Below are 144,179 nucleotides of genomic sequence, written 5' to 3'. Positions count from 1 at the left end.
CCAAGCTCCATCGGCATCCAATGGCAGACAACAACGGTGTGAAGTTTCTGTCTTATCAGTGAAGGAATCACCAAATGGCAAGCGAAACACCCGACCGCACAATGGAACCGCGAGCGGAAAGGAGTAAAGAAGGAGGCAAAACCCTAGATTCCAAAAGAAAATCATGTTTGGAGCCAACGACGTTGAACGGTCAGCTTCAACAAACACAGAAATCGTTTTGGGAGTGAGAGGGACGGATGAGAGAGATGCAGAGAGAGATTCGGCGTAACGAAATCGGGTTTCATCGCGAAAACGCAACGGCCGAATGAAGGAAGAAAATATACAGAAAGTGGGGGTTAGGATCGTTGAGGGAGAAGATGAAACAAAACGAATGAAATGGATTAAAGGATGAAGACGAAACAAAACGAAATGGAGCGGAGAACACAGAACGAACAGAAACCCTCGATTCGTTTAGGGAGAAGACGAAACGAAACAACACGAAGTCGATTCCTTGAGGGAGATGAAACAAATGGAGAAGACGAAACAAAACGAAGGAAATGGATTAAAGGATGAAGACGAAACAAAACGATATGGAGCGGAGAACACACAACGAACAGAAACCCTCGATTCGTTGAGGGAGAAGATGAAACGAAACAACACGAAGTTGACTCCTTGAGGGAGATGACAGAAAGAAGAGAAAAAAAATATTTTCGATGAAGAAGGGTTGAGGAGAAGATTGAACACGACTTCAATGCGGAAATGGAAGACGGATTGAGGGGAACGACGAAATTGGATTAACGAAAAGGGGGAAGATGTGAATCGGCGTAGAAAGTGGCAGACGAAAACGGGTTAAGAAAACCCTAAAACTAGGGTTTCCTTAACCTTCGGCCCAAACGGGGGTTAGGGTTGGGCTAACCTAAGCCCACAGTCCCAACCCTAACCCCAAACGGGCCTTTAGGGATTTCAGAAAGTACAACCCCACGACATTCGATGGGTCTTTGGAGGACCCCACCAAGGCACAGATGTGGTTGTCCTCTTTGGAGACCATATTTCGATATATGAAGTGCCCTGAGGATCAGAAAGTTCAATGCACCATTTTCATGTTGACAGACAGGGGCACTGCCTGGTGGGAGACGACAGAGAGGATGCTAGGGAGTGACGTTGGTTAGATTACTTGGAAGCAGTTCAATGAGAGTTTCTATGCAAAATTCTTCTCTGCCAGTTTGTGAGATGCCAAGCGACAAGAGTTTCTGAACTTGGAGCAAGGTGATAGGACAATGGATCAGTATGATGTAAAGTTTGATATGTTGTCCCGTTTCGCTCCTAAGATGATAGCGACTGAGGCTGCCAGAGTCGATAAGTTTGTTAGAGGTCTCAGGCTAGATATCCAGGGTCTTGTTCGAGCCTTTTGACCAGCCACCCATGTTGATGCACTGCGCTTGGCAGTGAATCTCAGTTTACAGAAGAGGGCTAACTCGTCCAAGGTTGCGGTAGAGGTTCGACTTTAGGACAGAAAAGGAAGGCTGAGCAGCATACTTTTTCAATGCCACAGCGAAACTTCAGATCAGGTGGAGAGTTTCGCCACTTTCAGCAGAGACCTTTTGAGGCAGGGGAAGCTACTAGAGGGAAGCCTTTATGTACCACTTGTAGGAAGCACCATCTAGGTCGTTGTTTGTTTAGGACCAGAACTTGCTTCAAGTGTAGGCAAGAGGGGCATACAGCCGACAGATGCTCGATGAGACTTACTGGGGTTGCACAAAATCAGGGAACAGGTGCTCCACATCAAGGTAAAGTCTTTCCTACGAATAAGACTGAGGCTGAGAGAGCAGGAACTGTAGTGACAGGTACGCTTCCAGTGTTGGGGCATTATGCCTTAGCTCTGTTTGATTCTGGTTCGTCACATTCCTTTATCTCTTCTGCATTTGTGTTGCATGCCCGCTTAGAGGTAGAGCCCCTATACCATGTTTTATCAGTAACTACTCCTTCCGGGGAGAGTATGTTGTCGAAAGAAAAGGTGAAAGCATGCCAAATTGAGATAGTAGGTCATGTGATAGAAGTAACGTTGTTAGTTCTTGATATACACGACTTTGATGTAATTCTAGGTATGGATTGGCTAGCTGCTAACCATGCTAGCATAGATTGTTCCCGTAAGGAGGTAGCGTTTAACCCTCCCTTGATGGCCAGTTTTAAGTTCAAAGGAGAAGGATCAAGTTCGTTGCCTAAGGTAATCTCAGCTATCAGGGCCAGCAAACTGCTTAGTCAGGGTACATAGAGTACCTTGGCCAGTATGGTGGATACTAGAGAGGTTGACGTGTCCTTGTCATCAGAACCAGTGGTGAGGGACTATTCGGATGTTTTTCCCGAAGAACTTCTAGGATTGCCTCCTCACAAAGAGATTGAATTTGCCATTAAGCTGGAACTTGGTACGGTTCCTATATCGACAGAATGGCCCCCGCAGAGTTGAAAGAGCTGAAAGTGCAGTTACAGGAGTTGCTTGACAAAGGCTTCATTCGACCGAGTGTGTCACCTTGGGGTGCACCAGTTTTATTTGTTAAAAAGAAGGATGGATCGATGCGCTTATGTATTGACTACAGAGAGTTGAATAAGGTAACTGTTAAGAACAAATATCCCTTGCCCAGGATCAACGATTTGCTTGACCAATTATAAGGAGCTACAATGTTCTCTAAGATCGACCTTCGGTCAGGATATCATCAGTTGAGGATTAAGGATAGTGATGTACCGGAAACAGCCTTTCGTTCCAGATATGGACACTATGAGTTTATTGTGATGTCCTTTGGCTTGACGAATGTGCTAGCAGTGTTTATGGATTTGATGAACAGAGTGTTTAGAGAGTTCCTAGACACTTTTTTTATTGTGTTTATTGACGATATTTTGATATATTCCAAGATAGAGGCAGAACATGAGGAGCATTTACGCCTGGTTCTAGAAACCCTTCGAGCTAATAAATTGTATGCAAAGTTCTCAAAATATGAGTTTTGGTTGAAGCAGGTATCCTTTCAAAGCCATGTGGTTTCTAAAGTTGGTGTTTCTGTGGATCCAGCTAAGATAGAGGCAGCCACCAGTTGGCCCTGAACTTCAGTTAGTGAGGTTTGTAGCTTTCTGGGTTTAGCAGGTTATTACCAACGGTTTATGGAGAACTTTTCCCATATAGCTACTCCTCTTACTCAGTTGACTAGGAAGGGAGCTCCTTTTTTTTTTTTGGAGCAAGACCTGTAAGGACAGTTTTTAGAACCTTAAGCAGAAACTCGTTACTGCATCGGTACTTACTGTACCTGATGGTTCAGGGAGTTTTGTGATTTACAGTGATGCTTCTAAGAAAGGTTTAGGTTGTGTTCTGATGCAGCAAGGTAAGGTAGTCGCTTATGCTTCTCGTCAGTTGAAGAGTCATGAGCAAAATTACCCTACCCATGATTTAGAGTTGGCAACAGTAGTTTTTGCACTGAAGATATGGAGGCATTACTTGTATGGTGAAAAGATACAAACCTTCACGAATCATAAAAGCTTGAAATACTTCTTCACTCAGAAGGAATTGAATATGAGACAGCGAAGATGGCTTGAATTAGTAAAGGATTACGATTTTGAGATATTGTATCATCCAGGCAAGGAGAATGTGGTAGCTGATGCTCTTAGTAGTAAGGTATCACATTCAGCAGCATTTATTACTCGACAGGCTCCGTTGTATCGAGATTTTGAAAGGGCTGAGATTGCAGTCACTAGAAAAAATATGACCTTTAATGTCAGTTGGAAAAAATGGAAATGGATCTTTAATGTCGCTTTTTAAAATGCGGATGTTTAATGTCGATTTTAAACCGACATCAAAGAGAAAGGATTAATGTCGATTTAAAACCGACATAAAAGACCTGCTTTTTTTAAAACCGACATTAAAGATAAGAATTTAAAATTTTGTCTCTCCTCACTTATTTTTTTAGGGCTTCATATACATTCATATATTTAGTAGGAGATGAAGGAGAGTGTGAGGGTGAGGGGTGTGCAGCCGACAGTCACCAAAGAGAGACAGTGAGTTTTTTTCTGCAATCCGTGAGCATCGTCGCCACCGGCCGATGAAGTATTGACGGGTTGAATTATTGCCATTCTCACCACGGCTCCCAGTTCACGCCATGGCTTCTTTTCTCCTCTGCTCCAATCCCTTCTCCATCTCTTTCCATTTTTCTACGTCGCCCTCATGTTTTCCAGCCATTTCTGTCATCCATAGCATCTGTCTCCTAAGCTTAGATTTGGTCTAATCGTGGCTAGATCTACATTCAAAGCACCAGCCATTTAACACCTTGAATGATTCCGAAGTCGGCAATGTGAGTTTCACTTGCTCACTATGTAACTTCAAAATTTTCTTATATTTCTTGCTACTTTTTAAAATGCTTTTGTACAGTATAATAAATAGAAAGATTCATGCATTTGAAATGTGGAGAGTGAGAAGTTGAGTGATAAAGCAATTTTGTGGAACTTCAAAGTACATAAGCAATTCTGTGTAACGTCGCTTTCTAAAATGAAATCTGCCCTCTCCACATATTGTTCTTATATTTTTTTTTTTTCTTCCACACGCACACCATCTACTTGATAAAATTCCTCATTGGGTTGTTACATCTTATTATTCTATTTGATTGGTAGTGTAAGCAAATTGTTTTATAACTTATCCTTAGTTTGGTTGGCAATGGACGTGAATCATTTAACTTTTATCATAATCACGACACTTGACTCTAAATAAAAATTTGATCTTCATACTCACAACTATTGTACAAAACAAACAAATAAGGAGGAAAAATGTAAAAAAGAAAAGGTCGTGGTTAAGAATTGTCATTTTCTTTGCACAAACAAATCATTAAGCTTCTCAGTAACTGTAAAGAAAAACATAGAGCCAAATTAGGTTAAAAATAGTCTATTTCATTGTTCTCAAAAAAATGTTGCTTATTGTAGCAATAGGGCAGCAGCGTTGATTTCACTTGGTCAGCTGGGTGAGGTAGTGAAAGAGTGTAAGGAAGTGGTGAGCCTCAATCTTGGCTATGGCAGGGTTCACCAGCGGCTTGCTGCTTTTTATCTTCGGTAAGTGTTTGAAATTTTTGTTCAAACTGAAATTATTTATGATGCTTGGATATATGGAATTCTAAGAGATAAGGTTTTCTTTTTTCTTGGAAGACGATTTGATGATTTGTCTATGTAGTCAAAATCTTCATGGTTTCTGTTATTGGTATTGATGCTGATTGCTACAGTATTTAGGAACATAGGTAGATTCATGGTTAATTTGTACTACTTTTTACATCGTTTTTTTTTTCACTTGTTTTATTAACATCTTTCCTTAGATCAGTAAAGGTCACTTGAATTCTATTTCTAAATGTTGAGGCAGATATCTTTAATGGTACTCCTCAATAGTTTATTTCTAAGAGCAAAACACATGACTAGTGGTTAGAATTGGTTTCTTCATTTAGATTATTTCTTAATATTTTTCACTGTGAACTCAAACTTTAATTTGGTTAATGAAATTTAAAAAGTAGATTACTAGTTTTAAAATTGAATGTGATAAGTTGTGAATGTAAGTATTAGATCTCGTATTTAATGTCATGCTAAATTGTTATTAATGACTATTATGTTTGAGAAAATTTATTTATTTAAAATTTTTCTTAATCTTCTCGTTATTTATGGACTAAACATTTGTGAGGATTATTATTAGTTCTAGATGCATAGAGTTCATGTTGGAGAAAACATCTATCTTCTTCATATAATTGTAGTCGGGAAGAGCCTAGCTTGAGAACTCTATTGGTGGAAATTCCTATAATTTCAAATTCACTGAACTTCTTGTTCCTTCTTATTTTCCTCGTACTTCTCCCTTTGGTACTAATGGGTTTATAACATTGTGCTTCTGTTGAAAAAGACATATAGCAACGGAGACATTCATCTTCTAGATTTTTGCAGCTAATTGTGAGTCACTGCTATTTCTTTCTTGGTTGGTTTATTGATTTTATTTATGTTATTTTGAAGTTTGATTGTCAAAGTGAGGAAAGAGTCTCAAAATGACCAGATTAAGCTCTTTGTTTGACTTAGAACTTTGAGGAAGTTGTACGATTCATAAGGGAATGTCAAAAATAGTAAAATGACGATGGAGCTCTTGTAGTTGAAAGCCATAAACAATCGATTTTTCAACCAAGGTAACACATCTAGGAGGGCAGAGTTAAAAAATCACTTTTTTCATAGATATTTTTGTGGGCATCTAAGGTAATTCAATCATTTCATTGTATGTCCAAAGCTCTTATTAATATTTAGTTCTTTGCTTCTCTAATATAAAAAATTCTCTTATCCTACAATTTTCTTCATTTGCAGTTTTGTTCTTGACTGTGGTTGCGTGAGGTGAATGTGGGCTGGGGTGAGGTGGGTTTGTTGGAGATTAGTGAAATGGTTTAAATTAGTTTGACCAAGCTCTTAGAAGTTTTATTTGGTGAGCCGTTGTATAGTACTTTAATTCTTGGTTGAGTTTTACTGTAATGTCATGCTTTATCTACATGTCTTTATGTAGAAACCTTCAAATTCAATTGACAAATTTTTATGCTTAAATGTTCAGGCTGGTCATGTATTGATTCAGCTATATCATAATTTCATCGTCAATATACGAAGAAAGAAGCTGCCATTAGTTATCTGATTTACTTTTTGGTATGATGAATTGTTTCTTTTTTATATACTGATTTACTTTTATTTATGTAATTTTTTTCCTTTTTCAAATAAGAAATAAGCAAACTCATTTTATCATAGCCAATATTGTTATGATATCTGTTTAACCTTAACGACTTCTGAATATTGTTGAAATAGTGATTGGGATAGTAGATCGCAAACACATTGCAACCTGGGGTTGAAAATTTGTAGGATGTGTGATTATTGATTGATAATTTTGAAGAATTATGGGTTAGTCTTTTCTCTATATCTGAACTTCATTGCTATTTGATCACGTGTTTTTTAGGTTTGCTGATGTCTATGGATAAGCTTTTTCTCTATATGTGTTGTTTTGGTCTCAAGGTATTGTTTCTTCTATTCCATCGTTTATTTGTTGTAACCCTTATTTGATTTTTCAATTTTTTGGGTTTTCTTAGCTTTGTTTACTCGAATTCAGCTTGTTTGGATTTGGGTACTTGGCCTTGCAAATAATTGTTAATGGTAGACTTATCTTTTCGACTCTAAAGAAAAAAATAATATTTTGAAATGTATACTTTTATTGGGTATTTGAAAGAAAGGAAATGATGATAGTAATAGAAACTTTATTTCTATTTCATTCGTTCATTCTTGTGCTTTTGAAATGGTATATACTTTAGAGGGACCATTGCATTTCAAATAAAGGGGACAATGAATTTTGTTATATCTTTTGTGTTATTGAATTTGAGCCAATGTAAGTAGGATCTCGAAGACTCGTTAAGAGAAGTTATGCTACCTGTTTACATTTAATTTATTCACTCCTACTATTTTTACATTAATTCTCTCGTGTTTTTTCCTCTGTCTTGTCATTATTTTGCTCTAATACACCATAATAATGATAGAGTGTTGTTTACTTAATAGATGTAAGCTTTTCTTAGGTGCTCAATTTACTTTTTGCTCTGTCATTTCATTCATATCTTGTATGCAATCTGTTTGTATAAATGCCTCTGTGAAGTTTGAGTTTACATTTTACATTGTCGGTGATGGTAACACTGGTATGTTGTTGTTGTTTGGCATAACACTCTTCTCGTTGTTGTTTGTTGCAGGCATTTGTGGAGATTCATGTTTTCACAACAAGGTTTTTTGAAACAATATTTCAACCTTAGAAGTTTGGCTAAAATCTCTATGGGACGATCTTAATTACTTTCCTTGCTTTTCCTTTTCCTCTCTTTGTAGATAAGAATCAATCTATTACTTTTATTAGATGATTGAACGACTTTGTTTTCAATTTGGTTCGTCTAAATGTGTTGGTTGTTTTGTTATGGCTGATTCGTTGAGGTTCTTGGTCTTTGATCCAAATAGCATATTACCTTCTTCCCTCTCAATCTATCACTTTCTTCCCTCTCTTTTCCAATAGTTGTCGCCACCACCATAGCCGCCTTGTAATTAAGTTTCTTCCATCCCTGTCGTCGTTCGATATCTTCCCCAGATCCAATGTTTATTAGGTTATATTTTATTTCATCTACATTTAACTCTTGGTCATAATATTTCCATGTTGTTGAGGCTACATTGAAGGTGTAGGGTTTTGTTTTGTTTTGCCTTTTTGTTTTTTTTTTCTTTGCTGCATGTAGATTCACACACCAACCAGATCTTATAAGATGTGGCCTTTGCTTTGTACCCAACCCAAGGGCTTGAAACATTCATTTTGATTTTTAAATGTTCTTATGCACACTTTAATGTGATGTTGGCTGCTATCAGTGTTATTTTGGATGCTTGCATTTGATTTCACGCGTCTTGCTGGTGTACTTTTATGGTTTTGTGGTTGTAATTGAGTTCATTTAGGGAGCTTTTACGAAAATAGTTTCTATAGGATATGTGTTACTTATTACATAACCGGCCATGGAACATAGAAGCTTAGTTATAGTAAATAGTCGAGAATAATAATACAAGGTTTTGCTGTCGGTTTTTTGTTTTCTTATTATCTTTATTTATCTCTTGTTAGAGTTTGGGCTATGAAGTTTACATTTCGGAAACTAAGTATAAGGACCCTGTAGGAAGTCCTTTTCTCCTCATATCTGTTGTTATTCACTAGTGTTGGAGAGTGCAAAAGTATCAGAAAACCAAGGTCTAAAATGTTTTTGAAAAACTTGAAATAAGAAACAAGAATGCTATGAAATGAGCCCTCAATGTCCCATTTATTTAATTGCTAGTTCCAATCAGAGTAAAAAGTTGAAATTATTTTGTATGACTATGTGTTCTATGCTACTAGAATTGAGGCCTTGTCAATTGAAAACTAGGAACAATTTTCCTTAAGATGTTTTCTTCTATGTGGCATTAGGGTTGTGCAGCAAGGAATGTCCATGGGTTAAACATCGATGATATCCAAAAGATTTTTTTTTTTTTTTACTCTATTACTTTTATTTGTAAATTTTTCCTTGTGATGTTGAGATTGTGAACTTTCATTGTACGATTTTTTAGAACTAAATTGTTCATTGTTTCAAGTTGGAATTTTGAGAATATGAATATATGTGTTTGTGTAGACCCGATATTTTCTTGGTTTAATTTCTTTAAATGTGGAAAAAAAAAGAAAAAGGAAAATGGAAATTAAGTGTAGATATATATATATATATATATATATATATATATATATATATTTAATGGTTTGTTAAGTAAAATAAAGAAAAGAAAGGATAAAAGCAAAAAAAAAATAAGAAGAAATTTTCACTTTTTCTTTTCTTCTTCTTTACCCTTCACCGCCAAACATTTTTTTAAAGAAAAGTTCTCATCCATCTTCCATTATTTTCCTTATTCAATTTGTAGAGAACATTTAAGAGAGAGTTTGGAAGGAAGAAGAAGAGAAATTTTACTAGAATTTTGATGTTGAATAAGGGAAGGAGAACTCAAGCAAAGTGCATCCATGGCTGAATCTTGGTTCATTCTGCACATCACTGGTTTTTAATTCGGTTTGAACTCTTCAAAAGGAATTAAGAGGTGAGGTTTACATTTACTGAAAGTTAACTCATTTTCAAACAAATTTTATGAATAAAGTTGGAGCAAATTCTGATATTCTTTGGGTGCTTTTTAATGAAGAAAACATGGCAGTTGGTTTTCACGCGAATTCAGAAGGTCTCTGGGTTTTCTTATATTTCATAGTGTATCGGTAGAGTTAGGATCTCTATTTGATACGGTTGGAAAGCTTATTCAATTTACTACAACTTTCACAAAAAAATTGTGAACCAAAAACGACTAAAAATTAGTTAGATTGTAGGGACAAGTTAAAGAGGTCGTGTGGCACGATTCTTGAAGTTGTTCTATTTTGAGGGTTATCTGAATTTATTCACAGGGAATCAGATTTACATGTCTTCAGGTAAGTTTTAGAGGATCTCAAAATGAAGATTTTGATATAAAGAAAACTCATTTTGGTTAAGTATTGAGGAAGTTATAGTCATTTGAAGTTTATGTTAGAAATCTGGAAATTTTAGAGAGTTGTTGAAATAGGATTTTATTTCTTAAGCTTTGTTTTCGTGAGCGTCATCTTTGGTGCGACATGTTAGGTATATCTTTAAAAAACCAGAATGTTTAGAGTTCTAATACTCGGTTGGGTTGTTGGCAGGCCGAGAAGATTTAAACCAAGTTTATAGACCAAGGATCTAGCCCAAGACTGTGAGTGACAAAACCAACTTTGAAATATTTTCCATAACTGTTATTATGATTAAATGCGATAAATGTTTATTTACGAAGCCATGAAAGGTATTTGAATTTCATGACTATTTTCAAGTATACATTTGGAGACTAGATTTCTTAAAGAAATTTATGTTAGCACGTAGATATTAAATGTTTGGAAAGTATTTAAACCACAATGTTTTAAGAAAAGCATGAATTAGTAAGAAGTTTTGTTTTAAGAACTACAGTTTTCCACGAAAGAGTTGGGAAAAGTTCGAGCTTTGTGTAAAATTTATAAGCAGGCATGTTTTAATATTTTTAGACGATTTATGAAATTTTCATTAACTACATGACTGAGATCTTGAGCCTGAGGCTAGAGATTACCATGTGCACACTGGTTTGATTCCGTTGTTGACGTTGAGTGTACTCCGTAACAACGATGCTGTCGTGAATGCTGGGCGGTCCCCACTACGACAAAGACGATGGGAGTGTTGGGCGGGTCCCACTACATCGTAGAGCTTGTAAACGTTGTTGAACTAGGTGTACCCTACACAACGTAGATTTGTCATGTTAGTTAAAACACTTCGATATACTTGATATGCCTTGCTAGAATTCAATGACGAACATGCTGAGTATTTGAGAAAGCTATTCTTACTACTACACGTTTACATTTACGACTTGTATAAACAGATTTATATGTGTAAAGTTTTCACGTGCTCTTATCTTTAAATTCATAGTTTTAAACTGAGTCACTCACTGAGCTTCATATCTCACCCTTTCCAAAATGTTTTACCCATTTTCCAGGTAGAGATCGAGTTCCTGATGCCTGATAGACTGCCTTAGTCTGCCGGAGCTCCGTTATCGATTGTCAGTACGTGTTTTGAGTTGGGCATAGAGTCTGTTGTGTTCTGATGTATATACACCCTTGTATGTTATAGATACTCCACAATTTGTATAAGCTTTAGAAGCTGCAATTGTGTAAATGTTTTTTGTTGGTTATATTTTGATTAAGGTGTCTTTTGGTTTACTCGTGAAATCAGTTAATTCTGAGGTACACTTCATGTATGTGTTTGACTAGCCTAGGATCCGCTGTGTTTTGTTGCATGTATAATAGTTTATATACTAGATTTACAAGTTCATCACATTAAAGTTTTAAGCAGAGTCAACAGATACAGGTAAAGAAAAGCGTTGTTCGTCGGCTTCACGCCATCTTTCGATCTAAGCTAGCAGATAGTCCGGAAGGGGGTGTGAAAGTTTGGGACTTTTCAGATAGTGAAGTTACAGTATGAATGGTATGTCATGATTAAGAAAGGGTTTCTTTTTAGAAAAGAGGTATGATCCAATCTATGGAGTCCCGATAGGGAGTTTATCTAATTAATTATGTTTTGGATTCATATCTTTTTGGACAATCAATTTGCATTTCAACACCAATAGGTTTTGTTTACACTCATACTCTCAATCCATTCCTCTTTATTCTGTTTCTCAAGATTCATTTTTCTTTTACACTTTGATTAGTTTTCTTGGTTGATTTTACTTCTTAGCTCAATGCTTTATCATGATTCCATTGCAATTGCGAATACTTGACATCCATTTTGGAGCACCATTTTTCTTTTTTGTTTTTTCTTTACAGCTTGTTTGAATCACCCACTTTTATTTCTTCGCAAAATTTGAAGAAATTTGGTTTATGAATCACTGATTTTTCAAAGGGAGAATGAGTCATTTTCTAGGGGATTTTAGGAGTTCTGAATCAGGTGTGGTGTGTGTGTGCATATTGAAGTCTCTATTTGCAATTGCATGCATATTTCAGAAACGTTATCCTTTCCATTTTCATTTGCAACTAAAAGTAGATTGAAAGATTTATTGCTTCAAATGGATAATCAACTTTGTGCGGATTGTGGTGCCTTAGATCCCAAATGGGTGTAAGTTTCTTTAACTTCATATTTAAAGGACTAGGATTTAACCGTTTAGAGATCTCGTTTGTTAACTATTTAGTTTTGCATGGTTTCTAAAAGTTGAATGTATGAGTAATTCTTTGCTAAAGGAGAGAGATACTTCTATGGGTCAGTTTATTCTTTGACAAAAAAAAAATACATATTTGTTATGTAATTCTTTTGTAAATGAGAACAATTCCTTAAAAAGTGTTTGGTGTGAAATGCATATTTGTTTCTGTAATTCTAAAGATTAAATGATGCTTCAAATGGATTGTTGGTTGTTGATTGTGTATATTATGTCGATATTTTTGTTAAGAAATGCAATGGTAGGAAAGGGGAAGACCTTTAATAACACTAGAGTGATGCATAGAGTGAAGCAGTCGATTAAGGTGCCCGCGATTAGTAACAAGCTAGCAGATATGATGATTATTCATGGAGGAAATATGGCCAAAAGCCAATGAAGGGTTCTCCACACCCAAGGTATACAAATATGATTGCTTTACTTTTCAACTTATTGTGTTGATGTTGCCTATTTTTTTATAGATTGATATTGGTTTTCATAATGTTATGCAAAAAATGTTGATTATTCATTTGCCTGGCAATATTATGAGCTAATCAATTACAAGAATTCATAGGTTGCCACATAAAATGGTTTTTTTTTAATTTGGGAAAAGGATTGTATATGATTGCATCTATGGAATATTTCTAATATTGGACTGAAGAGATTTAGGAAAGCCTGATGGATGGGGTGGACTGAAGAGATTTCTGTGGATTAGGGTGTGAATATAAAATCTTGAGAACTTTTTATCCTTCTCTGCAATTTTAGTGCTTCAAACAGCTTTGCTATTCTAAATAAATGGTTTATTTGAATATTGTTTGTAGATAATTGAAGTCATATCTGGTTGAAAGCTAAGTGAGTGTGCAGACGGCAAGGCGACCGTTGAAAATTAAAGATTGAGAAGGCATTTAGGATTTCTAATTTATTTAATTCTTGTCTTAGGATCTTTTTTCATGTACTGTTGTAGAATGTATATATAAACACAATATTAAGATTTTATTTTGTGTATTCAAATGTAAAAGACAAATATTATAGTTTCTAAAATAATATGAATTTCATTGATTTGTTGGCGTGAAAAAATATTTATCTACATGGACTCAATGTCGGTCATAAAAAATGAACAATAATGCAACAATTAAATAAAAATAAATTTGTAAAAATGAACCTAAAAACTAGGCTTTAATGTCGGTTTTAAACCGACATCAGAGTTCAACCGACATTAAAGGGCTTCAATAACACTATCAAAGATGTCGGTTGAAAACTGACATTAAAGGCCTTTAATATCGTTTTTAAACTAACATTAAAGACCTTTAATGTCGTTTTTAAACTTACATTACAGAGGCCTTTGATGTCGTTTTTAAACCAACATTAAAAAGGCCTTTAATGTCATTTTTAAATTGACATTAAAGCCCAACCGACATTAAAGGCCTTTAATAACGCTCGCCAAGATGTCGGTTGCCAAGTGACATTAAAGCCCTTTAATGTCGGTTTTAAACCGACATAAAGGTCAGATTTCTTCTAGTGAGTATCAGTAGGGGCAGTCACTTCGCAATTAGCTCAGTTGTCGGTGCAGCCGACTTTGAGACAGAAGATCATTGTTGCTCAGAGTAACGATCCTTACTTGGTTGAGAAGCGTTGCCTAGTAGAAGCAGGGCAAGCTGTTGAGTTCTCCATATCCTCTGATGGTGGGCTTTTGTTTGAGAGGCACCTTTGTGTGCCAGCAGACAGTGCGGTTAAAACAGAATTATTGACTAAGGCTCATAGTTCCCCATTTTCCATGCACCCAGGTAGTACGAAGATGTATCAGAACCTGAAACGAGTTTACTAGTGGCGTAATATGAAGAGAGAGGTGGCAGAATTTGTTAATAAATGCTTGGTGTGCCAACAGGTTAAAGCGCCAAGACAGAAACTAGCAAGTTTATTACAACCCTCGAGCGTACTAGAATGAAAGTAGGAAAACGTGTCCATGGATTTCATTACAGGACTGCCTCAAACTCTGAGGGGTTTTACAGTGATATGGGTTGTTGTTTCAGGCTTACCAAATCAGTGCACTTCATTCCGGGGAAATCCACTTATACTGCTAGTAAGTGGGCACAGTTGTACATGTCTGAGATAGTGAGACTACATGGAGTGCCAGTGTCGATTGTTTCTGATAGAGATGCTCGTTTCACTTCCAAGTTCTGGAAGGGTTTACAGGCTGCTATGGGCACGAGGTTAGACTTTTTCCACCCACAGACTGATGGTCAGACTGAGCGTCTGAACCAAGTTTTAGAGGATATGTTGCGAGCTTGCGCATTAAAATTCCTTGGTAGTTGGGATTCTCACTTGCATCTGATGGAATTTGCTTATAATAACAGTTTTCAGGCTACCATTGGTGTGGCATCGTTTGAGGCTTTGTACGGCAAATGTTGTAGATCCCCTGTTTGCTGGGATGAGGTTGGTGAGCAGAGATTGATGGGTCCTGAGTTAGTTTTGTCTACTAACGAAGCGATACAGAAAATTAGATCACGTATGCAAACTGCATAGAGTAAACAGAAGAGTTATGTTGATGTGAGACGAAAGGATCTTGAGTTTGATATGAGGGACAAAGTGTTCTTGAAAGTAGCACCTATGAAAGGTGTCCTACGATTTGAAAGGAGAGGAAAGTTGAGTCCCCGTTTTGTTTGGTCGTTTGAGATTCTAGAGCGAATTGGCCCTGTGGCATATCACTTGGCATTACCGCCATCACTCTTGGCAGTTCATGACGTGTTCCATGTTTCTATGTTGAGGAAGTATGTGACAGATCCATCCCATGTAGTGGATTACGAGCCATTAGAGATCGGTGAAAATTTGAGCTATTCAGAACAACCAGTTGAGGTGTTGGCTAGGGAGGTAAAGATGTTGAGAAACAGAGAGATCCCTATAGTTAAAGTCTTATGGCAGAATCACAAGGTCGATAAGGCTACATAAGAGAGAGAAGATGACATGAGAGCTCATTATCCAGAATTGTTCCAGGAATAGAACTTTCGAGGATGAAAGTTCCTTAAGGAGGGAAGAATGTAACGCCCCCAAAATTTTGAGGTAATTTTTAACATTTTTATGTTAATTTTCGAGAATTTAAATTTATGTAACGCCCCTCCCCCCCTCGTGTCCTCTTCTTCTTCTTCTTCTTCTTCTTCTTCTTCTTCTTCTTCTTCTTCTTCTTCTTCTTCTTCTTCTTCTTCTTCTTCTTCTTCTTCTTCTTCTTCTTCTTCTTCTTCTTCTTCTTCTTCTTCTTCTTCTTCTTCTTCTTCTTCTTCTTCTTCTTCTTCTTCTTCTTCTTCTTCTTCTTCTTCTTCTTCTTCTTCTTCTTCTTCTTCTTCTTCTTCTTCTTCTTCTTCTTCTTCTTCTTCTTCTTCTTCTTCTTCTTCTTCTTCTTCTTCTTCTTCTTCTTCTTCTTCTTCTTCTTCTTCTTCTTCTTCTTCTTCTTCTTCTTCTTCTTCTTCTTCTTCTTCTTCTTCTTCTTTTTCTTCTTCTTCTTCTCTCCACGAAGCCGATAGCGCTGCCGCCGCTAATCCCTCCTTCCTAGTCGTCGCAACCCCTCGTTGCGGCACGAACCAAGCTCTCCGTCTCCATCGTCGTCAGCCTCGCAACGTCGACGTACAGCTGTTCGTAGTTGCCCCTCTTTCGAGCCTCCTCTTCCGTTCGGCTTTGCCGCCGACCGCCTCCAATCTCCACTACGTATCAGCCAACACCACAGCCCTTCCCTCTCCTCTTCTGATCAAGCATCGACGACCAAACCAACCGGTCACCGTTTTCTCGCCTTCGTCCATCGTGTAAATCGCCACCGAGGAGCCAGACCAAGCCACGAACCGTAAGTCGAGCCGAACCGCGTCTCGAGTTAAACCGAGTTGTAAGCAGAGAACTGAGTTGAGCCGAGCCGAGCCGCGAGCCGAGAACTGAGTCGAGTCGATTCGAGCCGTGAGCCGAGTCGAGCCGAGCCGAGTCGCCTCTCGACCCAAGCCATTTTTCCAAGCCAATCTTCCTGTTCACCGAGCTGCGTAAGCCATTTCTATCCATGCTGAGTCCTAGTGAGTTTTGGTAAGGACAATGTAAGGAGTTCCTAATGTTTTCTATAGCCAATGCGAGTTTAAATATCGAATTATAATGTTGGACTTATTGGTTGGGTTAATTGTTGATCCCCTAAAGGTGTTAGAGAGGTGCGCTCGAGTTCTAGGATTTTACGGCAAGTGTAGTTGGAGTCAACTCTCCTCTATTTGGGTAAGTCGTTAGATGTTGCTTTGGAACGTTTTGTAATGTGGATTTTGGTGATGTCATTATTAAACCCTTATGTTTGTGTTTATGTGGATTTGTTTGGACGTCGAATTGAACAAGGATTTTAGCTACAGTTCAGGTAAGGGATTTCTTACTACTGGACCTCAGACTGAAACTGGAACCTAGTAACCCACATGGGATTATACGATAGCAACTGTACTGAATTGATTGATGCATGTTTACCTAGAAAACATCACTTATATGCACTCTTGACTAATTAAAGGTGACACGATTGTTAGTTGTAGCCTATGTACTTATACACGTTAATGAGTTGATCTGCTGATGGGCACTGATGCCCTAATGTTCTGTGTATTGTGGTTATGTTGAGGGGCTACGCTATTAACTGGAATAGTAATGTCGATGGATTATGAAAATCTTAATGTTATGTAAGGTTGAAGTCTGTTATCCGGATACTGGTTAAGGAGGTATGTCGTGGAGGGACTAAGAGTTCAAAAACCTCATGTGTAGATTGTGTATATGTCGTTGAACTGTGTTGTAGACTGAATACGATTGTTATGCATAATATGGGCGTTATGCATAACATAGATTACCTGTAGATGTGCTAGGGTTTGAACTGAGACGAAGTACCGTCAGGTGAATTTACAAAGTGATGATTTGACTAGTTGACTGGATTTAAGGAAATGTCACGTTGACGTGCGAATTAGATATACATATAGCGACTGAGGAGACTGTTGATTAAACCTAAACTGTTTGACTGGCTAAGCTTATAACTGAACCGTTAACTTGAACGTTATTGTGATGTGACTGTTGTAGACGGTTTAGTATGGATTGAGGGGTAACCGTTAGCTTTATCTATGGGGTAGCGTACCTTATAGGCATGGTGTCCTTTGGGATTTCTCGACTGATATGTGCATCCTTCGGGATCACGAGACTGATATGTACATCATTTGGGATCACGAGACTGATATGTGCATCCTTCGGGATCACGAGACTGATATGTGCATCCTTCGGGATCACGAGACTGATATGTGCATCCTTTGGGATCACGAGATTGATATATGCATCCTTCGAGATCACTAGACTGATATGTGCATCTTTCGGGATCAAAAGATTGATATGTGCATCTTTCGGGATCAAAAGATTGATATGTGCATCCTTCGGGATTACTAGACTGATATGTGCATCCTTCAGGATCACTAGACTGATATGTGCATCCTACGAGATCACTAGACTGATTAATGTGTGCGTTCTACAGAACCACTAGACTGTTTATGTAGGGTACCCCTTAATAGGAAGCTAACTGTTATTACCCTAGCGGGCCCAGTAGTGGGTCCCTTACTGGGTATAGTTTTATACTCACCCTTTTTCTCTTTAATTTTTCAAGTAAGGGTATGGTAAGAGGCAGACCGGCGAGGGGCAAGAAGGATGCGTGAAGGCCATATGGACGCATCTAGTTTCTTTATGCTTTCGCTGACGCATTTGTTAATTTCTATTTCTTTTGAGAATTAAATGGAGTCATGGTTAGAACATTTGATTGGTTATTTTGTTTTGATGATTTTGTGAACTATATTTTGGACTTTTGAGAACGTAATTTAAAATAGGGCCCGAAACTGTTTTTGTGATATTTCGAATGTTTTTAATGAATCGTAATAGGTCTTTTATGAGTTGTGTGTTTTACTGTCGAGTTGTAGCAGTACGTAGTGACCTTAGCTTAGTCCAGAAAGTTGGGTCGTTACATATACAATGATTAAGGTTAAATTAGATTTGAATATAAATTTAACCTAAAGTTATTCTATTCAACTTGAGTAATAAGATAACTAAAGAGCTCAATAAATTTTAGAACAACAAATATGTTAGTGCTTTGACACTAAAAAATTTGAAAGAAAGTTTCAAAAATCATGTATTAATGGAAGCACACTAAAACACAACGAAGACAAGAGGATATATTTTTATTGTCTTCCCTTATTTGAAAGAAGAATGCAAACAAAGCAGTGCAAAAGCACCCTTCAAGACACCTGACTTATTGATACGAAATGTAAACAAGACACTAATACAATGTTATATATTCTCCAAAACATGAAGCAACATTACATTTCATTAATGAATTGTGTGATGCTATGAAGGCTAAATTATCAAACTTTATTGGCCATTAAGCTTTGCTGCCAATAGTAATTAGTATTTTATCTTGCTTAATTATGCAAAACCCATAATTATAATGTCTTATGTCCAAAAGGATTTGTTTTAGGATAGAATAAAGATTGAGAAATTAGCTATTTGGTTTTGTAACTTACAGCAGACTTAGCATGCTCAAACTTGTTCATTTTAGCATGCTCAAACTTGTTCATTTTTGCAAAAATGTTGTCGTAAAACTATGCATCTCTCTTATTGTATTCCCTCACCTTTCTCTCTCAATTTGTTGCATTCGATCTTTTTGCATCCCTGCAATGACAGTATAATGATACACATACATGAGCACTAGCAAAGCCAGACATGTTTTGCTATGGTTAAACTGCTGAGCTTGATTCTAGACGTTTGTGTTGTATACATGTTACCTAAGAATTCTTTCAACCTATTAAACACTAACACTTCTTACCAAGTAGTGTTTCCGGGTCGGGCTTGTATTTTATTTATTATTAATTTCATACACCTAAAGCTACATATGAAACACTTTCGAACCACTCTTGAAAAAAGGAATTTATGTTGGAGCAAAATTTAAAGGTATAATCAATTAGATCAAAAAAAATAAGAATGATAACAACTACAGATTTTGTGCCTTTTAGTGGCCGTTTAGAATTTTATGTTGAAGTTATATGTACCTTAACAAACAAGATATAAAATTCATCTTATAACTACGTGTATGTATCCTAGGATTTTCTTTTCTTTCTAAAATTGATGCATTGATGTGTCGTGTATGTGCTTTTTATTTATAGTAAATGAGCTACCTACTATCTAGGTCAATCTCAATGGCTTTCTTGATATCCTGCTTAGCAAGATCAAAATCAACAAATTGAATATATGCTTGAGCCCTTCTATATAGAGCTTTCACGTTTCTATTGTCAAGTTCCAACACTTATTGATCAAGAGAAATTGGATGTGTATGTTAGGCCGCTAAGCAAATTGATCTTATAATATCAATATAATTGAGGTGAAAGTATCATAAAGCTAATTACAAATTAAATCTAACATGTGAAGGAGGGAGGGGGTTAGGTGAGATTAATTTGTAAGAAAGTATAATCAAGAAATTAAATCTTTAAGGGGATTTTATGAATTTAGGGTACAAATGATAAAAGAGTTCTCTCAATCAATTAAAGTGAGAATGAAAAGTTTCTAGAGATTTTTCTATCATTGAGCAAACAATAATATTGCAAACAATTTCAATCAACAACTAAAACTAATTATGAAGAATTTAAACAAAACAAGATTTATCCTTTCATTGTACTATAAGTTAAAGAGTATTTCTTTATTATATGACTATAATATAAATTTAACTTAATAAGCTAGTCTATATTATATAAACTAATCTATTATGAAAGAAATTATTGCAAAGTTGATGATTTTGAACTAAAGTATGAAAATGAAGAATGCAATCAAGGGTGAAAAAAAATAATCAGATAGCTAAAAAACAATAATAGACAAAGTTGAAGACCAACATGTATAACTATACCTAGGTGAGAATTAATTTAAAAAATGAAATATAAAAAAACATCAACTTTAATTAACAAAACAAAAACAACTATAAAAAAAAGATTAAAAAGTAGGTTTTATTGTAAATATAAAGATATATTATAAATGTAGATATCCATAACATACATAGGTTACAATTTTCATATATCTCTCTCATTCAATTCCATATTGTAACATTCATCCCATTGAATTCCATAATGTAACCTATACTATGATATGTACTATAAATAGAGGAGTGTAGTGCCTTTGTAAGAAACACCACAATTTGAGTTCAATTGTCTTCTCTTCTCCCTCTCCTCTATTCTTCTTTTGTGTTCTTACATTGTTCTTATTTAGTTTTTTGTTCTTTATTTTATAACACGTTATCAGCACAAAACTCTACAATTTTATCATTTGCAAAAGGTAGGTTATAATATTAGTTTATTTTTTTATGTTTTGGTATTTGTGAAGATTGCATGAAATAATCCATGTATACATCATGCATTGTTTAAATGTTTGAGAATGTAATATTTTATACCTATTGCATGTTGTAATTTTACACATTATGTTAACATGGTTATTGTTTGTTAAAAAATATTTTTAGTTCACGATAAGATTATGGTTTAGTTCATCTTAATTTCTTTATAATTAATGTGCTTGTTTATGTTTGGTTCTTATTTTAATTATTTTAAGATCTAAGTATAGTTTATGGGTTCTTTATGATTTGTGTTTATAATTCGTTGTTTACTTTCTCTTAGTATAGGTTTTGTAATTATTTTTATGATCTAAATGCTTTCATCAAGTTACCTAAGTATGTTGTTTTAACATATTATGTATAAGTATGTTGTTTTAACATATTATGTATAAGTATGTTGTAAAATTAATATTTTTGGTGTGTATTGTTGTTAATTTTCTATAAAATGTATATGTAATTTTTATTTATAATTTTAATTATTGTACATTAACATGCATGTTTTGAATTATTATATATGGGTTTCATTGATTTTGTATCATGTGCATAGTATGATATTTATCTAAGTTGTCTTAGAATGCATGTTTGACATGTTTATTAAATTTCTAATATAAGTTTGTTCCTTTGTTCTTTGTTATAGTTTTACCGTGTCAAGTCTTACCAAATTAGAATTTCTAGCTCTTGATATCAATGGTGATAATTATTTATCATGGGTGCTTGATGCTGAAATTCATTTGGATGCAATGAATCTTGGAGAAACGATTAAAGAAGGAAACACAATTTCAAGTCAAGAAAAGGCAAAAGCCATGATTTTCCTTCGACATCATCTTCATGAGGGACTAAAGATTGAATATCTTACGATAAAAGATCCCTATGAACTATAGCAAAGTTTAAAAGAAATATATGATCATCAAAAAAGTGTGATTCTTCCTAAAGCTCGATATAATTTGATGCACTTAAGGTTGCAAGATTTTAAATCAGTAAGTGATTATAATTCCGCGTTACTTAAAATTTGTTCAAAATTATTGTTATGCGGAGAAAAAGTTACTGATGAAAATATGTTAGAGAAAACCTTTTCAACATTTTATGTCTCGAATATGCTCATGTAGCAACAATATCGAGAAAGAGGTTTTAAAAAGTATTTTGAACTCATATCATGTCTTCTTGTGGCTAAACAAAATAATGAGTTATTAATAAAAAAACCATGAATCTCGACCAACTAGATAACATCATTCCCTGAAGCAAATGTTATATTTTTAAATAATATTAATGGTCGAGGTCGAGGTCGTGGTCGTAGTCGTAGCCGAGGTCATGACCGTGGTAGAGGAAGAAGTAATTATACTTTACGTGGTAATAATCATTTATATTTCAAGAAAATCACAAATGATGATCATAGAAGGAAGACTCCACAAAATACGAAAATTAAAAGTGGTGAAAATCAATTCTTCCATTGTGGTATGAATGATCATTGGACTCGTACTTGTCGACCTCTATCAAGGCTCATTGAAGGAAAAAAGGGAAGAATGTGGAAGTAAACTTTGTCTATCAAGATAATGTATTTGTCCAAACGTTGCCTATCAACATGATGTATTTGTCCCTTCCAACATGACCCATTTGGATGTGGCGGACTTCTTTGAGTCTCTTGAAGAGAAAAATGATGTTAACGAAGGAGTAGCAATGTAACGACCCAACTTTCCGGACTAAGCTGAGGTCACTACTCAGTACTAAGACTTGACCACAAAACACACAAACTTATAAAGGACCGGTTACGATTCATTAAAAACGTTTTAGAAATATTAAAAAAAACAGTTTCGGGCTCTATTTTAAATCACAATCACGAGAGTTCCAAAATACAGTACTCAACTCATCAACAACAAAACCACAAACCAAATATTCTAAACATGACTCGATCCAACAATGAAAATAACGAGTAACAAAATACATCAGCGGAAGCATAAAGAAAACCAGACGCGTCCATATGGCCTTCACGCATCCTTCTTGCCCCTCGTCGGTCTGCCCCTCGCTGTACCCTTACCTGAAAAGTTAAAGAGGAGAAAGGGTGAGTATAAAATATACCCAGTAACGGACCCACTACTGGGCCCGTTAGGGAACAACAGTTAACTTCCTATTCAGGGGTACCCTACATAAACAGTCTAGTGGTTCCGTAGAACGCACACATCAGTCTCGTGATTCCGAAGGATGCACGTATCAGTCTAGTGATCCTGAAGGATACATATCAGTCTAGTGATCCCGAAGGATGCACGTATCAGTCTAGTGATCCCGAAGGATACACATATCAGTAAGGTACACTACCCCATAGATGAAGCTAACGGTTACCCCTCAGTCCATACTAAACCGTCTACAACAGTCACACTTCGACAACGTTCATATTACAATTTCTTTATAGACTTCGCCAGTCAGATAGTATAGGTTTAAACAACCATATCCTCAGTTTCTATATGCATATCCAATTCACACATCACTGTGATAGTCTTTAGATCCAGTCAACTAGTCAAATCAGAATCGGACTCATAGTCCTTCCACGACGTAACTCCATAGCCAATATCCAGACAATAGACTACCACATACCTAACCTTAACACTTTAAAGTCCATCGACATACAATTCCAGTTCACAACATAGCCCATTAACATAACTACAATACACAGAACATCCGGGCATCGGTGTCTATCCGTAAACAACTCATTACACACGATGGCACACAAGCTACGACTAGCGGTCACGTTACCTTTAATCAGACAAGAGCATAAAAGCGATATTTAATAGTCAAACATGCGTTAATTCATTCAGTACAGTTACTAACGTATAATCCTCTGTGGATTACTACGTTTCCAGCCTCGATCCGAGGTCTCGTAGTAGGAAATCCCTTACCTGAAACTTGGTTATGCCCCTTGATCGAGTCCACGCTCAACGAATCCACCTAAACGAAATCACAAGGGTTTAAACGATGACACTAGTAAAAGTCATTTTTAAATGGTCCTAAGCAACATCCGTTGACTTACACGAGAAAAGGAGAGCTATCTCCAATTAAGCCTGCCGCGGAACCCGAGAACTTGAGCGTCAACTCCCTAATACCTTCAAGGAACGAAAGGTAGGCCTATGTCTTACACCAAAATCTAAACTCGAATCGGTTATAGCAACATTAGGAAATTCACCAAAATAATCCTTACCGAAGACTTACCCTGACCCAAAGTGGAGGATGGAAGGCTTAGGTGGCTCGGTGAACAGGGAGCTCGGCTTGGCTTGGAGGTGATCGGCTCGGCTCGGCTCGCGGCTTGGGTTGGTCAGTTTGTGGCTCGGCTCGGCTTGGATCAGCTTACGACTTGGCTTGGATCGTAGCTCGGCTCGGATTGGATCGCTGCTCGGCTCGGCTTGCGGCTCAGCTCGACTTAACTCGCGGCTCGCAGCTCGGCTCGGCTTGGCTTAGCTCGCGACTCGGCTCGATTTTTGGCTCAGCTTGGCTTGACTCGGCTCGGCTTCGGGTAGGAGCTTGCGAAAACTGGAGATGCGCGAACATTGGGGCTGGTCGACGGCTGCTCGGCCACGCGATGTGACGGAGGGCGGTTGGGCATCGGCAGACACGGTCAGACGAAGGACGCACGACGGCGTCTGGTTACGTGAGACCGAGAGAGAGATCGGAAATGGTGCGGCCGCGACGAATGAACGTTAGAGTTGTGAAACCGACGACGACGGAGACGGAGACGGGTGACCACCATAGAGACGGAGAAAGAGGCGGAGACGGAGATGCGTGCGGAAGAGAAAGGTGGAGAGACGGCAGCGTGAAGATGAAGAAGGAGAAGACGAAGCGAAAGGGGGGAAGGCGCTCGCGTTAGGGTTAATTCAAAAAAAATAATATATATATATATATATATATATATATATATATATATAATAATAATAAATAATAATAATAATAATAATAATAATAATAATAAATAATAATAATAATAATAACTAATAATAATAATAATATTAAATAATAATAATAATATAATTATTATTATATTATTATTATATTAATTTACACAAAATTAAATTTAAAGAAATTCATATCCCTAAATTTCTTTTTCTTCCCTTTTCAAAACCAACCAAGAATTTACACCAAAATTTAAAATTTCTGAAAATTTACATAAAATGATAAAAATTACCTCGAAAAATTCGGGGCGTTACAAGCAAATACTTTCTTTAATTATTATAATGTCCAAAACTAATATTTGCATTATGTTTTCTCTATTTAACATTTACCAGTTTATTTATATTTCAAGGTTAGTTTTTTTCTTTTTACCAAGAGACTTATTGTAATTGTTTTTTTTTAATGAAAAAAGTTATGGAGATTTCTCATATTTTGGCTGACTCAAAGATGAATAATGAAATGTTTGAAGGTTTTGGTAGAGCAAACCTTATTTTGCCTAGAGGAACAAAATTCACAATAGTAATGCTTTGTTCTCTAGTTAGTCAAAAAGAAACTTATTGAGTTTCAAAGATATACGTCAAAATGGTTATCATGTTGAAACTAACAATAAAAATAATATAGAATATCTTTATATTACATTTATTGTTTCACATGAGAAGCGTATATTGAAAACATTGCCTACCTTTTCTTCTAGATTATATTATAATCATATACGAGTAATTGAAACATAGCAACCATGAACCCGAAGTTCATGAATTTAAATATGTTTACGGTTTGGCATGATCAATTGAGTCATCTTGGGTCAATAATGATGAAAATAATTATTGAAAATTCTCATGGACATCCACTAAAGAACCAGAAGATTCTTCAATCCAAAGAATTATCATGTATTGCTTACTCTCAAGGAAAATTAATTTTAGGCCATCACCAGCCAAAGTGGGAGTTGAGTTACCTACTGTAACGCCCCGAATTTTCGAGGTAAACTTTTATCGTTTTATATAATTTTTCGGGAATGTTAAATTTTGGATTTATTTCTGAAATTCTGAAATTAATATTTGTAAATTTATATAATAATAATATAATAGTAATTATATTATTATTATTATTATTCATTATAACCTTTATATATAATTTAATATTAATATTATCTTTTATTATTATTATTATTAGTATTATTATTATTATTATTAATTAATTATTAAAAGTTAATATATATATATATAGATAATAATATTTTATATATTATTATCATTAATTATAATTATTAAAAGTTAATATATATATATATAATAATACTTTATTTATTATTATTATTATTTATAATTATTAAAAGTTATATATATATATAATAATAATTTTTTTTAAATTAAACCCTAAAACGCACGCGAGACCCCCCCCCCCCTCATCCATTTTTTTGTTTCGTCTTCCTCGCGCGCCGCAGCCCATCTCTTTCCTTCCGTTTCAGCGCCGCCGTACACCATCTCTTTTCTGTGCACGCCGTCGCCTCCATCCCCATCTTCTCCGTCGCGTTCCGTCCCCGTTTCCATCTCTGGCGTCGGCAACGTCTTCGACTTCAGCATTTTCGTCTGCGGCGGCTCCCTACCATTTCGGATCTCCTCTCGGTTTCAAACACTCGGATGCCGCCGTGCGTCCTTCGTCCGACCGTGTCCGCCGTCAAGTCGTCGTCCTCCGCCGCGTGGAAGCAGAGCCAGTCGTCGGACTCCACCCAGCCGCGACACATCTCCGTCGTCGAACGCCCGAAGGTTGTCGTTGAGGTTGCCCGATTTCAAGCCGACCCGACCCGAAAACCCGAATCAAATCCGACCCGTGTTTCAAGCTGCGAGCCGCGAACCGAGTTAAGCCGCGAGCCACGAGCCGAGCCGAGTTGAGCCGAGTCGCGAGCCGCGAGTCGAGCCGAGAACCAAGCCGAGTTAAGTCGAGCCGTGCCGAGTTGAGCCGAGCCGCGAGCCGCGAGCTGAGCCGAGGCCAAGTCGAGCCGAGCCGAGTGAGCCGAGTTGTGAGCCGAGGCCAAGCCGAGCCGAGCCGAGAGTGAGCCAAGCCGAGCCGAGCCACCTAAGCCTTCCTTCCTCCACTCCGGGTCACGGTGAGTTTTCGGTAAGGATTGTTTTGATGAATTCCCTAATGTTGCTACATCCGATTTGAGTTTGAATATTGAAATAAGATTTGGTCCTACCTTTTATCCCTTGAAGGTATTAAGGAGTTGACGTTCAAGTTTTCGGGTTCCGCGGCAGGCTTGGTTGGAGATAGCTTTCTTTTCCTTGGGTAAGTCAACGGTTGTTGCTTAGGGCCAAGTAAAATGACTTCTACTAGTATCATAGTTTAAAAACCCTTGTGTTTCGTTCAGGTGGATCCGTTGAGCGTGGACTCGATCGAGGGGCATAACCAAGTTTCAGGTAAGGGTTTTTCCTACTACTGGACCTCGGAGCGAGGTTGGAAACGTAGTAGTCCACAGGGGATTACACGTTAGTAACTGTACCGAATAAATATATGTGTGTTTGACTTTTAAGCATTTTTATTATATTCTTGTCTGATGTAAGAGTAACGCGACCGCTAGTTGTAACTTGTGCGCTATCGGGTATAAGGAGTTACTTGCTAATAGACCCCGATGCTGGATGCCCGGTATAGTGTGGTTATGTTAATGGGCTACGTGGTAGATTGGAATTGTATCTCGATGGACCTTGAAGTTACGGTTAGGTACGTGGTAGTCATTGGTCTGGACATTGATCATGGAGTTTGGACGGGGAAGGACAGTGAATCCGATTTTGATTGATTAGTTGATTGGGTCTAGGGGTTACCTTAATGGTGTGCGAATTGGAAACGCGTATGGCAATTGAGGGTGTAGTTGTTTAAACTTGTACTATCTGACTGGCAAAGCCTATGGCGAAATTGTAATATGAGTGTTGATGGGGTATGACTGTTGTAGACGGTTTAGTATGGACTGAGGGGTAACGGTTAGCTTCATCTATGGGGTAGTGTGCCTTACTGATATGTGCATCCTTCGGGAGCACTAGACTGATATGTGCATTCTTCGGGAGCACTAGACTGATATGTGCATCCTTCGGGAGCACTAGACTGATGTGTGCATCCTTCGGGAGCACTAGACTGATCTGTGCATCCTTCGGGAGCATTAGACTGATATGTACGTTCTACGGAACCACTAGACTGTTATGTAGGGTACCCCTGAATAGGAAGTTAACTGTTGTTCCCTAACGGGCCCAGTAGTGGGTCCCTTACTGGGTATGTTTATACTCACCCTTTTCTCTTCTTAAACTTTTCAGGTAAGGGCACAGCGAGGGGCAGACCGACGAGAGGCAGGAAGGACGCGTGAAGGCCATATGGACGCGTCTGGTTTTCTTATTGCTTCCGCTATGTATTTTTGTCAGAATATTTGGTTTGTGATTTTGAACTGATGACTTGAGTTTTTATTTGAAACTTTTGTGACTGTGATTTAAAATAGGGCCCGAAACTATTTTTTTGTAATATTTCTAACGTTTTAAGGAATCGTAACCGGTCCGTTATAAATTTTATGTTGTGTGGTTGAGTTTTGGTATTTAGTAGTAACCTCAGCTTAGTCCGGAAAGTTGGGTCGTTACAGTTGGTATCAGAGCCTAAATTTTAGGTTCTGTAGACTGGCTTATAATGTGAGTCTGTGTTTTGTGTCCTTATGGCTAAAACGATCCTTGCCGCTCGTCAGGTACGCTCTCATGAAAGTATATGTATAACTGTATATGCATTACCTTACCTAAGTTAAACTGCAAAGATAATTACCATTTATGACTACAGGGATCATTGGTGGTTGTTAGGGAAATGCCGCCAAGGAGAGGTGCACGTAGGGGTGGCCGAGGAGGCCGAGGAAGAGGAGCAGGACGCGTTCAGCCTGAGGTGCAGCCTGTAGCCCAAGCCACTGACCCGGCTGCGCCAGTTACTCATGCGGATCTAGCCGCCATGGAGCAGAGGTTTAGAGATTTGATTATGCAGATGCGGGAGCAGCAGCAGCCTGCCCTTCCAGCTCCAGCACCAGCTCCTGTTCCAGCTCCGGCTCCAGTACCAGTTGCGCCCCAGGTTGTGCCGGATCAGTTGTCAGCAGAGGCTAAGCACCTGAGGGATTTCAGGAAGTATAATCCCACGACATTCGATGGGTCTTTGGAGGACCCCACCAGGGCTCAGCTGTGGTTATCGTCTTTGGAGACTATGTTCCGATACATGAAATGCCCTGAGGATCAGAAGGTTCAGTGTGCTGTTTTTATGTTGACTGATAGAGGTACTGCATGGTGGGAGACTACAGAGAGAATGCTAGGTGGTGATGTGAGTCAGATCACGTGGCAACAGTTTAAGGAGAGTTTCTATGCGAAATTCTTCTCTGCTAGTTTGAGAGACGCCAAGCGGCAGGAGTTCCTGAACTTAGAGCAGGGGGACATGACAGTGGAGCAGTATGATGCGGAGTTGACATGTTATCCCGCTTCGCTCCCGAGATGATAGCGACCGAAGCGGCCAGAGCTGATAAGTTTGTTAGAGGCCTCCGACTGGACATTCAGGGTTTGGTCCGAGCTTTCCGACCCGCTACTCATGCCGATGCACTGCGCCTGGCAGTGGATCTCAGTTTACAGGAGAGGGCTAACTCGTCTAAGACCGCTGGTAGAGGTTCAACATCGGGACAGAAGAGGAAGGCTGAGCAGCAGCCTGTTCCAGTGCCACAGCGGAACTTCAGATCAGGTGGTGAGTTTCGCCGCTTCCAGCAGAAACCTTTTGAGGCAGGGGAAGCTGCCAGAGGGAAGTCGTTGTGTACCACTTGTGGGAAGCACCATCTGGGCCGTTGCTTATTCGGGACCAGGACTTGCTTTAAGTGTAGGCAAGAGGGTCATACAGCTGATAGATGCCCGTTGAGACTTACGGGGAACGCGCAGAATCAGGGAGCAAGTGCTCCACATCAGAGTAGGGTCTTTGTTACCAACAAGACTGAGGCTGAGAGGGCAGGCACGGTGGTGACAGGTACGCTTCCAGTATTGGGGCATTACGCCTTAGTTTTGTTTGATTCGGGATTGTCACATTCTTTTATCTCTTCCGCATTTGTGTTGCATGCCCGCTTAGAGGTAGAGCCCTTACACCATGTTCTATAGGTATCTACTCCTTCCGGGGAGTGTATGTTGTCGAAGGAAAAGGTGAGAGCATGCCAGATTGAGATAGCAGGCCAGGTGATTGAAGTAACGCTGTTAGTCCTGGATATGCTCGACTTTGATGTAATCCTGGGTATGGATTGGTTGGCCGCTAACCACGCCAGCATAGATTGTTCCCGTAAGGAGGTAACGTTTAACCCTCCCTCGATGGCCAGTTTTAAATTTAAGGGAGGAGGGTCAAAGTCGTTGCCTCAGGTAATCTCAGCCATCAGGGCCAGTAAACTGCTCAGTCAGGGTACTTAGGGTATCTTAGCGAGCGTGGTGGATACTAGATAGGTCGATGTATCCCTGTCGTCAGAACCGGTGGTGAGGGACTATCCGGATGTCTTTCCTGAAGAACTTCCGGGGTTACCTCCGCACAGAGAGGTTGAGTTTGCCATAGAGTTGGAGCCGGGCACGGTTCCTATATCCAGAGCCCCTTACAGAATGGCCCCCGCAGAGCTGAAAGAACTGAAGGTGCAGTTACAGGAATTGCTTGATAAGGGATTCATTTGACCGAGCGTGTCACCTTGGGGTGCACCAGTTTTATTCGTTAAGAAGAAGGATGGATCGATGCGTCTATGCATTGACTATAGGGAGTTGAACAAGGTAACCGTAAAGAACAGAAATCCCTTGCCCAGGATCGACGATCTATTTGACCAGTTACAGGGAGCCACAGTGTTCTCTAAGATTGATCTTCGGTCGGGATACCATCAGCTGAGGATTAAGGATGGTGATGTACCGAAGACAGCATTTCGTTCCAGATATGGACACTACGAGTTTATTGTGATGTCTTTTGGTTTGACGAATGCTCCGGCAGTGTTTATGGACTTGATGAACAGAGTATTTAGGGAGTTCCTAGATACTTTTGTGATCGTGTTTATCGACGATATCTTGATATACTCCAAGACGGAGGCCGAACATGAGGAGCATTTACGTATAGTTTTGCAAACACTTCGGGATAATAAGTTGTATGCAAAGTTCTCGAAATGCGAGTTTTGGCTGAAGCAGGTGTCCTTTCTGGGCCACGTGGTTTCTAAGGCTGGAGTCTCTGTGGATAGAGGCAGTCACCGGTTGGACCCGACCTTCCACAGTCAGTGAGGTTCGTAGCTTTCTGGGTTTAGCAGGTTATTATCGACGGTTTGTGGAGAACTTTTCTCGTATAGCTACTCCTCTTACTCAGTTGACCAGGAAGGGAGCTCCTTTCGTTTGGAGCAAGGCATGTGAGGACAGTTTCCAGAACCTTAAACAGAAGCTAGTTACCGCACCGGTTCTTACTGTACCTGATGGTTCTGGCAGTTTTGTGATTTATAGTGATGCTTCCAAGAAGGGTTTGGGTTGTGTTTTGATGCAACAGGGTAAGGTGGTCGCTTATACGTCTCGTTAGTTGAAGAGTCATGAGCAGAACTACCCTACACTTGATTTAGAGTTGGCAGCGGTGGTTTTTGCTTTGAAAATATGGGGCATTACTTATATGGTGAAAAGATACAGATATTCACGGATCATAAGAGCTTGAAATACTTCTTTACTCAGAAAGAATTGAATATGAGACAGCGAAGGTGGCTTGAGTTAGTGAAGGATTACGATTGTGAGATACTGTATCATCCAGGCAAGGCAAATGTGGTAGCTGATGCTCTTAGTAGAAAGGTATCACATTCAACAGCACTTATTACCCGACAGGCCCCATTGCATCGGGATCTCGAGCAGGCTGAGATTGCAGTGTCAGTGGGGGCAGTCACTATGCAGTTAGCCCAGTTGACGGTACAGCCGACTTTGAGGCAAAGGATCATTGATGCTCAGGGTAACGATCCTTATTTGGTTGAGAAACGTGGCCTAGCAGAGGCAGGGCAAGCGGTTGAGTTCTCATTATCCTCTGATGGCGGACTTTTGTTTGAGAGACGCCTCTGTGTGCCGTCGGATAGTGCGGTTAAGACAGAATTATTATCTGAGGCTCACAGTTCCCCATTTTCCATGCACCCAGGTAGTACGAAGATGTATCAGGACCTGAAGCGGGTTTATTGGTGGCGTAACATGAAGAGGGAGATAGCAGAATTTGTTAGTAGATGCTTGGTGTGTCAGCAGGTTAAGGCACCAAGGCAGAAACCAGCGGGTTTATTACAACCCTTGAGCATACCGGAATGGAAGTGGGAAAACGTGTCCATGGATTTCATTACAGGACTGCCGAGAACTCTGAGGGGTTTTACAGTGATTTGGGTTGTGGTGGACAGACTTACCAAATCAGCGCATTTCGTTCCGGGTAAATCCACCTATACTGCTAGTAAGTGGGCACAGCTGTACATGTCTGAAATAGTGAAATTACACGGAGTGCCAGTGTCGATTATTTCTGATAGAGATGCCCGTTTCACTTCCAAATTCTGGAAGGGTTTGCAGACGGCTATGGGCACGAGGTTAGACTTTAGTACAGCTTTCCATCCACAGACTGACGGTCAGACTGAGCGTCTGAACCAAGTTTTAGAGGATATGTTGCGAGCGTGTGCATTGGAATTTCCAGGTAGCTGGGACTCCCACTTACATTTGATGGAATTTGCTTATAATAACAGTTATCAGGCTACTATTGGCATGGCACCATTTGAGGCCTTGTACGGCAAATGTTGTAGATCCCCAGTTTGCTGGGGTGAGGTGGGTGAGCAGAGTTTGATGGGTCCTGAGTTAGTTCAGTCTACTAACGAAGCGATACAGAAGATTAGATCACGCATGCATACCGCTCAGAGTAGGCAGAAGAGTTATGTAGATGTGAGGCGGAAGGATCTCGAATTTGCGGTAGGGGACAAGGTTTTCTTAAAGGTAGCACCTATGAGAGGTGTCTTACGATTTGAAAGAAGGGGAAAGCTGAGTCCCCGTTTTGTTGGGCCATTTGAGATTCTGGAGCGGATTGGCCCTGTAGCTTATCGCTTGGCGTTGCCACCATCACTCTCGACAGTTCATGATGTGTTTCATGTTTCTATGTTGAGGAAGTACGTGCCAGATCCATCCCATGTAGTGGATTACGAGCCATTGGAGATTGATGAAAACTTGAGCTATGCTGAACAACCCGTTGAGGTGCTTGCTAGAGAGGTGAAAACGTTGAGGAATAAAGAAATTCCTTTGGTTAAAGTCTTATGGCGGAATCACCGGGTAGAAGAGGCTACATGGGAGCGTGAAGATGACATGAGGTCCCGTTATCTCGAACTGTTCGAGGAATAAAACTTTCGAGGACGAAAGTTCCCTAAGGAGGGAAGAATGTAACGCCCCGAATTTTCGAGGTAAACTTTTATCGTTTTATATAATTTTTCGGGAATGTTAAATTTTGGATTTATTTCTGAAATTATGAAATTAATATTTGTAAATTTATATAATAATAATATAATAGGAATTATATTATTATTATTATTATTATTCATTATAACCTTTATATATAATTTAATATTAATATTATCTTTTATTATTATTATTATTATTAGTATTATTATTATTATTAATTAATTATTAAAAGTTAATATATATATATATAGATAATAATATTTTATATATTATTATCATTAATTATAATTATTAAAAGTTAATATATATATATAATAATATTTTATTTATTATTATTATTATTTATAATTATTAAAAGTTATATATATATAATAATAATTTTTTTTAAATTAAACCCTAAAACGCGCGCGAGACCCCCCCATCCATTTTTTCGTTTCGTCTTCCTCGCGCGCCGCAGCGCATCTCTTTCCTTCCGTTTCAGCGCCGCCGTACACCATCTCTTTTCCGTGCACGCCGTCGCCTCCATCCCCATCTTCTCCGTCGCGTTCCGTCCCCGTTTCCATCTCTGGCGTCGGCAACGTCTTCGACTTTAGCATTTTCGTCCGCGGCGGCTCCCTACCATTTCAGATCTCCTCTCGGTTTCAAACACTCGGATGCCGCCGTGCGTCCTTCGTCCGACCGTGTCCGCCGTCAAGCCGTCGTCCTCCGCCGCGTGGAAGCAGAGCCAGTCGTCGGACTCCACCCAGCCGCGACACATCTCCGTCGTCGAACGCCTGAAGGTTGTCGTTGAGGTTACCCGATTTCAAGCCGACCCGACCCGAAAACCCGAATCAAATCCGACCCGTGTTTCAAGCTGCGAGCCGCGAGCCGAGCCGCGAACCGAGTTAAGCCGCGAGCCGCGAGTCGAGCCGAGTTGAGCCGAGCCGCGAGCCTCGAGCCGAGCCGAGAACCAAGCCGAGTTGAGCCGAGCCGCGAGCCGCGAGCCGAGCCGAGAACCAAGCCGATTTAAGCGGAGCCGAGCCGAGTTGAGCCGAGCCGCGAGCCGCGAGCCGAGCCGAGAACAAGCCGATTTAAGCGGAGCCGAGCCGAGTTGAGCCGAGCCGCGAGCCGCGAGCTGAGCCGAGGCCAAGCCGAGCCGAGCCGAGTGAGCCGAGCTGTGAGCCGAGGCCAAGCCGAGCCGAGCCGAGAGTGAGCCAAGCCGAGCCGAGCCACCTAAGCCTTCCTTCCTCCACTCCGGGTCACGGTGAGTTTTCGATAAGGATTGTTTTGATGAATTCCCTAATGTTGCTACATCCGATTCGAGTTTGAATATTGAAATAAGATTTGGTCCTACCTTTTATCCCTTGAAGGTATTAAGGAGTTGACGTTCAAGTTTTCGGGTTCCGCGGCAGGCTTGGTTGGAGATAGCTTTCTTTTCCTTGGGTAAGTCAACGGTTGTTGCTTAGGGCCAAGTAAAATGACTTCTACTAGTATCATAGTTTAAAAACCCTTGTGTTTCGTTCAGGTGGATCCGTTGAGCGTGGACTCGATCGAGGGGCATAACCAAGTTTCAGGTAAGGGTTTTTCCTACTACTGGACCTCGGAGCGAGGTTGGAAACGTAGTAGTCCACAGGGGATTACACGTTAGTAACTGTACCGAATAAATATATGTGTGTTTGACTTTTAAGCATTTTTATTATATTCTTGTCTGATGTAAGAGTAACGCGACCGCTAGTTGTAACTTGTGCGCTATCGGGTATAAGGAGTTACTTGCTAATAGACCCCGATGCTGGATGCCCGGTATAGTGTGGTTATGTTAATGGGCTACGTGGTAGATTGGAATTGTATCTCGATGGACCTTGAAGTTACGGTTAGGTACGTGGTAGTCATTGGTCTGGACATTGATCATGGAGTTTGGACGGGGAAGGACAGTGAATCCGATTTTGATTGATTAGTTGATTGGGTCTAGGGGTTACCTTAATGGTGTGCGAATTGGAAACGCGTATGGCAATTGAGGGTGTAGTTGTTTAAACTTGTACTATCTGACTGGCAAAGCCTATGGCGAAATTGTAATATGAGTGTTGATGGGGTATGACTGTTGTAGACGGTTTAGTATGGACTGAGGGGTAACGGTTAGCTTCATCTATGGGGTAGTGTGCCTTACTGATATGTGCATCCTTCGGGAGCACTAGACTGATATGTGCATTCTTCGGGAGCACTAGACTGATATGTGCATCCTTCGGGAGCACTAGACTGATGTGTGCATCCTTCGGGAGCACTAGACTGATCTGTGCATCCTTCGGGAGCATTAGTCTGATATGTACGTTCTACGGAACCACTAGACTGTTATGTAGGGTACCCCTGAATAGGAAGTTAACTGTTGTTCCCTAACGGGCCCAGTAGTGGGTCCCTTACTGGGTATGTTTATACTCACCCTTTTCTCTTCTTAAACTTTTCAGGTAAGGGCACAGCGAGGGGCAGACCGACGAGAGGCAGGAAGGACGCGTGAAGGCCATATGGACGCGTCTGGTTTTCTTATTGCTTCCGCTATGTATTTTTGTCAGAATATTTGGTTTGTGATTTTGAACTGATGACTTGAGTTTTTATTTGAAACTTTTGTGACTGTGATTTAAAATAGGGCCCGAAACTATTTTTTTGTATTATTTCTAACGTTTTAAGAAATCGTAACCGGTCCGTTATAAATTTTATGTTGTGTGGTCGAGTTTTGGTATTTAGTAGCCGGAAAGTTGGGTCGTTACACCTACATTTTTTTAACGAATTCATGGTGACATATGTGGACCATTTAAATACTTCATGGTTTTAATTGACGCATCAAGTAAATGGTCACATGTGTGTTTATTATCAAGTCGAAACCTTGCATTTGCAAGATTACTTGCTCAAATAATCAAATTAAGAGCACAGTTTCCTAATTATACAATAAAAAACATTCGATTTGATAATGCTGGTGAATTTACATCCCAAGCACTTAATAGTTATTGCATGTCAATTGTTGATTGCTAGATCTTTACTTATGAGAGCAAAACTTCCATTATCTATATGAGGTCATGTTATTTTACATGCAGCATCACTTAGACACATAAGACTGACATCTTATCATAAGTATTCCCCAACACAATTAGCTTGTGGCCAGGAACCAAATATTTCTCATTTGCAAATTTTTGGTTGTGTAGTATATGTTCCAATTTTCCCACCACAACATACTAAATGGGACCTCAAAGAAGGTTAGGAATATATGTCGGATTTGAATCCCCATCAATTATTAGATATCTTGAACCCTTGATGGGGGATGTATTTACTGCACGATTCGCTGATTGTCATTTTAATGAGATAAATTTTTCAACATTAGGGGGAGGAATTAAGAAGTTGGAAAATGAAATTGCCTATAATGTATCGTTATTGTCTCGTTTAGATCCTCGTAGAAAGCAATGTGAACTAGAAGTTCAAAAGATAATTCATTTACAAAGTGTAGCAAACTAAATGCCAGATGCATTTACAGATACTAAAAAAGTGACCAAGTCATATATTCCAGCTGCAAATGCTCCATCTAGAATTGAAATCCCAACTCATCAAGTTGATACAATTAATGAATTAGAGCTGCGCCAAAAGTGTAATAGACCAATGGGTTCAAAGAAAAAAATCCTCGAAAAAGAAAAGTGACCAATAGTCGAAATGACTTAATTGACAATAGAAACATTCAAGAAAATGTCCTGGACACGACTAATGGTAAAAATGTTGAAGAGACTCAAGTATATGAAGATAACAATGAGATCTCAATAAATTATGCCATGATAGGAAAAATATGAAATAGAACTAATGTAGTTGTGGACAACATTTTTGCGTATAATGTTGCACATAATATCATTCATGAAAATGAGGATTATGAACCTAAATCCGTTGACGAATCTCGTAATTGAAAAGATTAGCCCAAGTGGAAAGAAGCCATCCAAACAGAATTAAACTCACTCACGAAACGTGAATTTTTTGGATCTGTAGTTCATACACCTAAAGGTGTAAAACCTGTGGGATTTAAATGGGTATTTGTGCGTAAACGAAATGAAAAAAATGAGGTCACTAGATATAAAGCACGACTTATTGCACAAAGATTTTCTCAATGACTAGGCATTGATTATGAGGAAACATATTCTCCTGTGGTAAATGCTACTACATTAAGATATTTAATTAGTCTGACTGTATGTGAAAATCTTGATATGCATCTTATAGATGTAGTTACAGCATACTTGTATGGATCTTCGAAAAACGAAATCTATATGAAAATCCCTGAAGGATTTAAGATACCTAAATTATATAATTCAAACTCTAGAGAATTATGTTTAATCAAATTACAAAGATCATTATATGGATTGAAACAATCAGGACGAATGTGGTACAATCGCTTAAGTGAATATTTATTGAAAGAAGGTTATCAAAATAATCCAATTTGTCCATGTGTTTTTATTAAGAAATCACAATCAGGATTTACGATTATAGTTGTATATATTGATGATTTAAATATAATTGGAACTCCCGAAAAGCTTTCAAAGGCAATATAATATCTCAAAAAGGAATTTGAAATGAAAGATCTTGGTAAGACAAAATTTTGCCTTGGCTTGCAAATCGAGCATTTAGCCGATGAAATTTTTATTCATCAATCGACATATATAGAAAAGATTTTTAAAAGATTCTACATGGACAAAGCACACCCATTGAACATTCCAATGGTGGTTCAATCACTAGATGTAAAGAAGAATATCTTTGACCTCGAGAAGATAATGAAGAATTACTTGGTTCTAAAGTATCGTACCTTAGTGCAATAAGTGCACTAATGTATCTTGCTAATAACACAAGACCAGATATAACATTTTTAGTAAATTTACTAGCAAGATATAGTTCTTCTCCAATAAAAAGACATTGGAATGGAGTTAAACATGTACTTCGTTATCTTTGAGGGATAATTGATATGGGTTTGTTTTATTCAAATAAATCAAACTTTGATCTAGTTAGTTATGCAGATGTTGAATATTTATCTGACCACACAAAGCAAGATCTCAAATAGGTTATCTGTTTACATGTGGAGGAACTGCTATATCTTGGCAGTCTGTAAAGCAAACCATTACGGCCACTTCATCAAATCATGCAGAAATTCTTGCAATTCATGAAGCTAGTAGAGAATGTGTATGGTTGAGGTTAATGACTCATTATATTCGAGAAACATGTAGTTTGTCTTTCAGTAAAAATTTACCAACAATATTATTTGAAGATAATACTGCATGTATAGCACAAATCAAAGGAGGGTATATAAAAAGAGATAAAACAAAGCATATCTCACCAAAACTCTTCTATACACATGACCTTGAAGAAAATGATGACATCAATGTTCAACAAAATTCTTCAAAAGACAATTTAGTGGACTTATTCACAAAAGCATTACCCACATCAACATTTGAAAAGCTGGTGCACAACATTGGAATGCGATGACTCAGAGAACTCAAGTGATGTATCCATAAGGGGGAGTAGAAATATTGCCCTCAAGGAATAAGAATATTGCACTCTTTTTCCCTTGACTATGATTTTTCTCATTGGGTTTTCCTAACAAGGTTTTTAGTGAGGCAGTTATTAATGTATAAAAATGATGTACTCTTTTTCTTTCACTAGGATTTTTTTCCATCGGGTTTTTTCCTAGTAAGGTTTTAACGAGACATTTATTTTTATATAATATGGATATCTAAGGGAGAGTACTGTAAATATAATGATATATTATAAATGTAGATATCCATAACCTACATAGGTTACAATTTTCATATAACTCTCTCATTCAATTTCATATTCTAACATTCATCCCATTGAATTCCATAATGTAACATATACCATGATATGTCCTATAAATAAATGAGTGTGGTGCCTTTGTAAGACACACCACAATTGAGTTCAATTGTCTTCTCTTCTCCCTCTCTTTTCTATTCTTCTTTTGTGTTCTTATTTAGTTTTTGGTTCTTTATTTTATAGCAGGTTTAATTTAATTGTAAAAAATAAATTTTGTTAATAAACAAATCATTAGGGTAAAAACCATTTTACACAACTTTTTTTTCTCTTAGCAGTCACATAAAACATTTTAAATATTAAAATACTATGTATGGATGATTTTAAAAAATACAATTCTGAGATAAAAATGTATTATAGTACATACATTCTTATTTTATAATAAGTTTGAAATTTGTAGAGTTTTACAGTTTTCCTCTGTATTTTTATAATATTGATAAAAAAAAGAAGGTAATGTTCTATCATTCATGTATTAAATAATTTTTCATGTAAATTTGATATGGAGTATTTTTATCATTCACAATATTAAAAACTCAAGAAACAATTTTTTACAGAACTAAAAAGTAAATTAAAAAAATAAAGAAAACACTAACTTTATAGATATCTTATATAATAAAGTCATTAAAATATTGAAGAAACTATAATTTGAAACGTAATTAAAATAATAGTTATGTTAAACAATATTTTATTCAAATTAAAGAGCTAGGATTTTTTTTTTTTTTTTACAATTTTATCATTCTCATTTTTAATTAATTATAAAAATGTCACTTTCTTCAACACCATGCTCTTTTGTGTTTTGTATTAATTAAAATATATCTTTTTTATTTAGTGATTCAATCTCATTTCTCTCGATGATAAACTATTTATTTTGTAATGTTTTAGATTTTAAAAATATAACCAAATATAAAAGGTTTTCAAAACTCAAAAGTTTTTGAAATCTCTCCTACAAAATATATAAACCTTCATCTTATATTTTCTCCTACAAAAAATTTATTTTCTCTTTTAATTTGTTTTTCTTAATCTATTAGTTTAAAAGTTTTTAGATTTAGAAAATGGGTCTTTTCAAAAATATAAAAAAGCGGCAAAGTATTTACATTGTATAGAACAATTCTGAAAATAGAAAAAGTCCAGAGGTCCACCGTGTAAAATACAAAAAATGCCCCGTCAAATACGACGTCAACAATGCACACGTGATATATTTACGATCGTTTAGATTTGGCTATTGTTTGGTATACGATCGTTTAGATATGACTATAATTTATTTTTTCAATTCTATCGTTTAATTTTGTTACACGATTATTTAATTTGGTTACGTTTAAATTTGGTTACACGATCGTTTAAATTTCATCATTTAGATTTGGGGACCCAAAACTAAACGATTGTTTTTCAAAACTTGCTACACTCGTTTAGATTTAATGGCTAAACGATCTTTTTAAATTCTTTTGCTACATGATCGTTTAATTTGGTTACGTTTAAATTTGGTTACACCATCATTATTTTTTTATACGATCGTTTAGATTTGGCTAAATAATTTTTTTAATTCTTTTGGTACACGATCATTTAGATTTGTCTATCAATTATTTATTTTTTTTACACGATTGTTTACATTTGGCTACTCTAACCTAAATGATTTTTTTCAAGATTTTTTATACACGATTTTTTAGATTTTGCTATTTTTTTGTACAAGGTAGTTTAGATTTGGTTATCCAAATTTAAATTACGTAAAAAAAAAGGAAAAAAAGAAAGACGATGGAAAAAAATCACAACGAAAAAAAGGAAAAGAAGAAAGACGATAAAAAGATTAAACGACCTAAAAAAGAATCAGAAAAGAAGAAAGACAATAAAAATATTAAACAACGTAAAAAAGAATAAAAAAGAATAAAAAAGAAGAAAGACGATTGAAAGAAATCGCAAAATCAGAAAAGAAGAAAGATGATGGAAAGAAATTATAACGCCCCAAAATTTTGAGGTAATTCCAACAGTTATACTAATCTTTTAAGATTTAAAAATTTTTGGGTGTTAAATTAAGTAGGTTTAGAAGAGAAAAGAAAAAGAAAAAGAAGGGGATAAAGTTTAATAATATGATATAATATAAAATAATATAATATAAATTTTATTAATATTATTATTATTATTTAATATATATATATATATATTTTTAAACCTAAATTTATTTCCTCTTCTCTCCACAGCCCCCCCCCCCCCAATTTCTTCTTCTTCTTCACACCGACCGTCGCCTCACCTTCTCCTTTCCATTCGTCTGCGCCACACCCCCTCCAGCTTCCCTTCTTCTTCATTTTAAACCACCGCTGCGCATCTCCCCCGTTCACCTACAGCCGACGCCTCCGACCGAAAGTTGTCGTTGAGTCCTCGTAAAACAAACTCAAACTCTCCTTGTCGTTCCTCCACACGACGCTGGGTCTGAATCGCTGCCCCAACCTTGCGTTCTTCTTCCGCTTGGTTCAGTCGGCTCCATCCGACCGTGTTTACCGCGAGCCCAGCCCTCAAATTCGTCGCTACTTCTTCGCCTGTCATCTGAAAAATGCCCACCGCCGTCGTACCCTCGAAAACCAGCCGTTCGTGTTAGCCAGCTTCAGGCAGTTCGCACCGTGCCCAGACCCGAGTCGACGCTTGTTTAACCAAGTCGAGCGGCGAACCGAGCCAAGCCGCGAGCCGAGCTGAGCCAATCTGAGCCGACTCTAGCCGACCCGAGCTGAGTTGCCTCCTAACCCAAGCCGATCTTTCTGTTCATCGAGCCACTTAAGTTGTTTCCATCCGTACTGAGTCACGATGAGTTTTGGTAAGGGTGATTTAATGAGTCCCTAACGTTTTCTATAGCCGATTCGAGTATTAATGTTGAAATAAAATGTTAGACTTATTGGTTGGGTTAACTTTTGATCCTTGGAGGTGTTAGAGAGGTGATGCTCGAATTCTTGGGTTTTACGACAAGTGTAGTCTGGAGTCAACTCTCCTCTACTTGGGTAAGTCTATGGATGTTGCTTTGAAGCGTTTTAAATGTGGATTTTGGTTGTGTCATCATTTAAATCCTTATGTTTGTGTTTAGGTGGTTTCATTTAGATGTTGACTTGAATAAGGATTGTAGCTAAATCTCAGGTAAGGGATTTCTTACTACTGGATCCCAAACCGAGACGAGAAACATAGTATCTCATATGAAGATTATACAATAGCGACTGTACTGAATTGATTGATGCATGTATGCCTATAAAACATCCCTAGTATGCACTCTTAACTGATTAAAGGTGACATGATTGTTAGTTGTAGCTTATATATGTGTGTGTGTGTGTGCGCGCTCGCGCGCGCGCATGAGTTGTTCTGTTGATGAGGCTTGGATGCCTAAAATGTTATGCGTAGTTTGTATATATGTGAATGGGTTATTCTACTGATAGAGTACAGATGCTCTGATGTTCTATGTAATATAGTTATATTGATGGGTCGTGCTGTTAACTGCAATAGTGAGGTCGATGGAGTAAGAAAATCTTGATGTTATGTATAGCTGAATTATGTTATTGAGATGCATACTATTGAGTTATTATGCCGTTGATGAACTAAGGGTTCGAGACCTCATGTGTAGGTTATGTATTCGCTGATGGACTGTGTTGTAGACTGAATATGAACGTTATACATAATATAGATTGCTTATAGTTGTGCTAGGGTTTGAACTGAGACGAAGTGATTGTCAGGTAAATTTACAAAGTGATGATTTGACTCATTGATTGGATTTAGGTAATATAACATTATTGTGTGGACTGGATATATGTATAGTGATAGATGAGACTATTGGCTAAACCTAAACTGTCTGACTGACTAAGCTTATAAACTGAACTGTTAGCTTGAACGATATTGTAATGTGACTGTTGTAGACGGTTTAGTATGGACTGAGGGGTAATGGTTAGCTTTATCTATGGGGTGGTGTACCTTGCAGGCTCGGTGTCTTTCGGGATCACAAGACTGATACGTGCATCCTTCGGGATCACTAGACTGATACGTGAATTCGACGAGATCACTAGACTGATACCTGTATCCTTCAGGATCACTAGACTGATTGATGTGAGCGTTCTACGGAACCACTAGACTGTTTTATGTAGGGTACCCCTTAATAGGAAGCTAACTGTTATTATCTTAACGGGCCCAGTAGTGGGTCCCTTACTGAGTATATTTTTATGCTCACCCTTTGCTCTTTAAATTTTTTAGACAAAGGTAACACGAGGGGCAGACTGACGAGAGGCAAGAAGGATGTGTGTAGGCCATATGGACATGCCTAGTTTTTTATGCTTCCGCTGAACGTATTTGTTATTTATGTTTCTTTTTAATTATTAAATGGAGTCATGGTTAAAACAATTGCTCTTATGTTTTGTTTTGATGACTTCATGGATTATGTTTTGGAACTTTTGGAAAGCGGTTTAAAATAGGGTCTGAAATTGCTTTCTTATGTATTGAAGGTTTTTAATGAATCGTAAACAGGTCTTTTTATGAGTTTGTGTGTTTTACTATCAAGTCTTAGCAGTAAGTAGTATCCTCAGCTTAGTTCGAAAGGTTGAGTCATTACAGAAATCGCAGCAAAAAAAAAAAGAAAAAGAAGAAAGACGATGGAAAGATTTAACGACGTAAAAAAACAATTGGAAAATAAGAAAAATGATGGAAAGAAATCGAAGAAAAAAAGTAGAAAAGAAATCGCAGAGGTAGATGATGAAAGAAATCGTAGGAGAGACGATTTCATTGCGAGGAAGAGAAGAAAGATGGAAAGACAAACCTGAAATATTTTTTAAAAAATGGCTAACTTTATAGGCTTTGTTGCACAGACCGTAAATAGTTTGTTGTTTTGTTACATGTATGTAAGTTTCCCTTTAGAAAATTGCATGCCATGTTTAGTAATATTAGGTTGTGAATATTGCAAAATTCTATAATTTATTATTGAATGTTAAAATATCTTGAAGGATATTTTAAGGCGAAACTTTCATAAATGTAACAAAACACCAAACTATTTACGGCCCGTCTAACAAAACTCATAAAGTTAGCCATTTTTAAATATTCCAGGTTTGCCCTTCCATATTTCTTCTCTTCCTCGCGATTTCTTTCATCGTCTTCCTCCTACGATTTCTTTCATCGTCTTTATTCTTTTCTGATTCTTTTTTTATATCGTTTAATTTTTCCATCGTATTTCTTTTTTTCCTCTTTTTTTTTTGCTATGATTTCTTTCCATCATCTTTATTCTTTTCTTTTTTTACGTTGTTTAAATTTGGGTAACCAAATCTAATTTAAACGACCATATACAAAAAATAGCAAAATCTAAAAGATCGTGTATGAAGAATTTTGAAAAAAATCATTTAGATTGGAGTAGCCAAATGTAAAGGATCGTGTAAAAAAAGTAAACGATTGTGTAAAAAAATAAAAGATCGTGTATATAAAAAAAATAAAAGATTGTGCATAAAGAATATTGAAAAAAATCATTTAGATTGGAGTAGCTAAATGTAAACGATCGTGTAAAAAAAAATAAAAGATCGTGTACAAAGAATCTTGAAAAAAATCATTTAGATTGGAGTAGCTTGTAAACGATCGTGTAAAAAAAAGTAAACAGTCGTGTAAAAAAAATAAAAGATCGTGTATAAAGAATCTTGAAACAAATCATTTAGATTGGAGTAGCCAAAAGTAAACGATCGTGTAGAAAGAATCTTGAAAAAAATCATTTAGATTGGAGTAACTAAATATAAACAATCGTGTAAAAAAAGTAAACGATTGTGTAAAAAAAAAAATTATCATTTAGAGAAGTCTAAACGATTGTGTACCAAATTTTGAAGAAAAAAAAATAGTTTAGATTTGGGTCCCTAAATCTAAACGATCAAATCTACTTAAACGTAACTAAATTAAACGATCCTCTAACAAAATTAAACGATAGAATTGAAAAGATAAATTGTAGTCATATCTAAACGATCACATACCAAACAATAACTAAATCTAAACGATCGCAAATATATTACACGCGCGTTGTTGACGATGTGATTGATGGAGAATTTTTGGTATTTTACACGATGGACTTATGAGCTTTTTCCATTTTCGAAATTGTAAATACTTTGCCGTTTTGTTATATTTTTTAAGAGACCCTTATTTTAAGTTTAGAAAGTAAATTTTGATATTTTAAAGATTATTTTTTTCATGAATATTTGTTAAGAAACTTAAAAAACATGAAAATATTTACGTTATGTGTATAACAATTTTAATAATTTTGAAAGAAGAAAAAGCCTACAAGATGATCGATTAATCGACTATATATGCACGATTAATCTTCCTCTAAATGCGATAATGATCAAGATCGTGTAGATCATGATATATGATTGGATAGTTAGTTTTAAACAAATATATGTATTATTTTAAACTGGTTGAAAATAATTAAACAAATAATTTGGATGTCTCTTCCACGTATTTGTCAAAATAAAATAAAATCATTGAGGAACGACAAGCGGATTCGAAGAAAGGTATTTTTTTCTATCTCAACGCCTAAATAAAATTTCTACCAAACACCTCTCCCGCCAATTTCCGCGGATTTTTCTCCACTCCATTCCGATCTTTCTTCCCCACTTTCTCAATTCCTCACTCCCATGGTACCGATTCTGTCTTCACTGAAGTTTCTTCTTCCATGACTGAATTTTTTTGGACTACTTCTTACTTCTACTCCCTTAATTGAATTGAAGCCCTAGTTCGCTTCTTCAGGTGACTCTTCTTTTACCCTTTTGAAGATTCTTCTTTCTCGATTCTTTACCGACTCGTAATTCTCCCAGTTTCTCTGAATATTGCTTCTACTTCGCCATTTTTTTTTTGAGTTTCTTCCATTTCTTCATGTAAGGTTTTGGACATTATGCCTTCCCTGATTTCGTCCGGCAAGATCCTCCGATTGGAGCTGGAAAATTTCAAATCTTACAAGGGTCATCAAACAATCGGTCCTTTTTATGATTTCACTGCTATAATTGGTCCCAATGGAGCTGGGAAGTCGAATCTCATGGATGCCATAAGCTTCGTGCTAGGTGTACGGAGTGGGCAGCTTCGTGGGGCACAATTGAAGGACTTAATCTACGCTTACGATGACAGGGAGAAGGATCAGAAGGGACGGAGGGCGTTTGTTCGGCTTGTTTATCAGATGGGAAATGGGTCGGAGCTTCAATTTACAAGAACAATCACAAGCGCAGGCGGTAGCGAGTATCGAGTTGACGGAAAGAGTGTCTCATGGGATGAGTATAATTCGAAGCTGAGGTCACTTGGAATACTTGTCAAGGCTCGGAATTTCCTTGTTTTCCAGGTTTACTCTGAAACTTCGGTTCTCATTTTTTTTCTTAATAAAAAGGTTTACTCCAAGCTTTGACATGCTTGTGTAATATATTTCCTTTATTATCGCGGGAGATCGTGATAATTTTAGTTAATTGCTTTTCGTCTAACAATTTTATTTATGAAAAAAAAATAGCTTAATTCAAATAATGTAAGGATATTTTTAATTTTGGAAAAATTTGTTACTCTGTGGAGCCAAATTTATAGATCAATCGGTTTGTAGAGTTATCTCAACAAGGTTGAAAGTTCATTGTTTTACTCTTCTAGTCTCTTACATATTGGCAACTGAAAATGTTGAATTTAGCCATTGAGAAAGACCGAGATCATCAGCTACAGCCTATTAGATAAAGGCAGATTTTTAAGATGCCGGCAGGAATACGGTTCTCTACATGATCATGGAAACAATAATTTTGGGCATAATTAATTTATGAAAATAACAACCATGGGTTAGCCTATAGTCAATTGGAGTCAATAAAGACCATGCAAATGATAAAGGACTTATAGGAAATATGTTCAAGTCATGATAGCCACCTAACTAAGATTTAATATCCTATGGGTTACGAGTTACCTTGACAACTAACTGTAGTGGATTAGAACATTATCTGAGATTAGTTGAAATGCGTACAAGTTGGTCCATACATTCACAAATATAAAGGATTATGAAAATAGTACTATCTAGTACAAATTTAGTATTGGCTTGGAATATTAAATATAAGAGTTAGGGAAAATGAGCTAGCAAACAATTTTTTTTTTTTGCAAATCTGAAGATGACAATTTGAAAAGGAGACCAAGATTAATTGTTTGATGAAATCAACACCTTTCATTGAGAAAAAAATGAAAGAATACAAGGGCATACAAAAATGCCAGCCCAACAAAACAACCCCTTACCAAGATTAATTTATTTGTAATTGTCTTTTTGTGTGGATATAATCAATCTTTGATGGAGAAAATATGAAGGAAGGCCACACAAAAGAAACGAACCCCAGAAAGAGCTAACCGACCTAAAGGAAATGGTTCCAATCAAGCAAAATGAGACCTAGTGGATAATTACAAAAGTTACAACATAACACCAAACACTTATGTAATTACAGCCTTCTTATGATTATTAACAATTTGGAGATCTTCTGGTCTAGTTTTCTGTTGGGATGGGGTTTTCTCTACCCCCGCCTTTAGGATGTGCTTTTTTCTCTTTTGTTGAATTCATTTTTCTGTTTCTTATAATAAAAGTTTTTTTTTTTTAAACGGAGACAAACCTCTTTATTAATAATAATAAATGACACTGATGCTTAAAGTACAAGAGTATTATACTAAGAGAAAAATAAAAAAAATGAGAAAATCATCCAAGCAAACTAAACAAAGATGAACTCGGGCAATACAAAAGGGAAAACGACCAACAAATAATCACAAAGAACAAGCTAATAAAGGGGAATCCAACAGAAAAATTTAAGCTAAACAGAACCAAAACAAAGAGATTTGAATACAAAGCATAACGGAATATCTCTCTCATAAGAAAACCATTCAATTTTTTCACGTAAGGCCTAAAGACAGGCATGAGACCTGACAAGGGACCAAACTTCCTCCAGATTGCTCCAAACCTCAAAATACTCTATTGTTTTTCTATCAAAGGGAAACACAAAATCCAAAAACCCGCCAAAAAGACCATTTTTTGAAAGGGCTAATGCTACAACTCCTCAAACAAAGAACCGAAAAATCTACGCTCACCCATACTAATGCTGAAGGTCGGAAATAAACATAACTATTCTTTTAATACATCTCTTGCGAGAAATTGATATTACAAGGTTATTGGCCAGCCTTGTTTCGTGTAGCACATGGAATGAAATGTGTCATCCTTACAAAGTCCACGCCCATCCAAGGGCCAAAAATGTTGCATATAAGAAAGCCCACCCCACAAGTTCCTGTTTAATACTAAATCAACTTTTCTGAATAGTGTTAAAAGGTCTTCTACTTCCGCCCTTCCTCTGGTTAGTCTTGTGTGGAAGCTCCAAAATCCCTAAAAAGGTGAAGCTCTTCTTGTGGTCCCTTGCATATACTGTAGGAGTTTAATTACTCATGATAAACTTCAGAGGAAGCTTAAGTTGATGGCCCTCTCCCCTTCTATCTGCTGCTAGTGTGGGAAAAATGATGAAACTCTTGATCATCTCTTTCTCCACTATGAGGTTGCCAGTAAGGGTTGGTCCCTTTTGTTTGAAACTTTTGGTTGGACTTGTTGCCTTCTTAAAAAGATTGCCGCTGGATGATAGAAGGCTCAGACTGCCCTGTCTATGGTGACGAGGTACAGTTTAATGAAAGTGTGCTTCTCGCCCCTTCCTTTGGTGCTTATGGAATGAAAGAAATAGCAGTTTTTGAAGATAAGTGTGCTTTAATTCTTTTTGGACGGTTGTGCAGCACACAACTTCTTGGTGGTGTACAAATTACACCAAATTCTTTTTGTAATTATGGCATTTCCATGATTTTTAACAGTGGGAAGGATCTCATTCTCTAATTTTTTTTTTTTTGGGGTGGAGGGTGGGGTTTCTCAACCCCTCACATTTAGTTTGTTCCCTCCTGTGTTTTGGTTGAATGTATTTGTTTCCTACATATAAAAAAAAAAAAAGAAAAGAAAGTCCACAAGCTTCTGTTCTGTTCACAGGTTCAACCTTTTGATTCTGATTCATTTATGTATGCATTTCTTTATTGATGATTCAATCTTGAGACCTACATTTGTTGTATTCCTTGTTAACGAACTTTTTTATTTAGGGCGATGTAGAATCCATTGCATCCAAGAATCCCAAAGAACTTACTGGACTTCTTGAGCAGATCTCTGGATCTGATGATCTGAAGAGGGAATATGAGGAGTATGAAGAGCAGAAAGCCAAAGCTGAAGAAAATTCAGCACTTGTATATCAGAAGAAGAAGACGATTGTGATGGAAAGAAAGCAAAAGAAAGAGCAAAAGGAAGAAGCAGAAAAACACCTCCGTTTGCAAGATCAACTGGTAGGCAACCTGGGGTTCTCTATACATTGAGCATGCTTAATTCATACATTGAACAAGTGTCAAGTGTTCAAACACTTAATGTGTGTCCAACTAAATACATTTGCCCCCTTGCATTGAGATATGTCTTTCGAGATGATTCATTTATAATATCTTTATAAAGTTTTAGGAGTTTGCGGAACTTTCTTTAAATAATTAAATTCTTTCCATGTTTCTTCCTTTCCATTTTTCTGTCTGCAGAGATCTTTGAAGAAAGATTACTTCTTGTGGCAATTATATGTAATAGAAAAGGACATTGTAAAACTTAATGAGGAACTTGAAGCTGAAAGGAGAAATCGTGATGATGTCATGCAACAAATTGATGGTTTTGAACACGAAGCTTTGAAAAAGAGGAAAGAACAAGCAAAATATTTGAAGGAAATTGGTAACTGTGAGAGGAGAATTGCAGAGAGAAGTAATAAGCTTGATAAGAATGTAAGTTTTCCAGTTTTCTTTTGTTGAATTCATTTAAAGGCATTTAGAAATGAATCATTTCGAAAATATAAGTTTGATGCTTATAGCTTTGCTTCTGAGGAACTGGTGTGTAGGACAGTATAAATTGCATTTCTGTTGTAGTTGTGGGCCCCTTTGTTGCTTAATCCTTAATATGGCTAAGAATTACTTCGTTTGAGTGTTGTGGTCATTAATTTTTTACATAACTTGTGTGCTAGGGTTATTCAACAAACATTTCTTATCTTTTTGATTTTATGTTTCTTTATTTTATTTGTATTTTTTTCTTTTATTGCAATGCTTGGCAGCAACCTGAGCTTCTGAAATTGAAAGAAGAAACATCTCGAATAAATTCAAAAATCAAGAGAACTCGAAAAGAACTTGATAAGAAAATAGAACAAAGAAGAAAACATGGTCAGTATATAAAGGAGTTACAAAAGGGCATACAGGATCTCAATGCAAAGCTTGATGATTTACATGAAAAAGGCCGAGACAGTGGTGAAAAACTGCAGTTAGATGACCAAGCGCTGAGGGAATATTGTCGAATGTGAGTCCTCAATCATTTATATTTTATTGTTTTGATAGAAATGCGTCTCTGTTGATACCATTTCCTTACTTTAAAGTTTTTTGTCACTCAGTAGAATCGAGCCTTCACTTTTGAGTATCCTTTAATTGTGCTTCTATAGATTGTACTTGATGTCCTTGATGCTTGTTTGGGAACGTAGTTTCTTATGCATGGTTCATTACATGAGAGTTCTTATTTATACATGTCTAACTTTTTATCCTCATTTCTCATTCGTTTCCCTTTTTTCCTCCCCCTTCACTTGGTGAAGTTTAATGTCTCCCTTTGAGCTTCGATTTCTTTTGTACCCATTCCTTATGCAACATCTTAATTAGTTGGATCCTGTTTCTTCAAGGGTTTTTTTTGGAAGGCTTGACTTTTTGTATGCCATTGTATTCTTTCATTTTATGAAAGCTGTGTTTTCTATAAAGAAAATGAGAAGTTTTTGTTTCCTTTTCAAAAAAGAATAATCCATCTAAGGCAAAAAAGAAAAGAAAAGATAAATTAGGAATTTAAAGCAAAACAAAATTTGTTAGTAATTAAATTTCGAACTTGGCTACTTTGTTACTAAAAGCTGAATTTGTTATTAAAAGGGCTAAATTATACAAAATACCCCTAAATTTTGTACTTTGCATAAAAATACCCCTTAACTTAAAGTTTAAAAAATGCCCTCAAACTTTTTAAAAAGGTTCAAAGTTACCCTTAAACTTTCAAAACTTCAAAAACACCCTTAAACTTGAAAAAACTTAAAAAAAAAAAAACTTTGTTAGTAAAGGAACACAAACTCTTTATACTCATTTAAAAAATATCCTTGAACTTTCATAAGTTGCATTGATTCTCTTAGCCTCAAAAAAAATGTCCACGCCATTAGTATATTGATCAATTGTTTGTTTCAAGCTATTTGAGTTCAAAGAGAACCATTTTTTTTTAATTATTTGTTTATATAATTTAAACAAAGGTCAAATAAAACAAGGAGAGAAGGAGGGGAGAAAAATATAGCAAGTAAAGAAGTCTTAGGTCATACCTTGAAGTAGGAGAGCAGAAATGGAGGAGGGAGATAATGAGGGTAGATAGTAAGAACATTTTGTATTTTTAACTTTTTTTTTTGGTAACAATACTAATGCAACTTTGGAATGTATTGACGTATTTTTCCAAAGAGGTATCAACCGTTTCAGTTTAACATTTTTAGTTCATATATTAACAGTAAGTGTATTTTTAATCCTCTCCCTATTGCTTTTTGTATAACCCTCATGTACTTTGAGCCTTGTCTCTCTATTTATTATTGAGACTCATATCTTAAAAAAAAAACAGTAAGTGTATTTTTGAACTTTTCTGTTTAAGGGTATTTTTGAAATAAAACAGAATGTTTCCATTCAAAACTGATGTTACGGGCATTTTTTAACTCTTTGAAAGTTTAAGGGTATTTTCAAACTTTTGAAAGTTTAGGGTTATTTGTGACACAAAGCACATAATACAAAGTTCAGGTTTTTCTCCCTCTTTCCCTCTCCCCTCAATTCAGCCTAAAAAAAGAGAAGAATTAAAAATTTATAGCAAAACTAAATCTTTTCTATTTTAATTTTTTATATCACTAAAATTCAAACTTTGCTATTTTGTTAAAAAAAGCTAAATTTATTATATATATATATATATATATATATATTTTTTTTGATAAAATAAGAACTTTCATCTAGAAAACCAAACCTCACAAGGGTGTCTATTCCTCTCTTTTAAACCTTGCACTCCAAGCATAGACGTGTGATTCACAAGCTTCAAAATCCCCTCAAATAAGCTTTCACCTAAAACGTTTGATTTCCTGACTTTTGGTTCCAAACCTGTGTGCCAAATGCTCCCTAAAGAATGAGTTTTATTGTTGGAGAACACAAGGGTTTTAAACAGATTTTCAAAACAAAAGAGTGGAACTATGTGAGGACTTGACTGATGATAACATACGGACTGCTATCCAGAAAGCCAGTTGCTTCCCTTATTCAGTATCCAAATTGTGAAGGGAAAGAAATTGAAGAATTTTTCAAAGCAAGCATCTATTTGGGCTTGACAAATTCAAATGGGTTCAAAGTCATCCCAGTGTGTTCTAAAGACTTTTGTTGGAATGCTTTTATGTATCCTTGCTAATTTATTTTGAGTGATTGATTGTTTATATTATTGCTTTATTTTTTGTTCTCTTTTTCACTTCCTCTTGGAGTTTCTAACTTTGAGCATTGATCTCTTTTCATCTCTTCATTGAAATTTTTTGTATCTTGTTAATTTATATATATATATATATATATATATATTTAAAAAAGTTTGAGACGTAACTGATGTTTGGCATATCTTCTTTAAAAGTGACATTTGGTTTTCCTTATATTGTACATTTGCCTTCCCCTTGGCTTTTATTGTAGTTTGTAACTAGTCTCTTGATGTTGCAGCAAGGAGGAGGCTGGGATGAAAACTGCAAAACTAAGAGATGAAAAGGAGGTCTTAGATAGGCAACAACATGCTGATATTGAAGCTCAGAAGAATTTGGAAGAAAACCTTCAACAATTGCATAACAGGGAAAATGAATTGGAGTCACAAGAGGAGCAGATGCGAACAAGACTGAGGAAGATTCTTGATAGTTCAGCTAGGCACAAGGATGATCTTGCAGATCTGAAAAAGGATTTGCATACTATGAAAGATAAGCATCGAGATGTCAGGTTAAATATTATAACTGTTTCTTTTATACTGACAATGAAATTTATTAAAATATTCTCAAGCTCTGGTCACTGGTTGGTTATATTGCTTCTATTGCATGCTTTTAAGGTTGTCATTTATTACATACATATTTAGTTAGCAGAGTTTAACTGAATGTCACACAAAAAAATCTTATAATTAGTTTTTAACTTGAACCAGGAGTAAATATGAAAACCTGAAGTCAAGAATTGGAGAAATTGAAAACCAACTGCGTGAATTGAAGGCTGATAGATATGAAAATGAAAGAGACGCTAAATTATCTCAAGCTGTTGAAACTTTGAAACGGCTGTTTCAAGGAGTTCACGGTCGCATGACTGATCTTTGTCGTCCACTACAGAAGAAGTACAACCTGGCTGTTACTGTTGCAATGGGTAAATTTATGGATGCCGTGGTGGTTCAGGATGAACATACAGGAAAAGAATGTATAAAGGTACATATTCCAGTCCCTCTCCTCTTTGGTTGCCCCTAAACATAACATGGTAACCATTTTATTTGCTTGGTCAGCAAACTTTCTTCTTTTTTATTTCTTTTTGAAAGGAAGAAACTACTTTTCATTGATAGGATGAAAAGAGGCTAATGCTCAACTTACAATAAAACATAAAGGAACAATAATATAAACTTGAACAAGAAGAATACAAACAATGGTCAATGGCAATTCGAATAGATAGAAAATGTTAAACTTATTCAAAGAACATAAAAGCCCTCTAATTCAAACATCTTCCTGTTTAAAACTAGAACATAGGTTAGAAAGAGCACCAAATGAATGTACTAAGTCTTGCAACTCCATAACAATCGAGCCACGTGAGTGATTTTTCATAAAAGATTCTTTGGTTCCTTTCAAACCAAATTTTCAGCGAGCAAATCTTTGACCACAATAAGCCAATGAGCGTTTATAATAGGACTTCCCTATATTTTTATAGCATTCTTCTTGAAAGTGTTGAATGATATATAATTAAATTCGCCTTCACCCATCAACTTAAGCCTTTGGGTCAAATGGTGATTTAAGATGGTATCGGAGCAGTGTGGTCCATGATGTCATGTGTTCATACCTTGTAATATTGTTTCCTCCCCAATTGAAATTGGTTTTCACTTGTTGGGCCTTTCACATATCAAGTCCACAAGTGAATTGAGTGTTATGATATAATGTTAAATTTACCTTCACCTACTAGCTTAAGTTTTTGGGTTGGCTGGTAATTTAAGATGGTATCAAAGCAGGTGGTCCAGGGAGGTTCTATGTTCAAGCCTTGCATTGTTGTTTCCTCTCCCAATTAATATTTTGAAAAGGAAACAAATCTCTTTATTAGATATTATTAAACCACCAATTCACTCAAAAGCTTTAGCTAGTGGTTGAAGGCAAATTTAATTATTTATCACTTACACTCCCCCCCACTTGTGGACTTGAAATATTTGAAAGGCCCAACAAGTGGAAATCAATTTTAATTGGGGAAGAAACGACAATGCAGGGGCTTGAACACAGACCTCTCTGGACCACCTTCTCTGACACCATATTAAACTACCGATTCATCTAAAAGCTTAAGCTAGTGGTTGATGGAAAATTTAATTATATGTCACTAACAGATATAAAACAATAAAGACTCTATGTACATGAGGGATATACAACGAGCAATAAACTATAAAACTATAAAACTAAGGATCAGTAGGCGTACTGGGACATCTCAACTAGATTGACACCCCCCTAGCGCTATCATCATGTCCAAGAAACTACAGCTAGATTGACTCCACTTTTTCTTATCCATAGCTACTAAATGGAAGATGGTAAGGATGCTCTCTCCTCTCTCTTTATTGACCATTGCTCTGTCAGTTGTACCATCTTCTCCGATCAAATTCAACTACTTTTCTTCCTAAGTTTAGATTCATTATCTTCTTCTCCATTTTATCTCATTTTCTCTTAGTAGAATGGAAATCAAAAGTTAGTGTTCAGGAATTCATACTATTGTATTTGGTGTGATGAGAGTGGTATCTTCTTGGAAAATTTATCTCAAAAGCGAAAACATAACCCTTTTTTTCTCTTCTTTTCGTTGACTTGAGGATAGTCTGGTTGACTTGAGGATAGTCTGGTAGAGTTGATGCATTTTCCCATAGATAGTGGCAGATCTATGAAGGGGCCAAAATGATGATGTTATATGTTATCGATTTTCTTTAAATATTAAAAAATTGTAGTTATATTTAATAGATACTATTTGTTCAATAAAGACCAATAGGTTGATATTGCTTCAGTGGTGAGTAGGGGGCATCATTTTCCTGCTGGTGTGCACTGGTCCAGGATTCCAGAAATGTATGATAAAGTCAACTTCTTCACTGATATTTTATTTTAGTGTACAGGTTCTGTGTTTAAACACAAACCAGTTGGAGGTCGTAGAAACTAATCAACAACTACAGGGACAATTAGGTAAAAGATCTCTAATAATGGTGTGGTAAGTTTTAACAAATTTGGATATTTCAGAAATAGTTTCTTATCGGGGGGGATTAGGTTGCTTAGGTCCAAAAGATTGTCCAAGTGAAAGTAGGCAAACAAGTGCAAAAATGCTCTCTTCTCCTCTTTACTCGGGCTTCCTTTCCATCAGTTTTTGGGTTTTCAAGAATCTGTCTTACCATTTCTGCTCCTTCCTCTTCCATGCCTTTTAGTCCTTAAAATCATCTACTCCCTCATTTTAGTCTTTAAAATCTTGAGTACTCCTTTATTTGCATAGCTCTACCATTATTGATAAATGTAGTTGCTGTTGAAGACGTAAAGACATTTACTAATGCCCTATTCCTAACTTGCAAGGAAACTTTTGGTGAAAGTGGAATTCTTCTTTGTTTTTCCAAACAAACATATGACATCCATTTAGAATTAATATTTTGTCTAGGTAATTATCCAGTTTTCTTTATTACTTTTTTTTAATCTAGCAATTATATTCGAGTTTTATTTTACTTGATTTGAGCCACTTTCCCTCTTTTTCCCTCTGTTTTTTAGTTTGGATTTTTTGTGGAATTTTTTTATGTCCTTTTATTCTTTTATTTTATTTAATAAAGTTAGGTTGTTCATAGCAAAAAAATAAAATAAAAATAAAAATAAAAGGTTAAATACAAAGTGCGAATCATGCAATAGCAGGAAGGATACAAAAAAGTTCTGATTGAGAAGTTTCACAAATAGAATGAAAATCTTCTACACGTTCTTGAAAATTTGTGGTATTCCCTTTCTCTCTTATTTTGTATTTGTTTTTACCTTAGATGATAATTTTTCCTTGATTCCTATGCTTTTGAACTTTTTGTACTCAACACGCCTGGCACTGTTATCAAATTTTTTCAGTTTTGATACTAGGGGTTTGAGGTGCTTTATATGTAAATGCATGCTTTTTCTGGCTGTCATGCAGTATTTGAAAGAACAAAGGCTTCCTCCTCAGACATTCATACCTCTTCAGTCTGTTCGTGTAAAGTCCATCGATGAGAGACTACGACGTGATTCAAGTAGTAGTGTGAAGCTGGTGTATGATGTTATCCGATATCCTTCTATGATTCTATTACTTGGACACTAGAGGAGAAACGCTTGTTACTTTCCTATTTTATCGTCCATGTTCTCTCTGGTTTATGTTTGAGAATCTTTTTCACAAACGTAAAGGGTACATAGCCATATCTTCAGTTAAACATATATGGTGTTCCATATAATAATTGAATGAGAAAATGATCTTTACCTTGGTACATAGCTATGTGTTCAGTTAAAGATATATGATGTTACATATAATTATTAAATGAGAAAATAACCTTTACGTTGGTACGTAGTTCAATTTTAACCAACTGGGGAGAATTATTCTAACTTCAAACTCTCATTTCATGAAATTTTAACTTTAAACCCCTCTGCCCTTTTTAACTCTTCATTTGTACCACAGTTAAGATATGTTGTTGTAGTCTATGGTCTCGGCTTAGCCACTTTAATTTTGGAGTTCTTGAGTTTTGCTTTAAAAACTTCCATGTTGATTAGAGGAGTGATCTTTGTATCTTGATTCCTTACCCTCCCGATGGTTTTTCTTTTAATCATTTTTTCTATCTTCTATGTATTCTTTGCCTAGTTGATCTTGCCTGAGAAAGTAAAACCTTAGTGATCTGAGTCTTCATTGTGAGTTTGCCACTAAGGCCTGGGATCTTCTGTTAAAAACTTTTGGGCTGGAATGCTGCCTCCCTAACAGAGTTGACAATTGGATGGTTGATGGGCTGGATAGCTTTGCCTTTGGTGGCAAAGGGAAAATCATATGGAAATGTGCTACTCGCTTGCTCTTATGGTGCATATGGAAGAAAAGAAATAGAAGAATCTTTGAAGATAAGTATGCTCATTTTGACTTTTTTTGGACGGTTGTTCAACACACAACCTCTTGGTGGTTTACAAAGTACACCAAATTCTTTTGTAATTACAGCCTATCCATGATTTTGAACAATTGAAAGCTTTTCTACACTAGTTTTTTGGGGATGGGTTTTCTCTACACCTTGCCCTTAGGTTGTTGTCTTTTGATCCATGTCAGTTTCATATAAAAAAAAATCTTCAAAACCCGTCTTTTAGTATCTAAAAATTTGGTGGTAAGTGAACAATTTGCTTCTTTCAAGCTTGGTTTTGGATTTCTAATCTCACTTTGGAATGAAACATGGTTGGATACTTCAACCCTTAGCCAAAGACTTTCTCGGTTATATGGAGTGCTCTATTGACAATTAGTTTGGTTGCATTTCTTTGCGTTGGACAACGTCTTGTGATCGGTATCACCAAGAGTTTCCCGATCTTCCATCAACAACAGTTAATGTTGGCCCAAATCATTGCTTTGATACCAAATTGATGTAAGAAGTAGCCTCAAAGATTAATCCTCCTAGAATCAAGATCGTGAATCTCTTGTTGGAATGATATTGTGTTTCATACAAGAGGGAAATTTTCCTATTTATAGAGTTTATTACAAGTGAAGGTGATGTTATTATTTTAGATCTAAGTAATTCGAGTTAACCGAGAATATTACCCAATTAATCTCATTCTTCATCGACTATGTTCTGCCTTGCAATCAAATTGCTCACGTTCTCACCAAAGCCTCGTAGAGGAGAAATCTTGATGAATTCAAAACCAACCTGGAATTGTATTCTATTATACAACCGAGCTTGAAGGGGAGTGTAGGTTTGCGTATAGTAGAGTTGCCTTATTTTTTTAATTATTATTTTTAGATGCCCTTTCCTTTAGTTATTAGTTCCCTTACCTGGAATTTCTCTAGTATTATATTTACCCATTGTTGGGTACTTCTCAGTAATAAGAGAGAAAATATAATATTTCTCTAAAAGAAATGGATATCCATTATCTGACGTTTGATTTCTGCTTTTTATTGTGCACGTGTAATTCTATAATGCTAGTGGGTAATAGGCGAGAAGATCTATGGATGTTTATGCTTAAGAATCACATTCTGTGGTTTGAAATTGGAGAAGGCAATTTTGTATGCTTAACTATCACACTTTTGATCCGACATTAGAGAAGGCAATTATATTTGCTGTGGGGAATACTCTAGTTTGTGACAACCTTGAGGAAGCCAAGGCTCTAAGCTGGAGTGGAGAAAGACATAAAGGTACTTTTAGTCAGTTTTAAATTATTTTTGCAGAGCTCCATCAGGTTTATCTTATGGCTGCTTTGTTTATGCGTGAACTAGTTGTAACTGTTGATGGTATCCTGCTCACGAAATCTGGCACAATGACTGGAGGTATCAGTGGTGGCATGGAAGCAAGGTCAAACAAATGGGACGATAAAAAGATTGAAGGTACTCAAACCATTCAATGATTAACGTTTTTTTGGAACTTTCTATTTTGAGCCTTAGCCTCTTTTCAGTTATCCAATGAAAACTTTTGTTATCGTTTAAAGAAAAGTGTTTTTGAAACTTTGCCATTTATTGCTGCCGTAATGTAGGTCTTAAGAAAAAGAAGGAGCAGTATGAATCAGAGCTAGATGAACTTGGATCAATTAGAGAGATGCACCTTAAGGAGTCTGAAGCATCTGGGAGGATTAGTGGACTCGAGAAAAAGATTCAGTATGCCGAGATTGAGAAGGTGATTACCTGAAAAATATTTCTATTTTATATTGCGCTTCCATGTGGATAGTAATATGCCCTTTTTCTCTAACATACTGGGCTCCCTCACAGTGTAAAAATTTCTCTCCCTTTGGGTTTGGTTATCCTTTCATTTTATATCTCTCTTTGCTTTCTGTATAGCTCGTTTGTCGATACTTAGCAATGAAATATCTATTTAATTAATTGTGACAAACATTGAAACAGAAACTGACAAGGTGCTATCAAAGTATATGAATTGCATGAGATATGTAGGTGCTATCAAAGTTAAAATCCAGCTAGGAATTTGTTCTTTAACAGAACTCCAAATGAACATCCAGATATCTGCATATTCCCTTAAACTCTAGATCACAGATGTTCAAGTTCAGTTCCTGATTATGGTTGTTAATCGTATGAATTCAGAAGGCTTTCTATGTAGTTATTTTGAAAACATTTAAAATTATTTTACTAAATCATTAGAAGATTTGGTTTTCTAGGAATATTAGACGAAGAATTTTAGGATAGGAATAAACCAGCGTCTTTCTTGGTTTGACAAAATTGAGTCAGCATGTCTAAAGTCATCTTCTTGGTGATCTCTCTCAAATACTTTTTCTTGATTTTCTTGATAGGACGTTTGTCTTAATTAGCATGGACTTATTTCTCGGTTATCCCCTTTATTACATTTGTTTGTTTACTTTTATTTTTTAAAAAAATCAGAAACAAAACTGTTAATTGAAATAATGAAGTGAGTCAAATGTTAACGAAAGAGGATACCAAGCATAAAGCTATCAACAACCTGCCAGAACAATAAGAAAAAATCAAAACTAGACCAACATGACTAATAAAAAAGAAGATAACAGCTTTACAAGAAATGAGACTTCTTCTAGGACAACTTGAAATCTGAAGAAACCAAAATCCCCGTTTCTTTTTTTTTTTAAAAGGAGACATTTATTGATACTCAAAGTACAAGAGATATATACTAAGAGTACAAAAATAGAGGCCTAGGGATCAAGGGACGCACTTGGACCAAAAACCCCTTAACACCCTCATCATTTCCAATCAAGAAACTAGTATCCCAAAGGAATTCATAAATAAATAAATGCATCCATATGTTAAAAAACAGAAACTCCATTAAGAAAACAAAAAACCAGAAATGGAAAAACAAAAAGCCTTAAGTTCTCTCCTCTCTCCTCCCCTTTTCCGTAGCCGGTTTCTTCAACAAACTTTTCCAGTGAGTCTCATAGCTCAGCATGGAGGTTGTCAGTTGCGAAATCTATCGGTTACATTACTGCATTTGGAAAGAGGAAGATAGTTGTTTCATTAAAGATGTGGAAGCCTACACAAGTATTTCTTTATTAACATGGCTCCTGCCTTGTTAGATGGGAAAAGATTCTCAAATCCCAAGCTCAGGGTGGCCTTGGTCTACAGAGACTCTCAGACAAGAACTAGACTCTATTGGCCAAATGGATTTGGTGGTACTATCATGAGGATGTGGCTCTATGGAAAGGGGTGATTGATGCCAAGTACGAGGCATCTCCCCTTGACTCATGGCCCAATCTATCTGGTAGGACTCCGTTTCAGAATATCAAGAATACCAATTCCTTCTTTATTTCAGAAATATCTAACACTCAGAATTGATGAGATATCAATTCTCTTACAATCTCTTGATCTTGCATCTCAAGATTCAAGTACAGATTTACTCTAAATTTTTTCATATCTTCTTCCCGCCTGTGAGCATCTATTTATACACAAAGTTTACTGACTTCTTCTTAACACATTTAACATGTATTTTCTAACTAATCTGCTAACCTCTTTCCTTAACTAATTCTGTTACTTATTATTGTTTATTATTTTTATTTCTTCTTTGGTAAACTAACTTGATTGGGGTCTAACATTACTTCCCCCTTTTAGATTCACCTTGTCCTCAAGGTGTAGATTAGGATACCGCTTGCTTATTTCATCATAGTCTTCCCAGGAAGCTTCATAGTCCTGTAGGTTCTGCCAAGCAATTAGCACTTCCCATTTCCCATATTTGTCTAATCTATAGTCGCGCACTTCTTCCGGTTGAGATTGCCATTCAAACTTCTCTGTCACGTTTTGTAGCGTAGGCAACACATTCGTCTGATTACTCACAAATTTTCTTAATTGAGAGACATGGAAAACAGGATGAATAGTCGCATCCGTTGGTAATTCCAATCTGTAGGCTACCTCACCAATTCTTTCCAAAATTTTGTAAGGTCCAAAATACCGAGATGATAACTTCTCATTCCTTTTACTTCGCAAAGTGGTTTGTCGATATGGACGTATCTTAAGCAACACCAATTCATCAATCTGGAACTCAACATGTCGCCTTTTTCGGTCAGCATATAATTTCATTTGTTGTTGTGCTAGCAACAAATGTTCCCGTAATGCATCTAATGCCACATCTCGTTCTTTCAACTGTTCATCTACCAAAGAATTTGAAGTCCTTCTTTCTCCGTAAGATAACAAGGTTGGAGGTTTACGTCCGTACACCACTTGGAACGGGGACATATCAAGCGCTTTCTGATAAGTGGTATTGTACCAATATTCAGCCCAAGGTAGCCATAAAATCCATTCCCTTGGGACGTTCACTACAGAAACATCTAAGATAAGTTTCCAGGCCCCTGTTTACCACTTCCGTTTGTCCGTCGGTCTGTGGATGATATGCTGTGCTTTTCCTGAGTTTAGTACCTGCCATTTTGAACATTTCATTCCAGAAATGGCTGAGAAATACCTTGTCCCGGTCGGAGACAATGGAGGAAGGAAATCCGTGCAGTCGGACTATTTCTTTCACAAAAATCTCTGCTACTGACTTGGCTGTGTAAGGATGTTTAAGGGCCAAAAAATGACTATTTGCTGAGCCGATCTACTACAACGAGTATTACATCACATCCCTTTGCTTTAGGTAGACCATCAATGAAGTCCATCGAGATGTCGCTCCAAACTTGATGAGGTATTTCAAGTGGTATTAACAGTCTGGCTGGTGATAGAGCTAAGCTTTTGTTACGTTGGCAAGTTATGCAGGACTCACAGTGTTTTTTGACATCCGATTTCATCCCTTCCCAATATAGTTCACTTGCTAGTCTTTTATATGTTCTTAGGAACCCCGAGTGTCCTCCTACTACTGAGTCATGAAAAGTGTTTAACATGGCTGGAATTAAGGACGAAGTTTTGGAGATTACCAGTCGATTTTTGTAATGCAAGTGGCCATTCTTCAACGTAAATTTACTGGTTTGAGCTTCGTCTTCTTCGTTTAAATTTGCTATTACTTTCTTTAACTTCTCATCTTTTTCCACCTTTTCTTTTATGACTTGCAAATCCACCAAATACGGAGGTCTTCTCGATAAGGCATCGGCTGCCTTATTTTCTAAGCCTGGTTTATAAACCACTTCAAACGAATATCCCAGTAATTTAGATAGCCACTTTTGATATTGTGGTTGGATAACCCTCTGTTTCAGCAAGAAATTTAGTGATTTCTGATCTGTTTTTACAATGAATTTTGCCCCAAGTAGATATGGTCTCCATCTTTGTACGGATAGTACAACAGCCATCAACTCGCGTTCATATACAGGTCGAACTCTATCGCTCATGGATAGTGTATGGCTATAGAAGGCAATGAGTCTCTTTGATTGAACTAACACGGCTCCCACTCCAAAACCGGATGCATCTGTTTCTATTTCAAAAGGAAGTTCAAAGTTGGGTAAGGCCAATGTTGGTAGGGACATCATTGCAGACTTCAATTTTAGAAATGCTTTTTCAGATTCTTCATTCCATTTAAACCCACCCTTTTTGAGGAGTTGAGTTAAAGGGGCAGCTATTGATCCATAATGTTGGACGAACCTCCTATAGTAGCCTGTTAATCCAAGGAATCCCCGGACTTCTCTTATGTTTGTTGGGCATGGACAATCCGCAACTGCTTTGATTTTTTCAGAATCTACTTCTACTCCTTCCCCTGATATGATGTGCCTCAAGTATTCGATCTTCTTCTGGCCAAAGTTACACTTTTTTTATTGGCAAATAGGGTATGTCTTCTCAATGTAAGGAAGACCTTTTCAATATGCTCTACGTGGTCTTTCTCATTCTTGCTGTAGATCAGGATATCATCGAAGAAGACCAAAACAAATTTTCTCAAAAATGGTCTAAAGATGTTGTTCATCAAGGCTTGAAAAGTGGCAGGGGCGTTGGTTAATCCAAACGGCATAACAAGGAACTCGTAATGGCCTTCATGAGTGCGAAAAGTCGTTTTTGGAATATCCTTGTCAACCATTCTTATTTGATGATATCCTGACTTGAGGTCTATTTTTTAGAACACCGTTGCACCATTTAGCTCATCAAATAGTTCTTCAACCACTGGTATTAGGAACTTGTCTGGAATTGTAGCGTTATTTACTGCACGGTAATCGACACAGAAACGCCAACTACCATCTTTCTTTTTAACTAACAGTACTGGACTTGAAAAGGGGCTGTTACTTGGCCTAATAATCCCTGAAGTTAGCATTTCTTCTACTAGCCTTTCCATTTCCGATTTCTGTTGAAACCCATATCTATAGGGTCTAACGTTTATTGGGTTAGTCCCTTCTTTGAGATGTATTTGATGTTCAATTCTTCTTCTTGGTAGGAGCTTTTCCGGCCAGTCAAACACATCTCCAAATTGTTTCAGCATGTTCTGCAGGGGTTCAGCTTCAATGGTCACAATTGCTGCATCAATCTTCTCACTTTCTTTATAAACTTGTATTGCTCTACATTCGATCAAAAATCCTTCATCTTGATCAAGCGAAGTTTTAAACATACTTTTGAGACTGATTCGTGATTTAGTAAGGCTAGGGTCCCCCTTTTATTGAGATCTGTTTCCCTTCGCTAGAAAATGTGAGTGTAAGGTTTTTCCAATCAACTACTGTTACTCCAAGTGAATGAAGCCATTGCATACCCAGCACAACATCAACCTCTCCGAGTTCTAACGGCAGAAATTCTTCCTTCACCTTCCAATTCGTTAATTGAATTTCTACATTTTCACACACTCCTTTACCTTGTATCGTTGTTCCCGATCCTAGTATAACGCCATAGTGAGCAGTCTCCTTGATCGGCAATTGTAGTGAATCTACTAATTTCTCAGAAATAAAATTGTGAGTGGCCCCACAATCTATGAGAATGATTACCTCTTTCTCTTGAAGCTTTCCTTTAACTTTCATTGTGCCAGGATCTTTAATCCAACGACCGAGTTTAAGGACAATTCTGCAAAAGTCTTCTGTTCTTCCTCTACTTGCAGTAGTGCTAGTGTTTTTTCTTCGGCAGTATTTTCTTCAATTATTTCATATTCCTCGCCTTCTTTTATCACAACAAACATCTTCAACTCGCGTAGTTCTTTCATTTTGCATTTATGATCAGCCGATTATTTTTCGTTGCATCTAAAACAGAGTCCTTTTTCTTTTCGAGCTTGGAATTCTGCGTCGTGTAATCTTCTTGAGTTGGTGTCTTTACGGATTTCGGTATTATTGGAGCTTCTTAGAGTGATGGTTCGCATTGGGAAGGTGACGTTCGCTTTGTTATCGTTGATAGTGTTTGTCGTTCCTCTGCTATTTGTTGTATTTTGCGGAAGGTATTTCCCGCCCGCGAAGCTATTCAAATTGGCTTCGTTTCGTATGATCTCTCTATTCTCAACCAGTTGCGCGACTTCCATCATTTCGGCCAATCCTTTTGGTCGACAAAGTATCACCTCTGCTCTTATCCATGGGAACAAGCCATTCATGAAGGTGTCTTCGACAACAGGATCTGGGACGTCACTCAATGGCGCGACGAGTTTATTGAACAAGTTCCGATACTCATCGACTGTAGTTTCTTGTTTGACTCGTAAGAATTTTCCTAATACCGTTCCATCCCTGCTCGATCTGAATCTTACTAATAATCTTTCCTTCAGGTTTGACCAGCTAATGAATTTCTCCCTTTCTTCTTGAGATCGGTACCAATTGAAGGCAGGACCATCGAAACTAATTGTGGAAACAAGCATTTTCTCAGAATCGGAAAGTTTATGAATCTGAAAGTACCTTTCAGCGCGGAAGAGCCATGAGTCTGGGTCTTCTCCGGCGAACACGGGCATTTCGACCTTCTTGAATTTATTCCGGTCCGGCGTAGCTTCTTCAGTCTCTGTTTTTCCTTCGTTTCGGTCGTCAGAGTTATTTCGGCCCGATATGGCCGATTTGCTGGAGGTTGCTTCTTTCTCTTTTCCTTTATTTGTCACAGACATGTGCGCATTGGGTTCCTCATTGCGTTCACCGGTTGTGGTACGATCTTTGGCTATGGTTTCCATTATCATCAGCAACATCTGCTCTTGCTTATCTGACTGAGATTGCATCGTCTGCATATTCTTCGCAATGTCGTTCAGACTTAGTTCGATGATCGGCATCTTCCCGAGTTCTTTCTTCATCAGTGCTATTTCTTGATCGATTACTTCAAGTCTTTCCTCAATCCTGGTTTGTACCATTTTGTCGGATCACGGCTCTGATACCAATTTGATAGGACTCCGTTTCAGAATATCAAGAATACCAATTCCTTCTTTATTTCAGAAATATCTAACACTCAGAATTGATGAGATATCAATTCTCTTACAATCTCTTGATCTTGCTTCTCAAGATTCAAGTACAGATTTACTCTAAATTTTTTCATATCTTCTTCCCGCCTGTGAGCATCTATTTATACACAAAGTTTACTGACTTCTTCTTAACACATTTAACATGTGTTTTCTAACTAATCTGCTAACCTCTTTCCTTAACTAACTCTGTTACTTATTATTGTTTATTATTTTTATTTCTTCTTTGGTAAACTAACTTGATTGGGGATCTAACACTATCCTTCCCGATCTACACTAGAGGTCCATGGAAAAATATTCTGAACTTTAAATGTCTTGTCAAAGATAAAACCAAAATCACCATTGGCAATGGAAGAATTACATCCTTTTGGGACGATAGATGGATCAACTCTTCATCTCTAAAGGAGCTATATCCCGGACTATATCAGTTATCCACACAAAAAGGATCTCCAGTTTGCGAATTTTGGCATCCTATTCAGGGTGGTCACCCATTTTTCAAAGAAATTTAAAAGACAGATGAGATATCTGACTGGCTTAATCTCATGAACAACCTTCAAGACACTCATCTCTCTTAGTCCAAAGATAGATGGATCTGGGAGCTTGATACCAAAGGTTAATTCTCTACCAAATCCCTAGCCTTCAATATGGGATTAATCTAGAATATTCCCGAACACGTGCTCAACAATGTCATTTGGAGTGATTTCTACCCAAAAAAGATTAAGTTCTTTCATATGGGAGACCAGTCATTCCACCATCAACACATTGGAAAAGCTACAAATATGACACCCCTACAAAGTTACTCCACATTGCTGCCCCACCTGTTTAGCCGGACCAGACTCTTTAAATCATCTTTTTCTGCACTGCCCCTTTGCTGAGAGATTTTGGAAGGACACCCTCCTTAACTTTGGATGGTACATTGCTCTCCCCAATGATACCATGACGACCCTCACATACACCTCTGGTCATCCATTTAATAAACAAAAACAGCTTATATGGAAGCATTTGATTCGTGCCTTCTTATGGATCACAAGGAAGGAGAAAAACAAGCAACTCGTCCATGACTGAGGAAACCCTTTTGATAGCTATTTCAACATTATTATCCTTCATGCTATGAATTGGTGTAAATTTTCATCTTTCTTCAATTCCTACACCCTTTCTTCCCTTAAAACCAATTGGAGGAAAATCATATAACTTCTTTGGTTCCGGCTTTGGTCGTTCTTTTGTAATTTCATTCATCAATGAAATTTGTTTCTTATAAAAGAAAGAAGAGAAAAATCTTGAATTGGTTTCCTACACTGTTAAGTAGAACAATATTTGACTTATAAATCCATTTTTCCTAAGATAAAAGTAAAATATTCTACTATTTGACTTAGAAAGTTAACATTGAGATTTGTAAGTTGGTGAGAATCTTAAAAAACAAATCCTGCAAAGCATTGCAAGTGTGATGGATTAGAGAATGTTATTCTTGACTCGATCACCACACGTATAAATGCTGTCAGGTTGTTGGAATAATCTAGGAGAGTGACAGTATTTTTGTGAAATGAGCACTTCCTTAGTTTTGACAATCATAGAGAAGTTCCAATAATATTTTGTTCCAGACATCGGTAAAACTATGTTTATGTTCAAGTTTTCTTGTCCTACTCCTTCCAACGGATTCCTTATATAGAAAAATCTAATTCTTATTAAAAGAAAAAAAAGAAAGAGAAATTTGGTGATCATAATGGAGATAATGGGATGCAATATTGATTATGTTATTGCAGCGAAGTATTGAAGACAAACTTGCAAGCTTGAGGCAAGAGAGAGAAATTATAAAAGAAGAAATTGATCGAATAAGTCCTGAACTTCAGAAGGTAATATTATGACCACTTGTCAACCTATTTTGTTTTTCTTTATGCAGTTATTTTGTAATCCAAGTTCTGATTTTTTTTTTTTTTTTTTTTTTGAGGAAATTCAAGTTGTAATGTTATTTTATCACTATTGTAGTTAAAGAATGGGATTGATAAGAGAAATGCAGAAATTAGCAAGTTGGAAAGGAGGATTAATGAAATTGTTGACCGAATATATCGAGACTTCAGCAAATCTGTTGGAGTGGCAAACATACGAGAATATGAAGAAAACCAACTCCAAGCGGTACAGCATATGGCTGATGAACGTGTTAGCTTGAGCAGTCAGCTATCAAAGTTGAAATGCCAGTAGGTTCTCCTCTTTTCTACTTGTCCTACCATGCTTAGAATACACGATTATTTTTTAAAAGGAAAAAAGATTTTCTTTGATAAAATGAAAAGGACTAATGCTAAAAAGTACATGAACTTTTTTATTTATTTATTATTTTTTCCTGAAACAGAAGTAGAACTTTTCATTGATGAAATGAAGAGAGGCTAATGCTTTTTTTTTAAAAGGAAACGAAACTCATAATTAAATAATGAGTGAGAGCTTAAAGTACAAGAGGGTTATACAATGAGTAAATAAAGAACCGGGGATCAATAGACGCAAACATCTCAACTAGGTTAACACCCCTTTAGCGTTCTCATCATATCCAAAAACAAAAATAAAGATAATGAAATGAATTAAAGCTAATAAAAGTGGTTGGAAACATAAGACCTTTACATGAACATCCTTTCATAAACAAAAGACTAACAGACAAAGTTCTAAAATGGGCAAAAACAGGGCCCTTTCCTAACTCTCCTTTGCTGGACTCAAAATGACTAAACAGTAAAGGCTTGCGAGTTGAGATGAATGCCCTGTGTGGAATAATCCTGGAATCCTTTGATCATGGAGCACCATGATGAAGCATTTAAACAGGCATACTCAAAGCGATCAGAACCAACTGAAGCCGTATTGTGGAAAACGCGTTGATTCCTTTCGAACCAAATTTGTACTAATGAAGTCTTGACTGCATTGCACCATAGTATTAATGAGGTTTTCTTTATTAATGAAGAGAGGCTAATGCTCAAAGTACAATTAAACAAAAAGAGCAAAAATATATCAACATAGAATTTTGGGATAAGTGCACCTGGATATCTCAAATGAAATCCACATCCCTGTACAAATGAAATCCTCTGAAGTATCTTGAGAACATGATTACATAAGAAAAATAAAAGCATTCCAATTAAAACAATGTCTCAAATAGAGTAATTAGCAAAAGAACTTTGGGCTTTTCGCTTTGAACGCAGGAGTAACATTCGTCAGATTTTGGTTGGTTCAGCCCTTAAGGAAAGGCCTTCTTTGTTTTGGAACAACTCAGTAAAAGGCTAAAAGTCTTATGGTCTGAATTATGGTTTGAAAGGAACCGGTAAGTTTTCCACGATAAATCATCCTATTGGATAGACTGTTTTGAGTTTGCTCGTTTGAACGCTTCTCTATGGTGCACACCATTAGAGAATTTTGAAGACTACTTAATTCAAGAGTTTAATATGAATTGGCAGGCGTTTATTCTCCCCCAAGAATAGAAGCAGATTTTACATTTTTTCTGTTATTTTTCTGGTTTTGGAGTCATAGTGTACTTTATCACAAATGGTTTCTTTTTCTTGGTCTTAGGTTTACTATCTAAAGGATGGTACTTTTGTATTTTGGCGCTACATGTATGACTATTATATGCTGTAAAGGCAGTATGGTAGCCTTAATCGTCAAGTCTTTTCTTATTTTCGTTTGGATACGATGAGGACGCTAAGGGAGTGTCAACCTAGTTGAGATGTCCGGGTGGTCTGATGATCCTAATTTTTCTTTCGCTCATTGTATAATCCTCTTGTACCATGAGTTTTATCTCATTTATTTTTAATAAGAGAGACTTGTTTTCCTTTAAAAAAAGTAATTAGCAAAGGACTTTGATTGGGAACTCCAAGAAGATGCTAGTAAATGAGCAGAAGCAAAGCAGTCTGTCCAATTCGAGGGCTGATCATGAAAAAATCTTTGATTTCTTTCAAACTAATTCTTTGAAAAAATAAATACATGATGCACATAGAAGCGTAATAAGATGATAGAGACAATACAAAATTTATATGGAGAAAATAAAAATGTTCAAATACAAGAAAATGCCTTGAGTAGATTAAGCTTCGATGAAGACTGCCAAGTAGAGCTAAACCCAAAAGATCCATCCATTGAAATGAAATGCCTCGAAAAATCTTCTCAATGCACAGTGGACCAAACTCTAGGGGAAATAGATGGAGAAAAGCTAAGCATATGAAGCTTGTGAGAGAATTTGCCAGAAAAATCCAAATACCAATGCTTAAAAGCAGGGGAGTGAAGTAAAGTTTTCCAAACAAATTGCCTGAAAAAGAATTTCACAAGGCTTGCAACATCCTAGTAACATCGAAAAGGCACGCCGCTTAGGTGATAATATTAAGTTAAGCAAACCTATTGTTGAACTCCCAAGGTTGTGAGCCTACGCACACCGAAAAAAAATTAAAATCCCCCAAAACACCAAGGTTTAAGACAATGGGATGGGTTCCTGCAAAATAAATCCTAGTAGCTTCAAATCCATTAGAAACCCAACAAATGATTTTTTTTTCGAAAAGGAAATAACCTCTTTATTGATAAATTAATAATGAGACAGAAACTCATAGTACAAGAGGATTATACAATGAGCATATAAACCAAAGATCAGGAGGTGCACTTGAGAGCATTTCAACTAGGTTTACTCCTCCGGCACCCTCATCATATTCAGACAAGCTAAAATAAACAAAAACAAAAAAAACAAATATGAAATTTCCAAAAGCAAAAGAAAAAACTAACAACGCAAAAGGAATACAAAGAAATACAAATAAAAAGATTAAACATCCATTTGAAGAATAGATGACCAAATAGGCTTATATCTTGCACTAAGTGAATCTCAAAATCCTTGGAGAGGGAGCACCGCGAGGAGGCAAAACTTTTGCCGACTCCAACCAGGTGAAGCACCGAGAAGCTTTGCTCTAGAAAATTCTCTAGATCCTTTCCAACCACAATTCCAACAAAAATGTTTTTATCACATTGATCCAAATACAATTAGATGCAGAGTTTAAAGAGAGTCCATTAGAGGCTGCAACACGTTTTCTTTAATATAAATTCCAAATATCCAGCTAATATTAAAATCTGCAAGTATACAATACGAACATGAAGTTGAGCACTAGCAATCAGAAAAACATATGCTGTGAAGACCCGATTGCAGCCATGCATAAAGGGAAGATTGAGAGAGACAAACAAATGATCTTTGTAACTCCTCTAAATTTTTTAGAACTCCAAAAAACATTATCTAAATTAGAAAATTGATTTGACGTGGACTTTTGTATTTCCATAATGCTTTTTCAGCTTTTTATCCAAAGGAAAAGAGGAAGACCCGGTTGAACCCAAAAAATGATCTTTAAAAATCCAAAAGCTTCCACAATACTTTTTAGAATTAATTGATCGAGAAAGTGCAGCCACCTTCAAGAAATCTAAGGAAACCGCCAAAATATCGACCCACATGATATGAATCCCACCCAGATATTCAAAATCTTTTGCCAAAATCCAACAAAACTCCTTTGAACTGGGACTTAATACAATCAAAGATCATGTTTAGAGGATTGTAATTTCATACATCAATGAAATTGTCTCTTATCTAATAAAAAAAAGATAATGTTTCAAGGCAACAATTTTAAACAGACAGCTATGCAGAAGAGGGGGATGAAGTAACACGGTTATATGTTGAACAAAATTAGTAAAATGCACAGTGTTTTTGTTTCTTAGATCTTGTGATTGGGTAGATTATGACATGGGTTTCTTCTCTTGGGTGCAAAATTGCTCTAGGATTCATAATTTTTCATTTTAGAACATTGTTATTTAGGAAAAATATTGTTGTAAAACCAATTGCTTGAATGTTGAGTAAGATAGTGTGTTGCACTTCAATATCACATGGTTTATGCGCTCTCCTTAGAAAGATAGGGTGTTGCACTTTTTGTAAATGTAGTTATTGCAAGAGTTTCTCAAATCGAGAGTTATTTTGTATATATTTGATCAAGCAGTATACGGGTTAACTGGGCTAATCTTTCAACTGAACGTCAGTTCTCCTATTGTATATAATGGAATAGTTCGTTAACTTCGAATTATTTCTGAAAAGTTCTCTCTTTTATTAAAAAGAAACAAGTCGCTGATATTCTGTTTGTGATATGTAACTCAGGTTGGAGTATGAACAGAATCGAGACATGGAATCACAAATTAAAGAATTAGAGTCTTCTTTGAGTTCATTGGAGAATGATTTAAGAAAGATTCAAAACAAAGAGGCTGATGTCAAATCAACTGCAGAAAATGCCAGTAATGATATTGATCGCTTAAAGGAGGAACTGGCTGGTAAGGGCTTGTTGGCAATATTCTTTCATTATGATCGTCAAGTTTAAAATTTTACATTCATTTTTTTACAAAAAAAATTAAATAAAATATAAAATAATGAAGCCCACTGCTAACAAAACCTACTTTTTGAAAATTTTGATTATATTCGCTGCATGGCCCTACTGTATCAAATTTTCTCTGTTTAAACTCCGGAGTAGAACAGTTCTTGCATATATCGTATGAGTTCTAATTTTCATTTGTTCCCTCTTCTTTTTGTATGGTTCTACAGTTGAATTGCTTTTTTCTTTCTATAAGAGTAGTGGGGAATACCGGTTTTAGATAGTTTGTTCTGTTTCATAATGTAAAGAGAAAAAAAGAAAAAAAGAATTTTTAAAACATATGTGCAGTGAAAATGCACTAGCTGTCTATGTGGGCACTGAAACTTTCATCAAGGCTTAGATACCCTTGAAATCTGATCTTTCAAGTTTGACATGAAAGTTGCAGGAATACTGATCTTGCCAAGTAATCGTGATGGTTTTTACAATTTAGTCTTTCATTTATAGTTGTAGATTTGGTAATTTTGTTAAGAAACTTGCATATCATTCAAGTTTGTTAAGAAGTTTAATGCTCATATTATAGTGAAAATATGTATATTTTAAATTTATACTGCAAGTCTTTGGTGATTCATTCTCAAGAAAAGTGTGGTTTTGATCAAAAAGAAGAAAATATATGGTAGCAGATGCAAACAAAAAGAGACTTTGACAGTTGTTTTTGTGAAACATTCAGATTTTGACAGTGGTAAATTTGGTAAATGACACGTTTGTCATTTTAAGCAACAAATGTTTCAGTTTTTAAATTAGAGCATTTCATGTCTACCTCTGATGGAATTTTTCCTCATGTTGCGTTAGCAGGGTGAACTTCACTAACATGCTCTATTGTACTAACATGCTCTATTGTATTGTATTGTTCCTCTAGTTAACAACTCTCAACTCTAATTTAGAGTGAATTTGGGGTAACTACAACCTTACTTGAATAGGATTTGTTCTATAGGTTGTACATCTGTGTTCTTGAGTTCTAAGGAGACAAGAAGGAAATTTTGACTTTTCGCGTGTAGTGCTCTTATGTGAAAATACAGTTTTTAGATAAGAAAAAAAATTATTGATGGTAAGACATGAGAGACGACAACAGAAGAGATTTACAAAAGGAAAAAATAAAAAAGAAGACACCTTTGGATAAGGGAGTAGCATAGCCATAGTGATAACTGACAAAAGAGGGGAGGATTTACACCCAGAAACAACCAAAAAAATTACATAAAAAGACTTACTACATGAGCACTCCTTTTCTTGGAACATACTTCTATTCCTTTCTTGCCAAATATTCCATTGCAGAAGGTTCTGTTGAAGTTCGTCCGAAGAAACGTTTGTCTATATGAACATAATTTATTGTTTTCATTGTTACTTAGTTAAGTAATTCATTCTCTTTGTACTTTGCAGAATGGAAATCCAGGTTGGAAGAATGTGAGAAGGACATGCAGGAATGGAAGAAGAAAACATCTGCTGCTACAACTAGCATATCAAAACTGAATCGTCAGATTAATTCTAAGGTTTTGTTTTTCTTTTAACTACATTTTGATGTGTTACGTTATGAAGTATTAACACCGACACATGTAAGATCTATGTATCTGATACATATCGAACTCGTAATCATTTTATCACTTATTAAAGGTGTTTCAAATCCTTGCTAAGAACAATAGTTAATGTGTCAAATTGGCATGATAACACTCAACAAAAGGTCTTAATATTTAAATCGTTGCTTGGCATGCAAGAGATTAACCAACTAAGAAAACCAAATGTGAAGTAGTTCAACAACAAATTTCTAACTTGTAACCAATTAAAAACTGACAACTGAAATTAAAATTACAAATAATTACTAACACAACTTTGCAGGTGCATTGTTGTGTTAGATGATATAATGTTAAATTTACCTTCATCCATTGGATTAAGCTTTTGGGTCAATATGTGGTTAAACATGTTGGAGTACATTTAAAGGTATTAAGTGTGCTATCTACATGTGCTCTAACTCCTTTTCGTGCTAAAAAGGAAAACAAAAAAAGACGAACTCCTTTTCTATAAGATATAAAACTATTGAGAAAAGTATTATGTTAGTTTTAGATGCTTAACTCAAGTGCATAAACAGAGCTGACTCCCTTTATTTATATATGTATTCACATTGAAATGGAAATAAGCCTCTTCATTGAAGTAATGAAACGAAACTAATGCTCAAAATACTAAATAGGAGACAAAACAAAAGAACCTACAAGATATAAAATATGAAAACAAGGACAATTCAAACACTTTGCAAGTGACTAATTGCTAACTAGTAGAAGAAGAACAAGAAATAAAAGCATTCCAATTTAAATTTTTGTCTTAAATTGAATAGTCAACAAAAAGCTTGGAAAGAGAAACCATGAGGAAGCTTTGACTCGAGCAGTTTCAAAACGATCTAACTAATGAAGTGACTTGTTTTCAAAAAATGCACTGATTCCTTTCGAACCATATTTGTGAAAGAATCACTTTAACAACATTAACCCATAACTGTTGTGAATGTCCCTTTTTATATGTTGTTCTGAAACTGATTTACATGTTCTTTTTATATTTTGATATAAGGTATTGCGTTATTTAAATTAGGTCATGAGTGGTAGTTTCTTCAACCACGTGATGTTTTGCATTTTCATCACTGATGGAACTCTTCTTTGTAATAGCTTTTCTCTTTATTTCAATATGAATATAGGAACTGAATTGATAGAATATCAATTCAGTGATACAACTTCTGTTGATCTCTTCTCTGGATTCAACAGCCAAACTTACATGAAAATTCATACTCCTTTTTCCCGCCTAACAACCGGTATTTATACTACCTAACTCACCGACCTATCTGCCCCCCCCCCCCCCCCTACACGTGTGTTTTATTCCTCCTCCTATAGACAAGCTTAATGGGAGGTCTAACATTACTCCCCCTTCCAAATTCACCTCAAGGTGAAAAGTTGGATATAGCCGATGTATTTCATCATAACTCTCCCACGAGGCTTCATGTTCCGGCAGTTCTTTCCAACGAATCAATACTTCCCAGCCACCAGCACTGTTCTTCTGATACCTCAGTGCTTCTTCCAGTTGAGCTTGCCATTCCAGATTTTTATTGACATGCTGTATAGTCGGTTGTACCGTTATCCCCCAAAAACTTCTTTAACTGTGAAACATGGAAAACTGGATGAATAGAAGTACTTGCTGGCAAATCCAATTTATACGCCCCGGTTCCCACTCTTTCTAAGATCTCATAAGGCCCAAAATATTTAGGGGATAATTTCTCATTTCGTTTTTTCTTAATGAGAGCTGTCTATACGGCCAAATCTTCAAAAAAAAAAACTAAATCACCAACGTTATATTTCACATGTCTCCTCTTCCGATCAGCATAGAGTTTCATCTGCTGCTGTGCCAACAAAAGGTAGTCACGTAGAGCCGCGAGGACTGTATCTCTTTCGTGCAACTGCTCCTCCAACGTTGAGTTAGTTGTGTCACCTTCCCCATACGATATTAACGAACGAGGTTTTCGCCCATATAACACCTGAAAAGGGGAAACGCCTAGTGACCACTGAAAAGTGGTATTGTACTAAAATTCCGCCCACGGTAGCCACAACACCCATTCTTTTGGCGTTTCACTACAAAAACATCGTAGGTAAGTTTCCAACCCCCTTGTTAACTACTTTTGTTTGGCCATCTGACTGTGGATGATAGGCCGTGCTTTTGCTTTTATTTAACTTCGTGCCAGCCAATCTGAACATTTCCTTCCAAAAGTTGGTGAGAAAAATTTTGTCTCTATCAGAAACATTGTATGAAGGAAACCCGTGCAACCAACTATCTCCTTAATAAACAAATCCGCAACTGTTTTGGCTGTATAAGGATGCTTAAGTGGTAGGAAGTGACCACTTACTCAATCGGTCAACCACTACTAAAACCATTTCAAATCCCTTTGCTTTGGGCAATCCTTCAACAAAGTCCATGGAAATATCACTTCAGACTTGTTGTGGAACTTCCAAGGTGTCAACAGGCCAGCCGGAGACAATACCAAAGTCTTATTACGTTGACAAATTACACTCTTCACAGTGTTTCTTCACATCCGCTTTCATCCCTTGCTAATATAATTCGCCTGCCATTCTTTTATAAGTTCGTAAGAAACCAGAATGTCCACCAACAACTGAGTCATGAAAAGTGTTTAATATTGCTGGAATTAATGTTGAAGTTCTTGATAAGACCAATTGATCCTTATAATGCAGCATTCCATTCTTCACTGAAAAGTTATTGTGCTTCTGGTTATTGTTTTCTTCCACTCAGTGATTAACATCTCCAGCTTCTCATCCTTATCCACTTCTTCTTTAATAGTTTTTAGATCAATTAAGATGGGAGCAGAGATCCCGCAATTCAGTACTTCTGATGGTTTCCTTGACAAGGCATCAGCTGCTCTGTTTTCGAGACCAGGTTTATACACCACTTTGAATGAATATTCAAGTAACTTGGCTACCCATTTCTGATACTGCGGCTGAATAGCTCTTTGCTCCAAAAGGAACTTAAGTGACTTCTGATCTGTTTTAACAATAAACCTTGTCCCTAATAAGTATGGACGCCAATGTTGGACAGCAAGAACCACAACTATTAACTCTCTTTCATAGACTAGTTTTGCTTTATCTCTCATGGACAATGTACGGCTGTAAAAAGCAATAGGCCTGTTCAACTGTGTCAATACAGCACCCACTCCAACACCCGAAGCATCTGTTTCGATCTCAAAGGGCTGATCAAAATTGGGAAGAGCTAATACTGGTAGAGATGACATAGTTCTCTTTAACTTTTCAAACGCTTCTTCAGCTTCTTTATTCCACACGAATCCCCCTTTTTAAGTAGCTGGGTTAATGGGGCTGCTATGGATCCGTAGTTCTGCACAAACCTTCTGTAATAACCGGATAAACCCGAGGAATCCACGAACTTCTCTAACATTCGTCGGTACCGGCCAATCAGCTATGGATCTGACTTTTTCTAGATCCACTTCCACTCCTCCAGAAATTATATGCCCCAAATATTCAATCTTCAGCCGAGCAAAACTACAGTTTTTTCTATGAACATATAATGCATGATCTCTCAAAGTTGAAAGAACCTTTTCCAAATGATTCACATGCTTTTTCTCATTCTTGCTGTAAACCAATATGTCATCGAAGAATACTAGAACAAACTTCCTCTGATAAGGTTTGAAAATAGTATTCATATAAGTCTGGAAAGTAGCTGGTGCATTGATCAAACCGAAGGACATGACAAGAAACTCATAATGTCCTTCATGCATTCTAAAAGTTGTCTTCTGAATATCTTGCTCCACCATCCTTATTTGATGATATCCGGATTTAAGATCAATTTTTGAAAACAAATTAGCTCCATTTAACTCGTCGAAAATTTCCTCCACCACCGGAATTGGAAACTTATCGAGGATAGTGGCATTATTGACTACTCGGTGTCTACACAAAATCACCAACTACCATCCTTCTTCTTGACAAGGAGTACCGGACTGGAGAAAGGACTTTTGCTTGGTCGAATAACTCCCGAGGTTAACATTTCTTCAATCAACTTCTCCATTTCCTCCTTCTGATGGAAGCCATACCTATACGGTCTTATGTTAATTGGATCAGTCCCCTCTTTGAGATGAATGTGATGTTCAATTTCTCTCCTTAGGGGAAGTTTTTCCGGCCATTCAAAGACATCCTAATACTGTTTGAGCACCATCTGCACCGGATCTGATTCACTGATCAGCCATACACTGTTCTGAATTTGCAGTATTTCTTACTTCAACTGCTCTGCATTCAATTAGATATCCCTCATCTTGGTCGCCCCAGGTTCTGAACATGCTCTTAAGACTAATCCGAGTCTTAGTTAGGCTAGAATCGCCTTTGATACATATTTGTTTACCATTTCCAGTGAAGGTAAAAGTCAGATTTTTCCAATCCACCATTGTAACTCCCAAAAAATGGAGTCATTGCATCCCTAATATAACATCTACACCTCCCAATTCAAGAGGCAAAAAATCCTCTTTCACTTTCCAATCTACCAAATGAATTTCAACATCTTCACAAACGCCCTTACCTTAGATAGCTGTGCCAGAGCCTAGGATAACTCCGTAATGGGTTGTTTCCTTAGTTACTATTTGTAAGGATTTAACCAGCTTCTACGAAATGAAATTGTGTGTGGCTCCACAACCAATCATAACAATTATCTCCTTATTCTGCAATTTTCCCCTTACTTTCATAGTGGCGGGATCGTTTAAACCAACGACTTAATTGATTGATAACTCTACAAAAGTCTGGTTATCATCCTTCACTTCTAACATTGCCAGTCCTTTCTCTGCCCGTTCTTTTTCTTCAACTATTTCATATTCATTTTCTCCAACCACTACAAACATTCTCAGCTCACGTAGCTCCTTCATTTTACACTTATGGTCAGCTGAATACTTTTCGTCACAATGAAAACAGAGCCCTTTCTCCTTTCGTGCCTGGAATTCCGCATCTGGTAATCATCGAGAATTCGCCTCTTTTCTAACTTCATTAGCATTTAAGCTTTTCAATGTTATCGTTCGAATAGGAAATGTAGTATTTCTTTTGTTTTCAGACAGAGTATTTCCCACGTAGATTTACTGGAAGACACAGTTTGAGGAGGATATTTGCCGCCAGAAAATCCATTCAAACTTGCCTCGTTCCTGATTAAATCTCTGTTTTCCACTAACTGAGCAACCTGCATCATCTCAGCTAGCCCTTTCGGTCGACAGAAAGCAACCTCAGCCCTTATCCATTGAAATAACCCATTCATGAACTATCTTCAGCTACTTTTTCTTGTACATCAAATAAAGGAGCAACAAGTTTATCAAAAAGATTACGATATTCTTCTACAGTGGTTTTCTGTTTGATTCGAAGAAATTTTCCTAAAACCGTTCCATCTACTCGATCTAAACCAAATTAGTAATCTTTCTTTCAAATTCATTCAGCTAAGGAATTTATCTCTTTCCTCTTGCGAGCAAAACCAGTTTAAAGCTGGACCGTCGAAGCTTATCGTCGATACTAGCATCTTTTCAGATTCAGTGAGTTTATGAATTTGAAAATACCTCTCCGCGCAGAATAACCATGAATCTGGATCGTCTCCTATGAATACTGGCATTTCCACTTTCTTAAATTTGCTCCGATCTGCGGTAACATCGTCGCTATCGGTTTTTCTTTCATTTCGGCATTCTCCGATATTTCGGTCCAACTTAGCCAATTTGCTCAACATTGCTTCATTCTCCTTCCCTTTCGCTGGCGCAGACTCGCGTGCAGCCGATTCGGTCGTTCGTTTGCTGATTACGGATCGTTCCTTTGCCATCGATCCCATCATTAGCAGAAGCATTTGCTGCTGTTTCTCCGATTGTAATCGCATTAATTCCAAGTTCTTTGCGATATCGCTTAATTTCGATTCAACCACTGGCATTTTACTAATCTCTTTCTTCATCGCAGTGATCTCTTGACCGATCAGCTCTAATCTTTCCTCGATCAGCGTCTGTACCATTATTTCTCCAATAATCGTGGCTCTGATACCAAAATGATGGAACTCTTCTTTATAATAGCTTTTCTCTTTATTTCAATATGAATATAGGAACTGAATTGATAGAATATCAATTCAGTGATACAACTTCTGTTGATCTCTTCTCTGGATTCAACAGCCAAACTTACATGAAAATTCATACTCCCCCCCACACTCTATAGACAAGCTTAATGGGAGGTCTAACAATCACTCACTTTTTTTTATTTGAAAATATCATAAATTAACAAAATTTTCTCGTGAAAATAGCTTAAATAATAATAATAATTGTAATAATAGTAATAATAGTAATAAATAAATAAATGTGTCTTTGCTCTTTTATTCAAATCTTTTGTGCTTTTTTGCTCTGTATTCTTTATATGAGTATATAATTTGAATAAATCGTGATGGGTTATCCACCATATTTTTCTTCCAGGAGACAAATATTGAACAACTGATCACACAAAAGCAGGAAATAGTGGAAAAATGTGAATTAGAGAACATAGTCCTTCCCACTATCTCAGACCCCATGGAGATTGAATCCTTGACTCCTGGCCCAGTTTTTGATTTTAGCCAACTGATTAAATCCTATGAACTGGATAAGAAATCATCTGATAGAGATAAACTTGAGACAAAGTTTAAACGTGATATAGATGCTCTGGTATCAGAAATTGACAGAACTGCACCAAATTTGAAAGCACTAGATCAATATGAGGCTTTGAAAGAAAAGGAGAGAGTAATATCTGAGGAGTTTGAAGCCGCTAGGAAACAGGAGAAAGAGGTGGCCGACAAATTCAATTCTATTAAGCAAAAGAGGTGATCTTTATTAATTGGATCTTTACGTGTTTAGTTAATATCGAGAAGTATATTCTTAACTCTACTGACTTATAGAGTGATCCATTTCTTTAATGAAACTTGTAGTTTTACCCGAAGGTGTCTATAACTGCAGTATGTTGTCTGCATTTATGTAAAGTTGTTGACTTGAGGATTTTCAACTAACACTATCATTCTTATTACTCAAACTAATCCATTATACGGTTAGGTTGATGTGATTTTATTTACCTAACTAAAATCAACAATTGTGTTGTCATCTTTCAAACCAGTCCAGTTCAAGAACACATCTGGATTATTTATGTTCATATTATTTTGTTCTGTACATAAGGGCGTCTTTGATTCATTGTTATTTTTATACCTTTCCAATTTATTTATTCTGAATTTTGTTATTATACTTGGATTTTGTACCCCAATAGAATGTTGATTATTTAGTTGACTATATGGTCCTTACCCAAATGACGGATTATAAGTCTTGGAGAAATCTTGATTGATTTTACTTTTCTGATGCTTCAATTGCTGCATTAGTTTGCAGTTCGTATTATTGCTAAATTTGTCTTGACAACTGCAGGTATGAGTTGTTTATGGATGCATTCAACCACATTTCTGGAAATATCGACAGGATTTATAAGCAATTGACAAAAAGTATCACACATCCCTTGGGTGGAACAGCATATTTGAACTTGGAAAATGAGGATGAACCATTTTTACATGGTATCAAGTATACTGCCATGCCACCAACAAAGCGGTTTCGTGACATGGAACAGTTGTCTGGTGGAGAAAAGACTGTCGCAGCATTAGCATTACTTTTCTCCATTCATAGGTATGATGATATGGATGCTTTGTCTTACATAGAAGAGTCTCCTTTGTGGGCGATTTGATTGCTTATGACTTGCTAGTTTATTACTCAAATTGACTATGCATTATCTACTAAACTAGACTCCCTACCCAATGTTCTCGGGTTGAGCCAATAGGATAAGGTGGTGGTTAGTATTCATTAAACTAGATCATTCATGTCAATTTACTTTTGTTATATACATTATTCTTTTTGCACTTTTTATATTTCCAGCGAAAGTGAATGAACTTATCTAAGGGCCACAAATTACTGTCAACGGATGACTGTTCACATTGTTTATTGTATTTCAGTTTTAGGCCTTCGCCCTTTTTCATATTGGATGAAGTGGATGCTGCTCTAGATAACTTGAATGTTGCAAAGGTCGCTGGTTTTATTCGTTCGAAGTCATGTGAAGGTGCCAGAATGAGTCAGGATGCAGATGGAAGCAGCGGTTTTCAAAGTATTGTCATATCACTAAAGGATAGCTTTTATGACAAAGCCGAAGCTTTAGTAGGAGTTTACCGGGATTGCGAAAGAAGGTAAGCTTATAAAAACATAATCCATGCATATATGTATATGAATGATTGAATATGCTAAATTTTGGCTATCATTCGTTGCATTTGTTGTCTAGCCTAAATATCTAGTTTCCTGGTAGGATTGCCAAAATGTCTTAACAAATAATGCACTTGTTTTTGACAGCTGCTCGAGAACATTGACATTTGACCTTACTAAATATCGGGAATCATAGAAGCATTGTTTGATTGGTTGAAATCTGTAGAATGGCAACAAATGTACACTAGACTGTTGTAGAGCTTCTTCAATCCCATGTATAAGAACTGACGCATGGAAATGATACCTTAGAAGTAGAAAATACTCAAAGAAGTGTTTCTTGTAATTTAGAATATGCTTCGTCTCATCAGTTTTTGTACATATTCTCATCATGGAGGCGAACTCCCATGCTTCTATTTTAGTGTATTAAGCTTGAAGTTTACCCAAAACATATATTTGTTTAGTAGTTAACAAAAGCTTCAAGTGAGTTTGGGATGGATTTTAAGTGTGGTTTTCGCTTTTTGGTGCTTTTTTTACCCTCTGCATATTAGATTAAGCGGAAACATAATGGTGTTGACTTTAGCAAATAAAATATTTTTAGATATAGATATTGGAACAATTTCTATTACAAAGATATTTTGGTTTATGAGTTTATTTTTAGTATAAAAAGAACATTTTACCTTTAAGTTAGTCAAAGTTGTATTAATTTTTGTGATGAATATTTGATTCATCAAATTGAACCTCGAATTAAGATTTTAATCTAATTTCATCGATAATAACAAGTTTTCCACAAATTTTAACAAAACCTGAACTCCATTCTTGTTTTTCTTTTAAAATCTCATCAATTTTGTGTCACAATCTTATTAACTTTTTATATATTTATTTTTCATTTGATTTGTTAGTAATTATAATATTTCAGTGTGCTATTTAGGGTTAAAACTTATCTAGAAAAGGTATTTAAAAATAAAATTTGATCGATGTATCCCTTTGCGTATTTGAAATTAAAAAAGAAAGACACTCTATATTGTGTATTTGCCACGATACACATTTGATACTGATCCTTTCCATGCTTTAAGTAGTAATTATTCACTCAATTCAAAAGGTTAATAAGATATTTTCCACCGATTGATCAAGTTACAGGCTACGACAAACAAGAAATAAAAAAAATGATATGATTCTAAGCAATAGTTTTCTCAAAATTATTTTTTAGTCTACAATAATAAAACGTACTTAGTTGGTTAAATAATTAGGAAACAATATGAGGTAAAGCCATTTGGCATGATGTCCCTTAGTCTCGAGTAGGTATCATCTTGCTTAATCAATCCTTCCTTTACTTTTCTTAATTTTTAATTTTAAGTTCCGATTCAATGTTATTAGTGATGATTTCAAGCCATATCACCAAAATTTAAAATAATGAGACTTACTAGAAAATAAAAACTATACATCTATTTTCATATCATATGATTAAATATTAATGGCAGTTCATATATAAAATAATCTTTCTACTTGTGGATATACGTATAGTTTTTGGCTAAATATATTAAACATCCTTTCTCCTTTTAACTATAATAATAATATAACATTAATTTGTTTCATCATATTTTAAAATTCTTGATCTTAACTTTAGTGCATTCAAAACTTTTAATCAGATCCTCAGAAATTAAAAGAAAAATGGATAAAAAAGAAAATGTTGACTCAATAAAAAGAAAAGAAGAAGAAAACATACCTGGGCCATTAAATTAATTCTTGTTTGATAACAAATCTCCCTGTATCCAGAAGTTTATAAATTCAAAGGGTTAGTCAATTTTAAATATAACAAAATAAATCAAAATATTTACAAAATACAACAAAATGTTATAGTTTATCTACTTGAACTAAAGACACATATAGTAATCTATGGTAAATTGACTATGATATTTCATTATCCTTGTAAATATATTTAGAAATATTATCATTTAAAATAACTTTCCTAACAGTAATAACTATATCAATTTAAATCTTGAATTTAGGGTTGTATCAATTTAAACATTAAACTATTAATTATATATTTCCATTTACATTGATACATTTATATAAAAGTTTAAGACTTAAATTGATATAGTTATTATTTTGAGATTTAAAATGATACAATTTTTAAAGTTTTGAGTTTAAATTGATATAATTGTTAGTTTAATATTTAAATTGATTCAATCTCGAAATGTTTGATAAATGTTTTAAGTAATTTAACAATATTTCACTCTTATGACAAATTTGAACAATAATTTTTGCAATTGAATTCATTGAAGAATAAATTCAACCGGATAACATTTACAAAATATAGCAAATCGAAAAAAAATATTTACAAAATATAATAAAATATTAAGACTATCTATGTTGAAATATGATACTATCTATGCTTGTCACTTAAAATAATTTTTCATTATAGAAGGATTATTATATCTAATTGTTGTTTAAAAAATGTTTGGTCAATTACTTTACCGGCCATCACTATTTAGATATTCATATCTCATCTCAAGTGTTTTTTAGAACGGTTTAGTATATTGATGTTATGGTTTTTATTTAATTGTTGTACTTGAAATAATAAAATATGTAACTTATTGAATGTGGATATCTTTTTTTTTTCTTTCTTTTTTAAAAAAATAAAAAGTCGTCTTTGTTTATCCATTTATAAATTGAATGTCCTATTTCATCGTTATTTTTTACAAAGTTGAGACTTAATTAGTGATTTAGTGCATATTTGTGGTAGGACTAAATCCTTACTAAATGAAACAACTCGATTGTTAGTAACTAAAAATATTCTTAAACTATTAGTCAAATTCTTTAATATTACTTTTCTTATAAAAAAAATCTCTAAAACTATTTCACATCATTGTTAGTAAGTTGATCAAAATTTACGGATAAACAATAATTAATCTCACTTTTGCAGATGTTTTTAACCCGAAATCGTGAACCATATAAAACAAGACAAAACAAAAAAATATTGTTGTAGTTATTATTATTCTTCTTATCATTGGGACAACGAGACTCAAAAGGTTAAGAAGTTGGTTAATGAATATATGTTTTAATCAATTAAGTAATATTTATTGCTAAATTTTCCATTTTATTTAATTTTTAGTTTTAATCAAAGTTCCTTTGTTTAGAGTTGTGGTGTTCCTTCTCTTTATTCAACCAATGTCTGAGGTTTTGATTATCGGCTCTATAATTTTAAATAAATATAATTACAATTTGTTAAGTATATCTTATACATATTACCTATGATAATATTTTTTAATATATTAAGGTTAACATCAATCCTTTCAATTCTATTTAATATTATTTCAAAAGTTGCAATATTACTAACTTTAGTCCTCCATAAATATCTCAAAACTATCTTTAAAATATAAATCCGTTGAAATTGAAACGTGAAATGATTATGTGATATCATTATTGTCTGTTCTACATAAATACTATTTCTATTTCTAATTTACATTTAACATTTTTACAATTCTAACGATAGTTTTGGAACAATGATGAAAGATGAGAAAGAAGTAAGAGTAATATTATTGTATCTTAAAAGCATAAAATGAAATAATTGTGGTGTTTAAATTAAATCTCCTCACCAAGTAAACATATATATATATATATATATATGTCATAGATTTTGGCTTTTAGCAGTTGAATTTTTCTCAATGGCTTGGTTTCTGCCGGCCATTTTCTTAATACTTCAGATCACAATATTAAAAAACAGAAATCCAAGCTCTTATGTCTATGTCTCCCATTAAAACACCTCCCATGCTCTTCCTTCATCAACTTCCCTCCATATATTTCCTTCTTCTCAGTTCTTTCCTCCCTCTCTGTCTCTCTTCTTCGATGAAGCTCAGCCGACCAGAGGTCGTTAATGGTTGTCTTCTTCAACCACCTCATCCTCATGAACCTTGGGACTATGTGCTCCCTTCTTCTTCAACCTCCATCACTCCCATCCTCCATAACCAACCCTTCAACTTGCAATGCAACGACTATGCATACTCGGTCGACCATGTCAGTGACTTACAAGAATCTAGCACCGATGACACAGTGAGTGGCGATGAAGTTTATGTTGGAAATGGAAGAAGTAAAGATGTTGATGATCATGGATTAACTTTGATCAGTCTCCTCTTTGAATGCGGAGTTGCGATTTCTGTCGACAATCTTATGGAGGCACACCGGATGCTTCTCGAGCTCACTCAGATGGCGTCACCTTACGGTCAGTCGAGTGCGGAGCGTGTGGTCACATACTTTGCAGCTGCCATGGCTAGTAGAGTCATAAACTCTATATTGGGGATTTGCTCTCCTTTACTCAACTATAAAAGCATAAACAATTCCTTCCAACTTTTCTACAACGTTTCACCATTCATCAAGTTTGCTCACTTGGCCTCAAACCAGACCATACTCGAATCTCTCTCACACTGTGACATAGTTCACATCATTGACCTTGACATCATGCAAGGCTTGCAATGGCCTCCACTTCTACAAGCACTTTCCATGAGGATGGATAATGGTCGCTCTCGTCATGTGAGGATCACTGCCGTGGGCACCACCATGGAGCTCCTACTTGACACAGGGAAGCAACTCTCCGACGTTGCTCGACACCTTGGATTATCTTTCGAGTACAATCCCATTGCAGGAAAGGTAGGAAAGATCGATGTATCAATGTTGAAACTTCGACGCAATGAGGCAGTAGTTATGAATTGGGTTCGACATTGTCTTTACGATGCTATCGGAGCTGACTGGAAAACCATTGGGCTAATTCAACAAGTGCGGCCTAAAGTTTTTGCGTTCGTGGAACAAGATATGTGCTATGGAGGAGCGTTTCTAGATCGTTTTGTTAGCTCTCTACATTACTACTGTGCCATTTTTGACTCTCTTGGAGCTTGTCTAAGAAGTGATGATAGTAATAGAAATCAAGTGGAGCACAGCATTTTGTATAGGGAGATCAATAACATATTGGCAATTGGAGGGTCTTCAAGAAGTGGAGAAGAGAAGTTTAGGGAATGGAGAAGTGAACTAAGAAATTCTTTAATTGAAGTTCCAATGAGTACCAACTCCATGGCTCAAGCTTGGTTGATGTTGAATATGCATTCTAATAACCAAGGGTTTAGTCTTGTTCAAGGGGAAGGTGGGACACTAAAACTTAGATGGAAAGATACAAGTCTTTATACTGCTTCTTCATGGACTTGTTCCAATGGGGGAGGAGTTGCACTAAATTAGAAATTTAAGAAGCTTTAATTTTGGGCACGATTAGGATTTGTATTTCTATTAAGCTTTTGTTATAATATTATCAACAAGAAGCAATTGTCAGCAAAATTATCTGTCATATAATGTCAATTAAGCAACAACTTGAACAAACTTTTTAAAATTTAAGTAATATATGCAAGTCAGTTAAGACACTCTCTTAAATAGAAAGTTAGATAATCAAACCAAGCTAGCTAAACAAAAGTAGGACCAAACACATAACACCAAAAGCGTAAAAACTACATTTACAGTTTAACTGCATTCTACTAAAAAGGGTATAGCCTTCCCTTTCCTTCCATTTGAATAATGATATCGAGAAGAAAGTGATAATAGAGAGAGAGAGAGAGAGAGAGAGAGAGAGAGAGAGAGAGAGAGAGCGCTTTACCTAAACCCAATTTGCAATCTACCTTTACCTTCGATTTGAATTATGATTTGAATTAATAGAAGACTTCAAGCATAATGGTTAATTTCATTATCTCAAGAAGGCAAGAAACATTCATGCTCAATTGGGAAGATGAGAGAGTGAGAGTAAGAGTGAGCTTCATATACAGTAGATGACCCTAGTCGAAATCAAGTATATCTCAATTGAAAATCAAGAGAGTTTATCATAATCCTCAAGGATTTCGAAGAGCAGCCAATCGCTTTTCAAGCTCGTCGATACCCGAACTGCAAAACATTAACAAAAGAAAAAAGTTCATTATTTGAGGGAAGAAAAGGAAATTATGGGTAAACATAAATAATAGTGCTAGCCATCAAAGAAACAATACCATCTTTTCCATTGAAATAATTATGTTAACTCACAATTAAAATCCTTGCCTTTCAAAATTAATCCGATTGGGTCCAGTCTTTTAAAAGTTCTTAAATGCAAAACAAAGCAGGCATGGGACGTGACATTTTATTTTAATAATGTGAAAATCTCACAAGTAACTTAAATGAGGATCTAAATCTCGTACTATTTCACGGTAACCAATAAATTTTATTTTCATTTATGTAAGAAGATGAATATTGATGGGAAACGCTATATACCTACTGACACCCTCAGTATTCTTTGATGCAATTCTTCCTTTTGGAGCTGTTGATAGCTGAAGCAAATACACATATGATCCAATCAGTTTTAATATATGCAAAATCCAGCTGACTAGAAGACTTCAAAAAGATCTAAAACTAATTTTAACATACCTGTGAGGCAACATCAACGCCAATTTCATCGAGTACCTGTTTAAGAAGGGGGAAGGAGGGTTATATTTAGAACTTAAAGGACATAGGAATACAATCTATAGAAGAGATTTTGTTCAAGTAAGGTCGTACAAGAACCGGTGTTGAGTTCAGTTTTCTCTTTTGAAAATACAATTGGTTTCATTGAGGAAGAAAAATGAAAGAATACAAGAGCATTAAAAAGACCAATCTCAAAGGTAAAAACCCACTAGAAAAGGAGTCTCCAACTATGTAAGATGTTGACTATGGAATAATTACAGAAAATCTTCGAAACTGAAGTCCAATAAGAAATATGGAACCTTACAGAGGACCAAACCTCATTAGGGTCACTTACACGTTCAGGTCTTAACTGTGCAAATCATAAGTCATACCAAGTCTGATATCCAGATGGAGTTAAGAGTCCTAATATTTAGCACATCTAGTACCAAATTAATTTCGTGAAGAAATGTTATCAATAGTAAACATTTTGACCTCTTAAACTCAGGCTTATGACTTCAAACTCAATTCAAACAATCACAAAGCAGTAGGTAAAAGCCAAGGTTTCAAAAATTATGCACTTTAGCATTACTGGCTATTACAATAAACAATTTTAAGCAAACTTCTTACATCTCCAGCTCCACCACAGCTGGAGGACAAATATGATGGCAGCTAGAGGAACTTACCTGATTCGTTAGATCTTCGGTTTCTTCTTCTGCCTCATCATCATCCAGAGCATCATCTATAGCATCTGAAATCATCTCCGTCTGCCACCAATGTGAGACCATAAAGATCCAGAAATAGTGAAACAATGAACAGCAATACGATTAATAAAATTTACTTTTATAAAATATTACGGTTACAAAGTAAAATTTCTATTGCATTTCAGTTGACATTTCTATAAATTTTATATGTTTTCATATCAATTCTGAATTGACAAAATCTTTCTTTATTTGCAACATCAGCAAAATTGTCAACCACGTGAATACAAAAACCAAGAGTGACAATTTACAACTAACTAAAAAAGTGTTCATTTTTTATTTATTAATTAAAATAATTCAATAAGTGTTTGTAGATTTTGTTATTTATTCTATCTTCTCAGTCTATTTCTACATTTGATCAATATTTTTATCGACACTTCTATGAACTTAAGAGTTTGACATCTCCATTAACATCAATTCATCAACAATTAGCTCTCTAAATTGCCTAACGCATAGAAAATTAGTAATGATAAATTGTGGGATAATAGTAGGAAAAAAGAGAGCGACTAGTCACAACAATCCAAAACATTGATAACATGGGTTTTAATTGCATTAGGACTATGAGATTGTTTCTTGTGAGCTATGACTGCGAGTCAAAATTTATCCCCTTCACAGAAGTTAGAAAGTGAGATTGTCATACATGCTAGTATTTTATCTTTCTTTCATTAATATCCTTGGAATTCTGAAGCGCCAAATATCGTCAGCTATGCTCATTTCATCCAACAACGAAAGAAAGAAAAAGAAGAGGAAAAAATTGGTATAACAGGGAGGATAAGATGCAGTAGGTCATTGTGCTAGAAAGTACAAATAAACAAAGCTAGCAAATTCAAGAGCTTTCCTTTCTGTATGTTTATAAGGAAAAATATAGGTAATAAGAGCAGGATCTTACAGTCATATCCATCTGTGCAGACTGCTTCTGAAATTCTCTAATGACTTTTGCTTGCTTCACGGGATTCATTTGCTACAGATGATCATGGTAAAATTTATATTAAAAACTTCTAAAAATAAAATAAAACTTTAAGGTCATTAGGTGGATAAATAGTACTACAGATTATTTTTTTCAAAAAGTAGAGCAGACACATGATTGAGAGTACAAAATAATTAAAACCAGCAGAAGAGACCCTTCCCGGGAAAGTTTCTCTAAGTTAGCCTCATTGTCAGACATCCTATTCTAGGTATATGATGATGCCATAGTAAAGGCAATTCAACTTTATATATATATTTGGCATTCCAGCGGGATTTATATACTTGGCATTCAACTTTATATATATACAAGGCTAGAGGAAATAGTATACATTTGGCATTCCTGCTGGAGTACAACTCATCCAAAAAATAATTTGTGAAACCTACTGATTATCATACGACCATATTTTATTTTAAATTACTGCTGTATATAATTTATTTTCATGTACTTATTTATGTTAGACTTGTTCCACCCAAACAACACCTTCTTATTGCCTCTAGCCTCAAGGTTATATGCTTTGAAAACATGGCTACTATTCTGCCTGTTAATCACAGCAATTCAAGGATATGTAAGAGTTGATCAATATCCATATTTACTTACCTTGTTCATAGCTGACATCGCTTTACTGGCACTCTTCATGCCAGCAGCAACGGAAGTCTGAGCATGCATTGCCTGTAAAATATAGTTAGGTGGCTATTAATAATATATTATGTATGAACTAGAGAGAACCATACATCTGATTGCAAAAATGCTCAACCAAATAAGAAGAAAGGAACTATGCACTGGGCTTCACCTGTGTATGAGTTGCAATGCCTCTCATTTGAGCTCGACTTCCTTGTAAGTTTGCTATTTGTTGTCTGAGCCTAACTAACTGCCGAGCAAGAATCTTTGTTGCGGCCTGAAGAATTGAATAGATGATGATAAAAATAGTTAACGCTCTGGATCCAAAAGAAGAAATTTTACAAAAGAATCAAGTGTCGCTAGGGCTAAGGAATGATACAATCTGGTCCAAAATATGAAACATACCTCATTTCCTGTTTTGGCAGTTCTCTTTATCTCTGCGACAAGCTTCTTTTCCTGATAAGATAACGAATCAAATCAGAGTTAAAACACAGATTATTTAGACAGGAACCATCTTTAGAAGCTCTTCACGTACTTCTAATTGCAATGCCCCAATTTCCTTCTCTATACCTGAGAAAAGAGAGGTAAGGAAAAGAGGCAAAAAGATAAGACCACTAAGTGATATCACAATAGAAGAAAAAATAATTTATGGCATGAATATAAAATAAAAACATCTAAAATTTGACATTAAAAAAAAAAAAGATAAAAGAAGTTAAACAGAAAAGGGTAGCATAGAAAGAGTTCATATTTCTTCCTCTTGCAAGATCCCTCTGTTTCTGGATGTTTATGGCTCAAAAAGGTAAGAGCATTAATTTTATAAAGATGTTTAGATGAAGAACTACCCTCTTTTATTCTCTGTTTTGTTTTTTGGGATACATCATACATTGTATCTTTTTTTAAGGTTAAACAACATTGTTAGTAGCAGAGGAATATCAATTCATAGTAGGAGAATAGAAGCTGGAACTTGCTCTTTTAGAAGACAACCAAATCAGAAGGAACTAGTGGAACTCTATCCCAATATTGTTCTTTCTCGTTAGTTCCACATGCAGATACTAGGTTTGATCTTTAATATATATATAATAATAATAATAATAATAATAATAATAATAATAATAATAATAATAAAAGAATGGTGTGACATCGACATGTCTGTGTCCTACATTTACAAAAATTGGCGTCACAACAGAGGACTACAATCCAAAAGAGTCGCCGTTCTTGGCTTAATAACAAGAAAACAGCTCTAACTCAAGGATATTGTCCCTTTTTAACTATTTCACTTTATAATTCGAATGTTTTTTTAATATAATTTGAATGTGATTCTTGCAATATCAAATTTCCTAATTGCAACCTGAAACTACCAAGTATCACCCTTTCTGGGTTAATAACATATGAATACAGCCAAAACAAATAAGTTCAAGCGTTATGATGACCTGCCTTTAAAAATAACAGTAAAAAGGAAAAAGAGTTATGATGACCTTAGTTGAACAATACTTGTTCTGAAGGTTGTACAACCATATAATTCAGCTGTAAGTTCAAACGCTATGAATTATTTATGAAAATGACATTCTTAATCTAAAAAGGTGTCAAGAAACGCAAACAAACAATATCATTCTATTCCGAAGACCACTTCGAATAGTAACCCCAAAACACTAGTACCATCTTATTCCAACTCAAAGCCACGGCATTATCGTAGAATGTAGAGTAGACACCAAGTTCAAGCCCAACTTTTCTTCCCATTTTCTCTTTGAGGGAAGGGGTTGGGGATTGGTTTCACAATAATTCCACATAAAATCATAAATTCATGCTTCTTTGCTCCATTCAGTCCAAAAGAAGCATCATCTTGAGCATACAAACACATTGTAATATGAGAAACATTAACATATTTTATTACTCGAGGCAAAAGGACAATCACCATACTTCCTTCCTAATTAAGAAACATCAATAAGATACCTCTCGTAGAGCGTGTCATTTCCCTTTTACTCTCCCGAAGAGCTTCTGAAATCAAAAGAAACCCAACCACATAAAGGAAATAAACAAAACCCCGTTGAATTTCAAGAATAAAACACAGAGTGTAGGAAATCGATGAAGCAAAAACAAATGACAGCAATTGGGGACGACCTTTGGCTGTGGGTTTCTTCGAGAAGATATTCATGGCGTCCCAAATAACGATGCTGAGCAAAACCCAGATGAATTTAGAGGAATTTCTGAAGAGGGGTGGAGGAGGAGGAGGAAAGGGGGAAATTTTCAAAGACTGGGTAGACTTCCTTTCCTCTTAGTTATGTACGAGAGGGAGAGACAAGAATGTGGAAAGGATGATGATGATGCTGGATTGGATCAAACAAACATAGAAAAGTTTTGTTGCTTTCCAATCCTCAATAATCGTTGGAATGGAATATCAAAATGGATATTAATCGCAATCCGAGCTTTAATTCTCAAACAGTGCCATCCCAGAGAAAAGTACGGTCAACTTTTTATATTGGGGTTTTGTGTTCTAATTCACAAGAAATTTCGTGTAGGTCAACTTTTATACGGAGGTTTTGATTATGGCCAAATAAGCCAATAGGTTGATTATTACATTCCAGTTATATTTAGTTTATGTAATTAAATTTGTATTGAGACGTTGATATTTTTATCAAAATTTTAGTAAATTAGGACTCTCATATTTCGATTCATATCAATATTTTATACACTTTTGCATAAATCCTTACTATTTTAGTAAATAATGAAGATGAATAATGAGTTACTTATGTAGTTAATCATTGAAAATAGGGAAATTGCATCAAATAACAAAAAAAAATTAAAAAAAAATAATTCATGATACCTCTTTTATACCTATTACAAGTGTGAAAGTAATTAGATATATCAAACGTCGACGATTATCTACTCTTAAATTTCCTACTTTTACAGCTTAGAAAATGTAGTAACATAAGTCCTATCTTCATAATTTTTCTTTTGCTATTTTTGTAAACACTCTTGAATATAATAATCAAAGCATATTTATAGGAGCACAATTAGAATTGGTGCCTCACTTGAAGTTGGCAACTCCGAGATATTCACAAGATAAGATTTTCATATATAAACCGGTACAAACTTAAAAGTATCACACTAAAAAATGTGAGGTTTGATCCACGAGTCTAATTATGGAAAAGAAAAATAAGTTCAAAGGCAAAAAAAATTTAATCACAATATAACTATCGACCTCTACTTTTGTAACACATTAAACAGTGAAAAAGAGACCTTACAAATTGAGGTGAAGACATAAATAAAACAAAATTAAAAGAGTTAAAAAAGAAGCAGCGACAAGTATCAAACACACTTATAAAAATTCAAAGAACACACAAATCAATAAATAGGTGTCAAATGAAATGAGAAGGCACATAAAACATCAGACAAAAACATTTGACCCCATGCCATGATTAACTACGTAAAGAGATGGCAAAGTAACTTCAAAGATCATACTCAATTCTAATACAGTAAGTAATGTTGCTGTTAAGGAAAGACCTTATTGAAAAGAGCTCCTCATTCAAGAAGACATCTTTAAATGGCCCAATTATAAGAGCATTTAACAGTGTATTTTTATTTAAACTATTTTCATAAAAAACAATTTTAAAGAAAAGCTATTTTGAGCTCAAACTTGACCCAACTAAAACCGGATAAACCTTAAACCCAAAAATCTCAAAGCAAAAACCCCCACCCACATTCTCAATTGAGCAACCAATTCAAGAAGATGAACAGCAGCCTCCGTCTGTTCCCATCTTGTTCGTGCTCATACCAATTACCCACAAATCCAAAACCCACTACGCTCTATTTCATTAACAATCCTACCCACTTTCTGCATTTGAAGCGACCCAAGAGGAAGCAACTATTAGCTTCCTGTACCAGTTATGAAGTTGGTGGAGGTTATCCAGAGGAGGAGTTTGATATGCAAGATACAAGACGACCCATTAAAGAAGTGAAGCCGAAAATGGATACTTCCGAGTATGAAGCTCTTCTCAAAGGAGGCGATCAAGTCACCTCTGTTCTCGAAGAGATGATTGTCCTCGTAAGTTTTTTTCTAATTTCCCTTGCTCAGATATTCTCTTTGTGGTTTTAATTCAACAAACAATAGGCTTTCGAACTAAGAACCGAAAGATTGTATGGTAGTGTAGAGCTGAAACCCACCTTACTGATGCATATGAGAGGAGAGGATTACTTAGCCAGTATACAAATTACATGTGTTAACTGTTTAAGTAGCGTCCAGGTGATGAGTAACAGATTAATCAAAGTGTATTATCAAGTTGGCTGGAGGGGATATCAAGAATGGTCAGCTAGATTTGAAACTCAGCTAATGATGGGTGATGTGTTCTCTTATAAACTGTACATCAATTTGGTTATGCTTGAATTTTGAGTGGAACTGAGTTCAGGTAAAGGGAGGCGGCTCCAAAATTTTCACACCATTCTACAAGGGTTTGCTTGAGAGAAATGTATAGCTTTAAAAATAGAGGATGCAGCCAAACAACTTCAGCTCACCCAGATGTTAGGGCTTGATATTCGGTCTTGATACTTGCCAGAAGAGAAGGACTGTTTTTCTTTTGAGCTCCATGATACCAAATTCCCCTTACGGACGACTGGGTTTCTACAAGATTTGTTGCTGGCCCAGTTTTAATTAACATGTGACAAGGGTTTGCTTGAGAGAAATGCATAACTCTAAAAATAGAGGATGCAGCCAAACAACTTCAGCTCACCCAACAGTTAGGGCTTGATATTCGGTCTGGATACTTGCCAGAAGAGAAGGACTGTTTTTCTTTTGAGCTCCATAATACCAAATTCCCATTACGGACGACTGGGTTTCTGCAAGATTTGTTGCTGGCCCAGTATTAATTAACATGTGACAATAGCCTAAATGGAGAGGAAAACGTGTGAAACTTGGTTTGGTGTTCTGGGAGAGAGTTCCTTTGATGTACCGAGTATTCCTTTAAAAATGGTTCAAGGGTGAATTTGTATTTTTTGGAGAAAAATAGTATTAATGCCCTGCTGACAAAGAACACAATTTTGGCATGGTGTCAAGTCACATACACTCCTACACTCAAGTTATAATTGGGTTTCTAAAATGGCTTAAACAGGTAGGTAGAGTTCAGCATACCTTTCATGCTTCATACTCTGCTTATATAAAACCCTCTTTCATGACCGAAGTATAAACTCATTCTCTCATTACGAAAACATTTCAGAAACTCAAGAGTTGTTACAGGTTGCACCATGATTGAAGTGGTCACATCACATAACTATGGCCTCTACAAACTTGAGACTTAACTAAGCCTCTAAGGAACTATTCCATTATCTTTTGAGATTCCTTGTCTGTCACTAAATTGATTGCTCTCTCATATTAAGAAGCACCCTACTAATATGGCCTCAACACACTTCTGTGATTATTACTTACTTGCACTGTTCCTAATGGCACCCTAGAGATTAATGCCTGAACTCCAACCATCCTCACCTTGGGCCATCCTGAATTAGCCTTAGCCCATTTTGGACTAGTTGTTCAGGATCTCCACCCAACTACTTGAAGGCAACCGTGACTCCTAGCTTTGTTAAACAACTATGGCCAACTCATACATGGGTCACCCAAATTGGACCTTGGCCGACCCCTACATGGTTTGGCCACTCAATGTCTTGGCCTTCCCATGTGTGTGTCAGCCACCTAGGCTTGGCCTATCCATCTACAGGTAGGCCACTCAAGGCCTTTGCTGACTATGTATAGGTTGACCCGCCTTAGGCCTTGACCTACCCATTCATTGGTTGGCCACCTATTTGGGTGACCCATATATTGGTCATCCTCATGGCCCTTGATTCTTTCATTATTGGGTCTTGAGTCTTGAGCCATACCTACTAAATGAAATTCTCCCACAACATTACTCAATGGGAGAGGACGTGTATTGACTCAGTTTGAGTTTTTAAACTCAAACAGAGAGCGAGGTTTGGTAATGGTTAAGTTCTGAAGATCTCTCAAAATACTGTAATATTGTAATGTTGGATTGGAAAATAGATTTGTATACAGTTGAACAAGTGACATGTTAGGTGCCTTTGATGTTGTGAATGGCCTTGCTTCTTCTGTTCTTGCCTTTTTTTAACGATCATATGCATATAGTGTTTTCAAGATACAACTTGGGTTTGTCTTTCGCTTACACTGCCTTGTAGCAGACACCTAGCATGCACATTCAAAGGTGTTCTTGCCATGATTGCCAATTTCATGGTGAGAAGGTGATGGCATTTGAACATGAAGCAACCTAGAGAAAAATTCAATAAAAAAGAAAATATCATCAATTAAAATTTCTTTGAGATATGAATGTGCATTATTATATTCAAATTATTAAAATATTTGTACTACTAACAACTAACATTCTATTCCCTTTCTCGATTTGTTTTCGTTTTCTCAGTTGGAAGATACGAACATTGACGAAACATCTGAAGAGATAGCTTTGCAGTTGGCTGCACAAGGTGTCATAGGTAAAAGGGTTGATGAGATGGAGTCGGGCTTTATGATGGCCTTAGACTACATGATCCAGACTGCTGAAAAGGACCAAGATGATAAGGTCCACCTCCATTTTCAATTCTCTACATTTAGCTTTGATATGAAGCTTTATTTTTATTATTGTTTCTTTTCTGGTATATCTAAACTTAAATTTTCTGTTAAAATGAAAGTAAGGTACAAAAATGCATGTAGTGAAATGATAACTAATTGAACTTGGTTTAAATTACCTAATTACAACAAGGATTAAAATATTGATGTCGATATCGATATTGAGGTTTCAATACTACGGATATACCAGCTAAAGGTCAATAGCAACATATATTTATGAAAATTAAATAATTTATTGATAGCATTTAAATTAATAATTAAGTTCTTTTCGCTCTCTAAATAAGTTTTATTTATTTATTTGTTTATTTATTTTTCATCCACTGAAGTAAATACATTTTATTCTATTCAGCGCAAGGCAATACTGGAGGTGGTGAAGGAGACTGTTCTATCTCATCTCACAAAAAAATGCCCGCCACATGTATGAACGTCAATGAAAAGAAAAATGGTGTTATGTTCACTTCGTGCTTCATCGATGTGTTGTTTTGACCAACATTATGAGCTAAACTAAGTGCTCTCTGATTATAGGTTCAAGTGGTCGGCCTACTTTGTAGAACTCCATTGAAAGAAAGCAGACATGAACTACTTCGTAGAGTTGCTGCTGGGGGTGGTGTCTTTAAAAGTAAGAATGGCACCAAGGTTCATATTCCAGGAGCAAATCTTAATGACATAGCCAACCAAGCTGATGATTTAATAGAGGTAATTATTATTAGTAGTAGTGGTAGTATCATAGGAAACAAAAACCATTTCATTGATTTATGAAATAGAATACAAAAGGGAATGTAGTACTATAGGAGGTGTTTGGCCCAAAGAATTGGAGAAGTAGCAGTTGAGGGGAGTGGACTTGTGAAGTCCACTCATTGTTTGGCCCAAAGAGTTTGTGAGTCCCACTGCTAAAAGAATATCAATTTTATATCTCATTAACTCCTTACACCATAGGTTCCAAAAATTCACAACTTCCCAAACTTCCTAACTCCTTGAAGTTCACAACTCCACACATTACCTCAGACGTCCCCATAGAGAATAGTCACAATAAACACCTCTATTGTGGCAGAGTTAATTGTTGAAAGCAATCTTTTGAATGTTTGAAGTATTTATCCATGTCCAATTTCGTGTCTATGCTTCTTAGTGTGTAACTTTAGTGAATGAATATAGTCTGTTTATTTTATCTCTAACCCTTTTCACTTTGTGTTACATATCTTGCCTACTTGTTTTTCAGTCTTTACCACTTCTTGATTATTGAACTACACTCTTATTAGAAGTAGTAATTTATGGACCATAAATATTGAATAGTAGTTTTCTAATGGAACTATTCTTGTTCACATTTATTTTAAAGACAATGGAAACTCGGCCGATAGTTCCTGATCGAAAACTGCTTGCAAGGCTTGTTCTGATTAGAGAAGAGGCTCGGAATATGATGGGAGGTGGAATTCTGGATGAAAGAAATGATCGTGGTCTGAGTACTCTTCCTGAATCAGAGGTATGCAATTTGCTTGCTTTCATGAAACTTCACTTCACATCACTTGATCTGATGGTTTCATGCATCCTTATTCTATCAACTTAGTTCGACTCTGTTATGTTTTGGTTGGTATTGCTATTTCTATTGTTATTTTGAGAAGAGGAAGTCACAAGAATCATAGGAGATTACAAAAACACCCTGCAACTAACATTGATAAGAAGAATAAATCAATGCAAATATTCTAATGTAGTGAGCCCCCGTTGGTGGGTACAATGTCAAGTTCTACAAAGTCTTTAATCCCATTTAAGGTTTTCTTATTCCCTTTTTGGCAAGATACTCTACATTGTCTATAAAATCCAGCAACATCCTTGTGGTGGTTAGTTGTATACGGCTGATGTATATATGACCTAGATCATTTAGGAATGTTACTCAATAATTTGTTGAATTAGATTACCTGATTATGGCTTACATGTTCACTACCATTTCTAGCGTACAACTACAGCTGTCTACATGCTTCGGTTTTTTTAAAGGAAAAACTTAGTTTTGGTTAGCGAGCGAATTAACCCCAAGATTTTTCACTCTTGTATGTTCTTGGCCTAACTAGTAGTTTTCTGTCTCTTCTAACCACTTAGAAACTGACTTGATGATAGTGATCGAACACCCAAAAAGTAATTTACGGCCATGGGCCTATCAATATGTACATGGCTGTGGTAAGTATAATTGTACAAGCTCTCCAAGTATATTATGTAAAATTATCATGGTATCGGAGCTCTAGGGTTTTATCTTTATTGAAATTTAATCACCACCGGCTCTAGCCTTGTTAGACCTCTGCTTTCGTTAATTTGACCAGCAATCGGCGGAGATAGACCTAACTGTAGATCTGCCATCTCCCACAATCATCCCCAACGACCACAGATCTATGTGCATACTCCCATTGACCTTAGATTTGGTGCGTGCAACTCTATCGACCTCATATCTGTCGCAGCCCTCAACTTCTTTGTCAATCTTAGGTCGTTGGTATTGTTCCAAGTTCATGGGTCTCAATTGAACCTCACCTTACCGCTGCACAAACTCTCCTAAGTTTGTCATATCGTCGCCGCACCTCTATCCTTAGATCTGATCACCTCTGCTACTTCAGTTCTTTCTATCTTGCTCTGTGGATTTCCAGTTGCTACTCACTGCCCCTATTTGACCAAACCTACACCACCCGAAACCCCTCATCCAACTGCCCAAATCATTCTATTCGGTGCTTCTCAAGCCAGTTTCAGATCCTCCTCCTCAAACCATTCTGTGAAAGTTGGGAAAATAAGTTCGTCAAGGCATGATTTTTCTCCTATTTGGTTTAGGATTGGTTCGGGTACAGCGAACCCGGTTCAGTTCTTTTTCAACTCGGTTCAATCAAGCCTGTTCATTTTAGTCAAGTCAGTTTGAGTTTGGTCTTTGTTCCGTGTTCAACTTAGCATCTGTGCGATTTTGTTATAGATCTCTGTACGAGGATCTCTGTTTTCGGTCTAGAAATTCTTGTTTTGTTCTTTGTAGGTTTTGTTATAGATCTCTATACAAGGACCTGTGTTTCTATCCTAGACGTTCTTGGCTTCGTTCTTCGTGGGTCTGTGTTTCTATCCTAGAAGTTCTTGTTTTCATTCTTCGTGGAATTTTGGTTCTATCCTAGGTCTACTGACTTGATTCAAAAGTTTTCTTTGCAAACCCAAGTTGTTTGCAATCCTATCACCTTGAGTTTAAGGGAGGGTGTTAAAGGAAATTAGGGTTTAGTTGGTTTATTCTTATTTAATATTTTTCATATTTGTATTTTTCCTTTAAAATGGGGAGGAAACATCAATGCAAGGGTTCGAACCAAGGACATCCTGAAGCAACCTGCTTTGCTACCATCTTAAATCACCAATTGATTCAAAAACTTAAGTTAGTGAGTGAAGGCAAATTTAATATTATATCTAACAACAGGCAACAACAAATGCTGTTCAATATTTGTCAAACTCATTCCTAATGCCACTTAGTGCACTCCTATAATCTTTTTGGTGCAGGTGAACTTTTTGACCAAACTGGTTGCTTTGAAACCAGGAAATGTTGTCCAGGAGATGATACGAAATGTAATGTTAGGTAAAGATGAAGGGGCCGATAACTCAGGTGATAATGAGGAAGGTACTGCAGGTGGACGGAGGGATTCAAGGGGAATTGGAGGAAGGGTGGGTTTTAAATCCACTCCTTAGATGCTTGAACAGAATGTTTGCATGTGTTGTGGGATTGTCTGACTTGCTTTGCTTTCTTTGCCTTGGTTACTAGGAAAGTGTATCAGGGCGTAAGCCACTTCCAGTTCGTCCAGGCATGTTTCTAGAAACTGTATCTAAGGTAAGATTCTTGCCTGTTTGTAGTTGTTTAATGGATTCTGATTGATTGTTATGTGACCTGATGATCTAAATAGTTTATGGGATTGGTATGTTCTGTGTTGTTTGCCTGAAATCTTTAATAAGATCTCAGTCACTTCATGATCAAATCTGGTCCAGTTGATAAAAGAGGACTCTTGAAACTTAAAACAGAAATAATATATACATGATATGGCCCTAATAAGGTTAAGACTTATTTTCCTCATAAACTTTGATTTGGATGAAAAATAAAACAGTTGTGCTCATTCCCTAAGCTTTACAGTCACAACACTTGAGATCTATAATTACTACCCCTTGTAGTCCAGGCTCACATTATCATCTATTCTTAAGATGCATGGAACTTTTATAGCAAGTCTTTCCAATGAGAATTGGATGCATGTTAATGGCTCCAATATATTTTTACTTGACCACATTTCTAATTTTGTGCCATGAAATTGGAATATTCGTCCAATGCTTGTTGCTCATTAGTTTTTCTTGCTTTGTTAGTGTTAACCATGCCATGATTATCATCATATTACTAATTTCATCAATAATAACTTGAGCATCAAAACATGTTTTTGCACTTGTTAGGTCTTAGGTGGAATATATGCTGGAAGTGAATCAGGTGTCACTGCACAACATTTAGAATGGGTATGAGATCTCTCTCTTCTTGAATTCTAATTTTGTACCCGTACTTACAGGCATGAACTCCAAAATCAAAATTTTGTTTCACTTTTTTGCTATAATAAGTAAGAAACCATGTTCTAGCTTCTTGAAAGTTTCACCTGGTTGTTTAACTATGGTTCCATTTAGAACATCTATTCAGGTAGTGGATAGTACCTAAGCTTGACCATTTAATTTTTATGTGGTTCTTGGAAGACAACAAATGATATTATTGTGTGGTTGATTTACATTCCTCAAGCCTCATCTAACCTTTGGTTTCTCCTTTCTAATCTATCACTTACTTTGCTAATTGTTAGTGTGTCTTTTGATCCCATTTTTGTAATCCCATGTACAGGTACATCAGAAGACACTTCACATTCTTGAGGAAATAGCATTCTAGTCTGTGCGCTATCATCAAGGTATGGCTTTATTATCCTTCAGATGTTAGTATGTGCATCCAGAAAAGATAATAGTTTTATCAGTACATCAGGGACGTAACAGTTCTCCAACTTTGTCTTAGATTACAAACGTATATAAAATGTTTAAGATTACAAATATGAAATATATTTAAGAGTATTCTATAAAACTAGTTCAAGCCAGTTTTCTAGAAGTACCGTTAAACTCGTTGAAAGAAGAAAAAAAGTTCAAGCCACCCTGGGCTACCCTGGTAGTTAGTAAGGCCCAATATAAATAGTAAAGGGCCTTTGGAGAATAGGATATCTGATGGGTACCGAATTTCAATATGAAATTCCAGTAAAGTATTATTAGTAGAATCTGTAGGAAAACTGAATTGAGGAGATCTCAATTCGATTACAATTGCTCGTTACAATCTCTCTTGCTTCCTCCGCTCAAGAAACGCAAGAATTCTTTCTTCACTCTAAGTCTACCCCATAGTTTCCTGCCTAAACCCTTTTATAAGCTCTCCTCCCCACTTTCTAACCTCTCAACCGCTTCTAACAACTTTCTTAACTAATGATCATTTTATTACAAAAATGCCATCCGCTTCTAACTCTTTCTTTTATTCTTTCTGTTGTACTGGAACAATATTGGAGGTCTAACAATATCGAGCTATGGTAGCTATCTATCTTAGATGTAGTAGGGTGGGATATTTGTCTAATGAGTATTGCAGAGGTGTGCACAAACTAGCTTGAATGCTCATGAACATCTAAAACAAAAATGTTGCACGACTCCACCCTTGAATACCCCTAAATCAGACAACTTTACATAATGGATTTTGATGATGATATAGTTACAATCCCAAACAAAAACTAATGATTAAAACCATTTTGAAACCCCAGTCTAGGACGTCAAATTTGAAACTGAATCTTATAGCTTTAGGCAGTAATCTCCATTCCTGTCTGGTACGCTTTTCTTTTTACTGTTTAAACAGATTGCAGTTTGAAGTCCAAGGACCTCAAAGTTCTTTGCGTGCAAGATAATCGGATTCAGTCCACCTCCTAGTTCAAACGGATATCCATCTCTCGCTCTCACATTCTTTTCCCTCAATTGACCGATAGATTGGCTTTTAATGTAGTCCCATTCTGCTCTTCCACACGGAGGGTCCCCTTGTAAAAGACTTATTTGGTGGGGGATGTTCTTACAAGTAAACATGTCCCTGAATTAGAAATTAAACCACATCACTTAGGAAAATACTACTTGATCCTCTGTTGCACACACTTCCCATTACAAATAACACAATATCATATTGAAAAGTGCAAGGAGAGATCTGAAGAACTTTGTATATTTTTCAATGAGGAGAGTCAAGGGAAACCAGCACGCTTCTTTGTTATGTAAAACTTTGTATGTTGAATCAATTTTCCATTGATGCCATAATCATAACAGGAATCAGGAGCAAATATAGCCCAAATCAAGCTTTTGAATCTCCCAAATCAGCCAATATGATGGAAATATCAAACTGCCAGTGAAGTAGCATGTGAACAAAGGCCCCACTTAATAAGTCTAAATGTAATAAATTTTGCTTTAATATACACAAAAGTGGGGCCTTTGTAATCATCTTCTATGCTAAGAGAAAGTTGAAGCAAACACAGCAAAGCAAAGATGGTTTCTGTTTTATGCAAAGAAGAAGGCCTTTTCTTCTTTTGTGTTTGCCTTTAGTACATTGTATAGAAACAAATAAAATGGCCCATTTATCAAATGCTTCTAGATATATATAAATATAAACATTTTTATTTTATTTTATTTATTTTTAATATCAGCTTGTTTGCTAAACTTTTGTATTTGTAGTTTGCTGTCTTCCAAATCAAATTTTGTTATATTGTTAAATATTTTAAACAATTTTTTTTTTTATTTATAATAGTTTTTTATATTTATTTCTACTTTCAAATTTTCAAATAAATTTAATTTGGTGTTCGGAATAACTTTAAAAGAATGTTTTTTAAAATAAAATTGATTATTTTATCCCACGTGAAGAAACTAATAATTTAAAATGTTTAAGTGCAGAGTTTAAATGTTAAATAGTCTTAAATATTTAGAAATAGATTAATTGATTTTGAAAAAGAATATAAGATATGAACACATTTTTTTGGTAGAAAATAGCAATTAATATACATATAAACTAGAAGGTGTTCCTTCAATATTTTTACATTTCATATTTTTATTATATTGCATAAAGATTTATAAAACATAAAAAACTTCAAATCACTGATTACAATATAATATAATAAACAAACATTTTAAACAATATAATTGATTTGACTCAAGTTTTAGAAAACTAAAATCAATCAAAGAAATTTAAGAAATCTATATTCTTAACGTAAAAACTAATGTTAGAAATAAAATTTCTCCGACCTATCACTTGATATCCTTTGAAATTAGTAAAGATTAACTAAATCTTTTGAAATTAGTTAGACAACAATTCTTAAATTTTAGTTTAGTTTAGTTTTTATTTCTGTTTTTACAATCTTTACTATTATATAAAACATTTGTGTCCTAGGAAAGGGTCAATTTCTCCAACCATAAATCAATTTAATAGAATTCAACATTGGTGGTTTTAATTTGAAAGTTTTCTTCCATTTTAATCGATTTGAACAAATACATAATCATATTTTATTGGGAATATGACAAATTTATATGAGGACTTGTTCAAATAAAATGAGGATGTTTCTTTATCCTTTTCTTTTCTTATTTTTTTTTTTTTTTTCCTTGAAGGGTTTGGATTACAAAGTTTGGATCCCTGAGGTGTTATACGTAAATTGAACTATGATAGTTTCAATAGAGAATGTTTTTCTAGTTTCACTTTGAAAATTGATAGAAGACGTACTCTAATTTCAAATTTAATGAAATTGTAAATTTGAGTATATGAGAATTTTATAGATATTAAATTCTAATAAATTTTAATTGTAGAGCACAGCAACTAAATTCAAACTTTCTTAGATTATATCGGCTTGATTTGCAATTTATTATTTCAAATTTAACTATATAAAGTCAAACACAAATATTAATAATAATAATAATAAATAAATAAATAAAAATACATAAAATATAATAAAACTTCTGATTACAACTAGAAGGATACTTTTAAAACTGTAATCACACTTAAATTGAAACCAAATCTAGTTTTGGATGTGTTACTTAAACATTGAATTGATGCTTTTCCCAATAAAATTTATTAGCTAAGGAGAGTTTCAAAATTTAACCAAATAATACTATGAAATTAAAAAGAAAAAAAAAACATTAGATGTGTTTTTACGAAGCATTTAAAATCTATGGGTTCAGTTGGAAACAAAGATCTGTTGTTAAAGGAATTAAGTGGGTATGGGATATTGGATATCCCATCGAACTCATCTCTCTCTCTCTCTCATTCTCTCTCCAAGTAAAGGCTTTACTAAAAAGAGAAGAAATTAGGAGGGGAAAAACTAAAAAGTAGGTGTGGGCACGTGAGATTACTTTTAGAGAATACTGGCCTTACAACACCACACAATTGCACATGATATCAAAATAATTAGTATTAGGTATTGTGTCGCTTCCCCACTTCTTTTTCCATCTTCATTTTAACCACCTCCCAAATCAACCCTATACTCTATCTTTAATTTGTATTAGTTATTGGAAAAAGGTATACAATTTCTTTTTTTAAAAAAAGATTTACCACAACTACACATCCTTGAAATATCCAATCTTAGCATCCATATCCATTTCTTCTCCTGAGGTTTGATGTTCAATCTTCCTTCATATGATTTTTATATTTTTATAAATTGACCATCTATCTAAATTTATTCATTTTCACTTTTATGGAATTAGATGGTCACTTAGACTAAAATGAACTAACCCTAAACCAATTTATGTACTAAAAAAAGTTGAATTTTTTTTTTTTTTGTAGATGAGCCAAATCAGTTAGAATAATAAAAGAGAAGAAAATTTTTGTTTTTGTAATTGGGGTTCCAAACAACACAAATTTCTCTCTTTGGGTGGCAAACATAAGAATACAAACCTTTGCCGCCTTCCTTTTCTCTTCCCATGAAATTTTGAATTTTGAATTTTGAATTTATTTTTTGCCATATGCTTCCATGTTTTCTCCTTTCTTCCCAACTTCTCCAACTCCGACCAATCATTTCTTGCTCCACTTATGTTTATATTTATACGTTCCACCTCAGGGTTTTTTCTGTAATTTCATCATTTAATATAAACAATACCTCCTTTCTTCTTCTTCCTTTTGGTTTTATTTACGTTTATACCTTATTTGGAGACCTAATACAAATTTCGAGCCTTCAAATAACAAACTCTTAAATATTTTCAGCAAATTCTCCATTTACCATAACTTCTTTCCAAAATTTACTTCATACTTAATTCAAAATTAATTATTAACTAAGTTTAAATTTAATTAATGACATTGTGGCCTTTAACCCCTATACCCCTAATCTTATTTTTGGATTGCACTAATAGTTCGTTTTTAGGACAATATTTAATCTTAAAAATTAAATTTAGTGTGTAATGTTGCCATGCAACGCACTCTCTTATAGATGCACAATTTAAGTTTTCTCGAGGTTTGATATCGAGGATAGCATCGACCTAGCACTGCAATTTTGCCTTACATATTGTATCTTGTGATTTTTATTCAATTTTCTTGAGGATTTGTTTCAGTTTGGTTCTTTTGTCTACCAATTTTTATTTTTTGGATAATAACAAGAAGAAGAAAAACGTCTTCCAAGTGCTTTTCAATTACTGAAGTAAATATAACTCAATCTTAATTTGCATGAACACCTTTTTTTCTTTAAACTAAGATCAAAGGTTAAAATGTGCATATCTTTACTCGTTGTTGTACTTGGGAAAAAAAGAAGAAGATTGAAACATACCTAAAATTTAACCACTTGTACCACAAATGTAATTATGCTTACTAAGTCTCCATTACTTCATTAAAAATAAAAAAATAAAATAAAATAGATAAGAGACAGGCAAAAAAAAAAAAACAAAAATATCATCTAATTTTAAAAAAATTATCTTAAATGATAAAATTGTTAAAAATATTTACCAATCTAATAATAGACAGAAATAGTAGTATCTATTTCTACGATATTTCATTATAATAGTAAATATTTTAATTATTTTTTGTTTTATCCGTAAATAGCCTTATAAATATACAAAATATGGTATTTATAAATTTTGTGAAAAATGATGTTTTGGCAAAGGGGTTTCAATAATTACTCTCTTTACTTTGGAAGACCCCTCTAGAATTTTAGTATAAATTGTACTTTGCACTATGATTATGAGTGGTAGAGTTTGATTAAGAAAATAGGCAAGTGTGCCCTTTTTTTTTTTCTCCCCCTCTAATATAATTGCCATCCCAAATTATTTACATTTTCTTTTTGTTAATAATATAATTTAAATCCTTCAATTATTAATTTCTTTATAAAAGACTTGTTGAACATTCATATAGTGTTTATGCCATCCTTTCACAATAATAATTCTTGTGTGAGAGAAAATTAATAAATGTTAAATAACATTTTTGAACTATTTCCATACTAATTGATTATGATAGGATTTTTCAGAAACTTAGACAATATTTTATTTAATTGTGATCTCTTTCTTTTGAAAGAGACTTTTTGAAGCATAAAAAGAAACTATGAAATATAATTTGTTTTAAGTATTTGGTGAAATAATTAAATTGCTTATTTAAGCTATCAACAACCACTTTCCAGCTTTAAATTTTGGTTTTACTGTGAGGATCAATAACCCAATTGTTTTTTCGTTACACAAATATACATGTATTCGATCAATTTTTTATTGCTTTAGCAATTTAAAACAAGGTAGAGCATGCATGAAAATTATGTTCATGTTTAAATCTATAGCGATAAGACATGCATTGATAACTACAATGTCGATCCATTCAAAAACACAAGCTTAAATGAAATAAAAGTTCAAGTATGTAAGAAATTAAAATATGTTTCAGTTCTCACAAACGTAGATCAAAATTTCTATTTCTAAATTAGAAAACTAACCTCCACAACTCATTAGAGACAATACAACAAAAAAGATAAACTAAAAGAGTTGAAATACAAAAAATAGTGAAAAAATAATAATAAAAAAAGACTTAACTCTAAACCCTACGGAGAAAAGAAACTCTATATAGAAAATGGTGAGAAAGTCACGTGACCTAGGAAAAAGTCTCATACACCGTAAATTTGTTTATTGTTGTGCTATGGTGACACACAATAGGGTTACCATGTTATTTTGGTTTTTGGTCTTTGATGCCAAGGATAGCATTCTATGCCACAACGCTAAGCCTTAGCTTACTGGTTCTTAAGTCCTAATGCTTTGATTGATCTTAAGCACTCTATTTTGGTTATGTATTTTAAACATCTTGAGAGTCTTTTTAAACCAGTTATCATACGTAAAAGTATATTTAAATATTAAATTCCTAAGAATTAGCCAAATTTAAGTTAACAAAGATGGATATTTTTGGAAGGTATATCATATATATATAGAAACAGTTACAAATATAGTCTTCATATCCTAAACTCAATTCATTTTTTAATAAAATTATAATAAGCGTAATTAATACATTAATTATTGTTTTCAAATTGTCTACATCAAGTATGCCCTAAATTTAATGGTATTTCCTTATAACTCAAGTCTTCTAAGATTCTAATTTTTTGTTTGTGAAGTTAATCTTGTTCAACTATTTTTTTCCCTTTAGGCTTTTCTTGTTTTGCCTCTATTTGTAGTTGGCTAAAGCTAGAAGTGCTCTATTGTGGCCAAAAAAAAAAAAAAAAAAAAATTATCAATCTTCTCTAACATAACCTCTAATTAAACTTTTATTTTGATATTGAGCAAGTCCTTTTAAGTATTCAAATCTTTTTGCTTAATATATGCAACTTTTGTTTTATTGTACTATATGTTGCTTTTTATATAATTTGATTCATATTCAAGCAAGAGCAATATTAACCTATCATTCAAACTCAAGTCTTCGGTGGATTGAGCTTAACTTTATTTACGGTTTGCATTAAAATCTTACAATCGCTTAAATAATAAATGGGTGCAACCTAGACTGCAACTCAAGTTTTCCTATTAAAATATATTCACCAATAAGTATTCTTCTCGATATATGCTCTTTCAAATATTGATTTAAGAGATATACCATTCGTTTTGGACTTGAGTTTCTAACTATGGATGAGTATAGCACAAGATGGATTTAAAAAGCTTAAAAATGACTTAACATGTCACAAATCCTAGTATGGTTCGGTGGATAATCTTAGTACAGTTTGGTAGATAAGACATTTATTATCATTTAAAAAAGCAACAACTTGTTATTAATTTCAACTTTACACTAAAATGATAAGTGAAATTCACTTATTTTATATATGTTTAAGGATGAGAGAAGAGAAAGAGAGGAAATGATTGGATGAAAATAGTGTATGGTTTCCAAAAGGGAATTGATGTGTTGTTCTCTAAAAGAGTATAAGTTGCTTTCAAACATGGTCAAGAGAGATAAAATACATTATTATTTAGTTAAATTGTAATCTAAGAGAGATCTTATCCAAACATTCCCAAATTTAACAACTAAAAACCAACCCAAATTAACTCAACATAATCAAAAATAAAAACTATAAAAAATCCAACAATTAAACTTCATTTAATTAACCAAACTATTATTATGATCCTTTTAAAAAAATTTCATAAAGTTAATTTTTCTTTTGAAACAACTACGGGAAAAATGTTTTACTTCAAAATAAAAACAAAATTAATGCTGGAAATTTCAAATTAGCAAATATTTACGAGGGAATAATTTTACTTTTCTAAAAAAAAAATCTAAATTTATTAAGTTAGGGATCGTGACAAATATAGTGATCAGATTCAAATTATTAATAAATATAGTAACATTTTTTAAAAAATTGTAAATATAATAAAATTTATCGAAGTCTATTAGTAATAAAAACCTATTAACTACTACATTTGTAATTGTTTAAAAGGTTGTCATACACTTTGTAACTTTACAAATCGTAGAATTGATACTAATTATAATTATTCATTAAATTACGAATATAATTATTACCCTAAATTTTCAGTTACATCAAACTTAATGAAGTATTGTAAATTTTTCTACATGTTTATTTAAGAGAATGTTAAAAAGATATTTTCATATAATTTCAACGAATTGCTAAGATTTTGACGAAAAATGACATTATAGGAAAACGTTTGTTAAAAAACTTGATATTTTGTACAGACGTATTCAATGATCTACTTGGACAACATTGGAGGATGGAGATTGAATGATCATGTTAATTAGGATTGTATTACAAGAATTCGTTTATAAGATAGATGTGTTAGACTCCACTCATTTGTCAATTGAGGTAAAATCTCATTTATTTAATATGATATCATAGACCATAAAATTCAAATGGGTATTTGGCTCAATTAAAAGAAATTAGATCCAATCAATAATAGTGAATATCTTGTATTAAAAAAAAAAAATCAAAGAACCTCACATCTCTAATAATATAAATGAACTATTTTTCTTATGGTCAATAATTTGGAGAATCTAAAGCTATATAATAAACTTACCTAAGTTATCACAAATAGACCTTGAGAGCTTATGTAAATTTTGCTATATGTTTATAACTATTTTTACATTGTGCTTTACTTCCTAATAATTTGAGTCGGATTGCTATATTTGTAACATTCTTTTATATACACACATACACATAAGCATACGTAAGGAAATTATTTTAAAGGATAAATTTTTAAAAATATTTATAAATAAAAAAAAATATTACAATTTACTCATGATAGACCAATCTATATTGATCTATCGTAATTCTTGATAGAATGATAGAGTATGATATTTTATAAATATTTTAGTTTACATTGTGATATTAAAAAAACTATGTAATATATATTAAAAAAAAAGAAAAGACTCTAGAATTGAGGACGTCAAAATTGGACGGTTAAGCCGTTTAGAGGGGTATTTTAGTCACATAATAAGAAGAAGGAAAAAAAGAAAAATGATCAAAACGACAACAGTGGGCCCCATGTTGAGTACAACGCTCACTTCTCTGTTGCTTCTTTCTTTCCTTCTTTTTAAAATAGAGAGAGAGAGAGAGAAACAATAAAGTTTAAAAAGAAATAATAAAATGGGGATAGTGAAGTCATTATTTGAATTCCCTCTCTCTCTAACAAACTTTGAAATTCTGACAGCTTCCAAGCTTTGGCCTACCATCGCCATTCACCATTCTTCTTCTTCTTCTTCTTCTTCCTTCTCCTCTCTTCCCTTTCCTTCATTTCTCAAGCCAAACCCACAAATCTTCATCATCAACCGCCGGAGCCATGTCAGGTTATGTAGGCATTCTCGTCTCAGATCCATGGCTCCAGAATCAGTTCACCCAAGTCGAGCTCCGGAGTCTCAAGTCTCATGTATCTAACTCATCCCTTTCTTCTTTTGCTTCTTGCTTTGCTTTAATTCTTTTTTCAACCTCTTTCTCTCGCATTATTCTTGTTTTTTTTTTCTTTATATATGTTTTCGCTCTTTGAACCTTTGGTTACTTAGTGTTTTTGGTTTCGATCTGATTGGATTGTGGCAGTATATGAGTATGAAGAGAGAGAACGGTAGGCTTAACCTTGGAGACTTGCCTTCTAAGATGTCCAGACTTAAAGTTGTAGGAGAGAATCTTACGGAACAAGAGAGAGCTTCTTTTATACAAGATTTGTATCAGAATCAGGATGATGAAGTTGATTATGAATTCTTCCTTAAAGTACGTTCGTGTTTTTGTCTTTTTTTTTTTTTTATTACTTTTCTCTCTTCAGCTTTGACAGATACAGTGACTGTTAGATGATGTTCATCTCCAATCTATCTCCATTTTAACAGAAATTCTAATGTATCACTTACAGATTTATTTGAAATTGCAAGCTCACGCAAGTGTTAGAACCGGAAGTACTGGTGCGAAAAATTCATCGGCATTTCTTAAAGCCGCCACCACTACTTTGCTTCATACAATTAGTGAATCCGAGAAGGCATCATATGTCGCACATATCAATAATTACCTTTCACAAGATAAATTTCTTAAAAGATACCTTCCTATAGACCCTTCCACCAACAATCTATTCGAGATTGCAAAGGATGGCGTTCTCCTCTGGTAAGTCATCAAATCATTATTATCATAATTTTTTAATTACCTCTGTTCTTAATTTGATCGGACTCGATTAGAATGATGAATTCTGTTATTGGTGGATACAGTAAACTAATCAATGTGGCGGTTCCTGGAACCATTGATGATCGTGCAATCAATACAAAGGCTGTGCTAAATCCTTGGGAAAGAAATGAAAACCATACGCTTTGTCTCAACTCTGCAAAGGCCATTGGATGCACTGTAGTAAACATTGGAACACAGGATTTTATTGAAGGAAGGGTATGCATATTCCTCGTAGCTATCAGAATGAACAGAGTCGAGAAGTTATTTCTTATAACTTCCATTTGAAATATTAGTTTCTTGCATCTACCAAGTTTTCAATACCATTCAACTAGGAGTATGTTTAAACTTTTTAACTAAAAGAAAAGATAAAACCCATTAAGCCTAAGGCATGGCAAGCAAGTGAATGTTATTAATATTTAGGAACAAATGGGAAGCAGATGACATTATGGGGAAAATTCTTTTCAATTTTCTGAAAATTGATAGAGGCTGGATGGCGCAATTCTTTTCAATTTTCTGATTTTTAGTTTCCCTTTTCTGATTAATTTATAGTTTAACGGTTGAATTTTCTTTCTGTTTGCTTATTTAGTTAAGGATTTACCCTGCTAGTTTTAGATGTAGCAGGGAATGCTTATCTCCCATAGGTCGCCACTCTTTTTCTCCTGCTTTTCTTTTTCACGACTTTGGGACTAGTTTATTCCCCGCTCCTGAACCTTATCAGTTCTTTCTTTCCTGTAACTTTTCCTTTGCAATATTAGACACTAAAAAGAAGTCAATTTCAGTCTTCTTTGCTGAAGTTTAACTTCCCAAAATGGTACTGCAACATCGAGTTACATGATGCAAAACTAAATAATTAATTATCCAACTTATTTATCATGTTCTGAAAGAATCAAAATGTTGAAGAATTAACAGAAGAGCCCTAGAGACCATATTTCTCTTAAGTTATTGTGAAACAGTATACTAAGTAATCTTTACAACTTTACTGATCAGACTGAGTTCTAAATCATCTGTTTTCATTTGCAGCGGCATCTTGTACTCGGACTTATATCACAGATTATTAAGGTAAAATAACATTACGTTTTATATATGTATAAAAGTATATAAAGAATTTAACAGTATATTGTTTTACACCGACTTTCACAATAAAGTAATTATCGTTACTTTTTTATGTTAAACACGTTCCAAAAGGTTTGGATTTAGATTAATTCATCTGTCCTAATGGTTATTGTACCAGATACAATTATTGGCAGACCTCAACCTCAAAAAGACCCCTCAGTTGGTGGAGTTGGTTGGTGATAGTAAGGTAATGATGGCCTTTGAATTATATGATATACTTTTTTACAGAAAGTTTTACTTTTACGAACTCTTAGCAGCAAATAATTTGGAAGACTTTATGTAATTCTCTAACTGCCAGGATGTGGAGGAGTTGATGAGCCTACCTCCAGAAAAGATCTTACTGAGGTGGATGAATTTTCAGCTAAAGAAAGGAGGATACAATAAGACAGTAACAAACTTCTCTTCTGACATAAAGGTATAAATGATGCTGAAGTTTTTTATTTGGAAATATTTCATTTCAGCGCCTGTTCGTATGTTTTCCTTTCCTATAATACCGATCTAACTTAGTTAGATAGATCTACATTTGAAATTTCTGAGTTAACATGGCTAATTTCTATATCTTGTGCATAACTCGTACAGTTATCTTTCCAATCTCAATAGGAAGGTTTTGGCAAAAGATCCATATCAACCTGTAGGACATTTTAAATCAGTAGCTGTGTTTGATAACTTGTACTTGATGCTGATAAAGAAGCTCGCATTTGATATTTCTATACTCTGTTAGGATATTCAAAGTTCCATACGACAAAATGAAACTCTGAATTCATTCTATATTTGCTAGTGTTTGACAAATGCAATCGATTATGTTCACAATCAATTACTGAAGTGTATGCACGAATTCATTCCACATCTGCTATTCTTTCTTTCGTGCTGAACCTCGTACTTTTTCCTGACCAAAGGTGAAGTTCACTTGGAAATTTATTGTTTGATAGTGTACTGCATACAAGTTTTGCTCTCGATAGTGTATATTTTTATTTTCCTTCTATGGATTTCTTTTCATTTTTGAACATTTGAGATATCTGTTCTACAGGATGCAGAAGCATATGCTTACCTCTTAAAAGTCCTTGCGCCTGAGCACAGTAATCCATCAATATTGACAGTGAAAGATGCTTTAGAACGAGCTAAGTTGGTTCTTGAACATGCAGATAAGATGGGTTGTAAAAGATATCTCACAGCTAGAGATATTGTGGAAGGTTCACCAAATTTGAATCTTGCTTTTGTCGCTCATATCTTTCAGCATAGGTGAGAAAATAATCTTCTCCTTGAGCAGAGCTGCATTTGGTTCTTATTTTGCTCAATTCAGTTCTCTGGATTATTTTCAGTGAAAGCTCAGTCTAAATATTTGTATTCTATTTTGTATGATACTAGAGCTATGCAAGCCTAAGCAATTTTGTGCTATGCTTGTTCTTCAACATAGACATATTAACATGACATTAATATAAAATTAGGTTCTGACATGCATATATACCAATTAAAAGGCACGTGTAATGTAATGTTACTGTTTATCGTGGATTTACAATTAAATGTGCACGCAGTTTGTTGGTACATACAAGTTTGTGGATTGAAAGCCTTTGGGACAAGTGGAGGATGAGTAACCAAATTCTGTACAAAATGACCTGTGACTTGGATTTCAGAGGATATTTAATTATTTGGTTCCGTTAACTGTCCTGTGAACTGTTGACTTCTATGTTTATTTTTTTGTTCTTTGGTCTTTTTTTTCTTTTTTCTGTCATATAGCTTTTTGTTCCTGCCTATTATCAAGTTGTTTATGACATTTACCGTACTTTGTAGGAATGGGCTGTCTACTCAGACAAAGCAGATATCTTTTCTAGAGACAATGCCAGATGACGCCCAAATTTCTAGGGAAGAGAGAGCGTTCCGTTTATGGATAAATAGCATGGGGCTTTCAACCTATATCAATAATGTCTTTGAAGATCTTAGAAATGGGTAAAAATTGTTTTCATCTCTTCCTACATTATTTTGTGGACCGAAAATAGGTTAATTGGATACAATTTATTTATTCCATCGTTCTTTCAAGTAATTGTACCAGATCAGAGTAAATCACTAGAAACCATTGATTTTTTTTTAACTATGAAAATTTTCACTTTAATAAATATTGCAACTTTTTCTAGTGAAATGTTGGTTATCAAATGGGATCATTCTAATGTCTATGTTTGCAAACTAATAGATTATATTAACAATGAAAGAAATAAAATTTTCCCTTCACTTTTCAGGTGGATTCTTCTTGAGACGCTAGACAAGGTGTCCCCAGGAATTGTTAATTGGAAGATTGCAAATAAGCCTCCGATTAAAATGCCATTTAGAAAAGTAGAAAACTGCAACCAAGTTGTCAAAATAGGGAAGCAATTGAAGTTCTCTTTGGTCAATATTGCTGGAAATGATATTGTGCAAGGGAATAAAAAATTGATACTGGGTAAGCCACCCAAGTTTGTCTTCTGTTAAGCAAACTTAATTACTATACACGATTCTCAGCAAATTACGAAAATAGTTCCAGAATTTTAGTTGCATAGTAAATGTTATATTTTATTCCCCTTGATATATTGCTCAGATTAATTTCTTTATGGCTTTCTTACAGCTTACTTGTGGCAACTGATGAGATACAACATCCTTCAACTTCTAAAGAACTTAAGATTCCACTCATTTGGGAAGGAAATCACCGATGCTGATATTTTGCAATGGGCAAATGGTAAAGTCAGAAGTTCTGGGAGCCAGTGTCGCATGGATAGTTTCAAGGTATTGATTTTTTATACTTTGTTTTTTCCAAAACTGACATAAGATTGGGATATTTCAATTATCTCAAGTAGTCAGGCTGGTGTAGAACCTTGAAAGTCTAACTGTTTCTTTATAAGTTTACACGATCATTGAGTTTTGAAATATGAACAAAAAAATTTTGGTTGGCCTTTCCGCTTCCCTTATTTTACTCTCCCACATATACTTTTCAGAACATTTCCTTATTATTATAATTACAATTACTTAAACTTTCAACCATTTTGTGTTTGTGTGTCGTTCTTTTTATGATTAGTCTTTTATTACAACAAATGCGAAGAAGGTTGTTGTAATAATCACTAAACTATGCTCATTTTGAATTGAGATTTATTTTATAAATGATTGCATTGAAACTTAGCATAAAAATATCATTTTAACTTGAGCATAACTCAATTAGTTAGGATATATATTTTCAATTAAGAGGTTAGAGATTTGAAGCTCCTTAACAACCACATATTTTAATTGTTTTCGACCAACTAACATCTAACTATCTTGAAATAAGAAATATCTAAAGAAAACAAATACATGTTAGTTGATTAATATTTTCATTTGATGTTATTGATGAGACTTACTAATAACTTAATATTATCATAATATCCAATCCACAGGACAAGAGTTTGTCGAATGGAACATTTTTCCTGGAGCTTCTCAGTTCAGTGCAGCCTAGAGTTGTCAATTGGAGTCTTGTTACCAAAGGAATCACCGGTATGCTTTTACTAGGCATTTTTGCACAGCAAATCATTTCGCCTTTGATATTAAACGTGCTCAGATGTCAGTTCGTAAACTATAATCTATCTATTTTTTTCTCTAAGGAATCTTTTTATCTGTTTCTATTTCTTAGATCTTCAATATTTTAGGTGTTCCAAAACTGAATGTCAAGTTTTTAAGTTATGAGTAGGACTGTATATGTTTGGAAAATCGTTGACAAAACTGTGGTCTATCGTCATGGTAATAGTTTATCGTTTGCAAAGTAAAATTTTGCTACATTTGAAAATAGTTTGCTTCATTTTTTTTACTTGAAAACAGCAAAAATGTGAATTTCAGAACAATTAATCTATTAAAAAGTAGTTTATGCTCAAAGGAAAAAATATATATATTAAATGATGATAAATAAAACAGGTCATATAAACTTCTTTATCAAGAAAAGATTCGATCATGTATTTTGCAAAATTTATAGAAGAAAACTTGTAAAGTTTTTGTAAATGTCTTTTAAAGTCGAAACATTGTTTAATACATTAAGGGACCAAGAAAAAGACATCCCCACGTGTCTACAAATTTTCTAATTGTATTGTCTTTTGCTTTAATCATGACCAACATAGAGGAGGAGAAAAAGATGAATGCAACCTACATCATTAGCATTGCAAGGAAGCTTGGATGTTCCATATTTTTGCTTCCTGAAGACATCACTGAGGTAATTTCCTGAACTTCTAACTCCTTCTTTAACCCTTTATCCGATTAACAACATTTGCATTTACTAATTGTTAAAGAACGAATTGATAGGATTGAATTCAATAACGGAAAATCAAAAGTTAAAAGAATATGTTGACTAAAATTAGGATAAATATTAGGTTAAACGGACTAATCTTTTTTTGAACAAATTAATAGCCCTGAACTGTTATTTATTTATTTAAAAAATAGTCGTATACTTTGAAAAGTTGTAGTATTACCTCTCAACTTTCACAACGGTTTGAAAAACACTTTAAAATAGGCATCATTTAGAATTTCAAATAAAAATAAAAACTAAGAATTGTGTGACAATCTAAAATGATCGAGTAATCAAAATATAGATTCTAAGTCATTGCCACACATTTCACGTGTCCAAAATTTTAAACTTGAAAATTAGAAAGGACAAAATTAAAAATGAGTTGAAAATAGTAAGAATTAAAAGAATATTATTAAGATGGCTTGTATTAACATAAACATATTTTTGTGGTATCATAAAAGAAGATATTAACATTTTTGTTTGTGTTCCAATTAGGTGAATCAAAAGATGATCCTCACCTTAACTGCAAGTATAATGTATTGGTTCTTGAAACAAGGTGGGGATGACAAAGCTTCGGTTAGTTCAGACAGCGAAAACAGCAGCCAATCAGAGGCGATTTCAAACTCAACGACCGATGACTCAGCCTCCGAGTCATCGGCAGATGAAAATGGTAACATGTAAATCAATCCAAAATTAAAACATCATACAGAAATTCCAATGATGATTACATTTTTTTAGTTGTTTAATTTTCAATTGGAATTTGTGAATTTCAAAAGGAATGTGTATTGGCTAAATGTTGCATTATTATAGGAAGAAGAAGAAGAAGAAGAACAAACTCAAAAGTGCTTTTCTAAAAAAGGAATTTTTTTTTTCTTTTGCTTTCTGCAGAAGCAGCTGCGATCTGTGAATAGCTCAGTTCTTTTCAACAAATATTTGTATTATGAATTTGATTTTTTTTTTTTTTTTACTATTCCTAATTTTTGGGCTTTTCCGTCGTATAGTATATATTTATTAGTTTGCATTTTACTGTACTTATAGTTATATCTTTACTCTTTCTTTTCTTTAATCTTCTTTTATTTTTGTTTATTGGTACATTGCATAGCAATGGGATGGTGAGGATTTTAATATACTCTTACAATGAGAGGACTTTTAGTTAGGGTCAAATTAGTTGGGGAATACATTTCCATGCCAACATGGAATGGAACTTAAGCAGTAAAATATTATGTTTTCGTAGTTTGTAGTTGATGTGGATTTGATTTATACCAAGGTTTGAGAGCCTCTTTTTTTTTTTTTGTCTTAACAAGATGGTAGCAGTTAGTTTATTATTGATTTATAAGACATGTTATGTTTATTTAAATTGTAAATTAAGTTGCACTCATTTTGTGCATTCCATCCAAAAAGAAACTTTTAAAATATTTTAAAATGATGTAGGAAGAGTTTTTCAGGGTGACATACCATAATTGGAGCTATAATTAGATAATCAAGTTGGGATGCACAAATAATGATAATAATAAAATATTTTAAAATGACGACTTCTAAAATTATTTATAAATATACCATAATATATATTCATATTTTACTAGACTTCTTTTTTCAAATATTTTGATTCACTTCTCTATATTCAAAAATATTATTCTAATGCAATTTGATATTATTCTATTAAAATAAAGTATTTAATTGACATAAATTTAATTTTCACTCCCCAACTGATAAATAAATATATAATATTAGAAAATTGTATCGGATAACAAAAAAATCAAAGAAAAAACGTTCAATTTTTTACATATTATAAATATGACAATCAGAAGGTTATTAAAGGGATATTAGAGGGTTATCTACTTTTAAATTTGTTATTTTTGTAATTTAGAAAATTTAAAAAATGTAGTGATATGAGTACATATAATTTTTTTATTTCTTTACTATATATATTTTTTAGAGCTTTTGACATTGGGGAGTGGCCAAGCCCCCTTTTTTTTTTTTTTTTTTCCTTTTTCTTTTCTTTTTCCTCTCCTCAGACATCAAATAAACAGATATATCTTTAAAACATCAATGTATTGCATAAAACATTTTTAGAAAGATATTGACATCAATACCAAAATGCTTCTAAAATCAAGAGTTGGGATTCAAATGTTAGAATTTGAAAAACCAAAGAGTAATATGCTAATAAAAACCTTCTGCCAAACTTAACAACGTATGCTTAGTAAGGCCACAATCTGAAACGTGACATTTATCACCAATTATTTAGTCGAGATTGTGTCCATTTTTTAAAGTGTGGTTTTATGTAGTCCCTACCCATAATCAAAGATGGTATGGCATAATCATCCTATTCAATTTTTGTACATATCTCCATATTTCATACTTTCCCATTTCTATAAGTTCAACATTTACACAAATATTAAAATGACATTTTTATTTTATCATAAAAAGATTCATTAAATAAATAAATAAAAAAGTACTAAAATATCATTAATAAAGAATACATTGTAAACAATAAACATTATTGATTCGTTAAAATAAACATAAATGGTTTATTTATTAATTTAAACAACTTATTTGAACGTGGTTTATAATTTCTAAAAATATCATCAACATTAACATCTTATCAATATTTTCATCAACATTCATAGAAACTTCGATATTTTCGTTAACACTTACGTATTAAATCTTGATTGAGATATATTATGAGATAGGAAAAAAATAGATGGCTAAATAAAATAAAAAAAATAAAGTTGCGCATATATGTGACATTTTTACAGAAGCAGCATAACAATATTTATATATCGACTTTGCATAGCTAGCAATTGGAATCAAATTGGTAATAATTAATGTGGGAGAATGAAAGAATGTATGTTAGAGGTGCTTCCTTCTTTGTCCAAGTTTTGTTCCTATTATCTTTAGATATATCCCACAACTTCCTTCACTTTTAGATATGTCATAAGGCCTATAACTTTCTATGTTATTGAGTATGAAATTCATTTCTCATCCTCACAAATGGTAAAGTGCTTTTGTTTCTAGTTATAATAGAAAACAACGATGACTAATTTAAATCAAGGTTTTTGAAGTATCTATATATAAAAAGACATAATAAATGTATAAATTGAGCTTTCTAGAATTATGTTGAAAGTAAATTGTAAATAAATATAAAAAATATAAGGATATAGAATAAGTGTCCAGAAAGTTTAGGTAAACATCTAGAATATTTGTGGAAACTAAGAAAATTTAGAGATCTTATGTCTATTTTACAAAAGATGAAGGAAGCAAAAATAGGAAAGTTAGACAAATTCAGAGTGAAAAGTGAGGGAGTGAGCTTCAAAAGACTACAAAAGTATTCACTTAAAACTGTCTATTTTTGTACATTCCTAATAAGTTTATTTTTTTTCAACCCATTGTCTTTCTTTCTTTTCTTTTGTGTCAAGTTTTCTTCTAATACTTTTCTCCCGTAGAAGAGAACAAAACTACTCATTCTATTACTGTTTTTACCTCATCTCTGGGGACTCCAACTTAATTTTATTAATTATAAATATAGTTAAATTTAGATTAATCTATTTATCATATAACTATCACAAGTATATTTTACGTCCATAGAGTTTTTCATTTATATCTTGAACTTTTAAAAGTTTCATTTTTATTCCGACCAAGTTGAATTATTTCTTTGCAATTTTTTATGTTAGGTTTCATTTATACTTTTGCCTATTGTGAAATTTTCATTTAACACCTTCAACCAATTATTTTGATTATGGTAATTTGACGATTAGTTGTAATTAAAATAGATGTTACATTAGATATACTTAACGGCTAGTTCTTAGGGAGACTCTTACCAAAGAGCATGATTTTATATTGTCTACTTTAAATATAAACTTTCATGACTTTGTTTTTAATTTTATCCAAAAGACCTTATACCATTAATGATAGTTAATCTTACTTATAAACTCATTATTTAATCGATATAAAACTTTGATCGCATTTCCAACAACCTCATACATACATATATATATATATATATATATATATATAATCGTTATCATGTACCAAATGTTTTGAAAAACTAGAACCAGAAAGAAATCTAGAGTCTGAAATAGAAATCCAATTGTTGAATAATATTGTTCAGGACTTATTTTGAATCTCAGTTATCAACATATAGGAAACTTTCGTTCCAAATCGACAAATTCAAAAAAAGAAAAAAAATCTTTTGTACAACCTAATGGCTAGGAATCACTCTATCAATAAAGCCCTAATGCAACTAAGCCAAAAGACTAAACTACGCCTACCTAGATGTCATAGACAGATAAATTGGATAACAATAAAACTAGATTTATATTAATAAATAATATATACAATTGCAAACAATAAAATTAAAAGAAAATAAAATGAATCTTTTCAAAAATATAAAAAAATGACAAAGTATTTACAATTTCGAAAATGGAAAAAGACATTTTCGTGTAAAATATCAAAAATATCCCGTCAATAATGCGCCTAATATATTTGGTACCGCGATTTGATATACAATCGTTTAGATTTGACTATTGTTTGGTACATGATCTCTTAGATTCTTTTTTTCAATTCTACCTTTTAATTTGGTTACTCGTTTAATTAATTGAGTTACTCGTTTAACTATTTTTTTTTTCAAAATTTGTGTCTAACCAATTTTTTCAAGATTTTTTATCTAATCTAAACAACTTACAAAAGAAAGACGATAGAAAGAGTACCCAAATCTAAAAAAAAAAAAAAAAGATGGAATAAATTGCAGCTAAAGAAGAAGAGTACAGGAGGAGGAAGACAATAGAAAAATGGTAGAGAAGAGAAAAAGATGAAAAGACAAACCTAAAATATTTAAAAAATAACTAGTTTTTATGGGTTTTTGTTACACGAGTTTGTTATATTTAGGAAAGTTATTTAAGTAGTTTGTCATATTTAGGAAAATTTTTGAAAAGAAAAGAAGCAATTTTCAAAAATTAAAACTAAAATGAAAATACTTACGCAACAGAGAGGAGTCGGGAAAATTATGAATTCAATTAAATACATTTCCACAACTTACCTCCAAATAGAGAGATTTGAGATACCAATTTAATTTGTTGGGTCCTGGATCTCAAATCTTGCCATTTCCCAAACCCAACCCAACACAACTTTGGTTGGAAAAATAACATCAGTACATGGGAAAAAACGAAGCAAAACATGATTTTTTTTTCCTTCAATTGATTAAAAAGTGTGTATTTACTAAATTTTCTGTACAGATAAGTAATACATCCTTAATAAACAGAAATAATGAGAAACATCATTTCTTTCCTCGCTTTTATTTAAAAACTATAATGATATTTCATATATTATTCTGCCTCATTCTCATGATATATAGGACCCATGAGATTTCCTGTGTCATATGAACTTACACAAACTATATCTATTTTCTTGCCATCTTTTCCATGTGGTTCCTCAGAATCACATATGTGGGTTGAAACAGTCTTTTCTTTTGTCTTCAAATGGAACTTTTTGTTGTTGCAATTTGAGACTTTTCAACCACTTTTAAGAGATGCGAGAGTTGCTATGCTAATTCAAGCAGATTCAAGAAGCACCGGCAATTGAACTTGTTTTTTGTACCAAAAGAGATGGCAAGTCTCTGATTTTAGAGCCACTGCCCCAGAAAGAAGCTAGACAAAGACCCATGATGGCCATGGCAACAACCGAACACGCGGGTGGAACGGCGTGAGTGCTCCCGAGGAACTGAGTAGCTAGAAGCCCTGCTAGAGTGGAGCTTTGCATCCCTGTGCATAGTGAAATTGTGCGGCTAGCTTCTTCTTCTTGCCTGTCACATCCGCAACATTGTATCAAGCAATGCTCATCACATTTTGAAACCGATTGTATTTGTTTGAAATTAATGTTCAATGTAATCTAGTTTCCATTAACCTTGGTTTTGAGCCAACCTCATTCATTTACAAGGAAAACTGCACTCTAATGTCGAACTAACATCAATGTTTTTCATCTATTAAGCTTTCTAGTCAAAATCAGGACTTCAGGAGCTACGAGTTCCAACCTCCTACCACCTCAAGTGGGAAATCAATGCAAATTCATCCTAAGCTAGGAATCAAAAGCGTTATCAAAACACTCTCTCTATAGGAACCAAAAACTTTGTTTAGGCAAAGACGATAGAAGTTTTTTTTATGTAATTCTTAAGCCACCAACAGATACTTCTACGACTTTTATGTAATTTTGTTGCTTTAAAAAATAGTTTTCTTCTTGATGAAGAATTTTGGTATATGGTTTTGGATGGCCTGTAAAGGTTATCGTTGCTGTGCACTGGAACTTAATAATAAAAAACTTTGTAGTTTTGGATTAAAAATGCCTTCAGTTGTTCTAAAAAACAGATCAATGGAAATAAACAAGAATAAAACACAAAAACAAACGATTTTCAAAGGTTCTAGCAAACAGATTTTCAATAAATGTTATTCTGAAATACAGAGTTATTTTTCAAAGTTTTCTCAAATAAACGCTTCTACTTTTGATATTTAAGCTTTAAAATAATTTTCATAAACAGCTCCCAAACGAGACTATTCATGTACTATAGAAAGAAGTGTTATCTATGACCCACTTGAACAGAAAGGGAAGCAATATTATGGCAGCAGATAGTTTGCATGTGATAGAAAAGTTGAAAAGCCTTATATAGTCACATGCTTTGATAGTTTTCTAAAAAGATTGATGGCAATTGATCAAAGCTAAAGAGCCAATGGTTCCTAACTGCCCTGCTAGATTTTTGAAACCATTTTATCAATAGCGACATACTGATATTTTCAAGGAGAGAACGTGAATGCGGGTAGAATAGTTAAAGTGTTGAAATAATTCAATTTACCATTATTCACCAACTTAAGCTGCTTTTAGGTTGATTAGTGATTTAGGGTGTGAATTCTAACCCAAGATCATCTGAGCCTCAAAGCTTATCAAGATAGATGGGATATTAAGTAAAGAGATGTAACTTTTACCTTATGATTGGGATTTTCGATGCCCAGTATCCCAAAGTGAATGCCATTGCATGAAATGCCAAAACTGGAAGAACCAACTGGGCTCCATGGATCGACAAAATTTGGCTTCTGTTTATAGCAAGGGGGCTACCAATACACAATGAAGTACAGATAATTGCAACAAATGGCATCACAGGCTGAATAATGGCTACGATTGGCTTTGCATAAGAATTAAGAACGAGTCCGAGAGCGACCGGAAGAAGAACAACCTATAACAATACCAGAACATCAATAACCAAACATTTATGATTCTGTCAGTAAAATTCAGAATACTCTTGAAATATTAAAATACACCATTTCTTGATCGTAGCGAGAGGAGATAAAACTTAGTTGCAGCTCAGCATGAGGAAAATATGCGAAATAACAGTAGAAAACTTAACTGAAGAATTATAGAAGGAAAAGAACACACACAAGAAACCTCCATAAGAGAAGTTTCTATTTAACTAAGTCATTTGATAAGAAGCGTTTCTTTTTATGACGACTAGAACAGCTCCCTCATACAACCAGATGCCTAAATAATGGGAAACCCAAAATATCAAGATCTTTCTGCACTAATTTTTTGCGTTCATAATTTCAGACATCAACTAAAGTTTTTATCTATCAAAGCTTGATTCCTTACTAAACAAAATTAACAAAAGAAGTATGTACTACAATCAGCTCGACTTTCTTGTTTGAAATCCATGGATCACATCTACTATACAATCATTCGCTGAAGTACCATTACCTGCAGTATTGATTTTGACATGGCAGCGGCATCAACTGGAACAACCGAACCGATCAGAATGCCAGTCAATAGAGGTGTTAGAAGCACGGAAGAGATGGTGGTGAAGCTGGTAAGGAGAATACTTAAGGCAATATCTCCTTTACTCAAGAAACTGGCATAACTTGATAGCTGAGCCCCTCCAACACAAGCTGTAAGAAGAAAACCTGCATAGAACAGTGGAGATATCCCAAATGCTCTTGCTATCAATACACCAAGAGCTGGTTTCAAAACATACTGAGCAACAAATCCAATAGAGAGTGGTACAGGCCTGCAAATAACAAACAAAATAAAACAATTCTCAAGAACACACCCACGTTTTCAAATGCAGTTGATATGATTTACAATTTAGATGTTTAACCTCTTCATTGCTAGAGCAAAATCATTAATAGAAAGCTTAATTCCAATAGATAACATTATCCCACCAAGAGCTGGGGCATAGAGATCCTTAGGAACCCTGCAAAATGCAATATCAAAAACTTCATAAAATACACTTTATAAATTCAAATTTAGTTTTATGTATTTGTATGAACTACATGCAGTACCTCAAACAGCAAAATACCAATATAACAGTTAAGTTTTATCGAAAGTTTTAATCATCTAAATAAGATAGCATCATAGAAAATAAAAGGTGTAACTGAAAAGCTATGAGTCTTCATATAGGTCCTTTGTGAACTCTGCCAATTGAAAGTTCCAAAACTGAACTCATAAAGTAAAGAAATATTAGACCAAAAATGACATTCAAAATTTAAAGTGAAATCAGGAAAGAAGAAGATATATCCAGAAAGTTGAAAGTGAAAAAAAAAAAAAGACAAAAGAAAAACCATCTTTTTATTAAATACTTGACTGACACTGGCAGATTATACAGACAACACCATACATGCATGCATACACACACACAAATACATATAGACTATAAGTAATTTTTGTATGAATAAAATTAAAATAATAAAAATAAATAAATTATAGATTTGAAAATTACCCTTATACTTGTGATAATTACAATATTACCCATGAATTTTCATATAGATTTAAAAATTACTAGCATTCTTTTCAAATTTCAGAAAAAAATCGAACTTAAAACAATGTAGTGATGAATAGTTTAAATTTACATATCAGATCATCGCCATACTATTTTATTTCCCTTTTTTCTTTGTAATGTTTATGAAAGTCTAGGGTTAATGTTGTAATTTTGAAAGTATAAGGGGGTATATGTGAAAGGAAAAGTAAAGGTAAACTTGAGAGTATTGTCGATGAAATTTTGGAAGTATTGTCTATGAATTTAACTAATAAATAAATTAATAAAAAACCATTTTACCAGAGACAAGAATGGAAGGCTGACTTTCAATCAAGAACAATGGAGAGAGAAAGAATATATTAAAAATTAATTAAAAACATCAAGTCATAATGGGATAAGTTAAGTATCTATCCAACATTGACAATTGGGACTAAATTAACATTTTACAATGATTGAATCAATAAGCTTCCAATATTATTAAATCAATAAGATGGAAATATTTACCATGTAAAAGTAGATGGACAAGTCAGGGCAGAAATTCCAGTAGCAGCTACAACAAAAGGAAGTAACCCCGAAAAAAATTGCGATGAATCACCACCGGCACCCTCCTCAGCAGCCGCTGCATTGGAGTTCAATCCAAACGACAACAGCGAGAAATTCCCCAGCCGAATCCGCGACCCGACTCTCCCAATGAACGGCGAAGTCGAGCAAGCAAAAGTGGACAAAGCTCCATTACACACGGGCTTCAAATTCTTCGACGTCGAACAGTGAGAAGAAGGCCACAATCTGGTGAAAGTACAAGAAATCGAAAGACAGTGGCAATCTGATGAGAAGAATTTTGGTTTTCTACTAGGTTTGATCGGCGATTGCGAAAGAAAGGGAACCGGAGAAGAGCAAAGAGGTATGGCGGACATGGAAAGGGAGAAGGAAGTGTAGACGATGAAGTGGCGGGAGTATTTTGGCCGGAAAGTGAATGGTTGGGCGACGGTGCGTGAGATGATAACGAGGAGGGGAAGAAAAAGGGAATAGTTGAAGACATAGAGAGAAAAATCCGTCCAAGTGTTGGGATTAAAGTCTTTCCCACAGTACTTTTATTTTATTTTATTTTATTATTTATTTATTTTTTTGTCCTTTTCTTTTCCTTTCATTTTAGCAAATTGCTAATTAGTCCCTCTTTATTTTCAAATACCAATTTAGTCCTCTACTAATTTTGGTTGAATCTTGTAGAACCTCTTACAATTTAGAGTTCAACGTTCGATTGCTCATGCAAATATATACGATGTAACAAACGGTAAATATAAATAGGATTGTGTTATATAAGAAGTTTCAGTTGAGCATTAGAGTAATATTAGAACCATTGCTATTTTTAATTTATTGTTATTATTTTTTTTAATTTGAGAGCGTGTTATAGATTATAGTATAGACTGATATGGTAGATTTGAATAAATAGCTTGTTGGTTTAGAATTTACGTTGCTATACTAAAATCTAGTGGACATTAATCTAGCCTAGTGGTTTGTACATGGCCAATGTGATAAATTTTTAGAAGTAAATTAAAGTATTTACAATGTTGTGAATTTATGTTTTCTTTATACTTAAAGGTTTTCTAAATGTATCTTAGGCCAAACAGTCCTTGTTTTTAAGATTGTTAGATTATATATTTACTTACGATCAATCTATGATTCGACAACTCGTAAACAAAATAGACCCAGTTTACTCAACTCCTTAGCCCTGGTCAAACGTAGTTGAGTCTATGCTTAATCAAGCTTCCTTTATTCTAACTCCCAATGATTGTATACTCTAGTGCATGTATATATCAAATTGTATCCATAACATAAGTTTTAACTACTTGAATTATGTTCAAAAGTAAAAAATAAAAAAATTATTGTAAATGGCAAAACTAGTGAAGATACTTACATAATTCCATATTCCATCAACTATAGACATTATCTATCAATGCTACCAATTATATGTATCAGTGATAGAATAATTTAAAGTTTTACCACAAATTTTATTTTGGTCGATTATACTATATTTGTAAATAAATAAAAAATATCATTTAGAAAGTAATATAATGTTTTTATTGTTTTGTTAACGCCAAAAGTACTTTTCCTTCGGGAAAAAAAAAACGTTAAAAGTATTACCAATGCAATTAGATATTTTTGTTTATTGACAAAGATAGGAGAGATGTATCCAAGTGTATTTGTATTTACATGTAAAATTTTGTGTATATATATAATTTTCCTTAAAAGAAAGACAAATATTTTCTTCTAAATTAAAATTAAAAAATATACTTGTGTAATGATAATGACAACCAATCTGTATCTGCCACGCTTCCCAACAATTCTAGAAAGTACTTTTGGTTTTACATTGTTTTTTATTTATTATATAAAAAATATCAACTTATATCAAATCTTTCCTTCTATTGATTTAGATTCTAAACTTCTATATGCTTATTAATTTAGACTATAAGGAATCATGGGAGAGTTAATTTTATGATAATCTATATTTGGAGGAAAGATTATAATAGATAATGTTATGATAGTATCTCTTTTGAGGAAAGATTATTCAGGTAGTATTATGATTATTTTTTTTCCCATCTTTTTTATAAGGTAGATTCGGCACACAAATTTCATATATTTATTTTATTAAATCATCTTACTTTTCTTAAAATCATTTGCCTTAATTTTCTTACCTATGACATTTATTTCATAAATTGGTGATTAAATCGAACATCCATTGTTTTTTTTTTTTTCTGCCGTTCACAAGCAACGCGTAAATATGTAAGGCAATGCAAACCAAAACAATTAAAAATACGAATTTCCCGAAACAGAACTTCATTAATACAAACAATCGTTTAGGCAACAATTTCCTATAAAACAAATAAGAAAATACGACAAATACAGTAAAGAAGAAGAAGAAAAAGACAGACAGGACAAACAAAGGAATCTGCCAAGAAATCAAGCATTATCTTGTAGAATGATCATGCGGTAGTCCAACTTCGTGTCATCGAGTACGTCCAAGAATCCTTTAATATCGTTGACACTTGCACATCAATATCCACATAACTCGCACCCTATCAAGCATACTTAGTTCAGGTATTTCCCACAACTGTCTAACGACCTCCGCACAGGTAGTTCAAATAACTTCCACAGTTTCCACATTTTGGCCTCCCTGCTTCCTTTTTTTATCTACTTGAACTCGTTCTACCCTTACTCGAGCATCCAGGTCATATGCCCATGATGTTCTCAGGGGACATGTGAAGTCCCTGGCTGTACATTGTAGGGATCTCCATATCGTTTCCATCTTCATTGGGAAATCCCTCGTACCCACCCAACACATTTGGCCTCACATCGACAAATGTCTCTGTGTGAGTTCCCGTAGCCTAATCTCTCCTGAACACATAGCTCAAGTCGTCGTAATAGGAAAAGGCTTGTTCATGAGGTCCTTTGGGGCAGGATGGCTTTGTAGAAATTTGGAAATAAATTGTCAGTTTCATTTGGTATTAAAATCGAATAACGCTTCACAGTAAATTAATTGGCTACCTTTACCAACCTGTCAAACAATTTCTTCTCAGCGATTATGCACTTCACCTCATTGTTCCAACCGAACCCACTATAGGATGGGTCTCACATCTTTAATATGGCCTGGAACGTTCTCGTTAGTGTCTTGATTTGACAGTCAATAGTAGTGGTCTAGTGAATGGTACATACTGGCAGCTTCTCCACCATTATTATCACTAGATGTGTCACGTAACCAAGTCTAAATGTGTTGTTGTTGGACTTTCACCCACCGGCGGAGACTAACTCCACCAAGCACTCCATGAGGGTGAACTCCTCCTCTTTTGTCCATAGAAGCCTGTGACAAACTTGCCATACTGACAAACAATGCACAAAAAAAGAAAAAAATTTGTTAAGCAAATTAGTCAAATAACACATCGGAAAAAAAAATTGTCGTGCTTAAAGTCAAGGGTCAGTGTTTCTTTTATTTCGTGGATGCACACATACATTCAACAAATAACAAGACTAGGTACGAAATGAACAATGAGACTAGACATAGTTAACATATTAAAATAAAGCGGTACTACTGCTACACTAGAGATACTATTGATTACGCAACTTTCATTGACTAAAGATTTCTTCTTCTAGATCATCCCTCCACTGACTCCATTCATTCGAGGTCTCAATGTAGTGAATGTCGTCTCTCGCAGTTATGGCATATGTCGAGTCACCATCATCGATATCCTTTATTACATCAGCATTCATCATCTCTCTCTATTTATAAGGTTGTGCAATAGACAACATGCTAGGATTATGTGACATTGGACCTCAATGGGATAGTATGACTTTCCACGAAGGATTTTCCATCGGCCCTTCAACAGACTGAAAGCTCTTTCAATAACATTTCGTGCAACATAATGTTTCATATTGAAGAACTCTTTTGTTGTTGGTGTATTTCCCGCTTTATGCCACTCATATAGGTGGTACCTTTATCCTCTGTAAGGAGCCAGAAATCTCTCCGCGTTGGGGTATCTCGTGTCACACAGGTAGTAATACCTTGTTAGGATTTTTAATATGTTAAATGTCGTAATTGTGGAAGTTTCAAACAACGATGGGAGGAGTATTAGTAGCAGTTACCCTTTAAAACCTTCAGTCCGTTTGGTCTTGAAATAGCATCTCGAAGGATGCACAAGTCAACTGCAGATCCTTCCAAGCTGGCTAAGATGAATACGAAATCTTCTTTCATATCGTATACTCTGAGGACGTTTGTGACAACTTTGTCCTTCTGCGTTCTATACCTTGATCGATCAGTTGCCATCACGTTCATCATGATGTAAGTCTCATCTAATGCCTCAAGACAATTTTGCATTGTAAAAAAAACTGCGAATCAGTAGTAGGACTTTGTGGTACATGAACTAGGAAGGGTATCTAAAAAGCCAACCTTGGACCACCTCTAATGTGGATCTGTGCAAGCATTAGTTACTAGTTGTGGTTTTTTCAACAACTCGACATACAAACGTAGCACAACGAATAATACGAGGTTAAAATGGCTGGAAATTATCTCACCAGACCGCATGAAATCCCTTTGGATGACTCGATTCTTCACGTTGTATGCCAGTACGTGCAGAAATATTACCACCATCTCCTCAACATTGACGATCTTCGTCAACGCAAGTCCAGCAGTAGTCCTTAGCAGATGGCATAGAATAGCAAAGTTCTTCTGTCCATTTTAGTACTTTGACGACATGCAAGGTTGGACTCATGGATCATGCGTAAATATGCTAGCTATCTAATTCTATGCCTAGTGTCGTAAAGTGTTTGAGTTAACTTCTTGTGGTCATTCATTCGTTAGCCCAACGTCATTAGTAACTAAAATTGGGAGACTGTGAAGACAGTTAGTATTGTTCCAATTGCTTCTGATCCATTTGAAGCTACAGACTAAGAACATGCTCAAGTACGTATGGATCGTTAGTTAGTTTGAGAAAGAGGGATGCTTAGATACATATCATATCGTAATTAAGAAACATATGGATTACAATTGAGAATGGGTGTGGAAAAAAAACAGAAAGCTTCTTGTCTCCCATAACCATATTGTTTGAAAAAAATGCGTCCAAAAGTGGGAAAACAATTGTTATATTTCAAAGGTCTCACAAGCATGTTCTTATATTTTTTTAGTTTCGAAAAACAGAAGGAAATAAAAAATATTTAAAGTAACAAATACTCGAGTAGAAGTTTACTTCAATTTGTAGTATGCATTATTTGACTAAAGACAAATACATTTGTAAAAGAAAGGTTTACGTATTGTTTTCTAAGAAGTCCATTAACTATTTTACTAATCTATTAAACCAATAGTATAATCTTTTACTTGACTAAATAAACAAAAAACAAAAAATCTAGTTTATGATAGTGTGCAGGACATTGTGTAAACTTTTTTTTCGCTACCAATCGTATATGTCGAACCAATTTTAATGACAAATTTATTTCTACAGATCGTTGTGAGTGTTTATATTTTGTGAGGCAAATTAATTATTCATGCAAATGTCGTATGTCGAATTTAGAATTTGGCGTAGTTTAGGAAATATCATTTCATATTTGAAACCAAATTTTTTGGACAAAAATTTTTCCTTCTAACCAATTGTGTAATGCATTTTGTTTTCGAAATCTAAACTCGATGCTTTTACCATACTACTTTATTAGACACAAAAATTGAAATTGCATACAAAAGATGGAAAATGAACTTCTAAACTACATTAGAAAAAAATATGGCAGTCCTCTTACAAAGTTTACATGGTCACAGTTTGTGGGTAATCTTTCCTACATATTACAATGTTGTAACGAAAAAAAATAATCGTAGGAAAAAGAAGTACTTTAAACAAGAAAACCCTAGTACCTCGAAAATTAAAATTGTGATCTCTGGCGTACTGCAAAAAAATAAGAAGAAAAGTAAGTTACACACAATGTTACTGGAAGAATGAAAAAAAAGGTTCATATTACAGACAAATTTCTATGGACAATGTGCCCGTACGATAGAAAGAATAGAACAACAGTTAACAGTAATTAGGAAGAAGCAAGTAACTGAAGGAAAAAGTTTTTGTGCCTTAGAGAAATGAAATTCTTTAAAGAACTTCAACTTGAATTTCACACAGTGGAAAAAATGTCTTCAGATATGCAATTGTACGATATGAATTATACTATATGCATGGAAAGGAACCACAAATAATGGAAAAAAATGAGATTCTAGCATGGATTGCAAAGACGCAACAGACATTTCAGGCGTAGGCAACAACAAGTAGTGCAAAAAATGACCTTCAAACATGAATTGTAAAGAAATGAAGGACATTATAGGCATGGACATGAAGAACAAGTAATGAAAAAAAATGTCCTTCTAACATGGATTTCAAATAAAAGAATGACACTATAGAAGAAGAGATGATTAGCAAACCTGCAGTTTTTATACGTCTCAACACACGAAAAGGTGGATGCATTCACGCACACACACAAGTCCATTAAATTTACTGCATAATAACATATCATGAAAGGAAAAAAAACATAAGCCAATGGATGCATTAGTAAACATACCAAATAAGATAGAAAGGAAATTTTAGGATGAGAAAGAGGAGGCATACGAAAGGCAGAAACATGGGGCATGTATATACAGGAGGGGATGTGCTACTTTAATAATGCATTTAAGACCCCCAACCAAAGTCTGAACAAGCAATGTGATAATGACAGTAGACAACACAACGCAGAAAGGAGAGGACATATCAGAGAAATAGAAGAGATAGTCAAAACCCTAATCCAACATCCATACCACAGAAAGTAGAGGATGGGTAAGCACAAGTATGAAGAGATAGACACATCAATAAAGAGAGAATATTTTTTTACAAAAATAGTGTATCAAATGGTATGCACGGGTATGAAGAGCATGACAAATGGCATAGAAAAAGTAGAAAATAGGAAGTTCAGTCAAAGACTAACATAAGAATAAAATAATTTAGGCATGTAAAAAAGAAAACGGAACAGTAATCAAAACATAACCATTTTTTCACATAATAGAAACAAACCATCGAAAAATTACACACATATGGAAATAAGTCAAAAAATGATTAATTCAGAGGATCTCATCATCGACAATCGATAGTGAAAACGTTACCTCCATCCCTACCTTGTTCGGAACGATCCACTGCCATTCAAGATATAGCATCCGTCAATTCTCAGTAAAGGAAAAATTCGAGCTGCAAGGGCAAGTCAGAGCGACAAGACTAGAAGACCAGTCATGCAACAAACCATACTTATTCCCGAAAAGGGTTTTAGAGGCCTTAATCGTGGAAATGAAGCCAGTCAATGAAACCCAAATATGGATGGTGTATCGTTACGGAGGCAACACAAATAAATGCTTTCATCAACAAAACGCAAAACCATCTCAGATCTGCAATTGGGGAAAAAAAAGGAAGACATTCATCAAGGAAGGGGATGAAGGGTTGGAAGACGTAAGAAGAAATGGGGAAAAGCAACTTGGACACAGTGGAGTTGAGGACTAATTGAGACGATGAACGGGAAAAAGGAAACCAAACTTCAAAACGGGAAAAGAAATCAACGAACCTTCATAAGTGGTTCCAAATGATGAAAATCGAAGTTCAAAAGGGGAAAGACGATAACCAACCTTCGAAACAATAAAGACGAAAATGAACCTCTAAACGGTGAAAGACGAAGCAAAAGAAAGTGGAAATAAGGGATTGCACTCAGACTAAGGGAAAGTTGGTGAGAGATTTGGGGAGGGATTACAACAGAGTCGAGGGAGAGAGAGAGAGGTAGGGTTATGGGGGAGTTGAGAAGGGATTGAGAGGGAAAACGAGAGGGTGAGATGGGTTGAGGAGGTGTACGACAAGGAGTTTTGAAACTTCAAAACTAAGGTTATGATAATATTTCCCCCAAACAAGAAGTGAGTTTACATAACCCACTTCTTGCTTTTATAAACCGGGGCCCAAATAGCCCCTAAACTTTTATAAAACCACGATGGAATGTTTATGTAACGACCCAACTCCTTATGCTGAATCGAAGTCATTACTAAATATAGAACAAGTGGTTTAAGTCTAAAAATTTTATTAAAAGCATACGGTTCAAGAAATTCATTTATAAAAACATAAACAAGGTAGTCATGCAAAAATGTGTAAACGTTCTGAAATCCTACTCGGGCCCTATCTACATAAAAGATAGTGAAAAATAAAAAGTACTCAAACTCAAATGCTAAAATCTGAAATAAGAAATAAGCGGAAGCGGTAGTCCCTATGGCCCTCCTCGGTCTCACTTCGGGTCGCTCGCCAGCTTGCCCTTGCCCTTGCCTCGTCCTCTACCTGAAAACTTAAAATGGAGAGAATGAGTATAAAAATACTCAGTAAGGGACCCACTACTAGTCCCACTAGGTGCCTGTTAACTTCCTGTTAGAGTCCTGATAACTGGTACCCAATCTCTGGCACGTTCCCGAACACGTGCAATCATGCGCTCCCGTAGGAACGTAACTCTGGTCTTCGGTGCCCGGGGACACCTAGGACAGTCGGGATGCGAGGACCCCGTCGAGTCACTCGAGTCATGTCTATATCATGCTAGACTGGCGTCCCGTCGGACCACACAGTCCTCAATAGGTGGTGATCCCGAAGGACACCCATGCAGGTACGACTCTAACAGAAATCAAGCTAACAGGTACCCTAATTGCAGTAAACATACACATGGCATCAGCATATAACATGTCACATAAATCATTTCTACACTCTCCGTCCCGACATTCGTCGTAACCATAATAGATCTTGCCACACATAACAGGCTATAGCACAACTATATCGTCATTTGCATCATACTAGCGTTTATTTCAGGCATCATACTGTCAAATCCTCAATATGCAACATAGGGCATACACAGTCTCATACTTCAAACATGAAACTAGTAGTAGAATCTCTTACTTGGAGATCTACTTGTCGAGTCCTAACCGCGAGGCAGTACGTTTTCCAAGCGACGAAGTCCTAACTGTTTAATAAGTCAAAATTCGTAAATAGGTCGCCAACGACCAACGGTTCGAGACTCAATTGAATTTAACTTACCCTAGAAGGAGGTTGCAGTGCTCGAGCCCCTACTGAAGAAATCCCGCGCTGCAGTAATTTCTTGGTCCAAGACGTCCCTTGAGGAAAATAATTTAATTTAGACCCAAATTAATTTAACTAACGTCCGAGCATGGAGTCTTACCGGAAAGACCACAATAATTAATTAGCTTACCAAAATATAGGTGGATGGAGCCAATTTAGTCCTGGCGGCTCGGCTGGAAGAAGACAGGACCGGCTCGGCTTGGGCAGACGCGGCTCGGCTCGGTACAGGGATTTCGCGTGCGGCTCGGCTTGCAACAGGGGGAGACGCGGCTCGGCTTGCCACAGGGGAGACGCGGCTCGGCTACGCAAAAGCGCGCGGCGCGGCTTCACACGCGGGCGCGGCTCACGCACGGGTGCACGCGGGCGCGGGTCGGGTTTCCGGAAGGTGGCGCGCGTCGGTTCGGGTCGCGGGGCGGGTCTTCGGTCGGACCCTTGCGCGCGAGGCTTCGGCTTCCGGATTTCGGGCGGCGCGGCGGTTGTTGGTGGTCCGGCTACCGCGGCTTCGCTCGGCGACGGCTACCGACTGGCGTTTCGGCTGCGCTTGCGTCGGATCGGAGCGGCGCGCCTCGGCTGGCTGACGGGTTGGCTGCGGACGCGCGGAGGCGGCTTCGACTCGGCTTCGGCGTGCGAGAGACGGCTGCTCCGACGGACGCTCGGCTGCGCAGATCGGCTTGGACGATTCTCCCGGCGCGGCTGGGAGCTCGGCGACGGTTCGGTTGCGACTGCGGCTCGGCTGCGCTGCTGAACAGAGAAGGGTACTTGGCGGCTCGGGTTCGCGGCGGCGGCGGCGGCGGCGGCGGCGGCGGCGTGCGGCGGCTAGGGTTTCAATAGGAAAATTTTTCCCCCTTTTTCTTTCTTGAAAATTTTCCTCTTCCTCTTTACGCACGAGTCCCAAGGCCTCTTTTTAAAAGAAATAAAAATAATAAAAGAAATCTTTAAAACCCTCTTTCCTCTCTCCTCCAATAACCACCTTTGACCCTTTCCAAGGCCATTTATTTGTTAAGCCAATAATTTATTTCACCCCCTAACTTCAAAATTAATACATAAAAAAAAAAAACTTTACTTTAATACTAATAATAAACACACTTTAGTATTAATATTAATGGTCAAAACAAAAGGAAACCGAAATTGTTGGGCGTTACAATCTTCCCTCCTAAAAAAAAAACTTTCGTCCTCGAAAGTTCTAATCCTCGAACAGCTTGGGGTACTGGGCTCTCATATCCTCTTCTTTCTCCCACGTTGCCTCTTCCACTCCATGGTTTTGCCAAAGGATTTTGACCAGTGGGATTTCTCGACTGCGAAGCTTCTTGACCTCCCTTGCCAGGACCTCGACAGGCTGCTCCTCGTAGCTCAGATTCTCGCTAACCTGCAGTGGCTCGAAGTCCACCACATGTGTTGGGTCTGCGACATATTTCCTCAGCATGGAGATATGGAATACGTCGTGCACTGCAGCAAACGATGGGGGTAGCGCCAAGCGGTAAGCCACGGGGCCAATCCGCTCCAATATCTCGAACGGCCCTACGAAGCGTGGGCTCAGCTTCCCCTTCTTCGCGAACCTCAGAACACCCTTCATGGGTGCAACCTTCAGAAAGACCATATCTCCCACTTCAAACTCGAGGTCCTTACGTCGTACATCAGCGTAACTCTTCTGTCTGCTCTGGGCTGTCAGCATACGAGCTCGGATCTTCTGTATGGCTGCGTTGGTCGTCTGCACTAATTCGGGGCCTAGCATCCTCTGCTCTCCAACCTCGCCCCAGCAGACAGGGGATCTACAGCACTTGCCATACAGAGCCTCGAACGGTGCCATACCGATAGTAGCCTGGTAGCTGTTGTTATAGGCAAACTCCATCAGATGCAGATGGGAGTCCCAACTTCCTGAAAACTCTAGTACGCAGGCTCGCAGCATGTCTTCTAAAATCTGGTTCAATCTCTCTGTCTGACCATCAGTCTGAGGGTGGAATGCCGTGCTGAAGTCCAACCTTGTACCTAATGCAATTTGAAGTCCTTTCCAGAACTTCGATGTGAAACGGGCGTCTCTGTCTGAAATGATGGATACGGGTACTCCATGTAGTCTCACAATCTCTGTCATATATAGCTGCCCCCACTTACTGGCAGTGTAAGTGGATTTCCCTGGCACGAAATGGGCCGACTTCGTGAGTCTGTCGACCACGACCCAGATCACCGTGTAGCCCCTTAGGGTCTTGGGCAGTCCCGTAATAAAATCCATCGACACACTCTCCCACTTCCACCCTGGCACACTCAAGGGTTGCAACAACCCTGCTGGATGCTGCCTAGGTGCCTTCACCTGCTGGCACACCAAGCATCTACTGACAAAGTCTGCCACATCCCCCTTCATGCCCCTCCACCAATAGACACTCCTTAAGTCCTGGTACATCTTCGTACTCCCAGGGTGCATGGTAAACGAGGAACTGTGAGCCTCAGTCAAAAGCTCCGTCTTAACTGCGCTGTCTTCCGGCACACACAGGCGTCCTTCAAACATAAGGCCATCGTCAGAGGATATGGATAAGCCTTCACCTTGCTCTGTCTCTACCACGCGACGCTTCTCTGCCAAATAAGGATCATTCAGCTGAGCAGCAATGATCTTTTGCCTCAAGGTTGGCTGAACTGTCAACTGAGCCAACTGTGCGGTAACCTCACCTACTGAGACTGCAATCTCTGCCCTCTCAAAGTCCCTGAGTAAGGGGGTCTGCTTGGTGATTAGCGCTGCTGAATGTGCAACTTTCCTACTTAGCGCATCAGCCACTACATTCGCTTTACCTGGGTGGTATAGGATCTCGCAGTCGTAGTCTTTCACCAACTCAAGCCACCTCCTCTGCCTCATGTTCAACTCCTTCTGGGTGAAGAAGTACTTCAGGCTCTTATGATCGGTGTAAATCTGAATCTTCTCACCGTACAGATAGTGCCTCCATATCTTCAGTGCAAAGACTACAGCTGCCAACTCCAAGTCATGGGTAGGGTAGTTCTGCTCATGGATCTTCAACTGGCGGGAGGCATAAGCAACTACCTTACCCTGCTGCATCAGGACACAACCTAGTCCCTTCTTGGAGGCGTCACTATAGATTTCAAAGTTTCCCGAACCATCGGGCACTGTCAGGACCGGTGCAGTCACTAGCTTCTGTTTGAGCTCCTGAAAGCTCCTCTCGCAAGTTGGGCTCCAGACAAAAGGGGTTCCCTTCTTGGTCAACTGGGTCAACGGGCTGGCTATACGTGAGAAGTCTTCCACGAACCTCCTGTAGTAACCTGCCAAGCCCAGAAAACTTCGAATTTCACTAACCGTGGACGGTCGGGTCCAGTTGGTCACCGCTTCAATCTTTGCGGGATCTACTGAAACTCCCTCACTGGAAACCACGTGGCCAAGAAACGTCACCTTCCTTAACCAGAATTCACACTTGGAGAACTTGGCATACAACTTGTTGGCTCGAAGGGTCTCCAAAACTTGGTGTAAGTGCTCCTCGTGCTCAGCCTCAGTTTTTGAGTAAATGAGGATGTCGTCAATGAAGACTATGACGAACGAGTCTAGAAACTCCTTAAACACCCTGTTCATCAGATCCATGAATACTGCAGGAGCGTTAGTCAAGCCGAAAGACATCACAACGAATTCGTAATGTCCGTACCTCGATCGAAAGGCCGTCTTGGGGATGTCACCGTCCCTAATCCTCAACTGGTGATAGCCTGATCGCAGGTCGATCTTGGAGAAGACGGTGGCTCCCTGCAACTGATCGAACAGGTCATCAATCCTGGGCAAGGGGTAGCGGTTCTTGACTGTCACCTTGTTCAGCTCTCGGTAGTCAATACAAAGGCGCATTGACCCATCCTTCTTCTTCACGAACAATACTGGGGCTCCCCAAGGCGACACACTGGGCCGGATGAAGCCTTTGTCCAGCAACTCCTGTAACTGGACCTTCAACTCCTTTAGTTCGGCTGGAGCCATTCTGTAAGGGGCCCTCGAGATTGGGGCAGTGCCCGGCTCTAACTCGATAGCGAAGTCTACTTCTCTGGGAGGCGGAAGTCCTGGAAGTTCGTCTGGAAAAACGTCGGGGTACTCTCTTACCACTGGTTCGGAAGATAGGGAAACTTCCGGCTCTCTCACATCCACTACGCTTGCCAAAATACCCCAAGTACCCTGGCTGAGTAGTTTACTAGCCTTCATGGCTGAGATGACCTTGGGTATACATACCATGCCTGCCCCCCTGAATTTGAAACTAGCCTCGGAGGGAGGGTTGAAGACAACTTCCTTGCCATAACAGTCTATATTTGCATGGTTGGCTGATAGCCAATCCATGCCTAGTATCACATCAAAATCCTGCATGTCTAACACTAGCAAGGTCACGTCTAACATACGATTCGCTATCTCTACCCGACATGCCTTTATTTGTTCTTTGGATAACAGGACCTCCCCAGATGGAGTAGAAACCGACAAAACACTACCCAAAGGCTCTACCTCTAAACCCACATGCTGAACGAAAACGGAGGATATAAACGAGTGGGATGACCCAGAGTCAAATAGCACAAAAGCATAGTGCCCCAAAATTGGGAGCGTACCTGTCACCACAGTGCCAGCTCGCTCGGCCTCCTGCCGGGTAGTGGCGAAAACTCTCCCCTGCTGGGCCGCAGAAGGCTGGGGCGGTGTCGTCTCAAAGGGTTTCCGAGGACACATATCAGCAGTGTGCCCCGGCTGTCTGCACCTAAAGCAGACTCCACTTCCAGCCAAGCAACGACCTCCGTGGACTCTCCCGCAGGTAGTACAAGCGGGTAGCTCTCTCAGAGTCCTCCCGGCTGCTGCAAGCTCCCGTCGGTGACTCTGGAAGACACCTCCTGACCTCAGTGTTCGCTGCGGTGCTACGTCAGGCTGCGTCTCAACCTTTCTCTTCTGTCCCAAGGCTGACCCTCTGCCGGCAGCCTTAGACGCATCGGCTCTCTCAGGCAGGCTCAAATCCAGTGCTATACGTAGTGCATCAGCATGCGTGGCTGGGCGGAGGGCTCTGACAATGCCCTGAAGGTCTAGCCTGAGTCCTCTAACAAATTTCTCCGTCCTGGCAGCCTCATCTCTTACCATATCGGGAGCAAAGCGGGACAGCATATCGAACTCGGCGTCGTACTGCTCCACCGTCATGTCGCCTTGCTCCAAGTTTAGGAACTCTTGCAGCTTGGCGTGCTTCACATTGGCGGAGAAAAACTTAGCATAGAAGTTCTCCTTGAACTGCTCCCATGTTATTTTGCTTACATCGCCCCCTAGCATTCTCTCCGCGGTCTCCCACCAGGCGGTGCCCCTGTCCTCCAAGAAGAAGACTGCACACTGCACCTTCTGGTCTTCTGGGCACTTCATGTACCGGAAAATAGTCTCTATGGACGTCAACCACATTTGGGCCTTTGTGGGGTTGTCCATGGATCCGTCAAAGGTCTTGGGATTATACTTCCTGAAATCCCGTAAGTGTTTCGCCTCGGCCGACAGTTGAACTGGTACTGGTTGAGCTTCCTCAGGGGCTGGAGGAGCGACGGCCTGAGCCTGAACAGGGGCGGCCTGGGCCTGAGCAGGGGCGGCCTCGGCCTGAACAGGGGCGGCCTGGTTCTGCTGGGCGGCAAGGAAAGGCGCCAAAGCAGCTTGCAGCATGTCCTGATAACGCTGCTCCATTGCGGCGAGATCCGCCTGGGTGACCGGTGCGTTTGGGTCGACTGCCGGTGCAACAGGTGGCGCCTCCGGCTGGCCACGACCGGCTCCTCTGCCTCCCCTACCACCTCCTCGGCGTGTACCCCTACGTGGCGGCATTCTCCCTAAAATTCACCAACAAACTTTTCACCACAAGAACTTAACACCCTATATCTAGGTCTTAGACTATTCAGGCAAAATTGTAATCTTAACATTAGCAAGGCTTTAGACATACCTGGCGAGTGCCGAAGGACCGTATAGCCATAGGGTGAAGTAAAACCAAACAAAAATGACTTACATCGTAGGTCAGTCTACAGAACCTAAAACACTGTGCTCTGATACCAACTGTAACGACCCAACTCCTTATGCTGAATCGAAGTCATTACTAAATATAGAACAAGTGGTTTAAGTCTAAAAATTTTATTAAAAGCATACGGTTCAAGAAATTCATTTATAAAAACATAAACAAGGTAGTCATGCAAAAATGTGTAAACGTTCTGAAATCCTACTCGGGCCCTATCTACATAAAAGATAGTGAAAAATAAAAAGTACTCAAACTCAAATGCTAAAATCTGAAATAAGAAATAAGCGGAAGCGGTAGTCCCTATGGCCCTCCTCGGTCTCACTTCGGGTCGCTCGCCAGCTTGCCCTTGCCCTTGCCTCGTCCTCTACCTGAAAACTTAAAATGGAGAGAATGAGTATAAAAATACTCAGTAAGGGACCCACTACTAGTCCCACTAGGTGCCTGTTAACTTCCTGTTAGAGTCCTGATAACTGGTACCCAATCTCTGGCACGTTCCCGAACACGTGCAATCATGCGCTCCCGTAGGAACGTAACTCTGGTCTTCGGTGCCCGGGGACACCTAGGACAGTCGGGATGCGAGGACCCCGTCGAGTCACTCGAGTCATGTCTATATCATGCTAGACTGGCGTCCCGTCGGACCACACAGTCCTCAATAGGTGGTGATCCCGAAGGACACCCATGCAGGTACGACTCTAACAGAAATCAAGCTAACAGGTACCCTAATTGCAGTAAACATACACATGGCATCAGCATATAACATGTCACATAAATCATTTCTACACTCTCCGTCCCGACATTCGTCGTAACCATAATAGATCTTGCCACACATAACAGGCTATAGCACAACTATATCGTCATTTGCATCATACTAGCGTTTATTTCAGGCATCATACTGTCAAATCCTCAATATGCAACATAGGGCATACACAGTCTCATACTTCAAACATGAAACTAGTAGTAGAATCTCTTACTTGGAGATCTACTTGTCGAGTCCTAACCGCGAGGCAGTACGTTTTCCAAGCGACGAAGTCCTAACTGTTTAATAAGTCAAAATTCGTAAATAGGTCGCCAACGACCAACGGTTCGAGACTCAATTGAATTTAACTTACCCTAGAAGGAGGTTGCAGTGCTCGAGCCCCTACTGAAGAAATCCCGCGCTGCAGTAATTTCTTGGTCCAAGACGTCCCTTGAGGAAAATAATTTAATTTAGACCCAAATTAATTTAACTAACGTCCGAGCATGGAGTCTTACCGGAAAGACCACAATAATTAATTAGCTTACCAAAATATAGGTGGATGGAGCCAATTTAGTCCTGGCGGCTCGGCTGGAAGAAGACAGGACCGGCTCGGCTTGGGCAGACGCGGCTCGGCTCGGTACAGGGATTTCGCGTGCGGCTCGGCTTGCAACAGGGGGAGACGCGGCTCGGCTTGCCACAGGGGAGACGCGGCTCGGCTACGCAAAAGCGCGCGGCGCGGCTTCACACGCGGGCGCGGCTCACGCACGGGTGCACGCGGGCGCGGGTCGGGTTTCCGGAAGGTGGCGCGCGTCGGTTCGGGTCGCGGGGCGGGTCTTCGGTCGGACCCTTGCGCGCGAGGCTTCGGCTTCCGGATTTCGGGCGGCGCGGCGGTTGTTGGTGGTCCGGCTACCGCGGCTTCGCTCGGCGACGGCTACCGACTGGCGTTTCGGCTGCGCTTGCGTCGGATCGGAGCGGCGCGCCTCGGCTGGCTGACGGGTTGGCTGCGGACGCGCGGAGGCGGCTTCGACTCGGCTTCGGCGTGCGAGAGACGGCTGCTCCGACGGACGCTCGGCTGCGCAGATCGGCTTGGACGATTCTCCCGGCGCGGCTGGGAGCTCGGCGACGGTTCGGTTGCGACTGCGGCTCGGCTGCGCTGCTGAACAGAGAAGGGTACTTGGCGGCTCGGGTTCGCGGCGGCGGCGGCGGCGGCGTGCGGCGGCTAGGGTTTCAATAGGAAAATTTTTCCCCCTTTTTCTTTCTTGAAAATTTTCCTCTTCCTCTTTACGCACGAGTCCCAAGGCCTCTTTTTAAAAGAAATAAAAATAATAAAAGAAATCTTTAAAACCCTCTTTCCTCTCTCCTCCAATAACC

General features: G+C 36.0%; 6 protein-coding genes and 1 long non-coding RNA gene across 9 annotated transcripts; 4 read left to right on the top strand and 3 right to left on the bottom strand.

Moving 5' to 3' along the window:
• The first annotated feature begins 45,316 nt into the window (after window positions 1-45,316).
• On the top strand, window positions 45,317-82,262 carry LOC103489726 (structural maintenance of chromosomes protein 1). Its single transcript, XM_008449010.3, has 19 exons — window positions 45,317-45,582; window positions 45,716-46,165; window positions 48,949-49,185; window positions 49,423-49,656; window positions 49,980-50,218; window positions 52,657-52,923; window positions 53,120-53,390; window positions 56,338-56,465; window positions 58,439-58,548; window positions 58,630-58,737; window positions 58,884-59,023; window positions 67,384-67,473; window positions 67,607-67,815; window positions 71,757-71,926; window positions 73,399-73,508; window positions 79,979-80,358; window positions 80,945-81,196; window positions 81,520-81,747; window positions 81,908-82,262. Exons 2-19 carry the CDS (start codon window positions 45,728-45,730, stop codon window positions 81,954-81,956), a joined length of 3,660 nt encoding a protein of 1,219 aa, XP_008447232.1. The 5' UTR covers window positions 45,317-45,582; window positions 45,716-45,727; the 3' UTR covers window positions 81,957-82,262.
• A 3,131-nt stretch (window positions 82,263-85,393) lies between these two features.
• Window positions 85,394-87,364, top strand: LOC103489724 (protein SCARECROW-like). Its single transcript, XM_008449009.3, has one exon. It carries the CDS (start codon window positions 85,499-85,501, stop codon window positions 86,981-86,983), a length of 1,485 nt encoding a protein of 494 aa, XP_008447231.1. The 5' UTR covers window positions 85,394-85,498; the 3' UTR covers window positions 86,984-87,364.
• Window positions 87,365-87,456: 92 nt separating this feature from the next.
• LOC103489723 (vacuolar protein sorting-associated protein 2 homolog 3) lies at window positions 87,457-93,037 on the bottom strand. Its single transcript, XM_008449008.2, has 11 exons — window positions 92,663-93,037; window positions 92,495-92,539; window positions 91,080-91,114; window positions 90,950-91,000; window positions 90,717-90,821; window positions 90,524-90,595; window positions 89,849-89,920; window positions 88,885-88,965; window positions 88,187-88,222; window positions 88,034-88,089; window positions 87,457-87,673 (listed from the first exon to the last, which is right to left on the bottom strand). The coding sequence occupies exons 1-11, from the start codon at window positions 92,694-92,696 to the stop codon at window positions 87,622-87,624; spliced, it is 639 nt and encodes a 212-aa protein (XP_008447230.1). The 5' UTR covers window positions 92,697-93,037; the 3' UTR covers window positions 87,457-87,621.
• Window positions 93,038-94,172: 1,135 nt separating this feature from the next.
• On the top strand, window positions 94,173-103,854 carry LOC103489722 (protein PEP-RELATED DEVELOPMENT ARRESTED 1, chloroplastic). Of its 2 annotated transcripts, none has more exons than XM_051086306.1 (10): window positions 94,173-94,586; window positions 96,958-97,113; window positions 97,510-97,578; window positions 97,686-97,856; window positions 98,494-98,637; window positions 100,659-100,820; window positions 100,918-100,983; window positions 101,589-101,648; window positions 102,016-102,079; window positions 103,051-103,493. In XM_051086306.1, exons 1-9 carry the CDS (start codon window positions 94,272-94,274, stop codon window positions 102,058-102,060), a joined length of 1,188 nt encoding a protein of 395 aa, XP_050942263.1. In that variant the 5' UTR covers window positions 94,173-94,271; the 3' UTR covers window positions 102,061-102,079; window positions 103,051-103,493. The 2 variants fall into 2 exon arrangements, with proteins under 2 accessions (XP_050942263.1, XP_008447229.1); XM_008449007.3 differs by lacking the exon at window positions 103,051-103,493 and adding an exon at window positions 103,503-103,854 and having other exon boundaries at window positions 94,175-94,586.
• Window positions 103,855-111,257: 7,403 nt separating this feature from the next.
• LOC103489721 (fimbrin-2) lies at window positions 111,258-118,741 on the top strand. Of its 2 annotated transcripts, none has more exons than XM_008449005.3 (15): window positions 111,258-111,524; window positions 111,692-111,862; window positions 111,999-112,243; window positions 112,345-112,516; window positions 113,321-113,359; window positions 113,532-113,600; window positions 113,712-113,828; window positions 114,441-114,652; window positions 115,202-115,357; window positions 115,645-115,844; window positions 116,007-116,164; window positions 116,806-116,902; window positions 117,517-117,608; window positions 118,176-118,350; window positions 118,569-118,741. In XM_008449005.3, exons 1-15 carry the CDS (start codon window positions 111,438-111,440, stop codon window positions 118,589-118,591), a joined length of 2,013 nt encoding a protein of 670 aa, XP_008447227.1. In that variant the 5' UTR covers window positions 111,258-111,437; the 3' UTR covers window positions 118,592-118,741. The 2 variants fall into 2 exon arrangements, with proteins under 2 accessions (XP_008447227.1, XP_050937073.1); XM_051081116.1 differs by having other exon boundaries at window positions 118,491-118,741.
• A 4,102-nt stretch (window positions 118,742-122,843) lies between these two features.
• LOC103489720 (probable sodium/metabolite cotransporter BASS3, chloroplastic) lies at window positions 122,844-127,547 on the bottom strand. Its single transcript, XM_008449004.3, has 5 exons — window positions 126,970-127,547; window positions 125,809-125,904; window positions 125,412-125,718; window positions 124,649-124,896; window positions 122,844-123,477 (listed from the first exon to the last, which is right to left on the bottom strand). The coding sequence occupies exons 1-5, from the start codon at window positions 127,377-127,379 to the stop codon at window positions 123,237-123,239; spliced, it is 1,302 nt and encodes a 433-aa protein (XP_008447226.2). The 5' UTR covers window positions 127,380-127,547; the 3' UTR covers window positions 122,844-123,236.
• A 5,142-nt stretch (window positions 127,548-132,689) lies between these two features.
• Window positions 132,690-134,911, bottom strand: LOC103489719 (uncharacterized). Its single transcript, XR_007818037.1, has 4 exons — window positions 134,566-134,911; window positions 134,129-134,392; window positions 133,406-133,478; window positions 132,690-132,884 (listed from the first exon to the last, which is right to left on the bottom strand). It is a non-coding gene; the product is annotated as an uncharacterized LOC103489719 (long non-coding RNA).
• Between the last annotated feature and the right edge of the window lie 9,268 nt (window positions 134,912-144,179).

The sequence above is a fragment of the Cucumis melo genome, chromosome 1, assembly GCF_025177605.1.
Source record: "Cucumis melo cultivar AY chromosome 1, USDA_Cmelo_AY_1.0, whole genome shotgun sequence".
In the NCBI taxonomy this organism is placed as follows: Eukaryota; Viridiplantae; Streptophyta; class Magnoliopsida; order Cucurbitales; family Cucurbitaceae; genus Cucumis; species Cucumis melo.
This window is presented reverse-complemented; position numbering and strand designations above follow the sequence as displayed.

Coding starts and splice junctions, on each gene's coding strand:
- LOC103489724 (XM_008449009.3), top strand. CDS start 85,499: ATGTCTATGTCTCCCATTAAAACACCTCCCATGCTCTTCCTTCATCAA.
- LOC103489722 (XM_008449007.3), top strand. CDS start 94,272: ATGAACAGCAGCCTCCGTCTGTTCCCATCTTGTTCGTGCTCATACCAA. Junction 94,587..96,957: donor TCGAAGAGATGATTGTCCTC/GTAAGTTTTTTT, acceptor TCGTTTTCTCAG/TTGGAAGATACGAACATTGA. Junction 97,114..97,509: donor AAAAGGACCAAGATGATAAG/GTCCACCTCCAT, acceptor TATTCTATTCAG/CGCAAGGCAATACTGGAGGT.
- LOC103489723 (XM_008449008.2), bottom strand. CDS start 92,696: ATGAATATCTTCTCGAAGAAACCCACAGCCAAAG. Junction 91,115..92,494: donor AATGACACGCTCTACGAGAG/GTATCTTATTGA, acceptor CTCTTTTCTCAG/GTATAGAGAAGGAAATTGGG. Junction 90,822..90,949: donor CTGCCAAAACAGGAAATGAG/GTATGTTTCATA, acceptor TCAATTCTTCAG/GCCGCAACAAAGATTCTTGC.
- LOC103489726 (XM_008449010.3), top strand. CDS start 45,728: ATGCCTTCCCTGATTTCGTCCGGCAAGATCCTCCGATTGGAGCTGGAA. Junction 56,466..58,438: donor CTGGTGTATGATGTTATCCG/ATATCCTTCTAT, acceptor TAACTATCACAC/TTTTGATCCGACATTAGAGA. Junction 59,024..67,383: donor AGTATGCCGAGATTGAGAAG/GTGATTACCTGA, acceptor ATGTTATTGCAG/CGAAGTATTGAAGACAAACT.
- LOC103489720 (XM_008449004.3), bottom strand. CDS start 127,379: ATGTCCGCCATACCTCTTTGCTCTTCTCCGGTTCCCTTTCTTTCGCAA. Junction 125,719..125,808: donor TTTGCTCTAGCAATGAAGAG/GTTAAACATCTA, acceptor TGTTATTTGCAG/GCCTGTACCACTCTCTATTG. Junction 124,897..125,411: donor TGTCAAAATCAATACTGCAG/GTAATGGTACTT, acceptor GTATTGTTATAG/GTTGTTCTTCTTCCGGTCGC.
- LOC103489721 (XM_051081116.1), top strand. CDS start 111,438: ATGTCAGGTTATGTAGGCATTCTCGTCTCAGATCCATGGCTCCAGAAT. Junction 113,829..114,440: donor ACTTCTCTTCTGACATAAAG/GTATAAATGATG, acceptor TCTGTTCTACAG/GATGCAGAAGCATATGCTTA. Junction 116,903..117,516: donor TGTTACCAAAGGAATCACCG/GTATGCTTTTAC, acceptor TGACCAACATAG/AGGAGGAGAAAAAGATGAAT.